At 38.3% G+C, this 144,179-nt stretch overlaps 6 protein-coding genes across 9 annotated transcripts in view; 2 read left to right on the top strand and 4 right to left on the bottom strand.

The window, feature by feature from the left end:
* Positions 1-21,067: 21,067 nt before the first annotated feature.
* Positions 21,068-83,537, bottom strand: trabd2a (TraB domain containing 2A). The gene is made up of 7 exons (XM_062434189.1): positions 83,433-83,537; positions 81,781-82,341; positions 56,615-56,761; positions 55,805-55,979; positions 29,429-29,519; positions 25,721-25,993; positions 21,068-21,272 (listed from the first exon to the last, which is right to left on the bottom strand). Exons 1-7 carry the CDS (start codon positions 83,535-83,537, stop codon positions 21,068-21,070), a joined length of 1,557 nt encoding a protein of 518 aa, XP_062290173.1.
* A 15,355-nt stretch (positions 83,538-98,892) lies between these two features.
* On the bottom strand, positions 98,893-127,573 carry hook3 (hook microtubule-tethering protein 3). Of its 3 annotated transcripts, none has more exons than XM_062434578.1 (24): positions 127,445-127,573; positions 120,711-120,796; positions 120,431-120,503; positions 120,148-120,198; positions 119,526-119,658; positions 119,355-119,422; positions 119,023-119,082; positions 118,394-118,477; positions 115,028-115,191; positions 114,769-114,909; positions 114,264-114,351; positions 112,821-112,934; positions 112,621-112,731; positions 112,181-112,265; positions 111,992-112,061; positions 109,615-109,755; positions 109,102-109,189; positions 106,704-106,738; positions 106,460-106,542; positions 106,115-106,215; positions 105,872-105,976; positions 105,664-105,735; positions 104,116-104,252; positions 98,893-102,621 (listed from the first exon to the last, which is right to left on the bottom strand). In XM_062434578.1, exons 1-24 carry the CDS (start codon positions 127,499-127,501, stop codon positions 102,606-102,608), a joined length of 2,163 nt encoding a protein of 720 aa, XP_062290562.1. In that variant the 5' UTR covers positions 127,502-127,573; the 3' UTR covers positions 98,893-102,605. The 3 variants fall into 3 exon arrangements, with proteins under 3 accessions (XP_062290562.1, XP_062290563.1, XP_062290564.1); XM_062434579.1 differs by having other exon boundaries at positions 98,893-103,929; XM_062434580.1 differs by having other exon boundaries at positions 98,893-104,252.
* A 2,095-nt stretch (positions 127,574-129,668) lies between these two features.
* On the bottom strand, positions 129,669-134,802 carry rnf170 (ring finger protein 170). 2 transcript variants are annotated; one of them, XM_062434637.1, is made up of 8 exons: positions 134,586-134,802; positions 133,172-133,335; positions 132,941-133,022; positions 132,655-132,769; positions 132,141-132,214; positions 131,800-131,931; positions 131,283-131,393; positions 129,669-131,154 (listed from the first exon to the last, which is right to left on the bottom strand). In XM_062434637.1, the coding sequence occupies exons 2-8, from the start codon at positions 133,309-133,311 to the stop codon at positions 131,110-131,112; spliced, it is 699 nt and encodes a 232-aa protein (XP_062290621.1). In that variant the 5' UTR covers positions 133,312-133,335; positions 134,586-134,802; the 3' UTR covers positions 129,669-131,109. The 2 variants fall into 2 exon arrangements, with proteins under 2 accessions (XP_062290621.1, XP_062290620.1); XM_062434636.1 differs by having other exon boundaries at positions 129,669-131,393; positions 132,947-133,022.
* Positions 134,803-135,479: 677 nt separating this feature from the next.
* Positions 135,480-139,523, top strand: gpn3 (GPN-loop GTPase 3). Its single transcript, XM_062434626.1, has 8 exons — positions 135,480-135,612; positions 135,775-135,883; positions 137,584-137,751; positions 137,924-138,048; positions 138,194-138,309; positions 138,669-138,765; positions 138,870-138,998; positions 139,133-139,523. The coding sequence occupies exons 1-8, from the start codon at positions 135,565-135,567 to the stop codon at positions 139,196-139,198; spliced, it is 858 nt and encodes a 285-aa protein (XP_062290610.1). The 5' UTR covers positions 135,480-135,564; the 3' UTR covers positions 139,199-139,523.
* A 562-nt stretch (positions 139,524-140,085) lies between these two features.
* Positions 140,086-143,633, top strand: arpc3 (actin related protein 2/3 complex, subunit 3). Its single transcript, XM_062434668.1, has 7 exons — positions 140,086-140,194; positions 140,572-140,671; positions 141,107-141,183; positions 141,835-141,903; positions 142,141-142,267; positions 142,876-142,970; positions 143,478-143,633. The coding sequence occupies exons 1-7, from the start codon at positions 140,189-140,191 to the stop codon at positions 143,538-143,540; spliced, it is 537 nt and encodes a 178-aa protein (XP_062290652.1). The 5' UTR covers positions 140,086-140,188; the 3' UTR covers positions 143,541-143,633.
* A 178-nt stretch (positions 143,634-143,811) lies between these two features.
* The window catches only part of ube2g1b (ubiquitin-conjugating enzyme E2G 1b (UBC7 homolog, yeast)), a 4,123-nt gene continuing 3,755 nt past the window's right edge, over positions 143,812-144,179 (bottom strand). Inside the window, exon 6 of the mRNA XM_062435018.1 lies at positions 143,812-144,179. This exon is cut by the window's right edge and continues 832 nt beyond it. The gene's annotated coding sequence lies outside the window, so the exon portion shown is untranslated.

A 144,179-nucleotide genomic window follows, 5' to 3' on the forward strand; every position in this document is an offset into this window, starting at 1 on the left:
TACCGGTTTAGTCTTGGAAGGAGTACAAGATGCTTTATTAATTCTATTTGCCTCTTCGGCTGGTAAACAGCTCCAGGCCATTAAACAAGACAGTAATAGCAGTTTGTTTTATGGTGTCCTCAACTGTTGCTTCTTCTAATGACTTTTAATATAAATTCTGTCTATCATCAAAGCAAAAAAATTGTGATATCCTCTGTTTTTTTCCAAAGATGAGCTCCTCAGGCATTTGTCATATATTGTTTTGGAAATAATGTTGGAGTCCTGTAAAATTTTCGATATGTTCAAAACAAATTTAATTGGTATAGCTGCTAAAAATACATTCAAGGATATATTTATGCCAACAGACACCTGGGTAGTGGATATCAGCGAGGCACTTGGGATGGAAATTGCAATTGACCTACAATTTGATCCAGATATTCATGGTCACCAGAGAATCAATTGTAATAATTTTGGCAATTCCCTTGACCTTTCATCAAGGACTTTAATCAGATCAAAACGTCAAGTTGTTTCAGCAAGTTCCCCAAAACTATGGATGCTTACATTCAGGGGACATTAGCATTTAGCTCTAAACACTGTTGTGCCAAAGTACAGTCTCTTGTCTACAGCCATGCATGGCTTGAGTAAAGCCTGGTTAAAGCTTCCTGCAAGTTAGTCCAACTGAAATCACATTTTGTTAATAAAGTTAAGGTTAAGTTAAGGTTTTAAAAATGTATTGTTAGTAGTGTTTTAGTATTAAAAGGAAGAAAAACATGCTTTGCAGAAATGCTCCTTTTAATCTAAGGCGGTTGCAGTGGTGTGTTGGTGTCTTTGTTTGATGGACATCAGAGTGTTAGTGTTACACCATAAGGAATTTCAACTTAAAAACAGTAGTATTGAAAAATGACAACCGCATCAGCACCAGTTTATACTGTTAAACACACTGCAGCTAAACAGCTAATAGCTAATTAGCAGTGTTCATTTTAGTAAGATAGATACGTCTTTGCAGGAAAGCTAAAGTTGGTTGTTCAGTATGTGGCTTTTATACAAAGATTTGATAAACTGTATAGATTTGTATATCTACAAATTAATGCAAAAGTAGAGGTCACCATCATAAATTAAATATATATATATATGTATATGTTTCTCCTTTTTGGTTTCAGATTGTTTTTTTGTTTTTTTTCTAAAAGGTGATCAAAGGAAACATGATTTACAAAGCACTGCATGTATGTTGTACAGTATCTCAGTTAGGCTATAAATGTTATATTAACATGACATTAACACAACAGCTTGCAGTTGTTCATCCTTTTCCTTAAGCTATTTACCAAGTGTTAATGTGTAGTCACTGATGATGCCAAGTCTCTATTTGGAGTCAGAGAAGGAGAGATCAACGCTCACTTAATGGGATAAATCTCAAATGGGAATCAGATTAATCATGAGCAACAACATTGAGAGCGAAGGTTGAAAGGAAGAAATAAAAGCACCATTTAAAAATAAATGAATAAATTGCAGTACGGATAATGGACAGTTTGCATCAGTTAATAACATCCTGACTCTCCCTAACTTTACATATTATATGATCCTTATGTATTCTTAGCATATACTTCAGATATTCCAAAGATTTTTTTAAGAATCTTGAAAGCCAGCTTAATGTTAATTTGTACAGTTGACTCTTTCACAGGTTCTACACTGCACTCTGTCATCATCTTTATATATGAAAGGCAGAATTTACAGTATAAATTTAGCGAAGCTGGCAGAGAAAGACACTCACGAGATGTGATGTTTTCATAGCTCTTCACACACACACACACACACACACACACACACACACACACACACACACACACACACACACACGCAAACACACACCTGGATGGAGCTAACCAGACAGACTTCGGCCGGATTGAACAGCACAGGACTTTTTTTTATTTAATCTGTTCTTATCAGTGTTGCTTGCTGCAGACCCACAGGGTGAATTGCCCACCGGGAAAACTCCTGTCAGTCCAGATGGCCAGTGTGCCACACAGTGTGAAAATTGTAGATATTGTAGCATTGTGTAGGGAAGGTAGCAATTAATTTGGAGGGAATGTTCTGACCCTGTTTTGAGTACATTACTCACTGTATATTGTATTGTACATTACAATAGCAAATCAATTATGTGAAATGTATATCCACCACCATGAAATAAAAAGTTGCCGCAGACCGCCAAATCAAATTCTGCTTAAAGGCCTAGTTCGGCCTTGGGCTGCGCTCTTTTCCTTATCATTTATCAGAGAGGACACACATGTGGTAAAGGTTCAACAAAGTACAAGTCCTCACACACTTGGAAGCATCAACACTGCCACCAACAGGTCTTGACTTAGAAGTATCTCTCTGAATGTTCTCTTTATACATTATTTGAACACTTTATGCCTGCAAATGGTCTATTTTACGTTCACACATACACTTTTGTTGCGTCTGTCAGGCAGTCTCTTTGACTCTATCTAATAAAAAGCAAAATGAAGAGAAAATGAAGATCGATTTGCCTTCATGTGTAAACTGAACAGCAGGAAATAGCCGAGAGCAAAATAAAGGATGATAAACCACAGATGAAAATAAGAAGCAATCAAACAAAGAGACAATAGAAGCTACAGAAATGAGATATAGCAGCATACAATTAACATTATCTGGGCTATGATCTCTCTGAGACCTGAGGGAGAGAGGTAGACAAACAGGGTAAGGGTCTAAGAGTGAAAGTGACTGAAAGTAGGAAAATGTGACTGCTTGTTCCTCCTTCTGTATCAAATATTAGCCAAATATATATCAGCCTTTAAGTTTACTATTACTAGTTGCTTGCAGGAATAAGAATTTTTTTAAAATATAAATAAATAAATAAAAATGTAAAAAGTTGGTTGCTGAGTTGTACTTTGACTTGTACTAAAATTTACTGCAAATTTGCTTTTTAAAATAAAAAGCTGCTGCAGTAGACTGAAGAATTGAAGGTGTAACAAATACATAGTATCTGTTTTTTTCAGAAAATTGCATCTAATGCCAAAGGACATGCAGAGGAGGAAGAAGAATCATGTAACAAAATAACATCGGAAAACATTTTTTTAAAAGGGCACTGACCCTACAGTGTATGCACAGGATAGTGAGCCAATTAGAATAAAAAAGAGAAGAGAGGGAAGTAGGGAAAGTCAAAGCAGTTGGTAATGGACATTTTTCTTGAAGGCATTCTTCAGAGATGAGAAGGAGCGGTAGAGACGATAATATTCTTTAATACTCTGTGTAAAAATCCACATTATCTACCTCATGATCTACATAATAATGATAACTCTTCACACTAGTCTCTTTTTGCAGACACATTTTTTTTAAATTTTATTTTAATTTACTTCTGTGCTGATATTGACAAATGAAAACTCATATCTGGACTTGTTGACTGGAACAAGGGCAAATTCTGTGTGAGTTGCCATTTCTGTGCAAGCCCCAAAACTCATAATATTTTGAATTGTAAGCAATTTCCCTTCTAATGAAATATATCCACATGAGTGCTGATAGAAAAGGCAAATCACTTCTTTGTTATGTTCTTCAGGCATTGCCGTCCCTCCAGGGTTTCCGCCCTGATGTGCCATTACAGTTTTCATTATCAAACCTCTCAGAGTTTACAATGAGGTTATATTACAAGCTACGTTATTCTCAAAGTGTTTTTAATTTCCAGGTTTCAGCTCAGCCCAAAGACCTTGTTGTTACCATTATTCTAAAGGGTCTGTTTGATAATTGTGACAACAGTTTAGAGTAGAGCGGGGACTGTTGAATATATGTTGCATTCAGTGTTGGTTACTGTCCAAAAGCATGTTATTACTGTGGCAGATTTTCATTATGTGTACAGGTTGAAAACAAATTACAGGTTTGTTCCCCTTTGTACCAAACATGTGTTTGAATCACACTGTGTCCTGTGAAAGCATTTCTCTGCCAAGGCTGGATTACCAACTATGGAGAGCAGGCAACTGCTCTGGAGGCCCCAGAATCACCAGGTTAACTATCTGTCACATTATGTGTGGTATTAATTTATATTTTGAATCAATGGAACATGCTGCATGAAAGTTACAGTATGATCTCGGTCCTGTAGCCAGTACTTAGTCTTGTGATATGTGTCAAATTGTTCCTGCATGCTGCATTTTCTGTGATAAATTATGTTTACAGTGGTATACTAACTGGCTTTGAGAGTGTTCTAGCAGAGTACTGATTTGTTTTCTGGGCTGCAACTTGTTGTCTGTGTGCACTGTGCTGTACTTAATGGAAACTTGGAGGCAACATGTGGTAGGCGGCAGTGGGTAAACAGGGGCATTAAATGTATACCATGGGCTCCCTAACAGAATTATCTGGCCATCGTCCTTGCTAACAGCTCACACACTGTATGTGACCCTGAAGTGGAACATCAGATAAATACCAAGTTAGTCCTGAAGGACAGAGGCACTGTTGCAGTTTAAAGCTTTTGGTTTTACTGTAAAAACATCATCAGGAGCAGAGGTGTCAGAAAACAACAGCAACTTTATTGGTACTAAACTGAACTAAGAAAACACAAACAATGTATTACACAAATACAGGAAATAAATCACAAAAACAAACAACTCCAAATAAGAACATGAAAGAATAACTACATAAAGGCAGAGCAACGTAAAAAATATATAATGTGTTTTTAAAAAACAATACCAACCAGAGAGGGCTGATAAAAAGAAATGGAAGGAAAGGAAGTAATAATAATAATAATAATAATAATAATAATAATAATAATAATAATAATAATAATAATAATAATAATAATAATAATAATAATAATAATAATAATAATGATAAAGTGAATGGCTAAGTTGTCAATTTGGCTGATGGTGTCACAAGCCTAAGCCGCCTGTACATAGGAACATCAACACATGGCATCATCAGCCTAATTGACCACTGAACATTCAGCTGACACACCTGGTACTTATTAGCTCTTGGGTCTTGACATCTTCAGCTGTGGTTCAAAGTCAGAGTTCACCTGCAAATTTGTCTTTCCTCCTGTTTCTAAGAAAAGCAATTAAAGGCTATCATAGGACTGGCGGATAGCATTTCTGACTGATTAGTGCTGATATGAAACCTAAAGCCTCAGCATAATCTTTGAACTCATATATTTGTATTCCGCATACACAAACACACACACAAACTGAAACGAGTTTAATATTCCAGACAGAGATCTGGAAATCAAATGAGGCTCAGGATAATTGAAACCTGATAAGAATCTAGGGGGAGGTAAACACAGCCTCAATCAGCATCACCAAACAACAGCAATTACTGTGATTGTTGCTGGTTATATAACAGCTTTGCTACAAGACCTGAAGAAAATAATACCCCTCTGTGTCAAACTGCCATCTAGTGTTAAAATATTTCACCTAGCAGACAGCCTTCAAAGCTGATCGCATAATGTTGAGAGCTTCTTTCTTTTCCTTTGACCTGTTGGCAAAAGCAAAACGCCTCTTCTTTTTATGTCATGGATCACTGTAGGCTTCTATACAATCGTCTAAGGTTATCATCAATTCTTGACAGAGGAAGCCATACGTGTATATGTATCAGCTCTGACATGCACCTCCATATCTCCCGTTCTGGTGTGTTCTTCCTCCCTCCCCAGCGCTGTCACGGCACGATCAGTGAAGCTTCCAGGAGTCGATGAGGTTCATCTGCTCCAGCTTTGCCTTGTCAGTGTCAGTTATCTCAGCCTCACTCTTGAATACCAGAGGAGCCTTGAGCTGCAGCAGAAGGTTCAATCATTTGCCTCAACCTGGAAGGAAAGGGAAGCCAGCACCTAAATCAGCTCTAATAAAGGATCAATCCAGCCATGTGGTTAAGCCAAAGCGGATATGCAGCAAATGATTAAGCTATTAAAAATGATTCCTTTTGATTGATTGGATTATCCTTGAGTCTTTTTTTGAGGCTATAAGCTGCCCAACATGAGCAGAATATTTCATAGTTGACGCAGTCGCTTTTTTAAATGAGATTTTCAGGTCAGAACAACCTCAGAGGTTTTGTTACCCATCCTCTTAAAATTATCACCAAGCATGTTCAGTCTTTAGTCTGTCAAGGTGAGTGCAAGAGTGCAAATCCTCTGTCCTTTGTCAAGTGAAGAGAAAATTAGGCTTAACACAAAAAGTCGATAAATCCATTATATGAGTCACTCATGTGCATTTAAAGCTTCTTTAATGCTCTCATTGGTCTGCTGCTAATAAAATGAATCTCTCTTATTGAATTGATTGGCCTTGTCAGTCTTGCCATTGTACAAAAAAGTAGAGAAAGTTTCCTCTGGAGTTGCCAGAAAAATATCTTTTTTGTTGTTTCTTTTTTTTCTCTTTGGCTGTAATATGTGCTTCATCTCCAGAATAAATAATAGTTTTTGTAGTTTTCAGCAGCTTTGTGATGCAGATCTGCCCAGGATAGGTCACATTTCTCCATTATGTTTGGGGTCCTCCTCTGAGTTTGTTTTGGCAGCTATCTGTCAGTTGGGACTTTTAAATTGCCATACTGCATTCAGATTAAAATTTGCTTCAACATGGTATTTGGATTTCCATGAATGAGATCTGTTCATGGCAAGCTCGGATTGGACAGAAGTACTGTGCTTGGAGTGTGTCCCTTTCCTGTCCTTCTGAAACGGAGTTGAAAGTGCAGGAAAAACAAGTTCTTTTGTTGTCGACTGAATGCACAACACAACGCTGCCAGATGCAATCATGAGCTATTTACACAGAGCGGTGCAGGCAGCTTATTAAGAGAGGTAACAAAACCATGTGGTTTGGGTGAGTAGTACTGTACCAAAATCAATTGAATGGAATAATGTGAGGCAGCAAGGGAGGAGATGAGAGAGATAAATGTATGTTTGCATTAGCCATTACCAATTAGATGGGATAAGCAGTAGAACTAGGCATGTTAAAAATAAAATGTATCCTGTCATAAAAACTGTTATGAAAACTGGAATGGAACCTTTTGAGCAGCTTTGCTAGAAGAGAAACAAACAAAGACAAGTGAAAACATAGCTCCGTTGGTAGGGATAAAAACATACATGACACTGGCGAGAGGACTTGTGCAGCTTTAGTGCTGTATGTCAGTGCCTTACCACCTCAAGTAACTGAAAAGGCGTGAGAAATGACAAGCTGCCCAATCCTTCAAGGATGTTTGCAGATTCAATGACATGGAGGAAGACAGTATTGTCACTGAACTTTAAGTGTTCCACTCTTCCTGTGCTGTCCCTACCAGCAATGCCAAAGCTATGCGTATGTGCCTTCAAGACACAGTGTTCCGAAACCTGACAAAACTCCTCAAAATATATACTACATTGCCAGTAACTGCATCAGTCAAGCCATCATTATCCAAATTGAATCTGAAGACCCAGCTTAGAAACAGATGTGGAAAAAGAAGGCTCTCAGATCTTCTGCTGTTGTCCATTTAGAAGGACATCTGAACTGAACATAAAAAGGTCATTAATATTTACAGTCATGGCCAAGCTGAAGCAATGCCTGCGAGCTAGTTCAGGCAGCCCAACTCGAGTGGTCGTTCCATTCACATGTCATACTCCCCTCACTGTGACATAGATCCAACAGGGTGTTGGATAATCATCAAGGTGTATTTATGTTGTCAGTGCTCTGCCCACACTTTGCTGTGTGCCTGCTGTCACAGCACTCACATGCTTGCTTGCTGCCATAAACGTTCATATAGCATTTCAAAATCCCCACCTCCACCCCAGCATCCACCAGTAGGCTCTAAAGCTGTTTGTTTTTTAAAGTGCTTTATAAATAAATGAATAATCTGCTTCACTTGAGTTGGCTGACTACAGTTGAGTTTAAGAAATAAACAATTAAAAGATTACCCGTTCCCAATATTTAATTACAGAAATGCAAAATAAATGTTTAAAAAGTAAATCATTTTTAATACAGAGGTCTTTTTGTATCACTCCATAAAATGTTAATCTTAACTGGGAATGTAACTTTTACCAAACATGCATTGTTGCACTCTGCTGATGGGGGCCCACCGAATGTATCAGGTGCCCTTTATAATTTTTTGCCCCGGCCCCTCAGACAAGTTGAACCTGCCACTGCTTCAGAATCACAAATAGCTGCATGCATTCACCTCCATCACAATGCTATGATAAAACATAAACTTTTTATTTTGTGGAGCGTGTCTGTCTGTCTCAGTAATTTTATATTCAAAGACCAAGGAGAGATGTGGAGACAGAAATGAGAGGAAACGCCCAATCAATAGTGGGTTTCATTTTAATTGCTGTCTCAACAGACCAATGTCTGACAGGCAGGTAAACATTGAGCCTATTAATTTGTCTTCTAGCACTGTTTTTGAGTCTCCGGCCAATATGACTTTTACTGATTTGTCTCAGGGTATGGTTGACCATAAAACTCCTCAATTTTATTTTCACATCCAAAAACGGGGAATTTAAAGGTCAAAGAGGATGGTTTTATGTTATACTTTATTTATTTTGGGTAAGTAATGATTACATATTCACTCATTACACGGAAAACCCACTCACACTCTTTTTCTTTCTATTTAGTAGTGAATCCTGCTGAATGAATGGTATTCTATAGGATTCTCCAGAATGAATCCTTGTATTTTTAGGTGTTTTTGGCACCAAGTGGTATTTCACAGTTTCATTTCAGAGTTTTCCGCTACTTTTTCACAGTTTCTGACTTGAAATTGATCTTGGCAGGGTGAAAAGCCAGTCCCAGGTGCTTTATATTCAATAATGTTATCTCCAATTGCTCGGAAAGAACCCGAGGATAGGACACAGGGAACTTGGAGAGACTTCACACTAACGTCTGAGAGGTGGAAAGAATAGTTAGGAATTTCAGTGGGGTTTGGTAGCGCTGCCATCCATCTTTCAAAAGGTGATGGATTCAGCCTGAAGGAAAAAGCTGAAATGTCTTTCAAACCCTTATTGCAGAGGATATAATGCTGGATCCTTGTGTGACAGGATGTATTCTCTGCCATATTGTGCTTCCCACTCTGCAATCTATGTCACAAAACGTGCACTTAACTGAAGTGACAGATGATGTTAATAGACAGTGTTGTGTTCAGCTGAAGGACCACAAAGGGTAAACTCAGAAAACATTAACTTCAGACAAAGTGCTTTGTTTAATGTATACCATAAAATCATAATGTCTACTTGATGAAATGTAGCGTGCTTAATGATGATTTCACCAGCATGTCAAATGTGAATGGAGTTTGAATTAATGCACCTTATCCAAGTGATAATTTGTTGCTAATCTAAAGTTTATATCACTTATATGAATGTACAGGGTAAACAGAGAATATTTGAAATCAAGTTGGCATGTTGAATACGGGGAGATGGCTGAAAATCAGTAAGTGAAAGTGAATTTTTATAAGCCGTCTGCTTAACAACTTGGCTAAGAAAATAGTTTTCCCTTTCATACTGCATTTACCGCCATTTTTGTAATGTCAGTCACTCTCAATTTGTAACTGACAATAGAAGTCTGGTGCACAATGATGTTACAGTCATGTTGGTTTCAGTGTGAGTAAATTGATAAATAAGTTTGTTGCACTTGACCATTTTTGCCTTTATATCACTTAATGTTTCAGCTTATCAATGACTGTTTTTGGTTTTGTTTTTTCATTTTCATTTATTGCAATTTTTGGATGAGACGGATTGTATTTGATGGTAAAGCGTATCAAATTTGAAATGTGGCATGGAGCAGAATGGTTTTCTAATGATTTTCTAAATGATGATCCTCTCCTGCCCAACACACACACAAAAGAGGAGGCATCTTTTTTAATGGTAGCACTAAAGATCAACCAAGAAAACAAAAGTAGACACCACCCATCTCTGCTGCTGTTGAACCCATCCACAGTACTGGATGTGTAAGGGTTAGGAGGTTAGCAGGTGTTTGTTTTTTTATGTCTAAAAAGAGCTGATCATCATACCACTGTAGTTTGTTAACCAGAAAGTGAAAGTATTCAATTAGTTTACACCTTAGTCAGCAAAGTGATGACATGTCCCAGATGTGATGCTTCTTTATGGCTGTTTTTGTTTTTGTTTGTGGGGGTTTTGAGCAAAAAGTAGCCACCCTGCATGGATCAGTAAAGGTCATTAGTGGTGGAGTAAGTCCCATTAAAAGCACAGGTATGGATAGGGCCAGAGTTAGCGTAATCAGCCCAGACACTATTAAGATGAGCAAAGCCTCAATCCCTGCCTGTGCCTCTGTGCTGCAGGGCTGTAAATATCCACTGGGTTAATGAGGTGTTTCATGTGTGGGAGCTTACATTTACTTTCCAATAAAGTCCTGTCAGGGACAACATCACTCCCCATTTCTTATAATGGCATTTTAATAGATACACATTTAAAAAACACCACTGCCACAGCAATGCAAGGATGGAGGCAGGTGTGATAGAAAAGGCAGAAAGGTATGTGTTTGCGTGTGTGTGTGTGTTTGCGTGTGTGTGTGTGTGTGTGTGTGTGTGTGTGTGTGTGTGTGTGTGAGTGTGTGTGTGTGTGTGTCAGCCAAGGTAAGCGGGAACAGTTACAAAATGAGAGAGACCACAGATATACATACTGACATTTTAAAATCAGAAAATAAGACAAAGACAGAGCGTGCATATCTTCAGTTTCCCTCCCTTGCTGCATTTACACTGAGGAATAAGTCAAGATCAAGGTAAAGCATATACCTTTAAATCGCAGGCAGAAATTCATATGAGCCGGCTGTCTTCCTATTGACGGGCTGCAGTGATTGAATGTTGCTTTGTTTACATCACTACCTGTGTAGTTTATTTTCCAGTCATGCATCAGGCAAATGAATACAGGTTAAGCTGCTGAATACAAATAGTAAAATGCAGTAGGGGAAATAAAATAACATCAGAAAGCTGCAGTTCCATACAACTCATCCCTTAACTGGGAGAGTTGGTGCTCTTTGAACTATGAAAAATATATCAATCAATCAATCTTTATTTATAAATCACAACAAAAGTCATCTCAAGGCACTTTACACATAGAGCAGGTCTAAACCGTACTCGTCAGGTTTCATTTTAAAGAGACCCAACATTCCCACATGAGCAAGCACTTGGCAACAGTGGCAAGTAAAACTCAATTTTAACATGAAGAAACCTCAGGCAGAACCAGGCTCAAAGTGGGCGGCCATCTGCTTCGACCGTCTGGGATAGAGAGGAGAGAGAGGAAGGATAAGAGAGAGAAGCACATTATACATATACATATATATAGAGAGAGGAGAGAGAGGAAGGATAGGAGAGAGAAGCACATTATACATATACATACATATATATATATATATATATATATATATATATATATATATATATATATATATATATATATAGGATATATTTGCCAGTGCATACAGCCTGGTTTGGACTTGATGAACACAATATCTCTTTGGCCTATCTGCTGAAGGCTTCTATTTGTTAAAACAATTTTACTCCCCCAAGGTTACAGTCATTTCTTTGAAATGTGTAACTAATTTTCACCCTCTAAAGGATTGAACATATTGGATACTAGAATGTATGCTCTGCCTTCAATGCCCTCTTTAAAGAAAAGATAAAAATGTGATGATTCTCACAGAAAAATCCACTGCAGTTGTAGAAAATGACATAAACTATCTAAAGTCTATTGACAAAAGTACTTAAAATAGTCCATGTACTGTATGTATAAAACATACCTGTACTGCATGACATATTTGCTGTAATTTTTCTTAAGAGAATATTTCTAGAAATATAATCACTCTCTTTTGTAACCTTTATGCCATGTAGGTATTGCAGGACTTTTTAAATTGCTACTACAATTACTCATTTTTAATAAATGCCTAAAACTGTATGTGAAATACTTATTTGTTACATCATAATCTGTGGTCATGAATCAGAGCTTAGAGTAACTTTTATTTTTCAGGTGAGTGCAGGTAAAACTAAATGTTTAACGTGATATCTCCCCCAGATTCAAGGGGATCTCTGGCTATCTGGCTGTCACTATAGTTGTGTTCCTCATTTTCATTAAAATGATGCAGAACTACAGCAAACTGTAGAACATAACATTATGCATAATGTAAAACATCTTTACTCTTTAAAGCATTTTTACACATTCACCCAGAGATGCTGTGGAGTTAGAGATTCATCTCCAATGTGTGTTCAAAGAGTATGGAAGACTTCTCTTGATCTGAAACTATTTGCTTTATAGATCTCTAAACACTGCATCATCTGTTGGATGTTACACAGCATATGCAGTTCTTTATCTTGGCAATGAATGCAGATTTTTCCACTGCCATCATACTTATATCCACCTACAAGTTACTAAAATACAGTAAATGTATTAGTGAGTGATGCTAAACTAAAGTAAACCTGCCAAGCAATGCTGGCTGTCTTTTAAGGATCCGCATTTTTATAGTCTGAAAAAGATCCTCAATATATCGGACTATAGACACAATTTATCATGTTCAATCTGTTACATGCAAACTGCTGATTTTGTGTGATTTTGTGTGCTGGGTCTCAGGAGGATATACATAACATTGTGCAGGCATAGTAATATTATGTGGGACTGACACACTTTTTTAATGTTTGAGATAGCTTAAACGTGTTACTTAGCATCAATTTGGCTGTGAGCAGCACTAACATCCACGTCCAAATGAAAAAAAACATATTTGTAAGTAAGAAAAGTTCATTTATAAAGCATATTTCTAGAGAATCTATGTACAAGTTGTACACAATTATTAATGATTAGTCAAGTTTTGACAGTAGCACAAAGTCCTGTCTCAAAAGCGTCAGCAACAGGTCACTCAAGTCTTTTTTAGATTAAAAACAAAGTCATACAGGTGGTGTTGCAAATTAATTAATTAATTAATTTAGAGTGTAGCAGTTGGTTTAACAGCAGGAAGTTTTGGAAGAAAGCCAAATCTAGTCTTTCCTACACTGTATGTCCATCCTGTCAACACAAAAATTCAGATGTTATCCATCTGATTTATGTTTTATGCCTGTGATACAGTGCTGTAAAACTCAGCTGAGCTCCAAGGAGTTTTAACTTCTAGGTCCCCATTCTCTCTTTTCAAGTAATTATTATTTTATTGTTTTATGTTAATAGGCCCAGGAATATAGAAGTGCTAAAATAACCGTACAGCAGTATTAGATTTATAATGACAAGATAGCAGGTAGCCACATTTATTTTTTCTGTTACCATCACCATTAAAACAGTATTTTATGAGTGTGCTGAATGTGAGAATGTGTTATATCCTCTTCCCCCCTCTTTCCCTATTCATGATGCACTTGGGCCTGAGCTCTGGCTGTTTCAAGGTTGATGAAATCTGTTGCCCAGAAGTATTTTGCTGTCAAAAATCTTTCCAAGAAAATACAACACAAGCTTAGAAGTGACACCTGCCTGATATACTGAATCATGAGCCTAGGGTCACCTGCTACCTGGCTCTGGATGTAGAGTTTTTTGAGGCTGATGGAAAAGTGTCTGTCAACTGGAACAGTACCTCAGCTCACAGGCAGAGGGCAGCATTACACACAGTTTTACTGCAGTGATTAACAGACTCCCAAGAGATACTATAACCAGCTATTATCAGTCCATTTCTATTTTATCTGTCATCATATCATACAATCAATTTAATTTGCAGTTTCATAAAGTGGGATATGATACAAATTATCATGATTATACTGTCTCTTACAGATTTTAAAGGTTCACATTATGAGATGCAAAAATCCCCTCAAACACATATTGGAACTATCATTATCATATTTTTCATTTAGCATATTTTCCTTATTTTTATCCTCAGTACTCAAGATAATCGTCCTCCGTTCAACAGAGACACATGCATATTAAATACGAACATGTGTCTGTTCACTGATGAGATGTATGAATACCGCTCAGCAGTGAAACAGTGAATATTTATGCACAACCTGGGGTGCTGAACTGTTCATGCTGTGACAGTAAATATTTTAAAAGACAATGTGACTGAATAAAAATGTTAAAATAAACAAATTAATCATTGATAAATTCAGATATTTCAGAATGTAAATTACAGAATTCGTTGTTAATGAAATTAACAAAGCAAGGCAGGTGAATTTATGACACTTGAACATCCAGTATTGAAATAAAAAAAACATGTGGGAAGTTTAGAGGGAAAAAACACTATTTGGTGGAGATGTTAACAACTCATAGACATCTGAAATGTGATCCCGACTACACACTGCTTTTTGTAAGATGTCAGAAGTCAAAAAGGTTGGAAACCACTGCTTCCATCTTTAACAAAGTTTTGTAATTTAAAAGCTTGTTATATTATACATTGTGTCGAATCTTCATCTGAAAAATAACTAAAGCTGTCAAATAAATGTAGTGGAGTATAAAATAGTATCAAATAGAAATACACAAGTAAACTACAAGTACCTCAAAATTGTACTTATGCACAGTAATTGAGTAAATGTATTTAGTTACTTTCCACAATTGACTGCCATTGTTAGCAGAAGAACTCTAAGTCAATATTTGCTGCACGTGCTACTGCCTAATGTGGATGCAATACACGATTCCTTGACACGTGAGCTAACAGTGTGAGAGGAAAGTGGCAAACTCCACACCTTTAAGTCATCATGACCTTTTTACCTTCAGATTTCTCCCTCCTGGTGACAGGTTTACCCTGAGCACACATTCTTGAAGATGAATCTGAGAATCTCTGAGGGGGGTAACTTTCACTTGGAGTTTGGTGAAAATGGATATCAACCAGACCCACTTAGAAACTGTATGTGGTCCAGTTGAACTGTGCGAACATGTATGTATGTGTGTGTGTGTGTGTGTGTGTTTGTGCACAAGCTACACTCGTGCATGTGTACAATGGTGGTATGATATGTGTGTGTGTGTGTGTGTGTGTGTGTTTGTGTGTGTGCGTGTGTGTGTGTGTGCGTGTGTGTGATGACTCGAAGTTCGAGCTCCCAGTGTGGGCTTCCTTCTATCAATAACACTCTCCAAAAAATCGTTCCCATGAATGGGATCCATTGACCCGGGCTGTAACTGAGTGACACCCTGTGGTGTAGCGCCAGAACACGAATGGTTCATTTGTTTATCAGCTGACAATCACAGTCAGACCAACTCTGAGAGGCACTGAAAGACATAAACACTATTTTGCTCTTAAACTCACACACAACTGAAATATAGATTTTTAAGTGTAAAACGAGGGCACAGCTGCTTTTGTGATTTTATGGCCATGGAGAGGGGACCCATTACTCTGACATTTAAAGAAATAATAATTTTTTACTCATTCTATGACTTACTTTTTTGTTTAATTATATACCTACAAAGCATTCCAATCACTCCTGCTTTCCATACACTATCTTCTTAAAAAGTTAAAGCGTAACCAAACCCCAAAACATAAATGCCTCAGGTTAAGATTTGGTTACTCTTTAAAGAACAAAATCCTGTCCTCATCGCACCTTGTTCCATCAATGCTACCTCTTCGTCTATAGACAGAGACAAAAACTAAATTGTTCACACCATGATGGACCAACATTGTTCATACTTAAAGACTCAGCATCCATGGTATGTATTTAGGACTGTTACTAAGCATGTTGTATGTTTTTTTCTCATGGTCCAGACTTGGCACTCAGCTTGCCACAGTTCATCAGAATTTAGAACAAGTTGAAAATGAAAATACTGCTTGTGTTTGTGTGATAATATTCAAGTACCCAACCCAACCATTTTCTTACAAAATATTCAGGGACAGGTCCTTGGAACTTCTCTGTAGTAATAGTAGTTGTGTGAGAAACAAGATTATAGCAAGTGAAAATAGAATAATACAGTATGATAAGCCCTTGCTTGAGGTCCTGTGTATTCTTTGTCATATTACAGGTGTTCTCCAGTAAAAACCTGACTCTCATGTTAAACAATCTAAAATAAAAATGTATAGTATAATGTGTCTATTATTATAAAATCCTAGTAATCAGAATACGTAGTTGTAAGTGCTCTTTTACTGGTAATAACTAATAATCATCCAGGAGAAGAGATTACATGGAATAGTGTAGAGCACAGAGAGAGACAAGGGAGGAGAAACGAATGCACAAATATCTGCAATCAACATAATCAAAGCCCTGAGTATTACAAATGTATGCATCTTCTATTGTCAAATGCTTTGTATTCACTAATAGGATCCTTACATGTTAAGTTCACACAAAGTAGGCAGGCATAATAAAAGCTTCTCAATCCATCAAGCCTTTGGTGCAACCAGCAGAAATAGACAAATCTTGACATCTCAGCTTTATTACCAAATCCAGCTCCAATCTTCAAGGTCCACTGTCATGCAAGTTTTTGTCCCCCATGAAAGTTGATGAGCCACACTCGGAGACTTTGGTAATTCATAACTGCTATTACACAGAAAATACTAAACTTGGAGAAACCTTATATGGACAACTGCATTTCACTCATTTAAAGTAAGTCTGTTTAAATTCAAGTGTATAATGATTCATAAAATTTCTATGAAACAAAGTTTAAAAAAAAAAAACTCTTTAATTTCTCTTTAGAATAGATTAAAAGCAACTTCATCAATCGATAATTAAAGGCATTCATGAAGCAAAACTTTAGCTGGTTCCAGTTTCCCAAATGTGAAGACTAAACAAAAGATGGCAGAGAGGGGAGAAGCAAATGGTGAGAAAGAAAGAAGACATAATAGGAGCAGTGACAAAACAAACATCATTTCTCTTTTTGTTCTCTTCTGTATAAAAATATTGATAAACAATCCAAGAAAAAGTTGTTCTCTAATCTTGTTACACTATGAGTTGGTCCAAATTCTAACTGCACTGATAACATATTACACTGTAACCCAGAGAAGATTTACAATGTAAATATTCTCGGGCTCAGTCAACACAGTACTTATTACATGGGTCTCATGTAACAGTGCCATGACTATAAGACTAATGCAGTGATAATAGCCACTGTTACACCTACTCTACACACATAGGCTTATTTATGCAAGGCTGTGAGGGATGGACAGAGCTATACAGGATAAATAATAACATGCTGGGCTTGTTTTAACAACGGGAAAGTGATTTGTCCTTGTGGTTGAAAATGTACGGGGACTGGCTCTATAATATATGGCTGGATAAATGTTAAAATTGAGCTTATAATTAGTAGAATTAATAGTTGTGAAGTACAAATTGTGAAAACAAATTCATAAAGCATTCTAATTATTTGAAATATATAAAATGTGCTTTCATCTTATTCAAATTAAAACAAAAAAGTCATTCTACAGTCTATGTATGAGTCACCAATTCCATCTTTCTTTAAATGCCGCTAGGTAATATCTGTAATATTCAATGCCATCTCTTTATTTTTACCTCGCAGGAAACAGACGTCTGCCTGGACATCTGCTTTCAATTCTTTCAGGTTTACTTTGTCCGATCTGCCAACCCCACCTCCAGTTCAGTGCGGTGTGTTTTTATCGGACTCATTTTCTTATTTGAATGTGTTTTAAGCAGTATATGTATTTTGAGAGTATTTTTTTCATATTGTAATCAATGAGGTAAGTTAGTGGCTAGTTTAGTGGCATATCCTGCAAAATTTCTGTTTCATGAGATGGAATGGATTTGAATTCCTGCTTGAATGTGAACCTATTTAGGTAGATAATCCCTTAATTTGTAGTTTTGTGTGTCTCCGTGTGCATGTGGTATCGTACTTCAAGCCTGTGCCACAAACGCTTTCCAAAATTTCATCAGTTTTAAAATCCATAAAACGCAAAATCTCCAAAACCCCCAAAATACACATAACAGCATAATGTGAGCCCTGTTTAATTTTAATTTGTTACACAGGATTTTTTTTTGTACTACTATATTTTATTATGCACCGTTCAAATGCAGCACGCTGGGGGACTGTGTTGGCTGCGGGGGTACACTTTACAACCCAGCATGTGACAGAACTGCTCATTTCAAGTGCCTCTGGCTGAAATACTATCCTCCAGCTAATTCGTGTCTATCATCTTTGCAGGCACTGAACCCCGGGGTTTGAGTCTGGAATTTGGCTCACTTGTTATCAATATACAGGTTTTACAAGCTTGAATTACGTGTGGAAGAGTGTTACGGATGAGAAGTTGAATGCTGTTGTTTTTTAAATCCTTCAAAGTGAAGTCGAAGTAACTGTCGACTGATCAGGATTGATCTTTGTGTCCTGATCCTGCAACCCTGTGGTCCTAATTTTGGTTTCATGTCTTGAAACCATTTAGTCTTGACTAATGCTGTTCCTCTGTACTTAGGGAATTCACACTATTCTTCATGCAATGTTTCTGATAGTAAATGAGCTGTAACATCTGTCAGCAAAAGCACTCAACAGGAGGCAATTAGAGGAGTGACCAGCAATGTTGTTTGTTTATTCTTTTATAGAATGACTGAGTGACTTACAAGGTCTGCTGTGATTTAAAGTGTTGTGTTACACGGAGCAGAGGAAAGATCTCCTTTGGACTCGCATATTATGATGTGAGTTTAATGTTTGTGTGGAGTTTGCGTTGGCTGCAGTTATGACTTTAGTTATGAAGTCAGTTTGCTTTTTCCCGGTACATTTTCTGTTGAAAGCTACAGATACGCCACGTGTTCAATTGCACATTTACACGTAAGGTTAACGGAAAAAGCCAGAGGGATAATTTATTACAAAGACAGAAGACAAATGTTACCGGATAAATCAAAATGTCAACAGTGCGCCTAGATGATTCAAATCCAGATGTCGTTAGAGTTAAATATGATCAGTCTGTGATGGCCGCATTCCAGTAGTTTACCTTTGTTTCACCTCAAATTTCACCCTCACACTCAATTAATGAATTTACTACCTTTCCCAGGATGCCTTTCACCAAAGGAATTGGCTTAACTCTGCGTCCAGCTATTGGTTTTAAATTACAACTGTTGCACGCGTTAGTGGTGGGAAAAAATGAATACAAGTATACATCTTAGAAAGTATACTTCTTATACTCTTTTATACCTCTGAATCTTGTGTTGTCTTAACATTGCGTGTTCATATCAGTCGAACACAGACTTCCATGGCCTCCTTTAGCACAAAGCTACTCCTAAATCAAAGGACAAACTAACAAGTCAACTAACTTGCTTTTCCTGTTGATATGACAAATCAATTAACTCTCATTTCCTGTACATCTAAGGAACCAGTTAGCTCTGGTTTCCTGTTTGCCAGCAGGGCAGCCGCCTTATTTGTGGCAGACCACATACATGCATCAAACAGCTTCTAATAGCGGCCTTATCACAGCACATTAACCTCACATAAACATGCTATGAACCCTGGGTCAGGGCAGGAGGGCAACGAGTGCACGCATGTGTGTGTGTGTGTGTGTGTGTGTGTGTGTGTGTGTGTGTGTGTGTGTGTGTCACTTTGGAGACTACTAGTGGTAGAAAAAAAGGAACCGTGGTAGAAAAGGAAGAGGCAGCAATGGATGAATGGTAAAATCATATTTTAATCTAGATAAATATTTTATTGTTGCCATGGTAATACTATTACAATCACCTCATGCCATAAGTGAAATCTGAAAGACCTAAATCACTACGCTGTATGTGAAATTTAAAACTGAATTATTATCTGATTATTATTATTACCATGATATGCATTTAAAATGATACTTGAAAACATTTGAAATAATACATTTGAACATGTAAAACAACAACAAAAAAACAACAACATCAACAAAAAACAACATTGGGAATGTTTCATATGGCCTACAGCAAAACTATAGTAGTTAAATAAATTAAACTAATGATCTCTTTGTAAACACACATGCACGCACGCATGCATACACACACACACACACACACACACACACACACACACACACACACACACACACACACACACACACACACACGCACACACATATTTGCACATCTATCCTATGATGTTTTGCCTCATTAGGACTGGGCCAGCATGAAAATTACTGGCCAAGACAAGGTTGGTATTTATACCGGAATAGGTCCCCAAGAGGTAACAAAAACACACTCACACACTCTCTCACACACACACACACACACATCACTATGAATCATTTCAGCAAACACATACAGCCAAGCAAGTGATAACACTGATACATAAAGTACAATACAATCATCTGTCCCTTTCAGTGAGACACATGACACGGGCTATGGTGGTTAGTTCCTGATTTTCTTTCAAAAATATACTGCATATCTATTTATATATTTATATAAACAACAAGAAAACTTTTGATACTTTTCATTTATTTTTATAATTCTAAAATACATCTATAATATTTAGAAACAATATGTACAATTTCCCCCCCCCACCCCCCACAGTCGGCTTTTATGCAACATTAAACAGATTCTTCTAAAATGGAAGAATAAATTAAGGTCTGTCAAGACCTCTGTTTGCGAGGCCAGGGGGTTTAAGAGCTGATAGACTTTGTTTGTCTCACACACACACACACACAAACACACACACACACACACACACACACACACACACACACACACACACACACACACACACACACACCCATGCACATACATACACAGACATATGGTTCCAGTTGTACTTATTGAAGGTATTTGATTTTCAGCAACAGTTTCAGTGATGTTCCTTCACTGAAAAGTCACTTTATTGAGATCTCACATTCTCAGAGGCACTGAATGTCGAACGATTAGTGTTGTGTAACATCTGTGAGATGTCTAATAATACCTCTTATTTGAGAGCTTTTCTTTCATGCTTGCATTCCTGTTGTATGTGTGTGTCAAATAACTGAAACCTTATGAAACATTCATGTTCCAAGAAACCTGTCGTTACATGTGCTTACATGCACATCAAGGCCTCAATTTGTAAGAGACACGCTCCATTGACGTGATTTACCGTTCAGTCCCAACAACACAAACTTTATCTATCCTAACATCCGTGGAGGGGTACTGTTACCTGACTGCTCAAGTTGATTTCACATCCTTTCTCCATGCCTTTTTTGCAAACAGTCTCTGAGTCTCATAGCCTCCTCTATGTCTTATGATTTCATCATCCGACACGTGAAACCATCATACTGTTTATGAGAGTCCACATTAGGAAAGACTGACCATTTTTATTGAGTCCCAAACAAATGGTCTACTAGAGGAACACAGTCCACATCTGTTGGATCACTGTAACCAATGTACAGAGGAAGATGATGGACAATGAGAAGGCTGAGGAGATGGATGATGTTGAAGGTATGTGATGGTAGTTGTAGTGGTTGTAGACTCTGTCAGGTGGCTGCACTGTGATGTAACCGTTAATGATGCGAACCAACGGGGGAGGCGGAGACTGGGCCATAGGACTGAGGAGAGAAGAAAGTAGAAATGACAGATTAGATTTAAAAATCTATATTTATCACATTTATCTTGGCACTCGAGAGATTTCTGTATTTTTGATTATGTCTGTGTTTTTCAGGCTAATTTGAGGCTCAATTGATATAAATGTGATGCCCCATATTTTCATGTACCTATCAGGATTTAACAGCATTTAATGATGACAGCTGTGGGGTTCTGCGATGATGTTGTAAAAAACGCAGTCAATCAAATGTGTCACCCACACAAGCAGATTGCCAGATCTTTTTAAATATTAAAATCTTACTGTAACATGTGAACATATGGAATTCATCCCAGTCTTTAAATTTGATTGTTATTCATTAAGTCAAAAGTTTGGACACACATTCTCATTCAGCTGAATATGAAGGTGTGTCCCAAACTTTAGTCTGGTACTGTAAGTCATAAGGCGCCACTTAAGTTGCAAGCATTACAATCCATTCACTGTATTTATTATCGCAAATTCTGGTGCCCACTTTGCAAATATATGTCTCAAAAGTGTATTCAGACAATCCAAATAAGCTAATTTTCTTGAGCTCAATTCAAAAACCTACCCATACTCTGGAATTACTGCAGTTTGGTTAAGACATTCATGATTCCAGACAAATTTCCTAGAATTACAATGTTCTTGTCGATTGCAAGGAAAATGAGGCTTATTCTGTAGAAGGACAGGATTCTTCCTACATCCACATTCCAACCACAATTGTCGGAGAAAAAATGCAAACTACAGGAAGAAACAATGGAAATATTAATGATGTTGAAGGCTACAAAGGAAAATTTCCCCACAAGAGAATCAGCTGCTACAACACTGACCACTGTCACACAACTGCTGGCCGTGCAACACCACTAATCAATTATATTGGCTATAAACCAACTGTCTTTTACTCTTTCTGCAACCCCCAACCCCCTTGATAAACCCTGTCTGCAACTCTATGCAACTATTTTGCTCTTTATCTATCCTCCTTCTTTAAACAGGTATGGCAATCAAATCATTTCTGCTCTCCTTTCTGATGCAGAGCCTGTGGTGCTTGGGTGGTTTTGACTGGGAAGAGGCCAGGCTAAACAAACACGAGTTCCTGAAGTCAGGATCTACAGATACCAGCGGGATGCAGCAGAAAACTTGGTACAACATTATAATGATATTTAAAAAAGTGATTCTGAGGTATTATTTCCATTTTACTGGATTATGTTTTATTGGAAAAGACATTTTGACATCAAAAGACAGAGAAAAAATGAAAACAAGTCTATCATGAATTTAAATGGGTAATTAAATCATGTCCCAGCCCTAAATTTCCATCATCAGTCTCCAGACTTTCTCTGTCTGCAGATAAATCAGAGCACACTTAGAGGGATTATTGCTGACAAATGATCTTGAACCCTCCGATTATCCTTGGCTGAAGGAGGGACAAAGCTGGAAAAGCTTGCAGAGTTAAGTGCCAGTCAAAACAGGATGGCCAAAATACAGTGTGATAGATGCGAGCCCCACCAGACATGCACCAGACAAGAATGTTCAGACCATCATTTTTCGATTTTCAAAAATGCTAAAAAAACAAAGTCCTATCCAGAATCAAACAGAAGCTTGTTAACCAATTCAGCTGTAGTTGGTACTGATGCAGGTATGTTAGACATTTATATCATAATCACTAAATTAACCTCAATTAATTGATTGTTTACTGACATATTTGGAGATAATAACCTTAATAATAGTATTTTCTTAAGCCTGCACTGTCTGTAGCTTTGTATTCTGGTTATTAAAAAGATTTTCAGTAAAATATTGAAGTAGTTTTTACATTTTTTTGGGTTGTGTTTTTTTAAAGTTATGGAGCATGTTTATGTTAGAGAGGTGTAAGGAAATGAGATGTGACACATGACTGTGTGGCCACGCATCAAACACAACAGAGAACTGTAGCGCTGCAATTGCTTCTGTGTTATGCACTGCCTTCTTCTCCCTTTCTCCCTCTGTCACTTTTTTCAGACATTAAAATATACAGAAACATGCAGGGTGTACACTTTGTAACATGTGTACACAAACAGTCTGTTTCCTTTTTGCTAAAAAAATACTGGGTGTCTCAGAAAGAGAGAAAACATTTCTGTAGACATAATGTACACAAACGTTCACAAACCTCCTCTGTTCCCGTGAAGAGCAGACGCTACATGGTTGGATTTTTCCTTCCGTCACTGATTTGGAATAGTGTATATGGAAAAAGACATGTTCTTACAAGGGTAAAACTTACCACATGCTTTAGCATAGAGTCCTGCATGGGTTCAGTTTTGCAAACCACACCTGCAAAGCCCAGTACCAGCACCAATCCGTTATCTTAAAGTACCTGTAGCCTACCACTAATCAAATACATCAGCTAAACATCAGCTCACTCAGTATTTAATGCTTCATTTGTTTCTTGAGTTCAGCCAACAAGCAAAGTTGCCTTAAACTAGCCTGACTAATATTTGATAGCATATGGCTGAAATCCCAAAAACATGTAAAGTAATTCAATCGGCTGTAGAATTACCAGGTAAAAAAGAAAAGAAAAACACTGCAATACCAGACTTTCCATTCCTCTCTTCTGTTTCTGTTTTTCGTCCTCATTTCTCCTTTCCTATTTTGCCTGCCACCCACCCACACTCACTGCAGGACTCTTAAACCATAGAACAATTCAAAAAATGGTCTTCTGCTTGAGATACTGGAGCATATACACTGTTCCAATGCAACTTGTCATCAGCTAATACAGGATGCATACAGTAAGTGACTCGTCTGGACTTTTACCTTTGAGATTTGCTCACAGTTGATTAAACTGTTGAGTATGTCCCTGCACTCAAGACTGGTAGATATCCTGAACAAGTAGCCAGTCTATCAGGCTACATAGAAACATATTCCCACCCTTAGATAGTTTAGATTCTCCAGTTTATTTTACCTGCATGTTTTTGGACTGTGGGAATAAACTGTAACATCCAAAGGAAACCCATTAGATCACAAGGAAAACATGCACTCCACAGTGCTAACCTTCGTGTTGGCAGGTTCAAGCCAATGTAAGGAGAATATAAAGCCACATTAACAGTAAGAAAAAGTAACAGCACAGAAAGAAAAGAAAAACATCCACATCACATGGGATGCATAGTTGGTAATTGCAGGCCATGTGCAGGCAACGTGGAAATGTGAACCTCAGATCTCAAATACTGTGCTGAAATGACATGTCTAACAGTAGCCTATGGCTACGACAGGACTGGAGTTTATGTTCCTGTGTAAACAGTCCAAGTTTCCATCTGTACAATGTTAATACTGGACATAGTAAACAAGCTCTATATTCCACACAAATTAAGTAAATACATGCAGTCTCTGGGGTTTGACAAGCTCCAGCATGCAAACCCATGCTCATTTAGAGGCGAGACAAAAGAAAGACAGAAAAAAAAACATGATACACACATAAAAAGACAAATTTGATTTAATTTATCCTTGACCAGAATAATTTTCCACCTGCTTACTTTGAGCGGGCCCGAATAATTCTTAGAAAGTTAAAATAGTCACCGTGAATTTCAGACTGATGACTGTGCCCCACAAAAAAAAGACATCTGAGGTTTAGGTCAAGCTATTTACAAATTCCATTCCCTCATGATGATACAATCAGACAGTGAGGCATCAATTTAACTGGGTGAAAGTTGTTGAAATTAGTGGCAGCATGGGGACTCAAAGCAAGAAGGTCCTGGATCATTCTGTGTGGGATTTGTATGTTCTCCTTGTGTCTGAAGGGGTCAAATTAGCCTTCATGAAAACATAAAGTTTTGGCAAAGTGACAAACTGTTTCGACACAGTAGATGACACCTATGCAGAGGTCTCCTTGTGACTGAAAGGTGAGCTTGTTTTGTTGTCCTGTTAGTCCCTGCCTGAAGCTACTGTGAGACCAAAACCGGATACTTAGTAGAAATTCCCAGGCTGCAATTTTCACATCCAAGACACTTATATGAGATAGGAACCAGTCTGGACTCATACAACACTGCAGGGTGTGTGTGTGTGTGTGTGTGTGTGTGTGTGTGTGTGTGTGTGTGTGTGTGTGTGTGTGTGTGTGTGTGTGTGTGTGTGTGTGTGTGTGTGTGCGTGCGCTGGAGTATGTGCAAGGTGCATGAAGAGTATGGCGATATGATATGGTGTCTGTTTGAGCCTGCGGCGCCACACCAGGAAGTGTCAGTTATATTCTATAGACAAGCAGAAAGACTGCATTACACATTTCTAATTCACCCTCTCTCCTCACATCCTCTGTCTTTCTTCTCTCTTTACTATTTTCTTCCCTTTTGTCCTCACCTCTGGCCTTTCATCTCACCTTTTCCCCATTTCCTCCTCATCCCTTTTTTACAGCGAAAGAGCCAAACAAGTCACTGATGACACTGATGACTTTTCAACTTTTTGTCTCTCTCTCTGCGGTCTTACCTCTCCTCGATGCGAACCCAGAGGTCGTTAAAATGCCGGTGCCGTTGTTTCTTCTGCTTGTTCCTCCTCTTTTTCTTCAGCATTTTCCTCTCAGCTTTCTCCAGCAGCTCCAGGCTGTCTGGTGGCAGAAACATGTGGGGTAATGAATCTTCCTCAAGAGGATGCCCCTGATCGTCCTCTTTGTGTGGAAGCTCATGGAGAAAAGGCTCCAGGATAGGAGACTCATCGTGGTGGTCCTCTGAGTCTGGTGAGGCAGGTCTGGATGATGATCTCCTGGAGGATACACAACACAGGAAAATAAGACAAAATCATAGCATGTGCTGTTTACACCAAACACTTTCTACTTTGTCTGATCCAACTACCTGATCTTTAATCTTATATTTGTGATCGGGAATTAACTGAAATACTGTTGTTTTACGCTAGTGTTAGACTCCTAAAATGTTATGCCCAACAAATGTGAGTCAGAAGTTCTTGTTTTCATCAGTGTTTCTGTACTGTGTGTTCCTGTCACTGGGGGGCACGGTAGGGGAATGTTTGCAAAATCTGAATAAGGAGCCAAATTTATGCCCATACATTATTGAATTTGGTTTGAAAGATGAGCCAGGCCACCTCAAGATGAGGATTTTAGGGAAGTATCCCACCTGAGGGCATACACCTGGTAAAGGAATATTCCACCTGGAGAGGAGAGGAGAGGAGAGGAGAGGAGAGGAGAGGAGAGGAGAGGAGAGGAGAGGAGAGGAGAGGAGAGGAGAGGAGAGGAGAGGAGGGCATGATATAGAATAAATACAAGATTTTTGATCAAACAAATTAAAGGAATGAGAAGTCTGGCCAAAACCAAAAGTCATCTTTTTGAGGTCGTAAAGATAGTAAATTGAACACTCAGTTTTGGTATAAAAATTCCTATTGGCCTGTTATAGGATTGTACAGTAGTAACCCTATAGAAGTGACTGGCAGAGATTTGCAGATCTGATATTTGTTGTTTTAATTTATTTTCTTAATAAGAGTTGAAGACCATGGTCCTGAGTGAAAGCTGAATTCCAGGCGTTAACCCATGATAGCAGCCTTGTATGAGTGGGTTCATCTCAAGATCATAATACTGCATCAAACACAGAGTTTAACCCACTCATACTCACACACACACACACACACACACACACACACACACACACAAGCACAGATCTACACTGAGATAGCCACCCGCACAGTGTGCCATGGTAGACTGCACTACATGCTTCACAGCAGGAGGTATGAGCCCTGCTAGGTTGGCCTTTTCATCAACAATTCAGTGGTGGCCAGTAGGGATTTTGTCTGATTTATCTGCGCTGCAATCGGTGGAAACAGCAGAAAACATGGAAAACCCCAATGACTAACATCACTGAACATGTTTTTCACAAAGTCTGAAAAATCAAGACACGAGATCTTTACAGCCCTTCCACTACCACTCCTCTTGACTGCACATACTTAGCCACACATACAGTAAATGACTGAAAGGGTTTGAGAATATCTTTTAACATCAAATATTTTTACAGTTATTTAATCCAATATTTGAGACAACAGATTTAGTTTTTTACTCATTACTTAAATAATTTTAGTTTATGTTGGTAAAACATGTATTTCCTTTGCATCTCATTTATGCTTTTAGGCAGATTTATCATATAAATGATAGCTTCAAGTATTTTTTAAAACAATAGTCAGGTTCCCAAATAAACATTGAGACAGATTTTGCTCTCTGTAATTATTCCTCATGCTCATACTGACCATTAAGTGTTTACAATGTAACTGATCAGGGACACAATCCACAGTCCTTATATGGAGAAAAAATATATTTAAAAGTTAATGTGAAGATTTTCCTATTCTGCAGCAATGGAAGAATAGTGACAAAAATGTGCCACCAAACAGACTACCTTGGAAATATATTGACTTAATTGCACTGTTTTAAATCACTGAAGCATCACATTAGCTTCAAATAAATGTCTAAATGTATTTTTTGTGCAGAAAGAGGCCTGCAGATTTTGTCCCTGATCACTGACAGTGAAAGTCTATTACGAAGTGATCTCCTAATGGCCAGTACAAACAGGAAGAATGATGATTGCAACAAAAACGTGTCAATGTTGAGTCTGACTAGTCTTTTAAGACAGACTTGAAAAATGGTGATCCTATTCTTTAAAACAATATTCATTGCACTTAAAGGTTCACTCATAGCTAAAGCTCATGAATGAAGTTAGCTGCTCCACTGTTTCAGACTCGCAGTGATTCAGTCTATTAGTTAAAGTATACCAGATATGGTTCTAATGCTAATGCTGAGAGTTTAAAGCCAACATAGGTCTTTTCTGTAATAGCAGTGGACCCGAATTTGGGTATTTATTATCTGTTCTTTGATCACCAACTTCCACACCAAAATGAGCCTCTTATGTGATAAGTAGATTAGTGAATCACTGCTAGTAAAAAAAAAAAACGTTAACTGTCAGTGTCAATAGTGCAGATAAATTAATAAAAGTATGACAAACTTCAAAATGAGGCGATGAAACAAATACTCATGGTTAGGGACATATGGAGAGAGTGAGCACTCAAAAAGGGAGAATTACTCGGTGAATGACTACTGAGTGCAGTTTTTGATTATTTGCAGACAACACATTTCTTACAAGGGTTGAAGCAGTATTAGAACATCTGTTTCGGGTCTGCAGATGAACACAGACCAACTCTGAAGTTGTGCTTACTTGGAAAATGATTTCCCATTTGAAATCCAGTCAGTGAAAAAGTTGAGAGAAATATATATTCCTGTCAGGACTGCAAGGCAGCGGTTGCACTGTAAAATGTGGCCGGGACATGAAATCTTACACCCATTTAAATGATAAAATATGGGCCGTCGAGTTTTACCGACTTATGTTTTCAGAAGAAATCGTAATGTGCAACAACTATGGTGAAACATAATATTTTCTGCATGGTTCTCTATCCATCATCTCTGCATTTTTCACTTTCTCTGCTTCGTTCACTCTTAGGCTCTTCTGTCTTCCCGTCTCTAAGACATTCATTCACTTTTTTGGAAAATCATTACTTAAAAACTGAAATAGTCCAGAACCAGTCTCTAACATAGAAGTTCACAAAGCATGCTGGCAAAGATCCTGAATGTAACATTTTTCTTTGTTTCCCTGTGTTACTTTACCTAAACCAATATGTCTCTCATTATGACTCATTTTGAGGTTGATTTTCAGCTTTTGAACTTGTTCATAAAACATGCTTGGTGTCATATCTGGTTTTAAATCAGCCTCCCTAGCAATTCACTATTTTCCAAATGATGAATTAAGTATTTAAAGGGTTTTTGGCTGTTCACGTCAAGAATTAGTCCAAATCAATCAAAGAAGTTTGGCAAGACTGTCTGTCGCTCTGGTTGTAAATATTAACCTTTTGTTAATTTTATGGACAGAATATTAAACAAGTTCAGTGTTGTAGAAAAGTAAACTTGTAATAAAAACATAATTTTGATTTCAAAAGGATAAATTGAGGCAATTTTGCCAAAATTAGAAGCTTATATAATATTAAGGGATTACTTAAATATGCACAACCTCAATGAATCACAAAATCCAGTACATTAAATGTGTCATTATGTGTGTGTGTGTGTGTGTGTGTGTGTGTGTGTGTGTGTGTGTGTGTGTGTGTGTGTGTGTGTGTGTGTGTGTGTGTTTAAGGGTATTTCTGCAGTAAATGTACCTGTTTATGGGCTGCCCAGCAGGGGTGTGCTCCACCTCGTATCCCTGACGACGAAGCACATCAATGACTGTATTGTTGCCAAGAAAGTGACCTGCAACCCAAAAAAGAGAAGTGATTACCTCTACTTCTGAAATGTAATGATGAGCTATGGCAAGGAGATGGAAACAAGACATTTACTATCCCTCCAACAGCACTGTGTCAAAGGATGCAGAGTTACGAAACGAAACACGAAAGACCAGCACAGTAAGCTGTTAGATGAAGAAGAGTTGAAGGTGACAGGCTGCACACCTTCAATTTCTCAGCAAGGTAACCAACTCTTTTTAGCACCTTGCTGTTGCAAGCCAAGGCAAAATAAAAATAAGATAAAATAGACTAAAGACTGAAATATGAGAATAAAAGTTGCAGTGCTGTGCAAGTAATGAATGAAAAGTCTCAACTTTTGATTTAAAAAAGGCAGCAGCAAACAGAAAAGTATTCAGCCTTCATTTAGAAGAATTGAGAGTTACAGCAGACCTGCAGTTTTCTGATAGTGTGTTCCAGATATGTGCTGCATAAAAACGGACTGCTGCTTCATGGTTAGTTTTGAATCTGTGGACAAGATGATCTGAGAGGTCTGCACGTTTCATAACATAGCAGCAGATCAGAAATGTATTTTGGCCCTAAATCATTCAGTGCTTTATAAACCAACAGCAGTATTTTGAAATAAATTATTTGACAGACAGGAAGCCAGTGTAAATATCTGAGAAATGGAGTGATATGATCCACTTTCTTGGTCTTTGTGAGGACTCGAGCAGCATTGTTCTTAATCAGCTGCAGCTCTCTGGTTAACTTTTTAGGGAGAACTGTAGAGACACTGTTTCAGCAGTCGAGACTACTGCAGATAAATGCATGGACATGTTTTTCAAATCTCGCTAAGACATAAGTCTTTAATCCTTGATATATTCTTAAGGTAAATATAATTTTTTTAACGTGGCTGTTGAAATTCAGGTCTGAGTCTATGACTACACCAAGATTTCTGTTTGGGTTTGTGGTTTTTAACATTACCGATTGAAGCTTAGCACTGACCTCTCATTGTTCTTCACAGGCTCCAAAAACAATTACTTTAGTTTTGTCTTTGTTTAATTCAAGAAAGTTCTGGCACATCCAATCACTGATTTTTGTTCAATGCACTCAGTGTTTGTATTGGACCATGGTCCCCTGGTGATGTGGTTATGTAAATGTGTGTGTCGTCTGCATAATTAATGTAACATATTTTGTTGTTTTCCATAATCTGAGCCAGTGGGAGCATGTAGATGTTGAACAGAAGACGCCCCAGAATGGAGCCTTGCGGAACTCCGCATGTCATTTTTGTCCAATCAGATGTGTAATTACGCATAGACACGAAGCAGTCCCTGTCGTATAAATAAGGTTCAAACCAGTTTACTACTCTGCCAGAAAGTCCCACACAGTTTTCCAGTCGGTTTACTAGTAATATGTTGTGTGTTGTGTTTGTGGATGTCATTGAGAAAGTCATTGCGTGGAAAACTACTTGCAACGTGTGCAGCATGAAACCTGATCAAGGTTGCTCATGGCAAGATGGAAAAAGTCCAATTAATGAACGACTTTTTATTCAAACAATGTGAGTTTGTTTGGCAGTAATGTAAACAGATACACTAATTGCTCTTCTGTTGCATTGTCACAAGTTGATGCTTAAGGAGTATTTGCTGCCAAAAGACCTCTGGGACCCGTTGTATTAAACCAAATCCTCTTTGTTGTACTAATTTCGCAACAACAAACACATTTTGGGGAGACTGTAATGCTGGCTGGATTATGTGTTCTAGTAACATAAGAAAAGTTTGTGGATTAGCATATCTGGTAAATCACAAAATGTTCATACTGAACATATTAGTAAAATGTTCAATTCTCTTTACATCATTTCATAATCAGTGCCTCATATATGGTTTCTCTGTATCCCATTTTCAACTTTAAGGCTGGAGTCATCATTTCCGCTTATTTTGTTGAAAATGAGTCCTTTCTTCTCTCCCTGTCTTATCTGCTCCTCTCTTCCTCATATCATTCTTCATATCGGCATTCTGTCTTCCTCTGCCATGTTCTACCTCATCTCTCTATTTTTCCCTCTTCCTTATCTCTAACTTCCCCCTTTCCTGTCTCACTGTGACCCTCTCAGCTAGGTGAAGTGGAGGCATTGAGGCTTCAGGTTGCCATGTCAAGAGGTCTCCATTCTTCCCCTCACTCTGACAAAGGGGAGCAGGGGCCCATTGTTTGGGCCTGCTCAGCCGTGGCACCACAGAGCTGTGTAAACAATGAGACCCGGCACTTTAATCTGGCCCACAGCCATCGATAGAGAGAGGTTGGCCTAGATGCACTATAGGTGCCATGGTGATTCCTCTCATCTTTAGAACTAAGAAGTGTTGGATAAAATGATGTCCCATGCAGTATGTAATAGCCATGGAAGAGGACTGCAGGAGTATGATTGAAAAATACAATGTCAACATGTGTTTTGGTCTAGTGATATATAATTCAATAACCTTTTCTAAATTCATCTTGGTGAATGGGAGTGTGCATTTCGTCTGCTTAGCCTTATTGAAGGAAACAATGTCCAACAAAGAAACAAGGTTGTTCAACCGTACAAGCTTTGGTGAGCTGGTTTAAAGATTTTTTTTTTTTTTTAGTGTTGGTTGTTTCTGCACTGGTTTCATGACATTTCACTACATGGATATATACATGACTATAAAATAACATTTCTGACCGAATTCTGAACTACCCACTCTGTTTTTGGTGTGATTTAACAGAAAAAATATTAACTTATGTTTTACAGTTTCTGGGAATGAGCTTGCCCTTTCCTAATATGGGTTCTTATTTTAACAACATAAGAGCCCTCGTGGGAGACTGACCAACAGTTACTTTAAGCCGTAATCATTATCAATACAGGTGGTCAACTAAATGAATAGCCAGCAGTCCGTTAATGCTCCATGGGAGTTGGAAACCAAAGTGAGACAGAGAGACAGAGGCAGAGTTTTCCAGCCTGCCCACATTTAGAAACAACTCACTGTGATTTATGTGAGTTTACGTCAGGGGATTAAGGTGGGACAAATGGAGCTGTTCAGCACAATGTAGGGCTGCAGAGGGGTGGGCGGACTTCAAAACTTCAAAGGTACACACAGCCACCGACTGACATGCACACACACACACACACATGTGCATGCACGCACGCACACACACACACACACACACACATGCAAATTTGCAAATTCTGATTTCAGAGTTTAAAGGGTTGAATAAAAGTAGCAGTGATATTCTTGTGACTAGAAATATATTTTAAAAAAATCTTGTGACACATAACAAAGACCTTCATAAAACCAGTGATGTAAAGTTTGATGTGAGTGACATATTTAAGAAAACATTTTAAAAAGTGACATTTCTGTGCTTTTACACATTAAGTTAAGTTTACACATTGTAGTATTTGTCTTACTGTCAATAGAAAAATTCTAAATGATAAGAACCTTTCTTACATGATTAAGCTATGATATAAACATACATTTTTATAGTGTTTTTACTAGTCTCACAGTCTGCAACAACAGTACAATTTCACGCACTTCTTTGAGACGGCCCATGTCTTGAAACATTTTAATTGAAATTTAATGCTTGAAGAAAGATGACAGATCATTTAAAGTAAGTACTTAGCTTGATGCGTTTCCCATGAAGATCAATTTTATTAGCAACAGTCCACCTTAACAAGAACATGTTTCATACTTTTAAAAAAAGGCCAAACCTGCACCCTGTCGGCGCGCCAAAGTCATGGAATTACAAACAAAAACAAAATTCAGACATCTTTGATTAAAAATGATTGATATCCCGGAAAGAGGCAGAAAGTAGGAACAGAAAAATATGTTTCAGACTGTCTGCCTTTTTTCTTGAAATTAGGCCCCGAGTATGATGTAGCCTTTGGCAACTGACATGAACTTTGAGGTTTAAATATGCCAGGTGATTTGTGACAACTGCCTCTCTTTGTTTCTCTCACTCTCTGCTAAAACCATGTCTCCTAGAAATTACATTCTAATTTGCAACAGCCAATATATTTTGGATGGATCACCATTTCTATGCACATAGTGAAGAAATAATTAATGTATCCGATATTAAATGTCTATACAAATTCTTGGCTGACAACATATTTAATCTCTCTAATCTCCATTTAGCAACAACACAGCATGATTAAACAATGTTTTTTGGTTAGGTTACTCACCTCCACCGCCATATGGTTGAATTAATTTTCTTAGCAGACTCTATTCTACAAAAGTGACTCTGCAGCAGCCTTGATTTTGTGAGATATTTGGCTTCAAACAGGACAATCCAACATGGCCGTGTAGCTGTGGACTTCTATATTTCAACATCTTTCCAAGTGTTATTATTGCTGTCAAATTCTGACATAACACTAAAAATATTTTGTGGTTGGAAAACACCTGGGCATCATTTTATCAAAGGAACCTCCCACTGTGACACAACAAGCATCGCGGTGTCATCAACGTCAGATTTGAGGTTAAAGAAGACATTTTTAGAGATTTGGAAAACACTCAGTGACTCACTGCACACAACAGAAATACTTCAATATTTACTTCAAAACAAAACACATATGATAATTGTAAAAATGCAGATGTTGTTGAGCTAACATGAATTTAAGACCATTGTTCTGTGCTGTATTACATTTGATTTTGCCAAACTACTTTCACAGATGTTTTCATTGCATGGCTTTGTTAAACAAGTTGACTCACGGAATCACATTCAGGTTTTTCTGGTTATTGGTTCTCTCACGGCAAATAAAAATAGAAATATGTCTTTGTATCCTAGCTCTAAACAGCTGCAAATGTCAATACAAATGTCTGTTGTTTGATCATATCTATCTATGTCACTCCAATAAATTCATTCTAATTCCATGTTTATTATAGTTTTCCACACCTTAAGACCCAAAATCTATCACTTCAGTTTTTCTTTAGAGTTCCCTACTTTGATATTCGTACTCACATTCATTTAGGTTCCCACTAGAAACAGGCCTGGAGCCCATTTAAGGGTCCAAACACAGTTTAAGAAACACACTTCTGGAGTGACATCTGTGACATCTGACATATATTTCCACAGATTATTTATTTAGGCCAATTTCATACATTTTAAATCTATGAAATGGGCCAAAAGTATGTACGCCAATGCACAATATGTTCACTGTATGTCTTTCCAGAACTGTAAGAGGGGAGATGGTAGAGATAAAGGCCGGGGACAGACCTGAAAGCTCTTATTCACAGCTAGCTCTCTACCTGGAGCGACATTCATACATGGGACCATTGAGTTAGAAGGTCACAGACAAGCTCATGTTATGGTCATAGAAACTTATAGAGCTTTTTATATGTTTCAGGACTGTTTGATCTGTGATGTGACATGCTTTTCTTACAGTAAAGTAGTGTTTAGGTGGCATAGTGTTTATTACAAAAAAAAACCTGCCAATGCTAAACGAATAAGACGATATGACGTGCAATAAAAAAACAACTAATTTGCTCCGTCGAATGCATTTTGGAGGAAACATAATTTCTGCCTGAATTATGTTCACTGGCAAAAAAATTTCTAAACCAGGTCCGTCTGCACAAATGGTGTAGGGAGGGTAGGTGTGTATGGCTGGGTGTACAAAATGTAAGACTTTGAGGTTCACATCCTCCAACCCATGTGCTTTTTGATTAAGACTTAAAAAATACTGGGTAAATGTTAGTGAAAGATAGTTTTAGCTTAATACTGAAAAAGTCAAAATATTATGCTTCAAGTCAATGTTGACCTTTTTGATATTTCACCAAGGTCACAGTCTTTCTTCAGCTATTACCATATTCTTTACCATATCCAGATGTTAATATTAAAAGTGGCCAACGTGTCAATTAATAAGGTAAATGTATGTACAAGTAATAGCTGTGAGCAACAAGCACTAACCTAAATGCTCGGTTTTGAACGTTTTTTCCTACTTTCAGTCTGAGCTGAAGTCTGGAAATGAACATAGGTCTTCTTTAAGTTAACATAATATATATATTGTGAGGAAAACAAAGGGAATTTGTTGACAGTGAACATTTTGCAGATATTTTTAATACAAATATGTCCTTGTTATGCTTATAAAAAAGCATTATCTAAAATCTATTTTCTAATTCAAAGCTGATAGGCTTTGATCATTACATCATAAATGTAAAGAAATGGAGTTACAAACTGACAAAGAATTTGAAATAAAACTGATTGGTATTTAAAATTGAATATAAAAACCTCTTTGCACACCTGTAACTGCAGATGAGAACCTTGGTGGTATCCATCCTTAAAAAGACCAGTCTCTACAATCAGCGACTCAAATTATTAGAACATATGGTAAGCCTTAAATAGTCTTCCTTTTCCATACACATCAATATTTACATTACAACTTGTAACCAGGGTCCAAGCAGCAGTTCTCATAACATTACAGCATGTTGGATAAACAAACGCTACAGGCAGCACTGAGACCATTCTTCCCCATATAGCCTTCTCTAGCTGTTTATGTACATGTTCCTTGCTAGTCAGCTGGCGCTGGCAGCCCATAATCACCACCACTAAGCACTGAATGAAACCTTTTATTGAACAAGATGACAATGAGGTGTCTGGGGCTTTCTTTAAACTTCACTGTGCAGTGTTTTAGTTTTTACTTCCCTGAGGTAACTTTTCTTGCCAAGGTACTAAAGCCACAAACTTTTGGCTTGAATATACATTTCCTCTGGCCAATTCTTGTGAAGATATTGGACATTACAGTGTTTTAAAAACATTGATCATGCATTGATTACAATATAAACAGGCATAAACAGAGATGGGTGAAAGAGAGGGTAAAGATATTCAAACTATTGTTAAAACTACCCAATAGTCCTACTTTTAGGATTTGACATTTCTAGGACAGCGGAACTAACCAGCCAACAATCCCACTGGAAAATCACTGTTTTGGCTCACCAAGCCCCGTCAGTCAGGCAAAACCTCTGTGTCTTCGACTGTCAAGGAGACACAGCCATGCATATAAGTGACATCATGTCAAGGACAAATAACAGGAAAATTATTGGTTATCCGCTGGCATAAAGATCACACATCCATCCTGGTGTTTTTCAAACAACGCCAGCTCTATATTAACACACATATCAAGTGTCTGGAAACACAGGCTATGCTTACAGTAATACTTCTTATCCCTGGTTAAATCATACTGGTTTATGTTTTGATGGACAGACAATTCCGCCCTATATCAAGTTTAAACCTCATCAATTTTTAAGTCAGTTGCAATTTGTATGAAAAGAAAAGGACACTATCTGAAACAAGCTGGTCTCCAAAGAGAGAAAGTATCAATAAATACTCTTAAGTTTGTTAAGAATAATGACATGTGGTACCATTGTAATGTAGTTTATCATTCTTTCATTTTTTGTAGTTAGATAAATTAAAGTTTCCATATACAGTTGAACATACCATAGTTTGGGCATTTTATTGATAGTTTGTTTCATTAACTTTAAGAAAAGTAGGCTTGCTGACAAGTAGTTTTTCTTTTGTGGAGACAAATAAGAGACTACAGCAGCATTAGCAGCTCTGTGAGGCTGTATTTAGTCACACCAGTGCTTTAAGTTCTGCAGGAGCCGTGCAATTGTCACAATGATAGTAATGTAATTGGGGATGTAATTAAGGAGTTGTCGCTGTGATAACTTTCCAGAGTGTTAAAATTCTGTCTGTGAGTATACAGCCCATTTTGCTGTGTTTTTGTGTCTGAAAAGCATTTACATGCAAAAATCGATTACTCCAACAGAATTTCTCAAGCTGCATTTCATTGTCTCACCTGTATCTTAAACAAATGGCCCCCATCAATGCACATCATGACTGTTTTTGGTTTGAATTTCCGCTAAATTAAATGCTAATGTCAACATGATAACATGCTTAAGGTATCAGAAAGCTGATGTTTCACAGGTTGTCTGGTTGCACATCCTGGTATAGGAAAGCAATACTTTTAGCTGTTTTTATAAGTGCATTTGTAAAATTGCACAATGTTATACTGTTGAATTATTTATATACTTATTTTTTCATGTTGTATATTATATTTTTAGACATTTGTATAATTATGAAATAGATCAAATAAATAAAGTTTCCTTGATCCTTGATTTTTCCCACCAATTTAGTTTAGCTTGTTAGCATGTTTGCTAATTTGCACTACACACAAAGCTGATGAGACATTACATTTGCAAATATTTGCTTGTAAAACAAAGGGCTGGACAAATTCAAATTTTGACCAGATAATGGAGCAACACTGGTGAACAAAGTTATTCCAATTCACCATGAGGAGAACATGAATGCGTGTACAAAATTGAATGGGAATCTATAATGACAAATGTCAACTTTATGATGGTTCTCGATGAAACATGATGGGAGCATCAAAGTCTTTATGATACATCGTCTGGGAACCATGAATGTCTGTACAAAATGTTTTGGCAAACCATTGAGTAGATGTTGAGATATTTGACTAGATAAGTGAAAATTTGACCTGCTTGTGGCGCTAGAAGAAAAAGTCAGAGGATTACCACAGTCTTTAGGATTTATCCTCTGGAGTACATAGATGTCTGTACCAGTTTTCATGGCAATCCATCCAACAGTTGTTGTAATATTTCAGTCTGGATCAAAGTGTTGGACTGACCACTAGAGCCACTTTGCTGGCATGGCCAAAAATTTTAGAAGGCGACAAGAGGGGGAACACAGCAGAGAAGAACTGAGTGTTTTATGTAAAGAGATCTTAACCACAATTCAATTACTAGAAAGTGGCAGCAAAAGATTTTAAGTGAAACTTTCATAATTTATGTAATGTAGCCAACTTGTGGTGTTGAGACCTAAGAATCACTTAATGTTAATATAATATTCATCCTTACAGGCACCAAGATTCTTTACCGCTGGATGAGCCATGGAAAATACTTTCAAAAATGAATGTTTTTGCCTGGAATCAATTTAGTCTGATGTTACTTTCAACTATATGTTGTCATTTTGATCCCAAATGCCTGCAGGATAAGGATATTCTTAATATAATAGCATATGAGAGAAAGTCAGCAGCCAAAACCAAGAAATATTTGGTTAAATAAGTCTGCATACAAGCCCACAAATTCAGCTTGGGTCCCAAGAAAAAACTGTCATTGGATCAAACCAATCCAAGATCTACAACATATTAAAGTTTAGCTCCAATCTGTTGCATCTCTCAATTCTCACTCCTGTGTGCTGTGCTAATAAAAAGAAATAGTACACTTTAAAAACAAAACTTGGTATGATTTAACTCACTTATGTGTACATTATAAGGATATGAAAACATGCAGATTGAACCAGAGAAGTCCAGTTTAAGGCTGGAAACACTAGACTGAGCCAAACTAAACATTTGTTGTTTTAGTGCTTCTACTGCTCGGTCATTAATGACCTACTGTATGAGTCTTGTTTCTGAAGATGAAGTCAGAATTTCCTTCAAAACATGACGAAATCAGTGAAAATTTTGAATCATTTCAAGACATTTTTAAGCAAACCCTTTGAAAATACATTAAATCCTGGATGAGAAGTATTTACAGTAAAAAGAAAGACAACAAATATTGAATAATGTAAATAACTAACATTTTAAGCAATTTATTGAAATATGTTAAGGCATATCTATCCTTATTTGAGACACAGGGAGTTTTAGTGAAGCAGTGTTCAACAAGCTGTGATTCAGTACAGGTGCCGATTTTTTCTGTCTTCTGTGTATTGCAGACTTGGACAAACAGAAACATATACCAAACGTTGCATTGCTTGTCACTGATTGCCAACAGAAATATGCAGTATTTGTGCCTGTACTCTATGTCACTAGTGATGAATAATCAGATTTGATGTGTTTTCAAACAACCACATTTTTCCCAGTCAAGACTTCCCCAAAGCCACACAGTTTTACAACACAGTTGACTTGCCAGGGTGGGTGTTGCTATATGTACTGGCACCTCTTGAAACGCATCATCAATAGTGAAAATATATACTTTAAAACTGATCCTATGAATCGGACAGATTTTGATCTCTATTCAAATTCATCCAGAAAAGGGTTTAAAATGTTTTGAATGTTTCTTATTTCAGTGAATGAAGTAAGGAGCATTTACTTTAACAAATTCAACTCTGTAATTTCAAAGAGCTTAGTGACCTCTCAAAATTAAAAATAGGAGACAGGGCATATTTTGCTGCCCAATTTGTGTCGACATGCTGCAACCTGAGGGACAGTAAATGATCTGTACACACACAGCACACACATAGGATAAACAGTATATTTAAATTGACCTTAATGTTGTGCTAATGTTCATATTATTGTTATTCAGTTATGTACTTTCCAAATATTTGGACATATTGTTCTCAAAACTTTCATGTCAATAAAGCCCACTGAATTGGATAAAGCTGGGATAATACACAGCTGTGATGTGTCTGAATGAATGTGAACAAAAGCTGAATCACAAAAAAACTGCAAGACAAAGGCACGAATACACCTCTGGCTCTCTCTTAAGACTCTTTCTTAACCCTGCCAAAGAATGCTAACATCTCAACTAACACCAAAACCATTTCTCTCAGGCACAGTGTCAGGCAAAGTTCAAAAAGAGGCTCAATTCAATAGGTTGTTCTTTACTGTAAAACTGATATCAATCACCATTTCAAAAACAGTAGAGACGGAGAAAAGATGACAGAGAAGGAGAAATGAGACAGACAAGCACATGCAAAAAAAACAAAAGATGAGAAGAACATGCAGACAGAAAACGAGCCGATTCAAGACAGACAGGAGAAGAGACAAAAGAGCAGAATGAGTATGGATGCCAATTACAAAATTTTACATGGAAAGAAAAGCAGGAATAGCAACAAAAGGAAAAAGGCATGCAAAACAACACAGGAATGTTAAGTCTTCAGATGCCAGACTATGATAGCTAAGGATAAGAGCATCCCGTAAGCCTTCAGCTTAGAACTGAAAGACTTCTCTTTTGAGACTGTGTAGACTGTACCTTGACATGGTGCCCATGTAAAGTCTACTTTACAGCGCAGGAGTGGAGCTTGAGGCGGTATTTCAGTTCGGAATGCCGTTTTTCTTTTTGAATCTCTTCATCCAAAGCTAAACCAAGGAAACTGAGCCTGTTAAATGCAAATCTAAGCTAAATGATATGAAATATGTTAAAATATAGAAGAAAAAACTTTAAACATACAGTAGTTCTAAGCAGAGGAAATGTGTAATTTGAAATGAGTCATCTTGTCCTTTAGTCACACCTCATTTATCATTTTCACATATCGAGACACCTGGTTAAGTATCGTTGCTGATTAATTATATCAAAGTAGCCACATCGCATAATTTAAAGGCCAAAGTCACTGCCCCAGACAAATGTTTAATATCGATGTTCTCTTAAAAAGCATCTGATTTAAATTTATTATTATAGTATTTGTAATTCACTGGATAGTATTTGGGGGAAGGTGACAAGAATGATGGGAGAAGTGGTTTGTTTATCTTACAAAGAAAGCTTGATGAATAAAATTGCTCGTAAAATGAATAATAATAAGCGGCTTTATGTTCACTTGTGGAAAATTAAAAAGATGGATCATTAAACACATTTTAATTGCTTTGTCTTGCTCTAGGCATATTATGAAAAAAAGATCTATGTTGTGCCGTGTTTATCATTAGTGGGGAAAATGGCTAAATTGTCTGCAAGAGGTTCCGTGAGATCATGCTGAGCAACTTCAGCTTTCAATTTATGCTGAGAATAAATGAGAAACAGAGCACATAAGAGGCCTGTGGTGTGAGGTTGTTTTTTAAATAAACGCTCACTCAAAATTTGTGGTGGCACACAGCACTTTGGAGCCGTGTTAGGGATTACATCTGTCAGGGTGAAATAGTCTCTACACTGACTCTCAGCGCAGTCCTCCGTTTTACTCTTTCTGCCAAGAAATTATGAAGCTTGAACACACACCAGCTCATTCACTATGGTCGTACGAAAGAGTGATCAAAGATAGAAAATTCTGTAAAAGTGAGCAGTTTTGACAAAGTAAACTGGGGCACTGCCAGCTCTCAATGTCTCTGCCACTGAATGTTTCATTTTACTTATAAATACTCAGTCTCATGGAATATTCTTACTACAAAAGCAACTGAAAGGAGATTTAATAGGCAGTTTAAGAGGGGTGGAGGGGATACCTGAACATCTGACCTCACTCCGGTTGGCTGAAAATATTTTTTTACATTAGCCATAAAAGTACCAGAATTACCAATGATGTAAATCACATTCAATTTACAGTACCAGTCAAACGTTTGGACACACTTTCTCATTCAAGTGATTGGGAGAGTTTGTCCAAACTTTTGATTGGCAGTGTAGATAATTATTGAATATCTGTGTTCAATGTAGTCTTTTTTTGTGCTTGTGCCAGTAAGGGTTTTTAACATGTAAAAGTTCAATATATTATGAAAATAAATCAGCAACTATTTTGATAATCAATTAATTATTTCAGTAATTTTTTAAGTAATAGTTCCAAATATTTTCAGGTTCAAGCTTATCAAATATTAGGATTTTTAGCCATTATTATCCATTTCAGCAATATTTTCGCTCATGACAATGAAATACTTTCAAATGAATAATATTCCCATCAGCCATCAGCCGTCACGTATTTCTGTGAGATCAGGTTGGCTCGAACGGTGGTGAGAATGGCGAACAAACCTTATGCTGTCCTCCCATTCTCCTGTATAGTAAACTGCATGTCTCCACCCCAATATGAAGGGCCGCAAAGACTTTGAATTGGTTCTCTGGTTAAAAGCTTTAACAACGAAACCTCAGTCTCTATAAGAGAAGTTTTTAGAGACTGACCTGTGTGAGTCGCTTAGTTGACTTTTGTTTGGGTAAAACAAGACGAAGATGTCACTGAGGGAACATTGGAGACATTTTTATAAACTAATGTAGAAGATAATTGGCTGAATTATCATCTTTGTTTGTAAAAATAAGTACATAATTAAATAAGTTTTTATTGGTTGCCAACTGTCAAATAGGTTGGTCTTATCTAATATGAGCCTGTCAGAGGGCAGACATTATAGAGGGGGAGACAGACATGCTGAGTGGCATGCTGCTGACAGCAAGGAACTGTTGTCGGGACTGTGATGGACAACAAATTATTACCCTCATCTCTAAACTGTTGTGGTTTAGTTTCTGTCTGCATCTATTTGTTAACCTTAATGGACTGAAACCAAAGCCAAGGTCAGTGAGTGGTTGGTGATTGAAGAGGATGTCGAGCCTGGCTCCTAACACCTAGATGAAAGCAAGTTGAGCTCACTGGGGCTCAGGTAAGGCCCGCATCCTTTCTTTCATACATGTAGTGCAGGTTTGATCTTAATCATTTACTTCACTCTGCCAGTCCTGAAACTATAGAGTTTCTTTTTGTTTTTTCCCCACAAACATATGTCTTAGCTGGTCTCAACCTGCAAAAAAATGTATTCCTGCAGTTTGCATACTGCGGCCTCAACACCATTTCCTCTGAAAACACACCTACCCCTGCAAGCCTCACATCCCGCTGCGAGTCTCTGTTCAGCCTTTCAACTGTGTCAGTCAAGAAAAAGGATACGAAGGGGAGTTGGATGGCCGCTGACTTGTTGAAAATGCATTCCTTATCATAGTTTTTCTCAGATGTTTTCTCACAGAGCTTCCATCTAGAACATATGGCTTAGAGTGCAATTTTGAGACTATTTAGTTTGAGCAATCTGCAAGAGATCTTGTGGATGTCCAATGAGGCCTGCATATCATCTGTGATTTAAGTGGAGATTATAACAGAGAGCAGATCCACATCGTAGCGCCCTATAAATTCTTACAGGCTCAGTTTTTGGCTTCCTTACTTCATGCTATCACTCCCTACATCACTGTCAACATCTTTTTTCCCCTAATTTATCTCTCTTTTACTCTTTTTTTTTTTACTATTACACAAATGTTTGTCAATTACCCACCATCTGTTCATCCCATTTTGTCTTTAATCATTCTTATTCTTTCCTCTCTCCAATCTGTCACTAACTAGTTCACCGGGAAATGTTGTGGATAGAACCATGGGCTTATAGTTTTCCAAAAAGTTTCCTGCCTTGCTGCAAAATACCTCAGTGTCACAAAAAAACCAGGCCAACTTTTACATCTGCACCAGTGAAAGCATCTGAAACAGCCTCAACAAAAACAGAAAATCATGTTTTTCTGATTACAATCTCTCATTCACTCCAGGCCTTTAGTGACGCGAAACAGAAGTTACAAAACCTACTACAGTAATTTCCACACAAGTTAATTAAAACTGAGCCTGTTTGTGTTGAATCCAGATTACTTTGTTATTGCTGTATCTGTAGTCTGAGAATGGCATCACGCAAGTTGACAAAGCTTTCTTTACTCTCAGTTGCTTATTATTTTTTAGGACAGATGAAACACTTCAGGTCAGATGAAACAGAAGAAAGACACTGGCTGAGTGACAGTTTCCTACCTTTAAATAATTCGTTTTAGATTTTTTTTTGTTTTGGCCTCATATTGAAACAAGAAAAAAGTTTTTCTGTCACTGACAAAGCAACTTTTTGATTGGAATGTTTCATCCAGAAGAGCCTGGTCCATTGAGGCAGAAGATGTTGCTCCTCTATTATTGTGAGGCAAGAGAGAGACAATCGATATATAAAAAAGGTGAAATAGTGGAAATAAACCATTAACAAGTCTCAGGGTCATTTATAAAATTATTTTTTTCTCTTCTTTGGAAAAAATTCCATTATTGAAATTTTGATTCTGAAGAGGGGAAAGGGCACTGTGTGTGTGTGAAGCGGTGTGAGGAGAGCAGAGGAGGATATACTCCTGCTGTCCTCCTTAGGGCAGGATCTCTTATATCAAATTAATCTACATAATCTTTTTCATGATAATCTGTCCAAAACATCCTCCCTGACCAATCAATATCTGGAATACTGATATTGACACTGCATTGGTCCAATGAGAATTTGCAAATTTCATCTTCAATTCCATTTAACTGTATTGCACATGAGTGTGACAAACTGTCGATAAAATAATGGTTAGATTCATCACTTTTTAAGCTATGTTAAACTTGTTTGCAAACAGTTGCTTATTTACACAACCTGCAGCTACGGAGCAACAGTATTATTCATTTGGAGATGTGTTTCTGTCCACCTGGTGAATGTAAGTCTAATATTCCCTCCCTTTTAGCTCTGTTTTTGCTCTCTACCAACACCTAAGGGAAATATCTGCCTCTTTAGCAGCTAAATGCTCCACTATGTTCACCCACTAGTCTACATCTGTTTGCCGTTTGGTGTGGAGCAGGTGGTGTACAGAGATTTTTAGAGCTTTTTGTCTAAATACAGCCTGTTGCCATTGAAAACGACGTTATGAAAGTGCTGAGAGTAAACCAAGAGAAACTAAACAATGAGCTAAAACTCACTATAAAGTTGGAGATTATCTGTAGGTTCATCACCATAAGCCACAACCAACATTTTACACATTGTCAGTAACATAAGAACATAACATAGCTTGAATATAAGAAAGTAGAGATAAGTAGCTAACTAATGTAAAATAACATGACGCCATGGGTGAGTTTTCCTCCTGTTTTCATCAAATGTTTGAGTCACCAGCTGTCATTGGTTTCATCACAAATTCGGTTTTTGCAAATTTTCATTGCCAAGACATTTTTTTTTCCATTCACAAGACACGCTGAGAAATCTTAGACAATGGTTATGTGTGCACAGAATGTTTTTTAAACTGTGAAAGGAAACTGCAGTTGCATTGTTTAAAAAAATATCCATATCTGTGCCAATATGCCCATAGAAACCTTAACTCTGAAGAAATCATTCTTGAAATTGCAATTTTTACGAAGATGCCAAACATGAGGTTTGGACATTTAAATTTAATGAAGCTAATATGAGAATAAAAGTTCAATCTGGTGCTCTGTGGCATCCCAAAATCCTGGTATACACTTTGTGAATGCCTAACAACATAGACTCATTCATGCAGTGAACTAGAAAACTCCCTGCTCTAGTGAAACAAAAAAGTATTCAATAACTCCACAGTGAGAGAGAGAGAGAGAGAGAGAGAGAGAGAGAGAGAGAGAGAGAGAGAGAGAGAGAGAGAGTGGAAGCCACAAATCACACAAGTCATGTTTTCCTCTGTCTCTTCATATCTTCATCGCCTCCAGGCACTACTCCTTTATGTTTTAGACCGAAAATGAAAAGGGACAGTTCCTTCATAACAATTCCCACTCAAAATCATCAATAGCTGCACGGCTGCTCACCAGCTAGATATATAATTTTCTATTCCCTTTTCCCTTTCATATAAGAGTGAGGTATTTCTGGTCCAAATGAAAGTTTAGCCCCTGGGCAGGCATGTAAAGAGCTTGTTCCAGGTGCATAAGGAAGTACTGCTGGGTTTGAATGGGGTCAGAGGTGAGGAGTTCAACTCTTTCAATAAATCACAACAAGCTGTTGTGACAAGTGCTCAATGCTATGACTGGGAGAGAAGTGTGGGTTATATGAAATATGTCTTCCAAGTACAAAGACTGAGGCCTTTGACCCGATGAGTGCAACAAAATGTCTATGTTTAGCTGGTATTCAATCAGCGGCTTAACAGCCAGTTGGTTATCCAGAGTAGCTGACAGGTTTATCCTCCTATTTAAGAAGAGACAGAGATGTACCAGATGATGCATCGCAGACGCTCCTGACATCTTAACATCCCACACTGGTTTAGTGTTTTTGTAATTGTAAATAAAGTACGATAACAGAAGAGGAGGAGGAGGAGGAGGAGGAGGAGGAGGAGGTGGAGAAGCCCTACAAAGATAGTAATAATCCCACTGATGATGAAATGCGTTCCACTGTAACATATTAAAATCATACAAAATTTCATGTTTAAAACAAGTTTGTTTTTAAGTGTAATTTGCAAAAGATGATTTTGTTAAATGAATCACAATTCTACAGAAATGTCTTAAACTTACAATACCCAGGATTTTCATGGAATCAAACCTCGCTATTTATTGTATTTATAGTCTGCATTTTTTCAACAATAGTCATTAATTTACATTCAGCTATTAACTCTCTATATAGCAATTCTCTCACACTGGATTCAAATGGCATTCACACTGACAAGGTATTCACAGGAAACAATGTATGTAAAATATTGTAATTTTATATTGCTGATATTTGCTGTTCATTGTCCAAATGATATCATATAGCGCAGGGTAAGGGCCAAAATTAAGACTACTAAAAAGTCGGCAGAGGCTATAGAACCAATCCCAATCTTTCTTTCCACTAACCTCCAGGCTTGGCTGATCATTAGCTTCTGAAGAAGGTAACTAGCACAATAAACACGTTTTAACGCCTTCTCAAAATAAAAATCAAAAATAAATCAAATGTATAAAACTGCCCAACACTCATGACAAGAGTTATGATGAGTGAAATGCAAATACCAGCATATTGTTCTGTTCATGCCATGATGGCCGAAAAAGATTATTTCTCTATAGGGAAAGATCAGCTAAATCAGATATATGATAAAACAACAGTATGTGAACTACATACCGTGTATATGTCGAAGTGTGGCTCACATTTCCTTATAGATGTGATGTATATAAATCACCATATATACTGCACTCGTATCATATATCTCATCAGACTGCATCCACAAGATGTTAAACATGAGCTATAACATTCTGAACATGTAGAAGCCCGATTGTTGTTATTTTCTCTTTCTGTAAAATAGAGTAATAGTTCACTAGTTCAATATCTGAATGGGTAATTCATCTCAAACTTATGGGGAAGCTCCACTAACAACATAAAAAAACGAAAAGAAGAGCAGAATATAAAGAAGAATGAATGAAAAGAAAAATGAAAAGAACAGAAAAACATTCTTTATAATTTAACTCTGCATGAAGTAACATAAAAAAAAGAGAATACAAATGTAGTTCAAGTATAAAGGTGTCATTCAAACTTAAATCCGGTTTTGGCAGACGTTACGCCCCTGCCTGCCCGCTTCCCTACCAAGTGTGTGGTAGGTCTGGTCTGGATTGGTGCCGTATGACATGTGTGTACTCATGTCAGCGACTGCCCCAAACAGTTGTAAACTGGCTGTTTATGAGGGTGAGGTGCTGTGAAAAAGCTCCACGTTTTCGACTTTCACACCATCTGGGGAAGAAAAAAAAGTGAAAGAGGGCAGCAACCGCGGTGATGTATTGCTCAGTGTGAGAACACACTGGAGGGATTTGGGCCAGGTATGTGTGAGGTTTGGCCTGGGGATTTTAGGACAGAGTTTGAATAGGAATGTCCAGTTGATCAGCTATAATTTTGAGCCTAACATATTACACACACAGGGCTAGTTAAAGCATAGTTTAAACACAAGAGTAGTAGAAGTATAGTTTATATAGTTTGTAAGAATTAGAACAACATATATGTTCTCTGACATCTATTCATGCAACTTACAAAATAATCCATTAATGATACTAGACAGTCAACAATTAGTATTTTGTGACAACAAACAGTTTTACAGTGGTTTTACATTACGCACTGCTTACCATATCCACTACAACACATTTATTTTGGTTATATTGCTTTTTTGCTCACTTAATAGGAACAATTGAATTGAAGTACTTTATTAATCCCTTGGAGGGGAAATTGAATGTCACCTTCTCACAAAGACAGCCAACATACAGCAAGGAAACATGCACACTCAGGCAGTACAAGTTAAGTGCAAAGCACCACATCAACATCAATAAACAATCAAACAATCCTCAACACTCAGCAGTCAACAGCAATGTTCATTAAAAAACCTCACTGCACCAGGTATAAAGGACCTTCTAAATCTCTCCGTAGAGCACCTTGGCATCACTAATCTGGCACTAAAGGAGCTCTTCAGTTCACTAAAAACACCAAACAATGGGTGGTCCTTATTGTGCAGGATGCTACTGAGTTTCCTGCTTACTCTCTTCTCCATGACCACCTCTGGTGAGTCAGGAGGCAAACCAATGATGGATCCTGCCTTTTTTATTAACTTGCTGATCCTATTTCTGTCCTCTGACTTCAACCCCCACCCCCTCCTAGCGACAACAGCATAAAAAAATCACACTAGCTAAAATACTTTGATAAAACACATTTAAAAGTGATTGAAATGACAATATATTTATAATATTGCACCAAATAGGCTAAAGGGGCTGCCAATAACTTGCTGTTTGATGCAGTAAATTAAAATATCAAAGACAGATATTTTGTCTCTTTGTTTTGTTCTTTTGTATTGTTTATGCATTTTTATTGTAGACCACAGAATCATGTATTAAAAATATAATTACTGATCTCAAGGATAATTTGTTCAGGGCTCAACTAGCCTACAGGATCAATTTCAAACAATGACTCTGCACCAGAAGGCAGTTAGTAAAATACCACTATTTTGCTAACTGCATTTACTGTTATGACTTAAGCTCCATTAGAACACACTGGATTCAGTAAGTACAGTGTATTAAGTGACTATTTCCCCGCTCCAGTACCGAGAGCTACCCACACACTGACAAGTCAAGGTGCTCTGTGTGACTTATGAGTTCATGTCAACCTCTGTCATGAGCCGCAGCTCACAGGCCAAACCATCCATTCATTACAGTCTACCCACTGCACTAAACAGCTCACTAACCAAGGGGTATTCACTTTAGCATGGACCTACCAACCTAAATAGCAAAAGATCCAAAGGCAGACCTTAATTGTCTGTGAAAAGAGTCAGACATTTCAAAGTATAGTAACCGTTAGAGCCTGTCAACCACTCTGGCAATTACACCGCCGCAAATATTTAAATGTGTGGTATTGGAGCGGAGTTTCAGAGGAATCATGATGTGCTAAGCAGCTTGGGGGCCGAGACTGAAACATGGATGCGTGGATGGAAAAAAAAAAGACAAGAATTTGTAAGAGCCGGCAGAAACGGAGCCCTCAGCCTTCAGCGATATGTAAACACATCATTTTATTAAAGTCAGGAGTGCCAGGGTATGGCAGAGATTATAAAGGGAACATGGGTTCAGATTGTGTACATGGATTGGGTTACTGTACCTATAGAGGAGAGCAATAACCACTTCCATATGCCTGTCTGAGCATATGGCGCTTTGTCAACATCATCATTTACGGTGAGTGATGGCCGTGGTATTTCAGACAAACAGATGGGGGGAAAAGACAAATTTCTAGGAGGTATTTACTTACAGCACAGTAAAGTACAGCAAAGCATGACAATACCCTAATACTCAAAGCAGGGTTAGACAGGGCAGGGGGTTTAGTTATACACTGGAAAACCAGAAAAACTTTCATATTTCTACTTTCCTCTGAGTGCTTTATGTTACATTCAATGAGTTGCTCCTCTAGAATCACTGCAGGCCTGCTGAGATTCAAACACCTCCTGACAAAGTGTATGGACATACAAATTTTATCTGTCAGAAATACTCGAGTGTGAAAGCACACAGTTTGGAGTTATGTTCCTGAACAAAAATAAGCAGATCACTGAAAGCTTGCCAAATTCCAAAACTGCTATCAGAGACCTTTTATTCAAAACATTTTGGATGTGGATGTCAAAAAAGGTTGAGGCAACGGCTCTGTTAACTTACTGACGTTTTTTTTGTTTAATTTAGAGCAGAGGAGCCGAAAGCTATTCTGCATTTGGCAACACTTCTAAATAAAAGCAGGAGAGAATGGGCATGATAAGGAACTTGTGTTGCAGGAGTTTTTCCAACGCCTCCACAATATCAACTGCTGGGTGGTCGTGGGTGTATGCTACATAAATGTGACATTGTTGTAAGCAGTTGTTATCAACTCTTTACTGATGTCTGGATCCACAGCAAGTGTCCAGAGAAGGAGGAAAGAGAGGCAAACAAAGAGTTTCTGTGTGTGTGCTTTTATCTGTGTGTTCCTCTGGCTAAATTTTAAGTTTGAGGTGCTGACCAGTGACCAATGGTGTTTGCTTGACTGACCACTACTTTGACCAGACCGCTGGAAAAACGTTTTTCTCTGACAGCGAGAGTCAGGATGCAAAATTGGTCACAGGTCCAATTGTGGTGATTCTTGGACTCTCTTCAAAAGTTTCTCCAGTATTATTTCTATTAATGCTTATTAATAGAGCTGCTGTCATTTTTAAAGCAAAAACTGCTTCAATGCTCTTAAATCTGATAATTTGTTGCCTTTCTTTGGTTTGCATTACAGTACATTTCATATTTAGGGGTTTTAGACTGTTGGGTGAACAAAATAAGATATTTGAGGACATCACCTTGGACTCCAACATGTTGTGATGGATGGTGTTCACTATTTTCTGCTTATGTATTGACCAAATGATTAATTAATTAATTGTGAAGAAAAATTTACCGATTAAACAATAATACAAATAATTGTTAATTACAGCCCCATTAAAGACTGAACTATATTTGTCATTGTTATTGTGATATATCCCATTATGGCAAATAATGAATATCTCAGTTCAAATTGTCAGAATATACATTTGGCAGAGCCTTGTCAGCACTCTAGTTAGATGAATGAAGGTTGAGCTGTGTCAGTCTCACTATTGTTTAACTTATGTAACCAAACATATAATATAATAATAGTTTATATTATTATTATATTTATATTATTATTATAATTATTATTATTATATATTATACAATATAGTAAGGAAAGAACCATATGAAGCTTCTGTTCAGTTTTGCTTTATCATTTACCTTACATTTCTTACAACAATGATTTGTTCATGCTGTTTTTTCCCTTATCTCATCCCTCGCTACCAACCACAAGAAATATCACACCTAACCAAAACCTACACATTTGTAATAAGCAGCATGTGTACTCACAAACAAACTACATCTTGTGCAGTATTCCTCTTCTAGTGTTTGTATTACTTTCTATATAGACTGTTACAACAATTAGATGTAAAAGCAAAGATAAGAGAGGAAAGAGAGAATGAGTCCCTGTCCCTGCCTGTGTGCATGCCTGTGTGTGTGTGTGTGTGGGTGTTGTACACATATGAGAAATCATTTACGGTTAGAAAACGTTAGCTCTGGTTTGGCAGTGTGTGACTGTCGACCATTAATGCTTTCTCCATAAACAATTTCCAAAACCCCCAAAAATCACAAAATATTTCTTCCCCATAGACACAGATAACAATGAATAACAGCACATGTATCCCGTTTTCTTCACTACTGTTTCATTTGTAACATCTTTTTGTTGTACCCTATGCATGTAGTTCAGCTTCTTTCAATTATGAATGTATAACATTTCTGCTTTGTATCACATAAAGAAGTTGTTAAACTACAGTTTGATGGATTGCCTTCCAGGAGCAAATAATAGCAAAAAAAAGGAAAAAGACTTATAATTCATGCTATGTTTGTTCTAGAGTTTACCTATCAGTACTTTATCAGTACTTTTTAAAACACTTGCTGTCATCAATCCTAACATGAAGGCTGAGACGTGAGGCTTCCTCAAACACTAAATCACCAGAACACTTTCACATTGGATTCTTGTGATATCTTTTACTTTCCTTTGGCGAAGCACTGCTGGCATTTAACCAGGCAATTTGACAGGAGATAAATTATCATGCATAAACTGTTTTGTTAACTTGTTGTGGCGATAAAACTTATCCCAAGCAAAAAATGAAAACCCTCAACAGTTTTCCACATAGGTCAGTGAGGAATCTGCAGACCAAACCCCTGCAGGCTAATGGGATCATTACTTGGGAGGAGAAATATGTTAGATATGTGGTTGCTCTTTCAAAAAAACACAGAGCTAATTCTTGTCCATCTGATTCTGCTTGAAGTTACGTCGAGATGACTTTCAAGTAATCAGAATTCATCTTAAGCTTACAGCATTACAAAAAGAGTTTCAAAAAAATCCAATTACTTCTTCACTGACAGTTCTGTGCATTATTAGCTAGAAAAGTCTGCACAAATACAAAATGCTGACTAGACAATAGTCATATCCTAAACGTGTATTGACTCTTGTCCTCAGACATGAGATGGTCAACGATTAGACTGCTCTCACAGCTGATTGTAACAGGGAAGCAGAGTACGCTGACATAATGGGCTCCATTGTGGTGTGTGTATGTGTGTGTGTCTGTATATGTGTGTGTGCGTGTGTGTGTGTGTCCTCTGACCCCTCCAGGGATAATTAAGGACACATTTTACCCTGGTCTGTCTTGGGTATGGCTTGGGGGCTGGGGTATGTGTGTGTTTACATGTGTGCATATGTGTGTGTGTGTGTGTGTGTGTGTGTGTGTGTGTGTGTATGTGCATGCACCCTGACGTGCCTCATCCCGTTCCTTGTATACACCGACCCAACCTGCCCTCCGTATGTCTAAGACTAGTGCTCCTGGGCTGACTGGCCATATCACTTTCACTCACCAGCTCACACACACATACGCACACACACGTGCACACACACACACACACACACACACACACGCACACACACATACACCCACAGGCACACACCTTTTAGACCAAGCCCTTGTAAAAGCACCTCCTTAGGGACTTGTCGTGAAATGTACGCCTTGTTAGGGCTTCAGTGTGTGTGTGTGTGTGTGTGTGTGTGTGTGTGTGTGTGTGTGTGTGTGTGTGTGTGTGTGTGTGTGTGTGTGTGTGTGTGTGTGTGTGTGTGTGTGTGTGTGTGTGCGTGTGTGTGTGTGTGTGTGTGTCTGCTTTTCCTCAGCTGTTTCCTGCCAGCTCAGAGACCAACAGACTGTGAAGGCCTCTCTCTTCCTTTCACATTTTAAAGCTTGCTGCTTTACTACTGCGAAAGGACCAAAGAAACTTTGGATGCAGACATTTCTGACAGTGTCATCATAGGGAAAATCTGACTGTTCTGAGTAATTCTGGTGGAACTGATTTCACTTTCCTAAGTGTTAAAGGTTTGCTATGTAGGATTTTCCCTGAAAAAAACAATGTATGGACTTATACAAAAGTAATCCCTCTCAATCGTCACTTATAATTGCACTGCATGTGTGGTGGTGTATTTATCTGCCGAAATCATTCCCTCTGCCTGTATTTTCTTAATGTTTTGCTGTGTTCGGGAAAACTGCTTCTGGGCATCAACCTTTGGGCAGTGGGTGTGTAGCCCCTAGCCAATAACAGCAAAAAGGGTGTGAGGTCGGGACTTGTAGCTTAGTGACCAGTTTACATCGTTGTCCCTGTCTCTCTCTCCTCTGCTTCGTTCTGCTCTCTGTCTCTGTGTCTTGGATGTATAAAGAGCTGCAGGTCTGTGTGTCTGAGCTAAACACACACTGAGCAGAGAGGCCACGGCAAACAGGATGAAGCTCTGCATTCACACAAAATCTGGCAATGTTGCATCTTTCTGCAGGATTAGACGTAGTTGTGGGAATGTTTATTTGTGCTTTAGAATAAAACTGCTATGACATAATCAGGAAATAACATTTTATGTATCTGATTCATGGCTTTGTTCTCGCCAGTGCTGCACACTCTCTTCATTCATTCTCTAGTTTGCTCAACCACCACTGCATATCATACTTTTAAGTTCCCTCCTCTGTAAAAAATATACACTTTATTGACACTTTTATGTGTCAGTGTGTCTAAATCCACTTAGTGAACTTAAAAGTTTACATATTTCAGTCTGGGGTTTGGAGTTTTTTGTGACGTGTTATGAATTGTACTATTTTGTGTCTCTTATGTCCCTTATATATTGTACTAAATAAAACACTCTACTTTGCAAGTCTGTGGTGTTTCAATCAAATTAATGTTGATTTGATTTGAGTATCAAAGTAAGTGAGTAAAAACACATCACATTGATATAAATTAATTAATTAAAAAAATGTTCTTCTATGAGGTAATTTCTTACTGAATGCCTGTTTCCTGGTACCTTGCTACAAACAATGTAACATCAAGATTTAGACATTTGGCAACAATTACCAAAAACTACTTATTCAGGGAGAATGTAATTAACTTGCAGATGTCACTTACACTTTATGCTTCTAGCATTTCCATTACCGTATTTGTTAGGTTTTGCACATAAACACATTTCTGGAATTTAATGTGAGTTTGTAGTGTTACGATAGATGTTTTCTTGGTTTTGTACGTGGGTTGATGTTTGAGGTGAAAGGGGTTGTTTGGCATGACAGCGATATAAAATAAATGAACATTTCTCTTTATCTAAACTAAAAACCTGCCTGTGTAAATGATTACAATATGGCCTCGTCTTCTTTATTAGGTGTGAACAATGCTTTGAATGAACAAACAAACTTCAACGAGACAAGGGCTGTCTTTAGATATACATTGCCCCCACACACACACACCCACACCCACCCACCCACACACACACACACACATTTTCTCCTCATCCTCCCTGTTTTAAATCATGTCTCTTATCAGGAGGCTACTACTGTGAGGTTACTGCATAGTTACAGAGGAATTCAAAGTATTAAACTGACGTTTCTAAAACTATGTGAAAGAATTCAAACAGGCCACATTCCAGTTTCTAGTCAGTCCTGCACTGATAAAGGGATGTTTTATTGAGCATCTGCTTAAGAGAAAGACCCAACACAACTTTGCTGTTTTGGACCCTAAACTGATAAAGACCATCATCTGTAGATCAATGGTTTAAATCTGCTAGCACACTTATCAGTTGCAGAGCTGTTCAACACCAGGTGTCCTGGCTTCAGTGCAATCTACATTACATTACTAACAGCAGCTTCATAATAGCTACGTGCAAATTTCTTAAATAGTGACTAAATTATTGATCAAAGTATCAAAAACAAACTCATTACATTTATATTTATATATCTGAAAGGATCTGCAAAGACTTGCAGATTAGAAAGATGAAGCTAATCAGTGAGTTGCACTTCTCTGATTGGCTGGGGTTTCTATCCCCACTTTCCTAAGTTGTCTTTGTTTTCTCTGTCTTTACATGAATTTGTTAAGCTGCTCAGACTTCTTTGCTGAAGTGCTCTGCTAACAAAGAGAGGAATTTAATTCATTTTGTTGTATGGATAAAAGTAATCTGAGTAATCTGAGTGAGTAGAGACTAGTAGATATAAATGTGATCTTTTTGTCTGACATTTTATCCTGAAACACTAGCGACTGCGGATTTGATATTTTAGTACATTCACGTGAAAGTTGACCTGTGTATATTTTTGACTGAATTTTGACCTGGTGTAGCAGCAGGCAGAAAATGTTGCAGTTTGTATGTAACAGGTTGCTGACAGGTTGTAAAAAAACAAAACAGACTGTATATTGACATCAGCAAAGTTAACGAACACCAACTTTGCAAATGGACAGATGAATTTTATCATTTTATTCTATCCTTTAATTTGTTTATCGGTTAAACTTTTATGCCAATCATTGAACACCAACCTGCTCCAAATGCGAAGAAGAAGCTCTTATCAGGGTGTTCCTCTAGTAGAGCGTTGACCCTCTTGCCCATCCTCTCATTCCTCTTGTAGATCAGTTCCTGCCGGAAGTAGCTGTCTATTTCCTGGGCGGTCACCTGCTCACTGGGTGGCAGTGTCACATTATTGAAGTTAGGGACCTAGGGTTGAAAAGGTGACGATTGAGTCACAAAGGGTGTAGAGGAGAAAAGGCTGGGGAGATTTCATCTGACTTTAAAAAGCTTTCATTTGGGTTGTATATTAAAAAAGACATACATTCTAACCATTCACAATTTGCACTAATTAAATTATGCAAATGATAGTGAAACATTGTTTAAGAATGTCAAAAGATGAAATGTTTGGACTGATGCAGGTTACCAGGGATTGCTTGGCAGAAGAGTATCAAGAGGCACACATGGGAAGCAAAAATTGAGATTAAATGAACCCCAAACTGGAGAAAACAGACAAATAATGAGGAAGAGATGAGCAGAGGGAAAACAAAAGAACCAAATTGGGAATGGTATAGAGAACTTGTGGGTGGGGGGTGAAGGAATAGGTGTGGGGGATGGAAGGTCTATCAGAGGGCTAAGGGTGAACGTAAAGGGTCAAGGGTCGTGTCACTGGGACACTCCCAAAGGTTAAGGGGTCAAGATGACTTTTGGCTTATTAACTAAAAGGAAAGTAGTTTAAGTCTACTGCTAAATAAGATAAGTTAAGTTAAGATGAGATAAGATAAGATTAGATTAGATTAGATAAGATAAAATAAGATGACAATCAGATACTTGGAGGGACTGACCTGTGAGGTGTCATGATTGAAGATGATGGAGTTGAGATCTCCACAGTTGTAGTGCCTGATGAGGTCTTCAGTCGTGTATGGGACCTGTAGGCTTCCTGCCCTTAAAGACTCCTGCTGTAATAATGTCTGGTTCAGGGCAAAGATCACCTAGAATGAGACAACGCCAACCAGTTATTGACCAGTTTATTTTTACCCCGATGGAATACCTATATGCTCCGACGTGTTCATGATAACACATTCAGATCTGCATTAGTCCCTTCTGATTTGTTCACTTAATTTACACATTTTCTTTATGTTTAAGTGACAGAACAATGTTTGAAACTTCTCAAGGAAGTAATGTTTTCAGGTCTGATGAATGGTTATAAATGGAAGTTGTAAGTGACAGCAAACAAGAGTGTGGCTGGTTAAAAATAGACTGTAGCTCCAGTGGAAAGTTGTGTCATCATTTAGCTCAAAGCCACAGCAGTGCTTTGAGCTAAATGCTAACCTCTAAATTGCTCACAATGACAATGCTTGCATGCTGATGTTTAGCAGTATAATCAGTACCAAGTTCACCATCTTTGCAAATGTTAGGGTACTAATAACACTAAACACAATACACAGCTGAGGCTGATGGGACTGTCATTAGTTTCATTAGCTTCCCTGAGGGGATCATGGATCCCTGTAACAAATTTCATGGTAATCCATCCAATAGTCAACACATATCGCTCAAAACCTCAAATATGAGCCTCATGTTGACGCTACACGAAAAGTCTGGAGATCATCAAAGTTATTAGGATACATCATCTGGGAACCATGAATGTCAGCAGCTGATCTTGTGCCAATCCATCCAGTAGATGTGGAAATATTCAATATTTCTGCTGGTGGCACTAGATGAAAAGTCAGAGTATTACGGGCATTGGGATTTATGCACTATGCACCATGAATGTCATGGGAATCCATGACATGGCTGTGACATTTTAGTACCGACAACATGACAGATCATCATCGCCATCTCTAGAGCCATGCTGCTGGCGTGGCTAAAAAATGTGCATGTTTCACATATTTTACACAGGAAACAGTCAACACACAAACTGATAAATTAGGACTAACCAAAAATGTTTAAATTGCTGGCAAAGAAAAAGACGCATCTATGGTCATTTAGATTTCATTATTTCATCACAGCTTTTTTAAGTGACAACAAGCTGTAATGAAATAATGAAACACAGATGTGAATTGGATAAAATGCAGTTGAAATGATTTAGATTTACTGGACAAACTATAAAAGCCAAGGAGACAGTTTGAGGTTTTTCCTGCCAAAGCCTCTCCGCTGTGCTGCAGAGATTCAGCTTTTGTGCAAGCGTGAAATCGGCCAGTGTTTGGTGAGAGGGCCCTGGTGAGCCTGCCGCCTATGATCAGCACCGCGAGGACACACATATGCATACATGCACACAGAAATACACATAAACACACACACCCTGAAGGTCCTAAGGTCTGCACACACAGTAAGCCTTAGACAGACGTGCATGGAAACACTGCCACTCACCTCGGCACATGACACAAACACATGCACACCTTACACTCTGCAAAACGTTTGTATGGTTTATTTGTTTCTCAGTGGGATCAATCCACTGAAGTGAAGATGTGTTTTGTCAGCTGTGGAACTATGTAAATCTGACTAAAGTACGTCTGCATGTTTTTACAATTCAGTCCGCATCTGTGTGCGCATTTGTCTGTGTGTGTGCTTCCATTTGTAGCCTTTTGTGTCAGATTAATTCTTTATTGATATGCATACCCGTACGCCAATCAGGCCAACCCAAGCGGCTGTTTTTTTCATGTTCTGTTTTCTAAGGTGCTCTGATGACACTTTTCCCTCTCGCCTGGCCCATTGTGGGAGCCTCGGTATAGCAGAGGAGAGGAGGAGAGGAGGGCAGCGTGGAGCAGATGCCTTCTTGTCAGGGGACAAAGAACCCCTCCGTCACCCTCTCTTCTCCTCTCCTTTGCGCTCTCTCCAGCTTTCATCGGCCGCGCATCAAAGTGGCGCTCTGCATATGAAAAGGGCCCCGTCTTTATGCCACGCAAATTAGCCTATCGCCGCCCCTCCCCGACTCATTTCACAAAAACACCCTCACATCTGTGCCACGTCCGTGAAGGAAGGCCCTCATCTGCAGGGTCTCCCCTTTTTCTCAGCTCTCTCTTCTCCTCTTTCTCCGCTCGCCGTGCCTTTCAGCCCCTTAAATTATGGCTGTGAAGGGAGAAGGAGGGAGAGGAGGGGGCGAGGATCAGTCATAGCCAGATAAAAAGAAAGAGAGTTGTTTTTTTTTTTTAAAGAGGGGGAGGTTTAGGGAAGGAAAGTGACAGACAGGAAGAAAACACAAACGAGAAAGTGGGGAAGGAAACAGAAAACAGAATCAGAGTGAAGTGCAAGAAAACCTTAACGAATGATTTCTTTCTCTCTGCTGTGATCCTCTTCTGTTAGTGCACTGTGGGTCAGTGGGTGCATTTTCCCACTCGGCTCCTTTCATCAGGTCCCCCTGTTTCTTCTTCTCCTCCACTGCTGCCCCCTATCCCGCCCCCTCCAGCATGCACACACAGACACGCAGACACACCCCTTGCTGATATCAAAGCAAGCGGAGCCAATGAAAGTCAATAATTGTCCTTTGTCATGGAAATGTTCCCTCTTGTTGAGATGGAGTGGGGTGGGTGTGTGCATCCAGAGCAAACATCATCACATTCAGATTCCCACATGTGGAGAGTTTGAGTGTTCAGCGGTCTCGGCTGAAAAAACTCTCGCTCCGGAGTGTGTTGGCTTGGTTTAGGATTTGCAAGAAAAGTGGTAAGCATGCTTAGTAGAGTATCTTTGAGGTGTGGTAACATTAATTACATTTATGAAACGGTGGAACGCTTCCCAACAGTCATAAAAATCATTAGTCTGTTGAGAACTGTAATTACAAAGAAAGATGGCAGCAATTTTGTTTCAAATTGAGTGGAAAGACTGAAAGAACTGGAGCCACTTGTCAACTTGCCAACAGTGGCATCATTAGAAGTGAGGAGTTTCAACCTGTTTCACACAGTTCCACCAAAGAAGAAAACACCCTACGCAACCACCAAACACCATATGTGACAACCACAGTAATGCAGCCCTGAGAGCGGCGGGGTTGTCACTTTTGATTTGAAATTAATCATCACATTAATCACTTGCATGTGTAAATAATTATTTTTCAATCTGTAATGATCTATTAAGATTTAGATTTCACCATTTATAAGCACAATGGGCAATTTGAATGTTTGTCTTTTGCTCTGTGGTGTCATCCTCTATTTATTCAGTAAACTATTGTTATTCTTTGTGAAAATCAGGGATGAAATTTTTGACTATTCATGTTTTAGTTCAAATTAATTCAAACTAGTTGGGTTTAAAACTGACAGTCTCAGCTAGGAGAAACAGCACTTTAAACAGCAAGATAAGATGAAGCTATGCTTCAATTTCATCTTCAGTATATTTCAGCCTCAACACTGTCACCATAATCACCATAAACATAACAAGTAAAGATTAGATAGACTCAGGCATTTAAGTAACAGTGTGTCAGCAACACATTTGTTCTGTATATAAATGTATAGTGTGAACTACAGCCATGAAACTCTTCGGAGGTCCTGTCACACTATGAATCTGGTGTAATGTGAACAGCATGTAAACACTAAGATAAACTCCTTGTAGGGTAAAGCCTCTGGCTAATTGAAGTTATTCTGATTTCAAATGCTGGAGCTGGATTTACAGAGTGTTTCAATAACTTCATTTCCAATTCAGTTTTAATAATAAGCTAAAAGCGCAGCATGTGTGAGTCTGCATGCAACTATCTTTCTGCCTGTGTGTGTTTTTCGTTGCTTTTTTCTTTCTGACTGATTATGTGTGTGAGCAGAAAAGTGTGTGTCTGGGTTGAAACAAGTGTCTCAAAAGTAGCTTGTCCACAGTGTTGACAAACCATGTGCTCAGAGACACACAGACACGCGCACACACACACACACACACACACACACACACACACACACACACACACACACACACACACACACACACACACACACACACACATACGCACAGCACTTGCAGCCAATTGAATAAGCCTTGGCCATCTCCCAAGTACAAATAAAGACTTCCAACAGCTCCTCTGTTTCCTCCTGACTCTGTGATGTTATCAGAGTAATACTCGCTCTCATACACACACACACACACACAGAAGGATACGAGACAGCAGAGGAGAGTAGTCTATGATTTCTTACCAGAAATGAGTGGAGAAAGAAAGAGAAGAAAAAAAACTTGGAAGATAAATGGACTCTCAGTGTTGATGCTATCCGTGAAATCTCAGAGGAGGAGAACAGAGATGAAGGCAAACAGAAATAGACAGAGATAGGCAGTTACTTATGAGTGATGTTATCAGTGACATGTTAGGTGAAGCGGTCAGCCCTAAAACAAGACCTATCAGGAGCACAGGAGCACTGCCCTGATTTTATAGAGCAGTGACTCTGAGACTTCTTTATCAGAAGTGTAGTCCTCAGGTAATCCTACATTTACACACCAACACCTGGTCATCTGACTGCATTGTTTTCTTTTACAGTAACGGTAACTTGTCCTTCATTTTATCTTCCAGGAAAGGTGAGGTAAGGTTTTCACATAACAGCAGCAGATACGGACACACAACTGGTTTAGTTTAGGTCTTCAGGCTGACTGTAACAAACACGGGGTCCAGTAAATATTGAATGAATGCAAATGGACAAAAATGTAATCAATTCCAAAAGCGGCTTTTGTATAGTTATTTCTTGGACGCCAATAAAAATCAACTCTCTTGCCCGTCACTGTTTGACTTCAAAAGGTATCCCTTTCACTTGTTTCCTATTCAGCAGCTTTGGCTGCATCCGCACAAACACAAAGTAATTTGAAAACACAATTTCATGCACCATTTTCTTACAGTTTGCCATCCACCCTGAGATTATAAACAAGGACACAATGCTTTAATTTCTGCGTCCCTTTCCTTCTCTTTTACTTACACCATCTGGTCTGGATTGTTGATGAATAGATGTTTTTGACAAAAGTGATGGGTGGCATGCTCTGCATGCTCCAGTTGGTAAGATTGTAATTGTATTATCATTAATGTTAAATCTGCTAACGAAGGCTAATGGTAATTTCAAGTTTAGAGCATTGGGACACAATTTCGAATTTGTATTCTTCTGTTTTTTAAATGAATATCTAAATGAAAACTGAAGGACTGATCCTGTAGTCAGCTTGGATTTGCAGCTATAAGAATGTATTACAATGGCAGCCAAACATTTCCTGCAGAATGATCCACTTCTCCACCATTTAATTGTACATTCAGTTTGTTTCAAATAATCACCAGCAAATCACTACGTGCTATATGTGCTATTGAACAGCAGCAGCTACCAACGTGGAAGTACCTTAAGGTGCAGTGCGACAGACAGCCACTAGATGTTGGCGCCAAAACATCCCTGACTCCAACTTACTCCCATTAAAAAAGCATAAACTTCCCTCAGGAATACTAAGTTCAATCCTTTTTCATTGTAGTCATCATTAGTCATTATGGTCTCAATCGCTAAATTCAGGCCCTTTAATAAGTGTGCTGGTGGTCATTCTGGAAAGTATTGCTCCGTTAATAAGATTTGAAGATTTGGATACTTTTTTGGCCACTTCTGAGTTTACATTGGATCCACTGGAACCGCTGTGAATCCAAGCTGCCAAGGGAAGCCATCTCCGCAAAAAAGTAAGCTCCCAAAATTTTCCGAACCACCTTTGAAGCCTACAGCTGGTGAGTATTTTAAATTCAATATACATTTCTGGTGGAGTATACTCTTAATATATCGGCGGTACAATCGCCTTGGCTTTTGTGACCATGTGTGAGCATTTTTTTACATACAACAATATAAAAATGTTACTTTTAATGGTAAAAAATGCAGCTAATTGTGAACATGTTTCTTTTAATAACATTTGTAAAGAAATGACTGAGTATCTAATGAGTATACAAGAAAGTATGCAAAAAGTAGTTGCAGTTTCATTCAGCAGGTATTCACTGACGCTCCCCATTCACAGACATGCATAAATCTTTCACCACTGCACAAGTGAGCTTTCACTTTCTGGCTGAAAACCCACCATTTAAACACAGACACACACACACCTGTCAGTTTGAGTTATCTGTATTGTTTCTACACTCTTCTCCCTCTATCCTGCCTCGTCTGCCTCTTTTTCCTCCCCCTGTCTCCCCCTTTTCGCTCCTCCGATACCTCCTTTCAACTCTCCCCGAGCAGGTTTTCTCTTACTTTCCTCTCCCTTTGCCTAACCCTCCACTCTCACTCTCTCCTATCATTCATCCCTCCCTTCTTCTCCTCTTTGATCGTGTACATTCCCCTCCCTCCCTTTCCTGCGATCCCTCCTTCCATCCATCTCTCCCTGCCTCCCTTTTCTCCCACTCTCCTTTGATCCTATACATCCCCTCTATCAGCCAGGTCTTTTAAGATTTGACCCCTGCATTCCTCGGGTCACTAATGACCTCCTCGCTATGTGTGTGTGTTTTTCGTGCATGTAAGTGTGTATACACCTGTACAAGATTAGGCCTTTTCTCTGTGTGTTTGTATGTACATGTATTCGTCCGTCCATACATATGTGAGCATGTGTGTGTGTGTGTTTAAATGCTTCATCATCATGGATTACTGTTGCCTCTGCAGAGCTCAATGTGAACCTTTGAAGATTGCTTTATTAATTTTCCAATACGAGACAAAAGAAAAAGGAAATATGGGCCTAGATGCCTAGATTTTCTACACAGGAGAGAAACAGAAGAAAGAGAGAAAAATGAAAAAAAAAGGGTGAATTTCTCGCCAAGCCGCACAGGGAAAATTCTCCAGGACTATATGATTGACAATAATGATGACCAAAAATTGATTTTCCCCCTCTCTTTGAAAGGAAAATCCATCCTCCAATATAATTGATCCAGTATATCCTATTGCTTTTGATCTTTAACAGTTCAATCAATGAGTGCTGACATGAACAAATCTCTCACAGAGCCAGACAGCTGAGCTCTGTGTGCACACACAAAGTTTCTTTTTTCTTCAAAATCAGCATGAAAAACAAAAATGGTTTTCATTAGACAGGAAATATTTAAACAGGGTTCATTGTGGAATAGACATGGCACTGATATAAAGCGCCAACTCGTTTTTATTTTCATTGATTACTCGGCCAATTACTTTTTCTTATTATTCAGATTATTCAATTAGTCTATATCTACCACCATATCCTGGAGTTCACAGTAACAACCCAAATATAATCGACTTGCAATGATTTAAGAGAAAAAAGAGAAAAGCCATACATCTTCTCATTTAATGACGAACCAGTGAATGTTTTTTGTTGGTATTTTATGTATCCAAGCACCAATTAATTAGTATCTGAATCAATCACTGATGAAACAATGTATCTTTTAAAGCATTGTTCAAGCAAAAACCCCAACATTTGATTGTTCTGTGTTGTTAGAATTGAGTATTTGCTGCTTTTCTCTGTCTTACATTATTGTAAACTAAATATTTTGAGGTTTTGGACTGTTTGACAGACAAAAACAGACATTGGATGATGTCACTTTGTACTGTACCACATTGTGAGCGTCATTTTTCATTGTTTTCTGGTGTTTCATAGACTAAACTATTACTTGATTAATTGAGAAAATATGTTCCCTCTATATTTCACCTGCTGTAGGATACATTTTAAGTTAAAAAATTACTTAATTACTTGATTTGTTATAAACTCATGAATTAACTAACTTATCATTTCAGAGTTTCATCTTCTTTGTAATAAATCACACTCGTCCTCGCTGTTGAGTTTCTCTTAAATGACAGTGAACATTTGCTCAACGAGGATCACACTGCCTGCTCTGAGCCCGGGCAGCAAACACACAAACCACATTTATATGAAGTCGTGAATACAGTTCTACTACTTTCTATCTGTGTGTTCTCTCTCTTCATCTCCATCCAACACTTCTCTCCTCACCCACCTCTTCTCCCTCTCTCTCCCTCTCTCCCTCTCTCTCTCTCTCTTGCTCTCTCGCCCTGTAAAAACATTCTTGCGGGGTACATTTACCTTGGTGCCCGGACACAGCCAAATATTTAGGCTGTCAAAGGGAATCAGCCTCAAACCAAATGGCTGGAGGTCTGTGTTAGTGTGTGTGTGTCTGTGTGTCTGTGTGAGTATTAGCGTGTGTGCGTACTGGGGATTGTGGTGATTGAAATGTCAACTTCTCAAACCCCCCACTCTAGCCTGCCTCACTACACCCTGAACAAGCTGTACATGAGTCCCAACCAACACACCCTTGTTAAAAAAGACATACACGTACACCACATGTTCACACCATTACTGATCACAAATCAATGAAAATTGAAAGAAATATTCCATAAAATAAAGAGTCAGTTATAGTCTGTAAGTAATCAAATGAGTTAACAAAAAAGTAACAATTCTGATTATTGACAATTGATTCATCTTCATTAATCCTTCATTCATTAATCTAGCAAAATGACAAATGTCTAGCTTCTCTACTGTGATGATTTGTTGTTTTTCTTGGCTTCATATCATTGAACACTGAATGAAGGTTTCAGACTGTTGGTCAGACAGAATAAGCATTTTGAAGATGGCACCTTGGCCCCAATTAATCATTAAAAAACCAATCAAAAGAAAAAGAAAAAAAGGAAAAAGTGACAGCTTCGGATGTCTTGTTTTGTCAGTACAGCATCCCCAAATCCAAAGATTTAATATTGTATGACGAAGAAAAACATGAAATTATCACAATTGAGAAGCTGAAAACAGTTTTTTTTGTTTTTTGCAATATAACTAAATGAATAAAAAGGCTAAATGATCAATTTAATTGATTATCAAAAAGATTTGCTGATTCATTTTTCTATCGGTCAACTAATTGCAAACAATTGGGAACACACACACAGTGGTGGCTCCTGTCAGTCACCTACTTTCCCTGCTTTTGCCTTTCTGTCTATCATTCTTCCTTTCTCTCTTTTGCAGACACACACACACACTCTCACACAAAACCCCACAGAGCAGCCAGCCGACCACTCATCAGTCTATCGGTCCACTCAGAAACAACACGAGGGTCTTGAAAACACAGCGAGCCACCGGAAAAACACTCATCAATCTCTACGACTGTCTGTTGACTGAAGGAACACTGTTAATCTGCAGGACAGCGCGAGTCAAAAACAACAGTGCCCATCTGTTTCATGCGGGGATTCAAACCGATACAGCTGTGAGCACTCGCATTGTGTGTGTGTTATCATGCAAACAGGGGAGTAAATTGTATCAAGATTTGCTGCGTTTGCTCATGGAAAAAAGTAGCCACGTTGCAGTCATAACACCATGCATCGACTTTAATTCCAGCAGTGTGCATATGCTCAGCGGCTGAGGTGTTCACAGTTTTCACGCCGCTTCACTGAAAGCAAACAAAATATTCACCATCACCTGAAAGATGGTCTTTAATGTTAGTGAGTGGAGCACATAAATCCCCCTACCAGTATCCTCTTACAGTATGTTAACCTCTTCTCTCAGTTTATTGACACATCTGTTTCTATTATATCTCTCTTTATAGCACACACTTCCAAACACTTCCAAATAAAATGAAGGCTGTATTTCAGTCCTTCAGCTGTCAGCATCAGCCAATAAACATGTATTCACCACTTTTAGCAGGCTTCATACAAACATGCACACACGTAATTTGTGGTGTGAGGTCAGACAGTTTGACCTCTCCACCTCCTCACGATTCGAAGGGTCACTAATGGATTTCCTATACTGGCCGCTTCGTTACTAAGGTCACATAAACAGCACTGCTAAAACCCTTATCCTCATTTTAAATATTGTCTGAAAAGAACTCTGAAGACAGTATGTCTGGTCCAAAATGGACAAAAACTGTTGATTCTTTCATACATGTGAATGTAAAGGAGTACAGCAGTATAATTCTGTGATTCTTCCTACTATGATATCATCGATTTTGCTACAATTGTCCAGAGCAGAAATGCTTTTTTTAATCAAATAATTAGCTTATTAGTCAATTATTTGTTTCATCCATGAAATCCAATCATAATGTCACAATTACCTACAGCCCCAGGTGGTGTCTTTAGACATTCAACCAACAGTGCAAAAGCTAAAGATATTTAATTTACCATCACATGTGACAAAGACAAGCAGCAAATCCTCACAATTTAGGAGCTTGAACTATTAAATATGACATTTTTGTAAAATAGATTCATTGAAACAGTTGCCAATAAATAATCTGCTGATTGATCATTTCAGCTTTAATGTGGTCTAACTTTGGAAATAGACCTCCAAATAAATGTAAATAATGTTGCTTTTCTTGTCAAAGGTTTTCTGAATTAAGTTACAATTATGCAAATTATCAAACCGTGATCTCAGCAATTGGAGATCACATTGAAACTGCAGAAGTGGATGCATTTTGTTTGGTGGTTTATCATTCATAATAGTAACTCAATTAAGATTCCATGCTCTTAATAGCTTCAGTTTGAGATTTTACTGATTTTAGATGAGAAGAGAAACACAATAAATAAACACAGGAGTTCTGACATCAGGAATACAGTTTATCTTCAGACCTGTTTTGAATCAATTTGTAAGGAAACAGCCTTCAGGCTGAAAGACACCAAACTCCCACTACACGGGATGATGGGTATATTTTTGTTAAGACAACATGTCCTCTGCACAGGACAACAAAAACAGCAGACAGTAGTGCCAGAAATAAATCTCCCTCTTTTGACTCTGCAGAAGTCAGATACAGAGAGACAGTAGGAATCAGAAACCCACACTGCGCTATTTACGACTATCTGCATTTCCCTTAAACCACTGGGCCCGGACTCAGAACCAAAGCGCTGCTGGCAAACTAAACTGAAACGGCCGCACGCACACGCCATGCACACAGCCATGCATATTCACATTAATATGCATGTATACCCTTTCCATCAGCTTGCATCACTGCCTTGTTCTACACAAAAATGACTCAAAGCAAAATATGTCCAAACTTTTATGCCATCACCAATACAAATGCTAAACCTCACACATGCTTTCAGAGTGTGTCTTTGTCATGGAAAAATAGGAACTGGTGTCCAAACCATCTGAGAAGTGTATATGTTTATTGGAAGTTTATTGAGCTGTATCTGTTCAGTGAAAGACTGATCATTGAAGGAGCGGTGAAAGAGAAAAACAGACGGAAAGAAAGAAGCGTGCCTATTAGGAAGTGAAAAAGTGATAAAATGCATGCATAGCTGGAAAGACAGAGAGAGAGTGAGACAGAGGAAAGAGAGCGTTGGTTGTTGTTGTGCAAACGTCTGCCACGACCCACAGCCTCACAACCACAGACTTACAAACAACCAACCAAATATGAAAAACATCCAAAAATGCTCAAATGTGTTTGGGGGGTCCAGTTTTCAGGAAAAATATCCATCTCCATTCATTGAGCATTGTACACGTTTGAACCCACTTCTGTCATGTGAGGTTACAACCAAAATAACAGCTGTCAAAGCTACATAAACAATAAGACTACACTAAAAAAAGATTTCCACCAATTTTAGATCAGGGGGAAGATGTGCTGTGGGAAGAGAAGCAGCGAGTGAAAGACAGAGATACGGGAACAGAGAGTGGTTTGCATTTAAGGTCATAATTTAGGGATTCAGCTGTAAAGTATGTTTAAGAATCAAAGCATATTTCATATCTGTAGCATCTATATCGTTTCACATGAAAACACAAAAAACACTTTTTTGGCAACATTATAATTGCACTTACTAAAGACATATTTGGTTAATGTTTGCAATGCTCCATTCAATCCATGGTAAAACTGCATTAAACAGAGGCTTGTATCTGTTAAATAAAAAGTTATAATATCCGTAATGGTGTCCAAAACTATAAAAATAACATCAGGGCTGTAAAAACTTGTGTTAAATGGCCGAAAGATAGAGGAGAAAGATCTACGGGAATTGAAACTAGCTGAGAGGCCAAACAGTGGTGTTGTTGTCAAGCTCTCGCAGGTTTTATGATCTCAGCTACCGCAGGCAGACAAACCCCCAAAACACTAACAGTCTTTGCGTAGAAACAAGCCGAAAACTTTCATCCACTGTGTGGAGCTCGCTCTGGGAGGGAGGAATCCGATACATGTGTTTATGTGCGTGTTGGCCTGATGTATGTGGATGCTTGCAAAAATGCTTAAAAGCACGTATGCATGTAATAGCTAACATACACCTCTGTGATTATGTATCTGTGTGTGTGCCTGCATGTATTTGTGTGCTTCAGTACGAATACGAGAGACAGACATATGCAGACCATGCAGCAATATCGTGCCATCACAACTTTTCATGCTGGTTCTAGCACCACAAAGACGATACCAATGTGACATATTGTAAATTGTAAATTTTAGTCCCTTGAAGATATAATTCTATAAAGTCACGATTATGTGACTTAAGAGAAATAAAAATGTCTCCCACATGTCAGAAACATTATTTACTTATTTTACTACTTCACAGGAAACTCGCACATACAGTACATGAACACAAAACCACACACCACAGTTTTATGCAACATCTCTTTGTCTCTCTCCTTTACGGATGCAAAACAAGTCCAGGCAGCAGACCATCACATTTCCAATTGTGTCGACACCAATATCTGTCAGTCATCCAAGACGCAACAACTATTAGTCAAAATGAAATGCGTTTCCCTGAAAAGATCTTATCTAGAGGCTACTACAGGCTGTTAAACCCGCCTGACTCAAGCACTATTTTCTTCCACACTGGGGGGAATCAGTGTGCAAACTATGTGAGACTAAAATCACCAATTCAATGCTGTTATACAAGATGGTAAATACTGGTTTACTCTCAATAGGAAGCAATTCTGTTCTCAGTATACCTCACAATTTTTAGCAAAGTTTTTAGATTTTTTTTCCATAATTGAAGATGTCTACGAAGCGCTCCCAGATGCCTGGAATGGAGGGGCTGCAATATTTTTTGGAACTTTCCAAGACCAACAATCCAACAGTTTACACAGCAAAATCTGACTTCGAAGACAAATTGTCTGAAAGAGTGCAACGTAATCCCCTTTTAAACAATTGTGGAGTCTCGCCATTCTATGACAGGAGGCTTTCTGTTGTGGCCATTTGGATCACTTTTGCCTTCAGACGTGGTTGAATGATAAATTGTTCATTTCAAGCTCACCCCAGACTTAAAGGTACCCTGTGGAGTTGTTTTACCACTAGTAGCGCCATGGAGCAATATAGTCTGTATTGGCGTCCACTTCACATCCTGCAGTTCTTGATGCACAAATAAGTGTAGCAATGAACAAAGAAGGGCAGGGAAGAAAACTGTAAACTTCACATGATTTAAAATATTCAGAAAAGCTTTTTTGCACATTATATGTCAAAGGAAATGCATCCAACATGTTTGTTAGACCTCAAGGATTCACGCATTGAGTTTTAGTGAGAAACACTGAATGTAAACATATCTTTTTTTTGTTAAAAAGGAAACTAACAGGGTACTTTTAAGTATTGGCATTACAGTGTTTCAAAATGATTTCCATCTGCCACTACAGTACGTTAAATTTGACTTTTTATTCAATTTCTCAAACCTGCTGTCCAGTGTAACAACCAACCTGTCATCTTTAAGACAGTAAAGACTGACTTGACAGGCTACAGACAAGCAATAACATGAATGTTAGAGAGCAATTTTGCAGTGTTGATAGAAAAACATCACCCAGCTGGAAGAAATTCCTGTTGATGTTTGAGTCAACTATTCATTATATTGCTAGTACGTGTGAAGATATGTAACACCGTCGAGATATTTGCCTGTCTGAGTGTCAGTCTGGTCAAAACATCTGAGGGGAACAGCAGAGTCTCACAGAAACTCTCCTGTGTGGTGCCCACCTGTGACATTCCACTAAAGCAACCAAAAATGTGGACTGGAGCCCGAAAGACAAGTGGATTTACAGTGAGGTTAGTTCAAAAACTGTATGGTCCTTCTGACTTTAATTTAATATAGTTAACTGTAATTAATTTAATTAATTTAAAACTAAACCCAGAGTCTTTCAGGTAATGAAAAGGGAGTGTATGCTACACATTTTAAATCAACATTTCTATGCAAAAGCAAAGTTACCCCAAAGAAAACAGGAAAAGAACATACAGCATAGCTATAGCTAACTTCTCATTTTTGCAATCACAAATAGAAAATGAATTGCTAAATAACAAAGCTTCACAAAACCTTTCCACAAGTTCCAGGTGACACCAGGTAGCAGAACTATTAATCCTCTGTGTTGGAGCCTGTGGACAGCTTTGGCCTTGTACTGCTCGGCTGAAGTCCAGCTAGGTTTGGCTCATTTCTACAAGTGCTGGAGAAGCTGGACTTCATCCAGACCAGCAACAAACCTGCAGTATTGAGAGAGTCTAAGCATACCAAGAGCAATTTATAAGACTTCATGTCAAACTGTAAGAGGCTAATGCTCATTTTGAGAACTAAACCTTGATCATAAAAAGCATCTAAATCTTCAATTTCTTGGCATTTGACTATTCTGTTTAAAACTGTCGGACTCTGATTCCAAAATGTTAAACAACACAGTACTTTATTGTTTATTCTCTATGAATGTTGTAATGCATTTCTTTTTCTCAGGTGATTTACAGTATACGTAAAGCTGCCTCACCTTCAGTTTGATACTATTTACCACTCGCAAACGAATCTGCGATGTCTATTCTATTTTAAGAATTACAAGTTGATGATATGCAGAAAATATAGAGTGGTTTTACCCTCCACTGCAAGCCTGTTCAGGGGTCACTGTGCCTCAGACAGTGAGGTCACAGTCATTTGATTGATTTAACATCAGACTGTGAACAGTGAAATTAAGCTGTCTGCTGCTGATGTGCATCCATATGTTAAAAAGATCGTCTTACTTGCTATTATGTCAACTTACCACTGCGTTCTGTTAATGTGTAGCCACAGAGTTCCTTTTCGAACATTATCGCAATAAATTGCTAGTGTGGAAACTTTGTGGTAATACCATTATGTGTTGAGCTGTCAGGTTGTAATAACAGATTTAATGCAGCTTACCGTGCTAACACGTGTCCTTTTAACAGTAAATATATCAAGTGATTGTAAAAACTATACTTCAATATGGTTAAGTAAATGCTATTACTTAACTCAATTTAATGACAATGAAAACCCAAAATGTGTAAAAACTATTACACTTGCACATAATGAATCAATTAAAAAACAATGGAGTAAAATCTAAGCTACAGTGAAACAGACAAAGTGAACTTTTTGGTGTTCACTTTTCATGGTGTAGTCTCACTTACAAGTCATGTCATTTTGAGATGAGCCCTCTGGGTTAAGACATGTTAAAACAATGTAGACCTCACATACATGGTGTGTATGTGAGTGTTTTCAATGGAGGTTTAGCTTAAATCTGCAGTGTTTTAATGTAACATCTGCCAACCTGAAATACAAACAATGACTTGACCTCCTAATGAACTACTCATTTTTTACTACTGTTTCTGCGAATTCAAGTATTTTCAATACACTGGAATAAATATAATTAACTAAAAAGAGCATGTATGGCATTGCTCAATTTTTATCAGTCACATGCTAATTCAGAGCTGATTGGTCGTAGCTTTGTAAATAACAATGACCCTGGAGTCTCGGCCACATTCAGCCTGCCAAAATCTTAACTTACACAACAATAGAGGGAATTATAGGCACCAAACAAATTGAAATTAGCATTGAAATGACTCTAATGGCCCTTACGTATAACTTACATTAGCTTTAAATATGGGAAAGTCCCTGTTAGTGAGTGTTAAGTACATTTGTAGATGCTGAGCTTTTCTTACTTAAATTAAGGTGGCGGCACACGAGATAGCAGAATCACAAATGCATTTCAGTGTTTCTCCACAAGTTATTTGTCCTTTTCACAATCAGATGTTGGAACAGTTGATGGAAAACTGCCTGCTAAAATAAGCAGGGGCAGAGATTTCAGTTATTTTATCTGTAATTACATTCAGAAATGTTTATTGTTTCATTTGAGTTATTATGCATTAATCCTTGATGGAGATCGAGTTGATTAATTGTAATTAACTGCATTCAAGTTTAGTGTTACCTCGGACCTGAACTGAACCGAGGCATTACTGTGACTTGTATTTTCTGTAATCAGAACTAATTTGTTTTGACACACTTGGCATTTATAGTAATAAACATAAAAAGCAAAAAAATAAAACAAGAAGCTTGATATTTGTCCTTAAGAGGTGCCCACAACCATGAAAAAACAAAACTATGGCAACTTTCTTCAGGTGAAATAATGTTGTGAATTAATTCTTCAAACATATAGGCAATCAAGCAGACCAATGTGTATCAACTGTTCTTCATCAGGGTCTGACCTTGAGTATTAAAGCTTTCAGAGTACAAGCTGCATGTTATTTTGATGTAACAAACATTTGTAAGATGCAGAGCGATGATGGTACTATGAGGAGCTTCAGCCAGCACAAGTTTTCATGACCTGGTGTTAAGTCAGAGAAACAAGCTATTAAATCCCTACTCAAGCTGCAGAAGCCTGCATTACACAACCAGGAAGAGCCTGCAGCGTCTCCAGAAGTCAGACTCGACTCCACTGGAGTCTATTACTGTATATTCTTTCAAGGATCTTTTTCTTGGCACAGAGTTGGCACCACCCAGCTGATATCCGATCAGCTCTCAATCAAATATTCCTGAAATACAAAACGATGCAAATGGATGGGGTTACGCAGGAATAGAAAATCTAATTTGTAACATTATTCTATCTTGATATGACAGCAAAGAGGGGGATTTACTTACAGCAAAAATGGTTAGTGGTTATATAAAGACATTTTCGATTGAACTTTGTAGTACTTTATAAAGGCAAACAAGGATATCTATTGCAAGTAAAATTGTACACAAAAAGGCAAATATTTAAGGAATTAAAAAACAGTGAATACACTTAGAAAAACAGTTTTCTCTCATTTGTGTGTCCTTGTTTGGTTTTGGATGAATTCAGAACCCTCAAACTGTGATTGCATTTTTCTGAACCCAATAATGTCAGAAAGCACACTGGAACGCCTACGACTAGTTTTTTCTCTATTTTCATGCTCTCCTCGCCCAGGAACTGAATTAACAGACCTGAGACACAAAGCACTTACAGATCAGCCACAAGTGTGACTGAGATAAAAACTTATAGCTGAAAACAATATGCAGCTTGTCAATGTTCTCTGCTTGTTGAACTGAACTACTTTCTGCCTCCTGTCTCTCAGGCTGAGTTGTTCTTTTGTTCAATAAAAAAACAGTAATTATGCAGTTTGAATGCAATTTTTGTTGGTGTTTATCTTTGTCTGTGGTCAGTGCAGCAAACAATTCAGACTGATCCACTCCAGGGCTTCTTGGTTCATTAGCTTTTCTTCATGGTGACTTGTTGACAGTTTTTACGCTTCAATCTATCTATGAAGCTTTTGGAAAAAAGTGGTTTTGAAAGTGATAGGAGCTCTGCGTCTTTGTCTCCGGTGTCATGTATCAGGACAGATGGACAGATACTGTCTTAGGAAATGCCAGACATCTAATATGCGGCTGTTTGGTCAACAGCCAGGAGGAAATCAAGCACCTCAGTGTGACGTGAAACCAGAGGGACTCAAAGGAAGCTGTGAAGACATGTTGGAAATTTAAGCGTAGAACTACACATATAAATATACATACACACATACAAATGCTCATTCATACACGAACATGAACTCTTGTGAACATGTGCGCGCAAACATTCATGCACACTCAGACACAAACAATAATAAACAGATACGAGCAATTATATGAACAAATACACACTGGACAAATACACAGTATGCTGTAATTAGACATGGAAAGTTTACTTCCTTTGATCACAGTAGAGTTAAGTAGAAATATAAATTGCAAACAATTTGAAGATGAAAAAGAATAAAACCACATAAGAAACAAACATGCCTCATAAGTTATAGATCATTATAAACTACTAAATAGTGTAACCGCATGTCAGCTGGCCAGAAACACAATACTACAAATTAGTTCAGTGAGAATAAATATGCAGCTGTATGAAAAAGTCAGCAGCTTAGCAGGTGTGTTTATCTTACAGGAAGACCATTCAAGTGTATGTCAGGATATTTTGATCTATCTTACAGCACAAACATCTAGTTTTTCTTGGTTTGAAGGAATTACGCCACATGTTTCCTGTTAATATCTCATACGATGACATGCACTTTGAATAACTGTTTCATCAGTTGTTTGAAAATGTCCACACGATTCATCATTTGTCTAAATAGCAAATTAATATTCTTTAAGCTGAGACAATTATCTGGCAGAGCTTTAAAGTTCCATTTGAAAATACCTTAATGAGCTTAATAAATTTGAGGGTAGGTTAAGATTTATTGCTGCTCTTGTCAGTTTTTTGGCTCTGTGCACCCATATGAGTGTATATTTCATCACTGCAGGCCATTCTGCACTGATGATCACTGAATCAATGGAACGGATAGTTGTGGTTCTTTCCAGTGAGACAAATGAGATTTAATCAGGTTTGCTGTCGGTGTATTGCTGTGTAATACTGTCATCATGCCAGCATATGATCACTCTCTCTCTCTCTCACACATCCACATACATGCATTCACCCAAAATGTGCAGAGAGACACCAAACTACTTTCCCTCTCAGAGTTTTTTTTAATAATAATCCTAATCGACCTAAAAAAAGGGACATACAGACACACCTTTATCATCATTATCATCATCATCATTCTCATTTTGCCATCTAATCTCATTACAGAGGAGATTGAGACAGAGTTTCCTCTGAGGGTAAATTGCGGAAATCAGTGGCAGCTTGCCCAAAGCGCTAGCCATGCCGGGTGGTGCAAAATAAGGACAGCCATTATACTGTCCATGATGTCGGGCTGCACTTTTCATAGACTTTACATAACCAACACACTTTGCAGTCTTTACGTTTGGGACAACACAGTGTGTGGGAGTTTTCAGATGCTTACACTTTGTGACAGCATCTGTCCTGTCCGATGGATTTCTATACTGAGTGAGCTCTGCTCATTTGTTACCTCTCAGATCTGGCTGATGGTACCAGACATTTTCCCACAAATCTGCTGATTCAAGGACAAGGATATTATCAGTGTTGAAGTACATACCCAATAACCAAGAGAGCTTTGCCTTTTTGCTGTAATTGAGAACAGACTTCATTCTGCATGCAGAAAATATTTCTTGACCAAGGGGTCAAGACAATGTAGGAAGAACTGTGACTAACCCCTGTAATCCCAAACCGTGAAAGGAGTTATGTAAGGTGATGTAAGCAATACACGGGCAATATCCAATGTAAAAGCAAGATTTGAGCTTTATAAGTGCATTTTTCAGGAAATGTCTAAATTACAGTCAGACAGGAAAATAACTATTTCATAATCGAATAATCTTTGTTTATGTTTTGCTTCAAACTGGTCTTTTATCATGCATATGTTTTAATTGCAAGCTGCCAAGGGACCGCAAATGAAAATGAACTGTAAGCTAACTCTGGTCCAGTATATCAAATAAACAGTCATGTTAAATACTGTGCATGGTCCTTTACAAATAAAATAACTTAATAAAATCAAGTTTAAGTAATTCATAAGCAAGAATCACAAATATTTGCTGGTTCCACCTCATAAAATGTAATGATTTAAAGCTTTTCTCTGTCATATATGACAGTAAATTGAATATTGTTGGCTTTTGGACTAGTGGTCATACAAAACAAGTATGACATTTATAAGGCATTTTATGGACAAAATGATTAATTGATAATGAAAAGAAAATAATTGCTAGTTGCAGATGTAGAACAGTTTATGATTAATTTCACATTGGGCAGAAGTTATGTTTGGTTTTGGCTGGTGAAATAACTTTTGGAGAGCACTGAAGATGTAACGAGAACGCAACAGCACCATCAAATGTGTGCGATTTGAACGTGAATGAACCTTCAAACTGAAAACCTTGAATTACTTTCAGCTTATAAAAATTGGTTTTGTTTGGATTTCATCAGACCTTGTCTCATGAAACCCAGCAGATCCAGAGATGTAGCTCGTCCGTTCAAGTGAAAAGTAGTGAGAAGGTTGTCAAACAGAGGTAACGTCATGATAACTTTAATGGAGATGGAGTCACGCCTTCGCTCCTTAATAGCTCTTCCACTGATCTCAGTCTGCATCTCAACTCTACGTGTTCCAGTCTCTCCTGGTCATGAATGAACCAAATGGGTTTCAAACATTCCTTCTCTGTTCTCATAGACGTAGACTGAGACCTGCATTCATCACCTCTCCATGCACCATTACTCCCAGTGATGGGAGGAAAGAAACAACACTTTCATTAGCAGGTCTGCTCCACTGAGGTGTGGAATGTCCCGTGGGTTTCCAACAACAGTGACAGAGAAAGCCGGCCTTCATACGGCTATTGTTGTCCTCAACAAGCTCACTTAGTGTAATGGGCTAGGCTGAGCTCGCTCTTCAAAAGACGAGGGGCACCATGCAAGAATAAGAGCAGTCATGCTTAGCCAGATTAGAGATCTGAGTAAAGAACGTATAATTCATTGTGGTTTAAGAATAATGAGCTCAATGGGTTTAATTTAAATTGGCAGGCAGACTCAAAAATAGACACATCACGAGTTTGATGAGATTGTAAAAAGGCTCCATATTTTTTAAATGTAATAAGCTGTCTAAGTCTAAGGTGGAGAGCGAGGGAACAACGCTGACATAATCTTTAGCCAGAAATAAGCAATATCTCTGCTGTTGTCAGAAGAGCAAAGGCCACATATTTAATGAGTGAGTCGTTTAAACCGTCATCTAGTAACTGCATTTATAACCAGGGACTGTATGATTCAGCTCAGCAGGTGATTGACTGATCAGTCATATCTGTTTTGCAGTAATTCATCAGAGCAGCACATCGTAGTGTGGTTTACCATGTCTGATAAACGATTTGAAAGAGTAAACCCTGGCTCGGCACTGATAACAATTTCTCAAGACCCACCTTCATTTCACGAGCTCAGTTTTTGACCATAATAACATTTAATGTAAAAAGAAATTGCTGAAAATCTATAGAGCCACCATAATTTTAGTGTGGAAATCAGAAACAAAGAGCAGTGACATCCCAGCGAGTGGTGCATCCAATCATTCAGCTGTACAAAGGGTTTGTGTTGATGTTTCATTGAAGCTGAACTCTGGCTAAAAACGTAACTTTACTTCATCTACTAAAAATGTGTTTGTATTTTAATCATATATCAACATCTGAACTATTAAAAGTAGGCAAGCAGATAGGATTCCTGTGTATTCCTTCAACAAAGGCATGAGACTTAAGCAGAGATCACTTTCTAATTCCGCTTGATACATATTTTTTACTTTCCATTCGCCTGTCGTTTCTTTCTTTCTAGGTTCTGTTTCACGCTAGATGTAAATGGCCAGTGAAAACATTACAGAGACTATTACAGACCATAAATGTGACTCCCTGGTTGTAGCCTGATAAAACAGTGCTTTCAGTCAAGTATTCTTTCACCAGAAGTGTATCTCACTCATCACACCCTATCTGGACATCTTACAGTTGAGTTGAGCTAAAAGGCTTTAAATGGAATTGCCCTTTTCAACTACACGGCAAAACTGCAACGAGAAAATGTTTACTGAAATATTAAGCGGGCCGCCAGCAGGGCTGAGGCGTCCGTCAAACTGCTGTTGATTAGATTGAAACTGAGTGTGGAAATTATGGAGTGCCAAACTATGTGCTGTGTTGGTGCAGTGTCAGGGTAGGGGTTGTTTCTGGGACACTAGAATCCATTGTTGAGCGTTCTGGAGGCTTTGTGGACTTAATTCAATGAAAGCTGCGATGATGGAGGTTTTCTCTCTTGATAGCCCCATTGACAAACCCAATTCTAGCCACCCAGTTTCAATCTGTTGCATCCATAACAAAAAACTGTCAGGCCTAAATGACAAATAAGTAACTTGTTTGCATAAAAAACATTTGAGAATGACAGTTTTAATTGGACTTCATTAATACTTTATACTACTGGGGGGGTATGTTGTGTGTCGTGTCTTTAGCAGCTACACATCAGGGCTATGGTGGCTAGAGAGATACCACATGGGGTGACTATTTTGTTTCTTCTTCTACAGGTGTATAACACCAGTGGAGGTTGTTGATAGTGATGACATGTTTAAATAAGTGTAAGAAAGACTCCTTTTCAATAACGCATATTTAGCAAAGACATCTCCACTATAAAGATTCTGTTCACCGCGATGCGTTCTGCATCACAGTGAATAAAAAAAGTAGTCTGTTGTGAAGTCAACAGGAGTTATTTAAGTACACCATTACTCTATCACACATAAGTGAGGTGAAACAGTTACTGCAAGGAATATGATTCAACAACAATATGGCCCGATCACGTACAGTGAAGCTGGGTCTGCCATCGATGGTTGAGATCCGACTTGGAACAAAAAATCAGCAGGAATCATGATTCCAGTTAACCGCATGCATCAGGTATAAATCCAGTTTTAAAGGAAAGTGATGAAGGAAAAGTTATGTAAACAGTGGTCTCTGATGTCAAAGTCATCCACCCTTCAATAGAGGTTTGGAAGCATTACAACAACAGGATGCTACTTTTGCCTTTTCCTCTGTGAGTGAATAGACATTTTGTGCAACAGTTTCATCCAAAACACTCAAACTGATTTAAAATAAAACAAGGAATAGTTATCTCAGATCTGCAACAAATGAAACAAGTGTAAGAAGATGTGAGGAATAATCACCTCACTGCTTATCTTGGGAAAATGCATCTTCGCTAGATTTGTTTGTAACACAAGCTAAATTTCATCATCTCAGTCAGGAAAACAATCAGCACTCTTGGCGATTGTTAACTCTTACTCATACTCCATGTGTATATAACGAAATAAACATTTCCATGGAAAATTCATTTCTATTTAATTACCTATACAAAAAAGTTTCAAAAATCATGTATGTTATGGTGATTGTTGACATCTCATAGCTACAACCTATGAAGAAGAATGTTAATAAAAGTGTGCTGAGTTGTTTAGGCAAAGAATTATAGTCTGAAGGGCCAACAAGGAAGGCCTGCTTTAAAATAACAACACTTAAAGCTTCTGGGTGTTAGAGTAAATGGTCAAGTGTAATCCCCTTAGCTCCCGACCAGCATTAGCAGCAATTCCTCAATAATACGCGACATGATTTCATAGTGACTGCTGCCTTTGAGAGATGTTTGTAATGCTGAAAGGGTCACCAAGGGGCACAGACAGACAGACAGACAGGCAGACAAGGGAACTTAAGTGTGCTGGTTTGGGGAACAAGGTTCCTTTTTTTTCTGGTGATTTCAGACTTGAGTCATTAGGATCCATTTTTCTTTAATAACAAAGGACGTGGTGGAGCACAGCTGAATGTTTGCACAGCTGATTAACACCACACCTTCCTCCGGTCAACTAAGTCATGAGAAAAAGAGGAAAGGAGAAAACTAGAGGCCTCTGAAAAAGGTTGATAAACCTAAATCTAAACATCTGGTCTTTGTCATTTATGTTACACATCTCATTCTTTTGAGCTGAAGTGTTAAGTGAGGTGTGAGCTATGAGCTGTGAGGGATTTTCAGCAGAGCAGATTCAACGTCAAATGTATTGACACAAACCTAAAAAGTCTCAAATGCAGAACATTGTGTAATTTGACATAATTACCACACACACACACACACACACACACAAGAAGTAGTGCATTCATGGGACAGCAATTTGTTCCACAAATGCAATAAAATTGCTTCTGAATCACTGATGTGCATCAACAATTTGAAATAGAACAGTAGTGTGTTTGGATGCAAAGCTACGAGTTAAACTGCAACGATTTCAATCTTGACATCTATGCAGTCTTTGTGGCTGTTCAGACCAGAAAAAGCCCTGCATTAAAGCAACAGAAGAAGGGGCTGCATTGGTGGGGGCGTGTTCCACAGGAAGTCCAGTTTGAGTGAGCCTTGAATTTAAATGCTTATCAGAAATTAAACCACATCATTGAAGTTTTGAAGTGTTTTGAGGGAGAACCAAAGTTATCACAGCTGAAATTATTTTATCTAAAGTAACAGTCCAATTATGTCATTCATGTTACAAAATAATGCGTAGCAGGAATGTGTGCACCATGACATTGTATTTTGTTGTGGCAAAAGTTGAGCCAGGTTCAACTATTTTAGCCAGCGTTTTTTTTTGTCAGGGCTTTCTGCGCCAGCATCCCCACTCTATTGATGGAGTAGTCTCATTTAAATATATATGAAGGTCCTGCATTATTTCACTCAAGGTTATTATTTTGGTCTGAATGCAGGGTTTAGCTCTTCTAAAAAGTCAAACTCCTACTGACCCTAAAGGAAACTGGGGCTGTCCCAAATATCTTGTTGCAGACTTCAGAGCTTCAGCACCAAGTATTTGAATTAATTCGAAGCTTTGCTGGGTGGATGGTGGGGAGTTGGGGAACTCAAGCCTCACTGCTCATGCAGGCTGTGGCTGCTCTAACCTGTTAACATGGGTGCCAAGTACAGCCTTAGACTATATACTATACTCGTGTGGTCACATTTGTGCGGCTGCGTCTTAACAAGGAAGTGGTGGCGGACACTAGAAACGAGGGGTGAGGAGAGCAAAGAGAGAGAGGGAAAGACATCGGAGGCAGCAGGGGAGAACCAGTCACGTGGCAGGTGCCTCCTTCTCCTCTCCAGCCCCACCCCGCTGGCCACCTCCGTGCCTCTCATGCTACCGGTATTTTGTCGGTATGCATCCAGCTTGCACCGAAACTACTGCTGCTTCTTTTGGCAGGTCCTCGTGTCACACACCTGCTTCCCTGTTCTGTCCAATGTGTTGTTGCCTACAACTGTAAAAATACTGTGTATATATACGAAAATTTGAATAAAGATTTTGCTGTTCCAATACCATGGCATCAAACAAACCTTCGAATCATTGGGGTCAGCCCCAGAAGGAACACTGTTGATTATACCTGATGATGAAGTGTGATACATTGAGCAAACTGATGATTTTTCTGCTTTTGGAGAGTTGGTACCATTGCAAACTTTGCTGAAAAGCTGCAATGAGTGCCCACCAGTATGGTTTTTAACTCACCTGGGAGAAGTTGAGCCCGTTGAGTGGATGGCACTGCTCCTCCACCTTTTCGACCGCCCCCGTCCTCTTCCTCATCCTCTCCGCCTCCTGGGCCAGGTACAGGTCCAGCACTGGCACTCCTCGCGTCTTAATATCTGCCTCAGTTAACGAATTCACCATCAACATCACCCAAACGGGCCGCTTCCTCTCCCAGTTCCCGGCAATGGCATTGAAGAGGTAGTCCGCGTATAGTCCCTTCCCCCTCTGATCCGGGGTCATCCAAGAGGGCATCATGAGTTTCACATACTCAAGGTGTCTTTTAAGCCTCCGATAGATGTCTCTGGGTAGGACGTCCTGCAGGTTCTCACCCTGAGGAAGAAGCTGGCAGCTGGTCAGGGCTGAGATGGTGTATGGATCCGTCAGGTCCAGCTCAAAGTAGACAATGTTGCTTTCCTGGAACGCCTGCTTGGAGTTTTCAGGGATAAAGTCCCAAACACGCGTGTAGGGAACATGGATTGTGCCATAGAAATATGAGGGAGGGTCCCTTTTGATCGTCCACAAGAAGGAATTTAAGTCAGTTTGCTAGGGGTAAAGATAAGACAGTAAGATTAGTTTTCCAATATTGATTGTTTTTTCTCTGATTAATGCTTTGTAGGTGTCAGAAAATAGTGAAAAACATCAGTCCACCAAACAAGAATATATCAAATTCACAATGACATAAAACATAGTAACACAGAAACCTACATTTGAGATGTTGAATTTACAGAAATTTAGAAGTTGTTTCATGCCATCACATTAAACCAACACTGAGACTGTCTGACACTTACATTGTCTGTTAGAGGCTGTTTATTAGAAAGACTGCTAACAGACTGATGATGACTTATTAACAGGCCACTTAGGACCCAAGTGCCAAACAAACAATACACATGTCAGTGATGTCAGACTGTGGATTGTTGGCCACAATGATCTGCCCTCCTGTTTGTGTTGGATCTGATCTGAAATGGTCTGTGTGAGTTCAAAGGGTATAACTGATGTCAAAGAGAGATTTTTTTAAAAATCAATAAAAGGGAGGAAATATTTAATTAAAAAAACAGGATGGAAAAAGACTAAATAAATGTTAAATTATTGTTTTCCCCCCAGTGCACACATCTTTATGTACAGTAAATGTACATGTAAGGACATACATGTTGCACAAAGTCAATACACAAAATAGTGCTGAGATAACTGATTAATCAATATGTTTTCTAACATATCTGGGTATGGGCTCTGGGTATTTGTGATGGAAATTTTTCACAATTTCTTTCACCTTCCATTCTAGATGGTCAGTCAGTTATTCAAATGACTGGAAGATTTTTTTTAAACATAATACATGCAGTATTACTACTATTACATGCAAGTTAATTGATCTATGACAAGGAAAAAGTTTTCTGTTTTAGGCACACAAAAAAAACACAATGTGGAAACAGGTTAAAAAATGTTAAAGCATAACTTCACAATGAGGAAAAAATGCATGAAAACACATGAGCAAAAACAGAGAATATGGCACTTTAAGGCTCTGTCATGTGGCAGCTTTGTGTCCAGATAAGAAATGAAAGTGGATATATCTGTGATCTGAAACATGTATCAACCAGCCAGTAGATGTTTTACTTATTATTCGCTTCATAATGACTTACTTTCTTGTGTAGCTCGCAGTTGGCGGAGTCCCTCATCCTCCACTGATCTGCTCGGACCAGCAGGATCAGACAGGACTGAATGAATGCGCCCAAAGTGCCCCGCATCGTAACTTTCTCCAAAGTGTGCGCGGTAGCCTGTGTTTGCTTCACAGCGTGTTGCAGCCAACTATACCCCAGAAATGGGGATGGATCAAGTCCTACTCCCACAGCTCCGGCTCCATGCGGTTGCGTAAAATGAGTTGACAAGTATCCGACAGACCGTCGGACAGAGTCATGCTGGCTTGCGCCGGGACATGGACGCGGTGCTGCTGTTTCACGTGTGTTTGAGAGAGAGACAGAGTGGGAGAGAGGTGGTCACTGAAGTTTACACAGGGTCACATCGTCATCTCACTGCTGGTCAAACTTTTTCCACTCCTCCTCCTCCTCTGCATTGCCTCCTTCGCGATGGTTTAATTGAGAAGTTAATCCCAAAAGTTGTGAGATTTCAAAATGAACCAACAGGTCCGCGCCGCCTTTACGCACCTGAAGCCAAAATAGAGTAAAAATCAGAATTGTTCGTTAAAGTTGGTGAAGGATGGTGTGAATGAGCAAACTGCAGCGACGAGTTGCACTTTTCAGGGACAAGTCTTAAAAAACCTGAACTTCTCTGCACTACACTGCTCGCTCTGTCTGCCAAGTCTTCACTGTTTGTATTTGCGTCTCTCTCTCTCTCTCTCTCTCTCTCTCTCTCTCTCTCTCTCTCTCTCTCTCTCTCTCTCTCTCTCTCTCTCTCTCTCTCTCTCTCCGACGTGTGCGCGTGAGCATCTCTCATGCAACTCCATACCTACCCCCTAGGTTGCCTGCATACCCCTCCCTCCCTCCCTCTCTCTCGCTCTCTCTCCCTCTCTCTCTCTCTCTCTCTCTCACACACACACACACACACACACACACACACACACACACACACACACACACACACACACACACACACACACACACACACACACACACACCAGTAATCTGATTAAACATCACCCCGCCCGAGACGCGTAAAGTCTCCATTCACATCATTCATGTCAATAAATTGAAGGTGAGAAAGCCTGCAGAATCCTTGAAGGATGAATACATAAAGCAATATTTGATCAACATTTTAGTCCAATAAAGAAACATTTGTTGCTCTGCAATTTAATTCACATTATGTTTCACTTTATTTATTTTGTTTCAGACTGATGAGCTCCCTTGTCGTCACCCTACGGGTGGCCTACAGGGGCAATCAAGGGTGCCAGTGGAGATCCCGTGGATAGATTATCGTACCCTGCTAGTTAATGCCTTACAAACTGAAGGCATTAACATGAGAAAACCCGCAATAACAGCGCTTTGCTCTGCGCCACATCAGAGCACAGACATGGAAACCATAGAACATGCAGACTTTAATGAACAATCAGAGATATACAGCACCTGTTACTCCATAAATGACCTTATTACCCGATAATTCCCTTAAATCTATATAGTCAGGTGACCTTGGCCTAAATACGGTAATTAACTAAATTATATTCTGGTGGCAAGTTACTATTATAAATGATTAAAAACTATTAGGCTACTTAAGTGAAAGATTGTGTTAAACAGGTGATTATTAAAGACTTAAGTTGTAGGATATTTGGGTGCTGACTAAAGAGAAGAAAACGTAGCCTATTATGATCCTTTGTGTCCTTGTTCTGTACAGTCACAACTATCAAAAGTGTCTCTCTCTACTGTGCGAGGTTCAACTGGTGGTCGAAGAGGTCCCTCAAAAGAATCCCTGAGAAATTGTTCCTGATTACAGCTTTATTAAGCTACTCTACGATTCATGCCCTCAAACGAGCAGCGAGAGCATATTTGAAATAGTGCTGTAGTGAAAGGAGAGGTGTAGATTTTGGATTGTACTCACACAGCTCAGGTGAGCTCTTTTGATCAACTGGAGGCCGATCTATGCGGTCTGACTCTATGCTCAGGACCGTCAAACATGCTGGTTCACACGGGGCAGAGAACACATGTTGATGTTGTCAGACGTCTACGTAAATACAAAACGCTTTGTTGACGCTGAGTATGACTTCAGAGATGTAATTTGTTTGGTTGCTGTTTGCAGACACATAGAAAAGATTTTTAAAAATCATGACGCACGAGGTTGTTTCAGTCTAGGACTTTTAAAGCGTTTTGATTATGAATATGAGATCAATTAATTGACAGTTTTGGCTGGGACTTAAATCTTTCGGCTGAAATTTACCAAGTTTAAAATTGAAATTGAATAGAAATTGGAATAATTAATGCAGCTACTGTACACATTGAAATTGTATGTATTGAAATATAGTGTTGGCTATAAATAGGCTTTATATGTAATGCTGTTCATTGACCATCTCTACGTTTCTGTCTGTATAGTACAATAAAGGCACATGATTGTAGTGTAATCCAACTTTAAAGAGGCCTCTTAAAGCTCCTCCTAGTGGAGAAATGTGTATTTGCCACCTGTGCTGCTCCCTGCCCCTCTCCTCTGCTTTGTCCAACTGTAAACCTGCTACTTCTATATTCAGAGCCATTTTTCTATGTTTATATAATACAGAGAGAGTGAACAGAATGATGAGGATAAGGATAGAGGGTGCAAGGACAAAACACAGACAAGGAGAGAGAAGACAACAAAAGAAGCAGTGATGGAGAGACACAGACACTGACTGAGTGATGTCTCTCCAACATCCACTGATCCAAAGACTTCAGACCTGGCTGATCTGCTTCACTGAATGTTTTTTAAGGCCTGAGCCTGCAAGGGCGCCTGGTTTAGCCACGTAGGAATGCAGAAAAACCTTTCCTAAGATATTGTCATTCAAATTGTCCCTCTCCTCTTTTCACGTGGAAAAAAGGCAAGGAACGAGACCAATTTGATCCGATACAATCATGTGTTTTAAGGTTTAAGGCTTAAGTGAAATGCCAGGAGAATTTTTTTAAGTAATAAACCAACACGCAGAATCAGGCTCTATACAACAGCAGCTGCTATGATCAACTCTTCCTACTGTGGATATGTTGGATATGTGCCGTACCAATCAGTGACAGTATATGTTTCTTGTTGCCTCTTCAAACCCTCAAATCAAAAAAAACTTGATAGATATAAAATGAGACTGTACTTCACTTTAAACATATTAGCTTGTAATGGATGCAAAGACCAAAGACTGGAGAAAATGCTTTTGTCCAATCATGTCGTTGTCTGAGTAAAGGAGAAAATGTCAGTCATCCATATAGGCCTATTTGAAATCACCTCATCTCAAGCTAATTCATCCAAATTGCTGACAGATCAAAATGAAAATGGTAAAAATATTGTGGTGTGTGTGCGTGTGTGTGTGTGTGTGTGTGTGTGTGTGTGTGTGTGTGTGTGTGTGTGTGTGTGTGTGTGTTTGTTCATTTTGTGTAAAAAAAAAAAAAAAAAAAGTAAAAAGAACACCTGCAGCTGCTTCCTCTTTAATGTCTAAAAAGCTTCATAAGTGCGTGATTTGTAAGGGGCATCTGTGCACAGCCACACACACACACACACCTGTTCTTTATTTCCATTATCCCCCCACTCAGCCCACAGAGGCTGTTCTATATAAATACTTATCCAACATACATCATCCTCTGTAGCTCTGTGCACTGTCACATGTCGGAGGTAAAAACCTGCTTAAGGGCTGCTTTTTTTCATCATTTATTGTTCTTCATGGCAGCAAATTGAAACCACATATTTCAGCTCTTCGCTAAAACTAAACGTGGGGTCAGGAGGAAATCTGGGGGTCAGGAATCCTCAGATAGTCAAAAATCCACAACACCCGGCCACATATCAGAGCTCTGGCTCATGCTGCAGGAGGTGCAGTGTCACTTTAAGTCATATGGCGCAGCAGCATGCAGGGTTGAAATGTTTGTAAAAAAGGTAATTCAGTCATTCTTGTGCAGAATTTAGAAGGTTTGTCATAGGATTTGTTATTTGTATGTAACAACTGAAAACGAGTGATCCGTAACCTTTTATTTTAATGAGAGGGGGTCTGTTTGAAGCCTGTTATGGACCTCAGTGATCCCTGTCAATACTGATACTACTCTACATCTGTACATTTCCACTTTAAAGTGGCTCTGTTTGTTCAGATCAAACAGCACTGGGGTCTTCTGAGAGACCCCGAGCAAGCATCTGATTCTGCCTCTGTAGAAAAATCTTCAAAAGGATTTCACAATATGGAAATGACCCACATATGTTTCATTTTATAAAGACTGGGTGGTGGACGTATTTGATCCTGTCAGGTGACCCATACACACTCTCTGCCTGTCTGTCTGTTTTTGGAACAATAGACAAGAAAAAAGCAACAAATATTTGATGGTTAAAAAGCATACAGATGTTTTTTTTTAAGAAGAGAAGAGGAGAGGAGAGGAGAGGAGAGAGAGAAGAGAAGAGAAGAGAAGAGAAGAGAAGAGAAGAGAAGAGAAGAGAAGAGAAGAGAAGAGAAGAGAAGAGAAGAGAAGAGAAGAGAAGAGAAGAGAAGAGAAGCATGCGGCCAATTGTGTAAGCTTTCCAGTAACGTTTGACTCAGTCCATTTGCAGATGGTCAGTCATATCATCCATGGTCTACTTCCTTCACAGCACATTAAACTCTGATTGAAAAGACCTGGCACCAGTATAGCCCAAGTGTGCATGAGTTGGTAGAAGAGGCTGAGGTCAGTGTTGGTTAAGAAGTTAGATATTTCCTCCACATGAGGCCGAGCCAAGAAAATTGAAATTGAGAGATCAAACGTTTGTCAAAGTTTGCACAAAATGTTCTTATCTATGATACTGCATGTGAACAATTATCCATATTTTTTCATTGTTCCTGTTATTATTTTTAACCTTACATTATTATAATTATTTGCTTAGTATTATTATTGGCAGAAGTAGTGGGAGTAGCAGTAGTTAGTTTTTCTTTTCATGGTTAGATGAAGGTATCATTACAACTGCTCCTTTATGCTAAGCTAAGCTAACTTTCTGCTGGCTTTAGCTTTATATTTAATGATGAAATTTAAGAGCGGTATCAATCTTCTCATCTAACTCTCAGCAAGAAAGGGAAGGGAATTAGTGTATTTCCCAATATGTCGAGCTCTTCTTTTGAAGCCTGTGTGTGTAAAAGGACTAACCAAAGTCAGAGTCACACATAGTGGCTTTAATTCCAAGTGTCATTTGGGAAATTTTGATAACTTTTTCATTTGTGTTTCTGGCACCTGTTATAAAAGGCCCTAGCTGCCCTTGAATAACTTTAGTGAGCAGGATCACTGCTTGTGTTAGATCAAAGCAGGTTAAAAAAGCAGCAGACTGGGTGTCTTCAGACATCTTCTCCCTACCTTAATGTCCATAGATGCAGGTCCTGAGGTCAGGCAGCAGTCTCGTCTTCACTGGTTCAAGCTGTGAACTATGATATCATCCCTGTCAAAGCAACTGCCTTTATTCCCACTGATCAGGCATGTCTGCTAAAATGACCATGTCATGTTACCACTGCATTGATCTCAAAGGATAAATTAAGAAAGTCCACAGCCCACAAAGATGATCTGAACTCTCAAACTAAAAAGCTAAATATTTTAAACTATTTTAACAGGATGCACCATGTATGGTCACTTGAAAATGTATCTATATTTTGCCTGAGACTCAAATAAGCTTGGCATCATTGGGAGAGTAAGTGTCTCTGTCAGGGTCAGAATCAATTAGTACACAAGTGTCATTTGTCATGTAAAGAGTTTTTTTTTTTTTTTTCAAATAGAGGCAGACACACAGTAATGGTTCCTCTGATTAACCAAATCCGGCATTGCTTTTAGTCAGATGTCTGGCCAGACTTTGATCAGTAGAGAGGGTCAACTTGATTTTCCTCCACTCAAAGAGAGCAGTCTGGACCAGAAAAGGCGACACAGATGATGACAAAGTGAGATGTGGAAGCTTTTCTGCACTCTGAATAACAGCTGGCTGAGCTGCTTGCTGTCAATTCTCCAAACACGGACAGTATCAGGGTTTTTCTGGTGATCATTGATACTCTTCTATCTCTTCTCCCTAGAATCTCTCACCTCAATGGACTTATCCATTGTCACATGTGGACAGACATTAATAAGTAAAGTGCTTTAAATGTCCTTGTATATTTCCAATAAACAGAGTTTTACAAAAAGACATAGCTTGCTGACAATGTGTGTTATTATTGAAATATGGACAAGAAAATAGTGACTAACAGATGAACAAAATGTCTGTGATGAAGGTCATTTATCATGTCCTTCCTACTGAAGGAATCCTGGCTCATCTCTCACAACCAAAACCAACTCAGACATTTTATTGTTTATGGAAACCACAACTGAGCTACATTAGACAAAATGTGTCATACAGACATATCCTCTCTGTGTTATCTCAGTCAACAGTGACTCCTGTTCTTGTTCTTCTCGGACTCTGTCATCATCCATCATTGTCAATATCCCAATGTCGAAATGCAAAGGCGAGGAGAACATAACACTGAAAACAACTAAAGAGATTACTATATCCTTAAATTCCCTGTTTGTGAGTGGACTGGGGAGTCAAAGACATTGTGGTGGTTATAAAATGCCAATATGTATTTCAAAAGGTATTTAAACCGCATTCATTAGAGCCATTTACTAACATTTTAAGAATGTTTCTGGAAGATTTCTATCCATGTGTCTTTGTTGAAAGATACAACCTCTACTGACTACGTAATGACTTTCCTGGTTTTCAGAGAAATATGTAAACCACACCAATTTTCTTTGTGTAAAATTATAATTTAAAGTGACTAAACTAATGATCAAAATTGTGTTTTTTTGTGTGCTGTTTACAGTAATCCCATCTATTCTAATCTATGACTTCTCAACGCAAGCAAACAAGCCTTCCAGATAATTCCACTTCAACACTGACCCTCTAGTTTTAGTGGTGACCCAAACCACATGATTGTTGTTTTTGATATTCTCATTTAATTATCATGGTTCTTATAAACCTCTCTAGTTTTGGATTTCAAAAAACAAACATGACATTAACAGCAAATGACACACGGGCCAGAAAAGGCATGACTGCACGGTTAGCTGTGATGGAAGTGGTTGTGTGACTACGCTGTTAGTCACAGCATCAAAGCAAAAAATGGTGTCCATGGTTAGAAACAGTTACCGGAATCCAGAGTGTCCTGGCGGCTCTGCGGTCGGACACACATACCACATACACTGATCCCAGATCATGTCCTTAATTACCAACATCCAGCCATCTTCCTGTTGCTCTCTTTATTAGGAAACATATTTTTTTAGATTTCATTGATTTTTGTCCAAGGACATTCCACATAATAAAAAATAAACTGTTTTCTATTAGGTGCAATTTAGTTTAGTCAAGGCCGTGCTGGTGCTGTGTGCAATTTCAAAGTTTGCACACAGTAATGATTAAAGCAGCGGGTCATTTGGTTTCCCTAAATGAATATGACATTTTATACTTAACAACTGTCATTTTGCCAAAGAAAAAAAAAAGAGACTCAAAGAGTCAAATGACAAAATACAGGACAGGAAACATTTTTATATGATTATATGATAAGGGGGAAATGCTAATCTCCTAAAAACTGAGGCAGATTTTATTTAATTATAATGAGGCATGTGTCACAACTAGTGGTCTGTTCAGTATACATAGCTAGACAAACAAAGTTGCTCATGTGTGAAAGAGCAGAAAAAGGTTGATTTCTCCATGATGAAGAAGTATTCCAACTACTTTGATTCTCAGATCCTTATTCTCCCACAAGAGCACATTATTTTTGCAGCACAAAACACAAAACCATGAAAATACAAACACAAACACAATAATCACACACTAAAACAATAAGACATTAAACTACCTGTAGTACACACACAATTCAGACCCGCATCAAGAGGAACAAAGATAAGAAAAATAAGATGCTAAGCTGTGTGAGGAATCAAAAGACAGTTTATAATTTATTAGAATAAAGAGCGTGTTACTTATTACACGTGAGATAAATAAAAATATGAACAAACTTCACATTTAACCGCCATAGAAAATACAGCCTGTGTTCTTGTGTTCTTGCATATTGCCTCAGTGTTCACATGTATGCTCAGGTAACTGTAGCTCTCAACAATATCTACTTCCTGTCCTTTAACAATAATCTGGAAAGGTGGAAGCAATGTTTCCTTGAAGTCAATGAAGTTATCTGTTCATAATGTGAAAGAATGGCAATCACAAACTAATAGTATAATAAAACCTTGCCATGTAAGCAATTAGTTATTTATTGGAAGGCAGTTAAGATTAAAAGATCCAGGCTAAGGGACATTTAAAATAACTTGAGTATTTCTGTCTTTTTTCATTTATTTTCCTTTATATTAAATTGTAACTGTGTTTTCTTTCACTATTCACCACACTCTGTAGCTAGTAATCCACTCTGTGCGTGACATTTGATGTTCAAGATTTTTTCAGGTATCCTTTAGACACACTGCTGTGTGACCATGTTACCCATGCAGCTTAAATACAGCTTAGGTTTTTTTCTTCTTTTTAAAAAATAATTTTAAAGGCATCAAAATGACCCTTTTGTTCATTTGCAAAATAAGGGGAAGAGATCAAGTTGAAACGTGGAATCTATCTCATTGCTTTTCTGGGGACTGTCTCCAGCTGAGGTCAAAAGTTGATTACAAGTTGTTTATTGCTCCCAGCCAGTGTTAGGTAAAGAAAAATAATAATTATCTTTCCTACTATTATCATTCCAACTCCACCCTCAACTCCCAGCCCACTCCAAGGAGACTGTCTCTCTCTCTCTCGTCTTCATTCTCTCTGTGATGTTAGGCATGCATGTGTATTCAGATCATTAGTTTTCATGATGACATGCATAGACTGTCTCAGTTCGATGTCTCAGTTATATGTCACTGCCAGAGGCAAAACCAACATCTCTTTCCACATCTGAAAAAGTGGAAAACTGTTCTGATGTTGATTTTGACTTTGACTTTTGGGTGTTTCCTTTTGTTAATATAGATAGTTGAGACAAAAACATTTCCAAACACCATTATACCAATGCTTTCTTCAATTACTTTTGATTAAGCCAACTGTACAAATACAGTGTGAAGAAGTGAACCTAATGAAGGGTGATGGTTGAAGGACCTCATTGTGCATTTATCATCTGTTGTGTATTAGTGCTGAAACAGACACTGGACCAGATTTTTTTAAATGACAGCTACAAAGCAACATGTGAATTTCCTGAATAATTCCTCTTGGTATCATAGCAGCAGATGTAGCAGATATTTACTGATGAGCCCATCAGAACAGTGGGATATGTTTTCTTGGCTCTTTATACCTACTTTGTGATTCCATCTGTGTGAAAGCCATGGAAACATTTTCATTTAAAGGTCATCTGTCACTGGGGGAAAAAAATGGGAAAAAAAACTCTTTGGTCACTTAGTCAGTCTGATGAGGGTCACAATTATTATTAATTTTCCCATAACAGGTGATTTAAGAGATGACTTTTTAATCAAGATGATACATTTCTTTCAATGATCTAACAGTAGAAATGTGCCAAAGGAAACAAAGAATTTGCTCATTTGATGTGAAGTTTGTACTTTTTAAAAGCGTGTTGGACTATCATTAACATTATTAAACTGATCTTGCCAATGTTCACACCACCAAATCTTCACCTGGACAAATATCAGGGTTTTTAGCACTTCTCATAAATAAGTGCTTTACAAAAAGAGGTCCAGTAGTAGGACACTCTCATCAATTTTAATGGGGTTTGAAAATGGGCCTTTATTCTGCCAGCGAGTAATTTGAACTAAGACACTGATGATAGAGCTGGGCTCCATGAACGTGAATTAGAAACAAAAGGTTTATTTAGCAGTAACATTTATTTGTATTAATGTAGCTTTCTGTTGTTTTATATTTAATGCATAATACTGGCTTTATATTAGTATTAGTAGCAAATTAGAAAATGTGGTAAAAACAAACACTATATATAGTACAAGCATAATACCCCCCAGATGGGTTAGAGGACTTTTCTTTTATATAATTATTCTCATCTAACTCCTGATAAGAAAGTAAATGATGAAGACAAAAAACAAAGGTATTGTATTAAGTTATTAGCCATAATATCACTATGGTGGGATGCACTGTTTTCCAAATATTATGCAATATGCAATGAAGTCTAGCTGTTCAATCAGCCATCACACTTACTACCGTCTGCTGACTCTGTCTATTCAAATAAAATGTATGAAAAGTTGGGATTAAATCAAAAGAAATGTTTCGGTGCTGAGTTTCTCCACACAATTACAATTATAGTGCCTGTCACTGAAAACTAATGGCCCAACAATATATGACTCTGGAGGTGGGCAGCTGTATGTGTGAAAAGGAATGGAAGCTACATTATGACTCATTCTGCCTGTCATGGGTTCATAAATCAGCCGCAGTTGCTGCTGTGAAGCTTCACAGAGTTTCTGTCTCATCTTTACGCTCGACCTCTAATAGACACCTGTCCACAGTCTAAGGATGACTTACTCACTTACTCACTCACCGTACTCTTTTTCCATTAAGCTTAATCTCCGTCAGACCAGCGCAGACTGGGGGATGAGGAGGGAGGGCTGTGGGTCAGCAGCAAAACCAGAATTAATATTACTGCACAGTGAGAAAGAGAGCAAGAGAGGGTGAAGGGGTGTGAAGGAATGCAGCTGTTCAAACAGCTCTTTGATTTAGTGGTCACGGCGCCCAGTGTGACTCACTCTGGCTCAAACGCCGTGGAGATCACTCAGACGTTCATCCTGCTGGTCCACTGGTTTGCTGCTCTCCATCTGCCTCTGTCTGTGTGTGTGTGTGTGTGTGTGTGTGTGTGTGTGTGTGTGTGTGTGTGTGTGTGTGTGTGAGAGAGATAGAGAGAGACAGAGAGATAGAGAGAGACAGAGAGATAGAGAGAGACAGAGAGAGAGAGAGAGAGAGATAGAGAGAGAGAGAGAGAGAGAGAGAGAGAGAGAGAGAGAGAGAGAGAGAGAGAGAGAGAGAGAGAGAGAGAGAGAGAGAGAGTATCTGCTGCACCTGAACTTGATGACTTGTACATGTGGTAAATTAACTAAATTAACTCCAAAGACAAATGTGCACATGCACTCTATTTATAAAGCCTGTTAAATACAGATTACCCATCTGGAATTGAATGGGAAAGAGTCAACAACAGGGATGTTGTATTAATCCCATTTAAAAACACCTCATATGTGGTGTAAATCACCGTATGACAAGTATGACTATATCTCCATGTTTACATCCTTCTTATGACAAGAAAAATGTTATATTAGTGTTAAATGTCTGTATGCATGTTTTTTCCTTGTAGAACATCTGCATATGATGAAAAACCTGAATCACCAGAGACAAGAGGATGGAAAAAATGAAATGATAAACACATAACATACGTCCCATGCTTGCATGATTTTAGGATTACACACAGAATGTGGCAGTTTCCTAATTCTTCTGTTTATTGTAACCTTCAGCTGACAATGTCACGCACATGCAGAAATACACCACAACACTCAGACCAAGTCAGTCTAAATGGAATGTGTTACTAAATGTAAAAAAAAAAATGCACAGGCTCCAATGGTGAAAACCTTGCAGTAGTAGGAATTGATCAAACGTTTCCTCTTAACATTTACCGCAGTATCGGCATATTGTTACATTCTATTGCTGAGCCTGTTCATGAGCACATGTTTTGACAACTTTGTACTGTATATTTGTGTCAGTTATGTGGAAAATTTAACCAAAGATAGTTTCTTCCAAGTCCCATTTTCAGATTGTTTAACATCATGGATATTTTTATGACTATGCCTGAGAAGGATCATGTTTCTGTTGAACCAGTTTGCCGTTTAAGGCATAATAGGTCATTGTCTCAACCCTGCATGGCAGACCAGCACAGTTTGCCTATTTGGGATGCCCTTTACACACCCAAGTTATGGGGGAAAAAAACTGTCTGGGTGGTCGACACTGTCCTAGGGTTTCATTGTTTTTCTGTCTGCTGATAGGCAAAATGGTCCTTGTCTGTCAAGAGTAAAAAGGAAAATCTTTTCTGAAAAGGTTGGAGGCTACACAAGCTTAATCATAAACCAAGAGATCGAAAAAAACCTTCTCCTGATTAATGTCATCATTTTTAGCTCAGTGATTTAGATGGTGAACGTATCAGTATACCTAAGGGGATTTAACATGGCGGCAAGCCTGAGAATCTGGCCAAAAAATGTCAAGTTTCATGTAAGAAAGAAATTCATATCTGTTCTTCTCTCACTCAACAACAGGCATTCTAACAGCATGAGAACAGGCCAAAAACATGACAGGAGTAAATAGATCCTTGTAGCAAATGAAAGAGATTTGTGTCTCATGAATAAAAAAAAAAAAATCATATCCCTACTTGACCCGCATGTTAGCCTCCTTTTACACAGCGGCTGTCAGTCAAACTGCTCCCTTCCAGCTCTGCTCAGTTCTCCTCTGCTCACAGGGGTCAACACAATCTTAAGAGTCACTCTGTCTTCCTTTTACTCTCCGACTGTGTCAACAGGCTGAGCACGAGGTTTCAGTTTCCTCCCGTGCACTTCTCACCTGTGTCTCACTGAAGTCATGCCAAAAATGATAATGTAAAAGTAGGAGAGGTCGCTCCGTGTGAAAGAGGCCCGCAGTGAAAGTGCTATGTGTGTGTGTGTGTGTGTGTGTTGGTGGGTGTGTGCTTTTTGTGTACGTGCGTCTTAAAATCTCAGCTCAGGCTCCGATCCAAAGTGCTGAAACACCACCTGATCTGTGAAACTCGTGTGTGTCTGATTGTGTGTGTGTGCGCGCGCCGGAGTGTGTGCATCAATGAGAGCCTTGTGTTATCATGCCTCCGCCGCCACCACCACCACCCCACTACCCCTACGATCTGATTGAAATGTAAATTGAAAGTGTCATAAAGCCCATATTGTCAGCCAAATGGTAAGTTATGAAGAAATAATAACAGGCTCTTTCATTAGGGAAATGACAGCTCTCGTTTGCTCTGATTTTCCTCTCAGCGGAATGTTTCCGTAATTACTTCAATATTGAGAAACAGAGAGTCGAAAAAAAATGAAAAAAACATCTGGGATCAATGACAACATTTTCTTTGGATATTAAGAACAATGTTCTTACTGTGACAGCTCGCTGGTTATAGCAACAATGTTCTATGAAAGTAGCGCACTGTACAATCGTTGCACCTTTGCATGAGCCAAGCATCTAATGTGTCAAACTTCTCCCATCTTTATTAAGATGGATTCTAGCGTCAAATAAAACATTCAGTCTAACTATACGGAGCAAATTTCTCATAAGTTCTGGTGCTGTACAGTACTTAGTACTTGAGTGCATCCTCAGGTTAGATGATGTAGCTTTATTTATATGGCGGTTGGTTGTTTAGCTGTGTTTGTTATATTTGAGAGAATGTCTAGCCATAATGGAATAATAATGAATGAATGTGGTTGTGTTTTATACAACAGTAGAACAATTAGAGGCTTTTCCCTGGTCTGAACCACACTTGAGTGGAGTCCTGTCCGTGCTGCTGGTTGTCCACTAATTCACAATATGCATGACTCACTGTCTGCCTGTGGTGTCTTTTTGTTTTCTCGTTTACTTTCCCTGAACCCATTCTTTTCTTCTCTGATAGTTGAAATCCAGTTGGCAAAATGGAAGTGGAACATATTGTGAATACCAGTCAAAATGTGATGTGGAAGATTATAGTTCCAAGATGAAATGGACAAGAAATAATACATATAATATTAAATATTATTGCTAGATGTTGCTTGACCAGAAGAACATGACCAGATTGATCACGTTTTGTCATTGTGGAAAGGAGTCAATAATCAACTAACAGTGTCACTTTCCTATTATGTCAACCTGACAAAACTATTTAGAGTCAAATCACTTAAAATAAGAAACTGAGTAACTGAAACTGATGGGGACATCATGAGTTTCATAGGTCATTTTGATAAGATCCCATACTGTATTTACAAAGGTTTATCTATACAGATGTTCATCACACAAACAGTCAAGAAATATCTATATCTCTGTCTAAACTATCACTAATTTGTTTTTGGAACCTAAAAGCAATGAAATAAACAATGGGCATGTAAGACGTGACCCAGCTATGGAATCAAAACCCTGGACGGTAACCATCATCTCCGCTCCTTTCACTTGGGCCCATCATGTTGGAAGTGAGTGAGAAACCAGAGACGTGTATTTATATTGACTCTGGACCTCTGCCGTGACATGTCAAGAGGAAGCACCCAGAGGCTGAGGTTAGAGAGAGAAAAAGAAGCTCTCAGGAATGAAGAATGGGACACTGATACAGGGAAGTTCCTGTGTCCGCAGCCTCAAGGGGCATCCAGACTTCATTTCCCAGGCAAGGTTGTGTTTGTGTTTGAATGGATTCGGTTCATAAGAGACGTATATACTGAAAACCAGAGTTCACCACGACAATAAGAAGAGGAAAGGATGGTGGGCAAGCTCTATTATTAGTGCTACATGTTTCCTTGTTTAGCACAACTATTTAATTTAAAGGCCAACTCTAATCCTGTAGAAGGGATGAAAGAGACACATATAACTTGTTTTTTAGGGTATTTTCAGAACACATAAAAAACAACCTCTCATCGTCTGCCGTCAATACCAGGCCTGGAGATCGTTTCATCTATCTAATGATCAAATGAAAGTAAAGGACGCTGCTGGAAGAAGTTAGATGAAATAAAGGAGTAAAGAAGAAAAGTGGATTTTTGTTTTATGAGACTTGCTGAGATCCAATCAACTGTTTCCCAAGGCTTTTGTTCTTTCCTGCTCAACTAAGGTGTATTTGATTTAGGGTATCAGTACTCTTCTTCTTCTTCTTCTAATGTGTTTGAAATATCAATTTAACTGTAAGTTCACAACACATTTGCGTAGAAGTAAGCATGGGAATCTTGCTGAGTGAAATCAATCAGGTGCCCCCCTTCATGGATTTGTATAGCTATTCACTGCCGAACCATGGGAACTTGTTTAGGGTCAGTGATACTTTAAAGATGCCCTCCAGACTTGCTAAGAACAATGGTGTGGTTCTGATATGGTTTTTCCATTAAAAAAACAATTACCATATTAGAAGCCTTAAAATAGCACCTAATCCTCCTCTCTCATTAAAAACTTAATAACTTGTAAACAACAGATGTCACCTTGTTCACTCCAAAGTTTATTCTCAGTGTCAGTGTCCATATCACACTTATCGTTATGTTGAATATTAGAGCAGGACCGACATCACTAGCTGTGATGTCACAAATAACGATTGTAGGCCCACCCCTTAAAATAAGATTTTCAGTGAGCTCAGAGAACCTTTTATACTTTGAGCAGATTAATGTTGCGGTATGTTAAGTTATCCTAAAGTTACCATATAGAATTTAGGATGTGATGATACATGAAGATCATTTAAAATGTTCAAATGGGTCATTTAAAAACACCACAACAGACAAGCAATCTGTTTTATACAAGCTTTATTTACAATGTCATTTCCAAGTTTTGCAGTGAAGGAAGCACATTTTCTATCAATAAATCCTCATCAGACAGATGCTATGTGAAATCCACTTAACTACACACAAGTTTTATTCTCTCATTGTCAAATGGCCAGACACTTCCTCTATCACTGTCACGTAAAGTATGTACATAGTGTGTTTGTATACAAGCAATATAAAACTTGGCAAATGGAAGGTTATTTGCTACTTCAATATGTAAAGAAAAGTTTTCCGATGAGTAAAAAATATAGCAAACACTGCACGCGTTGTGATAAGATTCTGACCTGTTAACAGCCGCATGTTGTTTGTTTCATGTCTCTGATACACTTCTGACTGGCCCACAGTGCAGTTAGCAGTCAAGTAACACTACAGGGAACACTGGATGCTCATTTTAGCTTAGGCATGGAAGAAACACACCACAATATGACCTATTTTTGTTCAATCCTTATTCAATATTTTGTTCTCAAACATGAAAGTAGAGGAAAGAGTATAGGTTACAGCTTGGACAGTACATCATGGTCACATTTTCTTTTATATTGAGAAAAAGTTGGCATTGATAAGGTCTGAAAATGGACCAAACTAGCTGGCTTTTGAAATACGTTTCTGTGGTTATATTAGATCCCTTGTGATAAGCTTTCCCCCAGTTTCTCATTATATTCCTCAAGGTAACATTAATTATACACAGACGCATACAGTGGCTGAATCGATGGGGGATAAAAGGGGTCGACACAATCTGCCCTCTCTTAAATACTAAAAAACAAAAGTATGTATCCCCACCATCCCTGTTAAAAATGTTACCTTGTAAACCACATAGTGGATGTGCTCCATTATATACAGATGTCTTACCAAATCAATGATTTTTTTGGGTTGGACGGTTAAAAGAGTTCTGTGTGATATAACTTACAGGTAAATCTGTAGCTATTAATGGCGAGTGGTTCACAAAACATGTATTTGGACGACAACAGAAACAAGTTGGGAACTGCGCAAAAGAAAACACTTTTTTCCTTTACAACTTCTTGACTACAAATTTATTTGATGCCCAAATGTGGAATCTGATTTTTCCCTTGACCAAAAATCTGTGCTAACATTACTTGAATGTAATTACATATGCAACCCCAACAGCTAATGAACACCTTTTTTCCACAATAATGGCCCAGTATTTGTTGCTGTTGTCAAAACACTGGAAATGTGATCATTTGTTGGGTCACGGTAAATCCACTAACAATCCAGTGAATTAAAAGTGTAAAATGTGCTTTATTTTTTGTTGATGATAAGACATTCATTTTCCTAAAAAAAAACAAACCTGGAGGCAAATGTAACCTTTGTTGCATTGTTTTCTCCAGTTAACATTATTCTGATTTGACCTTTGTGTCATTCCATTACATGGAGACAGACACTATAACAAGCTTTCTCCTCCTTTTGTTGCATAAGACAAGTATTTAACAGTATTTTGATGTCGGATAAAAATTTCACATCCGTTGTAACAGTTTAAGTGGTGATATCATAATACTAATAATATGAAAGAAAAAATAGTAACAATACTGCTGTACAAGCGGCAAAAGAATAAATAAGCCATTAAGATAAAAATGCACAGCATGAATTAAACCAAGATTATGCACTATAAGAATTATGAGTAAAACAGGTTAAAAAAAACAAAAAACCCCAGAATAAAGCCCTCATTAAGCCTACTTAAGCTAAATAATACACATTTTTTTTGCCAAAATAAATCTAACACATGGATGAGGCTGATGCTCATCTTAGACATTTTTTTTTTCTCCAAATAACACAATAAAAAGAGGTCTTAAAGGACAGCTTGCCACACCGCCTTTAGTCCAACAAAGACCAGGCAGTCTTTTTTTTTCTTTAAATATCATAATTTAAAACAAAGACACTACATTGGAGGATTGAACCATCTCTCTCATTTAAATTAACATATGCATTTATACCTATAACATGCATATATCTTCAGGTCCAGGTTTTCAGCCTTTCTCGTTTTGTGTGTCAATTTTAATTTAAGTTCTGGAAATAAAATTTAAATAAAAAACACAAAATGTACAGTATGACTTACGGCAACACAAAGTTAAGTTTCTCTATTTCTGATACTATTGTGTCATTGCCGGTAACACTGCATGTTTAAGCAGCTTCTTCTATCCCATTAAGTTGCCCTAACAAAACACTAACACTACTGCAGGATTACTTTTAACTGCCTTGTGTGAAAGCTTTTGACATGTACTGATGAAGGATTTGTAACCATCAGGATATTTTGGGATTTTTGCAATCGTTTCCCTTCCCACTTCTTTTAACTGTTTAGCCCTTTCCTTCGAACTAAGACAATGTACTATGCATGAGCTTACGTGAGCTAACGCACAGTGTCATGATTTTTTCCCCCCATTCCTTCGAGTGTGAATGTCAATTTAGCATTAATTTTGTTCAGCTATAATGTATTAAATGTGTGAAAAAAACAACATTAGCAGAGCTTGTCGCTTTTGGCTCAATTGAACACAGGTTATTTGCTACTTAGACAAATAACAGGCAACATAAATGTCAACTACAATATATTCAACCCAAAAAACACTATATACATTTGCATTAAATATGTATTTATCAAGAAATAGACACTTTGCTGACATGTTCCATCTAAAGAAAACTTAAGGCTTAATGGGGGCTTTTATCCTGCATAAAACCATATCTGTAACAATGTTATTCATTTTAAAACACTTATTTCCCACCCTATGCTCCTACTGCACACTGTCCAGAAACCTACAGGGCAAGACAGTAATGCCCCATAGGTTCTCATTTACTCAAAAACTTGTTGTACTCATTAACACTTGAGGTAAAAGCACATCTAAGATGCCATCTAGCAACATGTTAAAGGAGAGGCTGGGCAGAACCATCACTATTTTTTTTAAGATGACAGTGCCAAAACACAAGAGATGCACACTTACAAGTTCAAAGGAGAGCTGACTCCTTTTTTTCTGTTTTTGTTTTGCAGACTGATTGACAGGCTACACCTCTCAAATATTTCTCTCTCACTGATATCATCTCTCCACCAATCATGTAAATATAAACAGATATGTGGAAATATGTCACTGAGGTATCCTGTAACAGCCCACCAACGTCAAGTTACACACAAGTACTACAAAAAAGACTTAGAAAAAAGAAAAGAAATATCATCTGGTTGACTGACAGACTATACTTCAGTATTCTGGCCCTGTTCTGGGTGTTTGCAACATAGGTTGAATTGTAACAAATGTAATGCAGTGTGGAAGCACAAGCAGGCATGTCTGTGATAAGTAAAGGAGGAGAGTAGATGGAGAAGAGAAGGGCAGGAGAATGAAGGGGGTAAAAAGTAGGCAGGAAATACAAGAGGAGAAAGGAGCTGGAAGTGTGGAAAGGAGTTTAACTGGGAGGAAGGAGGGTGAGGGTATTATTTCCGCCCCGCCCCCACCCCCTCATCCCTCCCTCAGGCTTGTCTGAAGGTTACAATGCATGACACTGCAGAGGGCTGTTAGTGCTCATGCTGCTGCTGGTGTGCTGGTTATTCGCAGGCTCGAGTCAATGCAAAGTCATGCAAACAGTAGGCAGGCAGATAGTTCATGCATCGTGTGCCTCAGCCTTGCCCGGTCGGGGACCATTTATAGGCCAAAGAAAGGCCAGGCCAGTTCATTGATGTGCCAGTCATGCAGTGATATTGCTGTTAAGGGAGGAGAAAGAGAGAGAACGGTCAGACGGCCGTTAAACAGATACAGGGTTAATTTCAGGGCTTCTAAAGGTCCATCATGTCAACGAGAGATTATTGATGATGAGCCTTTACAACAATGACAACGTGAACAAAAAAATGTGTTAAAGAAAAGACTAACAGTTGCAGCAAGCGTCCCTATTGAAGATTTCTATTTAAAGTGACGTGGAAAGTACTGTGTAGTGCTTTTAACATACTGTGAAAAACCTCTTGTCAAAGACAGTAATTAGCTGATTCTAAAATGATACAGAAAGTGAGTCCACTTAACTGCCCTACTTTAAATCAACTTCATCTCTGTGTTGGCTTAATGGCATTAAGGGCGATCTAAAAAACTAAATCAATTTTCTATCAGGCAGTTTCCTTCAATACATTTGTCTGTGTAGTGTGAGGGGGGCAATCCTGATGTGTTTCAAGGACAATAATGACTATATCCTGTGGTACATACTTTTAAATCTAAGACTATGGCACCTTGTAAATGCTGGTAAAGCTAAAACCCCTTTTCCACAAACTCAGCCTCACTGTGGAATGCACCTTCAGCACCTCAAGCAGTTACTTTGTTTTCTTGGGAGACAATTATCAATCACAATTATTGCTACATAGCAACCAGTCAACTGCTTTTTTCCACCCAAAAACACATATCCTACTAAAGATCGTCAAGCAAATGGAACATTTACATATGGTGACTATACATCATCCTACGCTTGAGTGTATTTGTTGCTCAATAGCGATCCCATTTCACTAAACAAAACACAAAAACACAGCAGAAGAGCAACCGATGATCTTTCATTTGAATAGAACAAGTTAAACATGGCCACGCGTGACTGAAAATTGCTGTTAACCTCCTTAAAGCTACATCATAAAGAGTTAAATGAGACAATGCGGGACAGGAAGTATGTCAACTCCAGCCAAAAAACAAGCTGAACCTCGAACGTTTTCACAGGTAGAGATGTGCATAAATACTGCATGAACAGGTAGAGCGGTTGCTTGCAACAAAAACGACTTGTCAAGAAGATGCAATTCTTCTCTGTCTTGGGGTCCAGACCTGCATGGCAAAAGTGTGCCACAGAGTACAGCTTTCAGGAAGGTCAGTGGTTGAGAGGGAGGAAGAGAGGGTGTTTGGAGTGATTAGTCAGACCCTATAAATAATGCTGGGGTGTGAAAAAAGGTAGAAGCCTGCCATCACAGGAGTCAGGGTAAAATATGCTTAGTCAGGAATAAAAGGGGTGCAAGATTTGGGCAGCCTGGCATCTCTACCTCATGGATCTGATCAAGAAGGAAAAAAAAGAAAATCAATAGGCAGAATGGAAAGGAAAACAAGAACTTCTACAATAAAAGAATGGGAATAGTTTTCCCTGAAAAAGGCTGTATGTACTGTATGTACTGTACATGTACTGTATAAAAGGTTCAGGGATTTGTAAGGTAGTATTTCTCTGCCTTGCTGCCATCTACCTTGCGGTAGCTGGCTGGACATGGCCTGGGTAGGAGCGGCGTGTGCTGGTGGCTTGTCTCTGCCGGGCCAAGAAGGACTGACCAGAGCCGGTATTAGCAAGTCTGTCTTCAGCCGCCTTCTTCTGCATAGACATACCCTGTGAAAAGATATGGAGAAATAGAAACCTTAATGGCCTTGTCATTGGTATTCGTGTTTAATAATAATAAAGCAAGACTGTATGTAGATGGAGACCCAACAGCACAGTACAGTATGAGAACAAAACTGTCATGTATCCAATGTTTCTTCTAGACAGAGTAAGAGACACTGGAGAGTTACTAAAGAATCAGTTACCATCAGTCCACTAATCCTGATGAATGAAAAAGAAAATGAGCTTAAAAATAACATTAGCATTGATTTAACAACTTATTAACTAACAGCAGCTACTGATCAAATATTATAATATATTCAATGCAAACACAGTCTGCTGTACTTATAGAAAGGTATATACTGCCCTCTAGTGGTTACGTATGAACATTCAATGGATGACAAGTCTGGGTGAAAACCTAGTATATGGCTGGACCATGTCTGGTAAATATTTGAAATTGTTGCCAGTTTGTTACAGGGTTTGTCAGTAGTAGTGCCTATAATATGAATTCCTGCATATGAAATGTTTATCTTCCCAGTTATATTTGTTGTTAGGAGTGTTCTGAAGTAGCAAATCAGAGGACATGGTTAAGCTATGTCTGACTCAAAAAAAGGTTTATAAAGGCATCTGCACGACTACTTTCCACTCATATCTTGTTTATGTTTGAATTGAAAGAGAACTTATTTTAGGTGACTTTCTGTTAACTCCCATTGCTCTTTCATCTGTTTCACTCTGTGGATGTCTCTCATTTTTAAGACTTGCTCTGCATAGACTTTTTTCTCAGTGATGGTTATTTGGAGGTGCTTGAACTGTGCACTCTCCCTAATGCCTCTATGCACTTTTTTTCTGCCTCCTTCACAGTCGATTCAGGAGGCTCATCTTCGCCTGGTTACTGTAGTTACATCCAAATCAAGCGCTCCTTCAGAGCAGCTGTCCCACACTTAACTGATACAACAGCTACATGAGTCGCATGTTTTACCTACAAGACCTATGTTTTAATGCTGTTGTTTGGTTGTGATGTGAAAATGTCAGAGAAATAAAACTATCATCTTGCGCTGATTCATTTTTAAAAAGCAAAGGCCAATAGAGAACTTCAAATCACTTGACCAGCTAACCAATTGTGTAACTTCATCAGTCACAAACAAATGCAGTTATACGGCTGGTCGGTGGCCGGTCCAGCCAAAAAGATAATGTCATGTGTAACATAAAAATGTAGCTATGTTTAGTTTATTAAGGAAAGAATTGATGTGAAAATCATTTTATGAAAATGTTTTAAAAATAATAAGTATGTTTTCCAGTGCTTGAAGTTATAAAGAACTCCTTGGCCTCAAATCTCAATTGCACATTAACATGAGCCACAATTTAAAAATGGACACTAGTCATGACTAGTGTCACAGTCTCAGGCTGTACAGGTCCTTCTTACCATATTGTACCAGGCTGACACAATCAGTTTCTCCTCATAATCTCTCTGGCTCTTTGTCTTGTCCATCTCTTTCTGTTTGGAGGAAACAAAGCCACAAAAAAAATCAGCAATGCAAGAATTCTCTAAAATACACAACATTGCTGTATAAATATTGCCTTTGTGTGTTAACACATTTAAATACTAATCTAGCAATTGATGGAGTGATTACCTCCAGTGAGTGCAACATCCTCTCTTTCTCCTGCAGCTGGTTCTTCAGAGCTTGAACCTCTGGACCTGAACCCTGGTTCTGTTTGGGGTCAAGGGTCCGGATCACCTGTTAAAGACCAAATCCAAATGATATGAAATATGTTTTCTTGTTAACCTACAACAACAGCAAGCATCAATGGTTACAGTAAACCAACCAAAAGAAAGTTAATCTGTCGATCCTTTAGTAATAAAAAGGTACACTCACGCTCTTGGCCTTTTCCAGGTATTTCTTATATCTATCCTCCATCTGTTTCATGTCTTCATCTTTCTTTTTCAAGGCCTCTTCCAGCTCCTCCACTCGGTGGACTAACAAGGAACAACAAAAAAGTTTTTATATTGTCATCTTTTGTTTTGTTCTTTTTATACATATATTTTTGAAACACTTTCAGTGTGTTCACTTTCACTTATACTTTAGTGTCTTGTTTGTACAGTGACATCACAACTTAAATCATTTTAATTTTAAAAGTGACGACAACAAAAGACAGTAAGAAAGGACCGAGGTCAACAGTTTACGACTGTACATCAAAGTTCAACAGGGCTCCAAACTCACAGCTGGCGGTGTATTTGGGCTCCATTTCATCAATGAAGGAATTTTTCTTCAGCAAGTCATTGTTCAACTCTTGAATTTTTTCCCTGGTGAAGAACATAAAGCAGCAACGTCAAAAATGATTTTTGTCCTCTGTTTTAAGTTGAGTACTACTACAGGATTAAATGACAAAATAACCTGTAAATCATTTCAAAATAATGTTATGTTACCCTACTGAGCAAAATAAAGCTCTAAAAAGGTAACTTACATGTGCTCCTCATATTTCTTCTTCAGAATGGTAGACTGAAAAGACAAAAATAAATATAGTTTTACACATATCTTACATCTTCAAAAAACTGGAAAGATTCAAACAGCCACTCTGTTGGATACGTGCAGGAACTGCAGCACACTTCAGCTGTTGTGCCTTATCTTTATATGTAGCCTCTCTTGTCATTGTCATTTTATGCCAAGTTTCTGAAATAATTCAGTTCCACTTTATGATGAATTCCAACTGAAACAAGGACTGAGCAGCTGGGTAAATATGCACAATCCCCCCAAAATATAAATATGTATTAAATACTTTTGTAGTTTAGACAATTTCGGCATAGTGTCTAGGACCTAGACACTATATTAACCTAGACTCTAGGTTAATATACATCTGACATGGTTTTAATTAAAGGGTTTTTGATATGACAAAATCATGAACATTTCCATTAGCATCCAACAGAGTAAATCACATTTGGACAAGATTATCATAATGGTAATATACTACATCAAAGATCTGGAATGAAAGAGGCAATCAAAAGGAAAACAATACAGACACCAAACCAGAACTGTGTGGGTAATGACTGAAAATTATTTCAGTTGTTTTTTTTGATCTTGTATCTGTCAGCAGTGTCACTCTTGAATATGGTATAAAACAGAGTGCTTTGCTGCCAAATCACGTAAAAGAGGAAAAAAGACAACATGCTCAGATTGATTCTAAACCAGAAGGAAACTGCACGGATGAGGAGGAAACAGGAACCTTGGCTTTCTAGAGGGTTAAAAAATATACATGTCGAAAATGCCTATAGAATGATTAAGGATGCTTTTCTATTTCTAACAGGAAAAGATAGCTAGCTAGAAAATTAGTGACTCTCACTGGTGTGTAGCAACTCAATGTAACAAATGCATAAAAAAGGGAGGGAAATGCTCAATATGAGGTTCAATGATTACTGATGTAATTCTAGCCATCAAAGCTGTAATATTATTTACATGGAAAGAATAATTTTGCAGTTGCAGTTCTTATTGTATTTCTTTTAAAATGTACGATATATAACACAATAATTATCATTATGTTATGCACAGTTTTTATGATGTGCAAATTTATTACATTCTGAGTTGTTACACATTTGTCTCAGCGAGTGAAACAATTGAGACCAGGTCTTGAAGTACAAAGTCTAAAATGAGGGAACTTATCTGTAATCACAAAGACATACTTACTATAGTCTGACAGAGGGAGCATTATTTGAAAAGAAAAAGTACTTTACTGAATGGCAAGAATCACAGACTTGCCAATGTGGATGGTTTTACATCCATCAGTGAAGTTTGGCACACCTGCTACTTACTGAAATGACCCTTCATTATATTGTACTGAAGGTTTTACTCAAAAAGAACATTTAAGCACTTCCACCATAATGGTAATAATGCATTAAGGAAATCATTTTGTGCATTTTTGCCTTATTGTGTACTTGTTTTATAAACTGTGCCGCATCTATAAAAAATTGAAAATAAGCATTCTGTTGATCTTGAGTGAAAAGACAGATGGTTAAAATAAGAATGATAATGTAATGGTGATGGGATGCAAGTCTACACAGACTGGTAGGTATGAAACCAAACCCCATTAAAGATAACAATGTTTAGTGTTTTGGATTAGGATTAATTATGTAGTAAAGCAACGAAGCAGCTCAAGAAAGACGGCGATAAACATGCATGTGACACGAGCTCTCTCACATAAACCTTCTTGGGAGATGCTTCAAACCTCCTCTTCCTAAGTAGCTGACCCCTACTAGGAACTAGTTTGGAGGAGAAAAGGAACAAAGAAGAAGGCGATGTAATCTTCCTCTTCTGCGTTTTAGCATCACAGACGAGACATGAGTTAAATACGTTAATATGAACTAGAATACATTTATGTTGCTGATTTGATGATGGTCTGAGGATCTTGCAGTTATTCATTCACTGATGTCATCAAGGCTTTTAATCTAATCAAGTGTCTTAAACACATACGGCTTGTAGCTACCCCAGAAAACTAATATGTTCCTAATCCTGCAACATAGAAGTGATGTAAAAGCACACATGCAAACAGAAATACAAGACCATGGATATAAAGGGTGTTAGAAATGGTTAATGTTAGGAGGAGTTAGTTACTATAAGAAAATCAGAGGTGATTTTAACTGTTTTCTTAGCACAGGACAAGAGTGTACACACACACACTAATGTAATGGTGTGTATGTTTGCATGCTCATTTTACTTCTTTAAACAGTGACAGAACGTTTTTTTTAAGATGTTGTCATCTCAGGAGGAGTGTTGTACTGCATTCTTCTAGTGGACCGTCTTTATCAAGTATATGTTTGAGGGGAATTTGAGTTGAATCGCACACAATGCAGAACAAACATTTCATTACTTACATCATCTGCTTTGGAGCCCTGCTCTTGAAGAGACTTTTGAAGCTCCTCTACCTGACTCTGTTCCTCCATCAAACGCTGATTGATTAACCTAGATAAAGAAAGCACAAAGACCAGTTAGACTACATAGTTTAAACAGCGATGAGCAAACTGCATGCTAAAAAGTGAAAGATAAAGTATCAGAGAGACTGGCTAGTGGCTAAAAGGTCATTGATTGAAATTCCAGTGTCGACAAAAAAAGTCTATGTGGAGAAATACATTGATCCATGTTTTAACACAGGGAAACACAACATACCCACAGTCACAATGTGGCTCTCAAAACTTATTGTGCATCACAAAAGATTACAGGTAGTCAAACATAAATAAATCTCTGCTATACTTTCATTCCATTTAAATAAAGCACTGAGGACAAATTGGAAAAAAGTGTTTTTCCAAAGCGATTAACAATTCAGCCTAAAGTTTATTTTGTGTTGGGTTAATGCTGCTAGACTACATGTCTCTGTGCTCTTTGCTGACCTGTTCTCTGTCTCCAGTTCATTTTTTCGTCTGCTGGCGTCCTCCAGTAGACTTTGCAGCAGTGCAATCTTTTCATTGTCTGATCCCTCCTGAGCCAGCTTCAACATTTTGTTCTCATGCTGAAGACGAATCAAGTGTTCTCTGTAAAAGCAGATCAGAAGTGACAGAAGTGTTATTCATTTCAAATTACACTGAGAATTCAACACATATAGTTTTGGTTGTTCTACACCTGTACTCCACAAAACTGAAGAATATTCATCTAAAACAAATTCTGATATCATATTATTATGGCTACACATAAAAGGAGACCGGTGTCGATACATTTTTGCATGCATTGTTCTCTGTGTATTTATAATAACTGACTGACTTGCACCACAGAAAGGGGAAACCTCAACCACGACAGGAAGAACATCCACTTTGACTTACTTTGTGTGTTATCACAAACAAATACACAAACCAGTCCAGATGCATGAATTGTAAATTCTACAATACATACAGGCAAAAGCTGCTTGTTGTAACTACACTACTGAGCAGGGCTGGCACGCAGTAAGCACAAACACACATTGTTATATGATCATATTTGAGTGAGCATCAGTCAATACATCAGAGAGATGGTTATGTTGCTAGCAAAGGGCAAACTCAATAAATGCTACATAAATCTTGTCAATCTTATGCAACACATGTACTGGCTTAGTTTAAAGAGTTTGCAGCAACAAGACTACAATAATCTTGCTGTGACACTACATGTGTTGGACCGTCAGACTGACTGACAGTGACATCTCTAGAGCAGCCACTGAGTAGCCACTGATGTTGCAAGTTATACTGTTGCACTTTCCAAAACAGACTGCTTCCTAATGATAATAAAACTGTCTTTACACAACTTAACTTCAGGTTTATCATTCAGTTTGCATTATTGTATTAGGGCAAAAACATTTACTGTTCTTCAGTTTTCTATCTAGATGTGTTGGGTAGTAAAGCTCACTCATGTCAAGAGGTTTATAATTCACACAGTAGCAGGTTAAATGTGTAAAAAGCATTGGGAACCCACAGCTCTTCACTGAGCAATGTTGCTGTCTTCACTATAACATATGTATCTGTCATTTTATTTATCTTATTTGTTAAACAAAACAGAGTGCACAGTACAAAGTGGGGTAAGTAAGGATGATGATGGTCCCTGGTCAGATGGAGAGCCACATAAACATCTTTGTTAACACTAAAATGGCAGGTGGAGAGACAGGTAGGGAGCTTTGCTGCAGGTTGGGATAGAGCTGGAAGTAACTCATACTCAGGCAGCTGAGAAGTTAAACTGTAAATCAATATTTGATATGAGGGTTGGCTCAGTGATCTGTTTCAGATGTTAACTATTCATCTTCATGAATAGATGGGCTGTTTGAAGTACCTTCCCCTTCAATCCATTTACTGAACAGATAGAATTATCTCTGGGGCTTGTTTCTGTCTCTTGAATACTGTTTTTAGAGTGTGGCTGCTGACTCCAATTGGAGAACTGGCTAAATGTTTCCAGATACACTCACAGGCGCTTATAAAAGCAACAGGTTGAATCCAGCAAAAAAGGCACAGCCTACCTCAGCTTTTTCACTATTGCGCACTGAACAGACAACAATGAGCATAACTCTACAAACTATAAGCTCCTTCCCTATAGATATTTCACATCAAATGAAGCTGTTTCAACACATTTTTTCCAACTTTGAAAGCTTGCAGGATATGATATCACCTCAGGGTGCATCAACATTTACTCTATCTTTAGAGGATAATTAATAGCCTAGACAGGTTGAGAAGCTTTCAGAACACTAGGAATTATAAATAAAACATACAATCACATGTAAATCTACATGTACCTTGGTTCACAAAGGTTGTAAGGAGAAGAAAAAAAAAAGGCAGGATAGGCTGACAGCAAAAGAATGCAGCTCTCTTGGAGAGCAGTAGTTGGGCTGATGCAACTCACACACAACTATTACATAACTCTCTATAGAGACAGTTCTTTTTAGGCCACATTCCTCTACCATACAACAGAGGTAGCAAGAGGAATCGGCTGGAAACCATCTGGCTACAAAGTGGACAACAGAACAACAGTCTGCATACACACACACACACACATACAAAATCTGCAGCATTCATTGTGAAGCACCTGCCAATATTTATATTTTATCTTAACTAATGGGCTTTTAGCATGCAACTCACAACCCTCTGTCCAAAATCTTGAAATCTTTTTATTTTTTACATATTTTGTTGTGATATTTCCTACTACAAAGTATGTTTTTTTTTTAAATGTATTAACCTAACTAACCTAATAGTTGTGCTCCATTAACAACTTTAAATGACTTAAAGTGAAACAAAAGTTGAGGTTCAGAAGACATACCGAATCTCTGGGGTGGTGATCTCAGCAGCCAGCGAATCAGAGCCATCGTTGCTGGGCAATGGGAAGAGACCTGGGCAAAGTGATATTATTGTTATTACAAGGTATGTCCAACTATTTAGGCTTGACCATGTAACAATACTTAGCTTAAAGAAGGCCAACTGCTCATGTTTAGCCTGACAGATCCTGTACCTGATGTTAGCTGTCCCTCTTGAGCTTGGACACAATGCAGCTCCTCAATAGTCTCCTTCAGAGAGTCTCTCTCTGTCCGCATACGCTACAGAGGGAGACAGAGAGTAAAACATGTGAGTGAGTGATACAAAAAGAACAAACATCCCTAGTGTGCTAAATGCCAACACAATGTCTCATCTGTTTATCATTTAGGGACAACTACCACTCTAGTAACTTTTATAAGCTACAACATTTCAGTTATTTACAGCCACTGATCTTACTTTTTGTGACTTTGTTTTTACTTAATGAAAAAAATTCTGCTCTGATTGCAAACTCCTCTGATGTAAATATATAATTCCATCTATAAAAACAGAACTGAGGATGTATGGCATGATATTTCTATATTTATCAGTCTTCCATAATTTAACAGCCCTTATATTATTCAAATTAACTGTACATACATCTTTTTCTTTTTGTAGGGAGTCCACTTTCTCTTTGACACGTTTGTACTCAAACTCCATCTTGTCAGCCTTTTTAGACTCTTCTGACAGTCTGTTTTGAAGTTCAACCACCTGTGCACAGAGAAGACAATTCAAATAAAGAAATTATTTCTCAATAATAAATGCACATGTGATTGTCAACATGGCTGTTTGTTGGATACCTGTCTCTTGTATGTCTCCAACTGGCCCTTCGTTGCGTTAGCCTTTCGTAGCTCTTCTTCCAAACTGACGTTGGTCTGCATTAACACTGTGTTCTTTTCCTCCAAAAGCTTAGTCTGAAAAATAGTGACAGAAATGTACATGTCATTGTTGCTGTCTAGCTTGTGTGTTGCATGCATATATGTCAACCACAACCCAGAGCTCAAGGCTGTGAATGACTTGCTGATGGCAGCTGAGGCAGGGTCCACTTCTCTCCAGATTGTCTTTGATCTGAGTGCCGCACTATGGATCACATCGTCCTCTTAGAGCGTCTCCTTGCCACCATTGGGCTGTCAAACTCTGCACTTAAGGGGTTTCAGTCCTACCAGAAAGGTAGTATGTCTCACTGGGAGGATGCATCTCTAGATCATTCCCTAGAGTGTTTTGCAAAGGTCAGTTCTTGGCCACATGTTGTTTACCCCCTTTTGGACTATGTCATCAGGAGAAATGGGATTTCTTTTCATTACTATTCTGATGATACCCAGCTGTACATGAAAACTGCCCCAAGCTGTTCTACAGCCATGTCAGACCTCAGCACCTGTCCTGAGGATATAAAGGCTTGGATGAACACAAATTAAACACCAACAAAAGTGACGCTCTCTTCTTTTTGGCACACTAGATTCAGATTTTGTCCTCAGTCACTAATCATGTGTTAGGTGAGACACTAAGCTGACTTTTGATGACCATATAAGACATCTATGCAAAACCTCTTTCTACCATCTAAAAAGCATCTCTAAACTCTGCCCTTCTCTATCAGGAGCAGGAACTGATCAAACCACAATCCTCCACCCACAGCAGCTGGCAGCTCTGAGGCCCGAAGTACTAAGCTCTGAACTATGGGGGATCAAGCCTTCTGCTATGCAGCACCACGCTTGTGGGACAGCCTTCCTAACTATCTAAGGACAGCACAAACTGTCCTTAGATAGGGGGGGGGGCCTTAAAAACCTTTCTATCAAGAAAGCCTTTCATCTTAACTCTTATTACAATTTTATTTTCGCAGTGTTTCTGTTATAATACTGTAACACATTGAGTTGCACTTTGAATGAAAAGTGTGGTACCAATTAAGTGTATTATAATTATTAATAGTTTTTACATAAGTGATAAGTTAACAAAAACACACATTTTAATCATGGGGTGAACTACTTATTTGAAGGACACAATATTTATAAGTCTCCTAAACATTAGTGCCATGCCTGGTAGAGAGATTTTCAGCAGGGCAGTAATACCATATTCCTAATCATTACCTCAATTGCACATATTGTACATTAGCTCAAAGAAAGTAAGCTAGCTGGTGATTGAAATTAAAGATTTCTTACAAACCTATGGGCACTGAAATAATTGTAAGATAAAAAATATTAAGTTTTTGATTCTGATTGTTGTCTGTGGGCATGTGTCTGACTGTGTACCTGTCTCCTAAGAAGTCCCATATCCTCCAGTTTCTTCTTGTAGTGTTCCACCGTGCCCTCCAGCTTTGACACTTTGTCTGATGAATGCCTGGGAGGGAAATAACATGCAGCTTTATTTTGGGATGGGATATGTAGAGGTGGAGGATAGTTTTATCAAAGCTCTGTTTGTGTAGCAACAGATCTGTAGAACCAGAAATCTGAAATAACAAGATGATGGTTTAACATTTAATTATTTGTCCTGTTAAACGTACTGTTTTTCTGACACATTTTCACACCCATCAGGTCTTCGGTGTAAAACCCATTGCTTTTCAAATCATTACCAGATTGGTGTCATGTTTTCAACAAGCCTCCACCAATACTTTCCATTTTGAAAAACTTGCACATCATATAATAAAAACATGTTTTTTTCCACCACTTAGACTATTCGGAACTCAAAGCTTTTTTAATCCACTTTAAACAAAAATCTAAATAAGCTCAAACATTAGACTTTACATCCCCAACTTACCTGAGGACATCTATCTCATCCTTGAGAGACTGAGCTTCATCAGCCAGTGAAGTAAGCTCTTCATTCTGAGACTTTACATCCAAGAGTTCTTTTTCAAGCTCCTCACAACGGATCCGGTAGTCATCCTTTGCTGCCTCCAACCTAGAAGGAATTCGATACAAAAAAAAAAGAGCTTTCAAATATGTTTGACACCAGCATCAGTCAGTTCAACTCTCACTTTTCACATGACAAAAATATTCTCTATCTAGCAATTCCACACCTGAAAGTTTCTTCCTGTAATTGCTCCAGTTGTGTTTGCAGCTGGAGGTGTCTGCGTCCAGCAGGGCTGTTTATATCCTCTATTGAGTCAGACTGGTTAAGTCTCTCCATTAGGACCTGGTTTTCTGCAAGTAAACTGCTCTTTTCTTCTTGCAGGGCTGCCACCTGTGGGAGAAAATGTGAAGAGGAGGAGGGAAAAGAAATGGTTCGGCAGGGAGATGCATTGATCAGGTGAGGAGGGACAAGACAGGATGGATAACAGGGAAGGTGAAAAATAGAGTAAAGGGCAAAAATAGATGGCATGAAAGGCAGATAGATAAGAGAAAGCATGAGAGGTGTAGAGAGGGGATAGAAGGAGAGGATGTGGAGAAGGCAGAGAGAAGACACAGAAATGAAACAAATTAGCAGGGAATGACACCAAAAAATCTCAGTTTGTATCTCTCAAGCTACTGAAATGTAAATGTAACACTTTCTTCACAGCATTCAATCCATTATGTTATTCACAATCACTGCAGGATCAATTCTGGTAATAAAGCAAGCACACACCAAAACCTCAACATGGCATACCAACAAACTCAAACATGGCAAGGAGGGCTACATATGGTTTGATGTTGTCTGCTCAGTGTGATAGACAGGGTATCAAACTCCACACAATGCAAAGCAGAAGCTGGTTGTCGTTTTTTGTCTTAAATGTGTCCTAATACTAATAAAAGAAACAATACAATTATAAACTGCTGCACCTTAACAAAGGTAAAGAGCCCGTGAAATTGTTTCACATGTCAAAATACTGCAATTCCAGCAAACCTTGATATTTTTCTTGAAAGAAAATATAAAAACATTTTGTTTTTAAAATGTCAAAGAACTGGCATGTAGAGCCATTACCACATAAAACCATTTCTCATCCCTGACTGTTAATGAATTTGCCAGGATCTAGTATGGGACTTAAATAAATGCTATTAGCCTTTTCCGACTTTTTGAGAAAGATAACTTTCTGTGAATATGAACACAGAAAGTTATGAAGTTCTATCAACATACGTTGCGCAGGCCAGACATTGAATATCGACTGTATGCGGAAGGGTTTTTACAAAATGTCATCTGACTCATAGAACAGGTGTCATGATTTCAGGTGGAGAATTTTGCTGCAAAAAGAAACGCAAATGCACCACAGTGGAGGTACTTTGGGTTCGGCTTTCTTTTCTGTACAGACTTATGTTCTTTTGTTGTGCATTTTATAGGTTATTACAATTAAGCAAGCCATGTCTGCTTTTTATTTTGTTAAAGTCATCTATATGTTAAATGTATTCTACTTAAATGTACATAACAAAACATGTAGAGGTGTTCCAGGAGAAATCTCAAGATGTGATCAGGACAGTGCAAATGGCAGGAAATATGAAAGGATTCAATTATATTCATTTTCAAAACCAAACAATGTTCCTAAAAACATATTTCATTCCAACATATATCAAGTTGCAGAACGTGCAAGACTAAACTACTGTGCTGCTGATTGGTTGCTGACCAGAGTCATAAAACAGACCTGAGATACATCTTTTTGAAAAAGCTCATAAAAAACTTTTTATGAAAAAGTTTCTTGATGTGCACTTTTTTGTTTTGTTTTTTTAATAAAAAAAAAAAAAAGGTAGATCAAAATAGTAGCACCACACATGAATTATATACAGTATGTGTACATATTTTATATTCATCAGTTCTGCCATGTATTGACTCCTTTTCTGGGTCCAAAAGTAAATTTGTTCTCTTTTCTGTCCATTGTTGCTGTGGGAAAGCATGAAACACACCAAGGTAAAAAAGGCAGGAGCTTAATAGTCAGTGCCTCCAGGATTTTTTGGTTATTATTGCAGACTAAATTACTTGATTTTTCTGCAATTGTATCTCAAAAGTTGTGATACAATTGTGTTTTATGTTCTCTTTTTGTGGTAACATTCTGGCAATTGGGAAAAATTGCAAGCAAAGGAAAATAATGCAAATACAAAAAATGTACCAATAGTCATATGAAATCACCCCCTTCAATAATAAAAACCATACTGCACATAACAGAAACAACTATATTTAAGAGCTAATGTTTTCATTTATTTTCTGAATATGAGAACCATGAGCTCAAAGTTATATATATTTACATTTTTTTTTAAACTGTACTTGAGTTCCATTCAAACCTTTATTAAATGAACTCTCACCTCTACATCAGAGTGCACATTTTTATGATTGAGGTGTCCATCTTTGTTGTCTGAACAGCGCATCAGCTTGTATTATTGTGACTAACTGACTGCAAACCTCATTTGGATCCTTGCTGAATGTGCGGTGTGATGACAAAAGTCACCACAAAACAAAATGCAACACTTGGACCAAATCACAAGCGGTCTGTTGATTTGGCCATTTTATGTGAAAAAGTTGTGGTAATAAACCAAAATTGCAAGCTCTCACAAATATTGCAGATAGACCTTATATATGAGTTAATTATTGCAATTTAAAAAAAAGCAATTTCCTGGAGGGACTGATAAGTGCAGGGGTGACATCTGATACACCCACACAAAACTGCAGTTGTGGCTGGTGTGCACCAAGAGGATCACGTGTATACGTGTGCACAAACACTTGTGCACAAACATGTACACACACATGCACACACGATTTGGAAAGGGAAATCTGGTGCAAGCAGACTGAGAAAATCCAGGACTATAAGACACACCACACACCATGGATGGAAGAAAGAGAAAGAAAATAAAGTTTGGATTTACCCTCTCTTCTAGCTCATTAAACTCTAACCTCAGTCTATCACGCTCTTCTTGGACATGGTGGGCCTTTAAAACAAGGCACACAGTATTGAAATAGTCAGGAAATAAGAGGAGACTGAACAAAGCTGAAGAGGTAACCCTTTAAATTACAGCTCCATTTTTCTGCAATAACTGTGTCATTAGTACGGCGAAAAAGGAAAAGGAAATTATTTTCAGCAGTAAATATTGAAAAGGCCATCAGCCACAACACAATCAGCTGTTTTGAAATGATGTAATTACAAAGGAGTTATACAAAAAAGGAGCTGCTTTTAAAGTGTAACCAAAAAACAGCTGTAAAAGTATGTAAGTGTCACACAATCAGTTAGATAGTAAAATAATTACAAAATATAGTGGAAAAAGTAAAAATACAATTTTTAATTCAAGGTGGATGTGGGAATGCTACAAACTTTATACTGTGTTGTTTTTCTATATACACACAGTACCAGTCAATATTTAACCAAATAAACAAATCTACTTTGTCACGCAAAATATACAATTGCTGTATGTGAGTCAAGCACTCATTTATCTATTGATCTTACATGTGTAGCAAACATGGGGGGATTACAGGCCTGTATAAAACCAACCTGCATGTCAAGCTCACGACACCTCTGTGAAATCTCTTCCTTGGTAGCCAAAGCATCGTTCAGCTCCTCAACTGTCTTCTTCAGCTGAGAGAAGAAACAAATAACAAATTAGAAGCCTGCAGATTTATTTCACATATTGTCCACTTGGATGAGACTTAAGAAACACAAATGTACATCTCACAGACATGCTGGATAAATAAATAAACAAATACTTTTAACCAAAAAAGAGCCTGTTTTTTCAGCAGTTTGTACTAGCGTGGAAATTAGCTTTTACACAGGTCTGTGGCCAAAAAGGAGGAAGATGAAACATGGGCTGAGGGGGAGTTCTGGGTCATGTGTCATAGTGAGTGGTTTGTGTGCTCTGACACTGATGTTGAGCTATCAGTGGAAAATCAAGATCCTGGAGGGTGTCTGTGTTTCATCTTTACTTTTATGTTTAATCCAGGCAAGTAACATCTAAGCTTTATTATCCCTGAATAGACAGAATGACAACAATGAAAGAGTTTCATGCAGGAAAAAAAAAAATTAGCAATCTGCAAAAGTCACAGTATACTGTTCCCTTTACAGTTTGAGACACAAGAGAAATGCATTCAAATTAACAACAAAGAGGTTTCATGAAGTCTTCATACCTGTCTGTCTAGATCCACATATGAGTCATTTCCTTCCACTGGAGTCTCCTTACTCATTAGCTGCAGAAACAAGACAAAAACATGTTAATGGTTGGAAGAAGTTTAGTGTACACAGCACCAACACTGAACTAGTTACACTTTGGTTCAGGAATGATTACAATCAGCAAGCAGGACTTTTATCAACCATGCATTACAAGCAAAAGTGTCTTCCCAAACCCGTTAGTAACCCTGTTTCCTGATAAAAATCTGTCAATCCTGCTTTATTCTCATCATCAATTAATTATTATCTGCCAAAACAGTTTGATTGAGGTTTAAATAACATGATGGTCTACCTCTTGGATGGCTGTCATGACGACATGCTGCACTGATTCTTCCATCATCATTATGGTTTGGATGTATTCTACAAATTACAGAGAAACAAACAAAATTATGATGTAAATCTGAACTCCACGGTCAGTTGTTTTTTTTTACATCATACACAACACAGAGTATGCCATACGCACCTTGTTTCTGTTCACAGTTGACAGCACAGCCCAGTATAAGTTGTAACATCCTCCCAAGTTCTGCGGCATCAGAGTGTTCTCCGATAAGATTAACATCTGGTAGTATGAAGTCGTTAATGTGCTGGCCTAGGATCTAGACAGGAACATAAGACTTTTTAATAATTTAAATATTACGTTATGTGGAATACTGGATTATCACAGCCTGTGTTGTCATTGACTTATATCTTACATCCTTAAAAAACTTAATTCATGTTCAAATGGTTCCAGTGTTTCCAGTTTTACAGTGTGTCACGGTGCGAGCAGAGGATCACAGTGAGTCTACTGACATAATAAAAACAAAACACAACGATGTAACCATTTGCCAAGAGCCTCAGATACCACAGGTGGCTTTCCTGAACAGCAAGTGAAGTTCAACACAAGCAATTCTGTACAAAATCCACACACACTAACGTCTCGCTTTCCCTGTTATTATATTCATTCATGCTAAAGGGATTAAGGGTGGAGTAGGCAGTCTCAACTTCTCCTTACTAGCAAACATAACTGCTTATGCTGCTTATGTAGTCAGAATGCCTGGTACTGATTAAGTGTCTATTTCATAATTAATATAGTAGATTCTTCTTACCTCCTGATTATAGTCGAGGATGCCTTTCAGAACTTTCTTTAGATTGCTGATCTGCAACAAGAGAGAATGTATGCAGAGACTTCGAAAAAATCTAAGTATTGATACTGAATGGGAAATACAACACAAACTATACCGAAGAGTGTTTAAATACTACAGGTAACTGAAAAAATGGGTTATTGAAACTTGGATATGTCTGCTATGTCATGTAGCTGATGGGGAAATAAGAAACAGGCCCCATAAAAGCTACAAATAAAACAAAAAACAAAACAAAACAGATCCTTACCTTTAACCTCCAGTTGTCCCCTACCTCTGGCTTGATTCTACTAATCCAGCCGTCGTTGAAATACACTATATCTCTAGAAAATTCAAACAGACAAGACAATAGAGATTTAATGTTTTTTCTGAATTGTGTTTTTTGTAAATAAGCAAGGCACCAAGTGTTGCCAGCTTTTACCAGAATACCAAAATACACCACCACTTACAATGGAAATAGTTCCTATAGAAATGCTGCTGACTTAAACATTGCCTCTTCTAATGCGCTAATCTTAAAAATGAAAACTTACATTTTCTGCAGAGCTTGGGCCATGACAACACCACTCATCAAGTCGTCTACTGTCTTGCATGGAGCCTCTACTCCGAACGTCTGGATCTAAAACATCAAAAACAGACACACGTGGTTGTTGAGTGCTGGGTGCAGGATATGTAATTAGGTGGAGTTAACAGTTCATAAAGAGCACCTACAATGACATCTGTTCGCAAGCACAATCATGAATCATTCCTGTATATTTCAATTCTAACCTTTATATTGTATTGTTTAGATTAAAAAAGCTACATTAGCTCTGTGTAGGCCAGAGTAAATACAATGACAAACACACAGCTTGCACTCATTCTCTCAACTTTGCTCTATCATTTCTCTTACATCTCACTTCTACCATGTTCTTCAAATCTTGTTTTCCTTTCCAGCTACCTCACTTGGCATCTCTTTGTTCTCTTTCTCCCTTTTCTATCACTCTCTACTTCTTCTCCTCCGGGCTGAAAGCCTGTTGTGCAGACAGATGTGAATATTTTTAAGTCTGCATGCCAACAGTCCACGTGCCAGAGGAGGAAATTGAGAGCAGGAATGTTGGAATTCTGACAGGAAGAAAATGACGAGGTTGAAATTCTGCCTGTGCATCAATCTGTCTCACATTTCATTACGTGGCACAAATGTGACGTGCAGCTCTCAAGTCCCTCATCACAGATTGATAGGCCGTCTCAAACTATTTTACCAATCAGGGACACAGGTTAGATCTCTGATAAAGAATCCACATGAAGTAACTGCATTAAAATGAAGAGAGTGATTCAAGTCAAACTAAATTAAGCTGGAGAATTAAGTTGCTACTGTCTCAGTCCACTGCTATGAACTGTCGGCTCTATAACATCATTTTCTTAAAATACACATGACGCAATAACAAACCATCTCCTACTACTGTGTTACACTAGTGTCAGTATCTATTTTAAACAGGTATTAACAGATTTAAAAAAGGACACATGAATAAACTGTAATTTTTTTATTCTTAAAAAATAAACTCTGGGATGTGGAGCAAAGATGTGGAAAGGATCTGAAAGCACTGAATTATCATTTAGCTTATCAGCAGAGACGAAGGGACAGATAAGTCAACAAGACATCTGACACTGTACACAGTAAAGGACAAATTCACATGGCGTAAGGGCAACATGACACTCGCAATAACATCCATGACACTACTGAACAAATTCAGAAAACTGGAGTGTTTTTCAAATGTTTTTAACTGCGGTTTTACTTTAAATTGTGGTTGGACACGATGAGAAATCTTACTACTTAAATGCAAAATGTTTTTACAGGCAATTTGATGATTTTAACTTGGGTGACTGGTTCAAATTTTGTCAAGACTTTCCTTTAGCGCACCATGACACCTTGTGTAAAATAGATCCTCTAACAAAAAGCAGTTCAACTTTAACTAGCTTTCTAGGTTTCCAAGTATCTAATAACCAATAAGACATATTCTCTGTCTATCAGTCAGGCAGCTAGTAGCTAAAACCTGCCGCTGGCCCTGCGCCAACACAGAGCAGAACCAAAACAATACCAGGGATTACATAACACCAATTACCAATGAGAGACGTTACCAGCTTCAATTACCCATGAAGTGTCCACTCTACTCTATAATCTACTAGTTCAACTGCACAGCACCTCCAAATTTAGCACAATCAAGATTACCTTTCCTGTGATGCTGCTTTATCTTGTAGAGTGGGTTACATGTTGCTTCACAACACTGTAGCAAGTAAGATGGCACTGTGAAACCATTTGTGACATATGCTTTAAAGCTTGAGATGTCCTAAATGAATTGAAATGAGAGCATTTTCATGGTAGAAGTGGTTTGCATTGAGAGTTGTTTGTTCTTGGTGATGTCTCTCCAGCACAGTAACATTCGGTCTGCTTCATTTCCCTTCGCAGGAAAGAGGCAGAAGGAAAGAAAACATGAGATGAATCAGAGCGACAGGCTTTCATCAAAACAGTGTTACAGACTGTTAAACAGCGATTTAGAGGGGGGAAAAAAACAAGATTGATGGCCTGATGCTTGATGACAGGTCAGAAGAGCAACCATCATTTTAAAAGGTTTAAGTATTAGATCAGTCACTTTCAAATCAACCAGCTTCTTCACAGGTTTAGCATAGGTTGTAAACACTTCTAAACGTATTCAACTTTTGTTTCTGATCACCCTTTTGGAGGTCCAACAACTCTTACACTATCTCTTACATTTTAAACACGACAGAGCGCGAGTCATTTTCACCCCCTTTTTTGTGGGGCTCTGTAGCCTTTGTTTTGTTTTTTTTAGCTCCTAAACTATTGTTCCCAAGCAGCAACAGGTTCCCATGGCCATGTGACTGCTTGACTGCATGTCACATCTAGAGCCACAACTACAACTTTAGTTTAGGCCTGCACACCACTGGATTACAAAGGCTTTAAATGAAACGTATACCCATGTGATGTCTCTTGAAAAGCCCCAGTGGAGCCGTGCAGGTGAACTGCTTTATGCTGTGTGGGACACTAGCCAAGCACCAGAGATCAGTGTGAATGAAGCACTGTTCAGCAGCTTTTTTTTGGCACACAAATTATGTTTTCAGGTGTTACTTATTTGTGTCCCACTTGACGCCTTGAATGCTAATCAGGCAGATAGAATAACCAAAAGGTATCTTTTTATAATTACAGTTTGCTGGCTGAATCAATAGGGATGGGAATTTATTAGATTTTATTGATACCAACGTCATTATTGATCAAACCCAAACAATTCATACAAACACAACTGTTTCATTATCTGAGTCGGAGTAGATTATGATGATTTAGTAAATACAGTGATAAGACTTATGAGAGAGTTATGTTCCTGTAGCCCACAGTGTAAAAAAGGAGAAATATGAGTGATCCAGACTTGATTCCTGCATGATTTCAGCTGTAACATCAGACCTCTTCAGACGGCGCTGGGATAAGCCACGTCCACTGCATCATCAGGATCATCAACTTGTTATGATTATATTAATCACTGAACTTTGACCCTCTCTGACCTCAGAGCTAATTGAGGTCAACAACCACTTAATCTACTGGAGTAATATTTTGTGTATTCCCTTCATTATTATACAGAAGTTTAACAACTACCCTGTTGTGCTGCTCATAGCTACAAGGCTTAAACTGGCCAGCATCTTTACAACTCGACCACCAGAGCACCCCACTGTGCTGTATCTTAGAGCCCAGTCCATGTGTGTGAGCTAGCTATAATGTGATGAATGAGGTCAAAACTTATTAAAATTAAAATCTCAATTCAAGCCGAATGCTTCAAACCCTTTTACCCAATGTACCTGGAGGACTGCATGTGTCAGAGTTTGTAAAACAGCTATTGACAAGTTTTGAGATGAGCTGACATCGGTTTGATTGACTCTACAGACGGTGGATGAACTGCCTCAGAGTCAACATACCACAGAGCAACTAAATCCTAACTAATTGAAACTAATTATTGTGTGAATTGAGGTATTGAGAGGTTCTCGTTTAGCACAGTTTGTAAATGATCCAAAGTCTCGTCAGATAACAGCTCATCAGTCTGTCTTAATCATCTATAGAAATATGCTAAAAGGACAGATAAGCTAGTTATAGAGAGTCAACCTGAAAGAGGTTCAGGAGAGACTGCCTGTTTGTAATCAGAAGTGTTGGTCTAAACTAAAACCTGCTATGAAAAATGTGAACGTGGCAGTGAATGAGACTTTAAACGTCTGTACTAAGGACCCTAGAGGCAGAAAACACTTCACCAACAAGTGTATTTCCCATTGCATGCTCACTTTCTGAGTCATGTTGCAATAATTGATGCAAATGACAACATTTCCTGCAACAGAGATTCTGTGATAAACTTGGGAAAAAACACAGAGCTGAAGCTTTTGAAAAACACACAATAATTACACTGTTATAAATATTAGTTAAAGAACAGAAGTAAGGCAGGGCTGAAGCATGGACATACACAACACCAACAGAGAGAGCAGACTGATGTCAAAAAGGGAAAAAGAAAAAGGAAATCCACACCTACGAGTTTGTGGAAACAGTTGCTTTCCCCAGCTGTTTCCACACAGTTAACTTAGGGAAAAAGCAAGAGTCACATGACCAGTACTAAAAATAAAAAATAAAAAGGCTGCGAAAGCTTTCTTGTTAATTCATAATGAGAGTGATCAGCACAATCAGGATACTGGCCCTCCAGACTATTACCATTATGGGTAACCAAAGGTCCACATTAGAGTGCATAATATCAGTCAGCTAATTCTAATTTTATGTATTTTTTCCAATGGGAAGAACAGCTTTCACCACACATGCAAACCAACTCAGAAAGTAAATGTGCATGTCGTGCCTGATGAAGCGGTGGCACATTGACTGTATTTGATACATAAACAACCAGGACACAAAGCAGTCAATGCAGCTAGTGTTTTTTGCATAATGTTCCATTAGTTATGCTGTACATAATTCAGTGCCACATTATTCTGTATATATCCAGTTATTTTTTCTCTTCATATGGGAGCACTTAAGAGAATATTTATAGGAGATGATTATCAATATCAATACATGTATGTGGTGATATGTGACTAAAAATGTCACCACAAATTACACAATAACCACTGAAACTGGTCATTTTCTTGAACAAAACAAACTATTCTAGGCACAACAAAGTTTATGGGGGTAAACAAAAGAAAAACATAATAATTATTTTCGAGTGACTACAATGTCATGGGATATAACTCACTTGGGTAGCTCATAAATCACTTGCACCACATTATCTTATTAGACATATTAGTCTGTAGAACAGGCAAGATGAAAGAAGTGGCTGATAGAGCAGATTTACTCTATAGCCACATCAAAGCATTTGGCTGACATCTGGTTATGTCCACGGGTACCTCATAAAACTACATGATTTACAGGTATGTTTCCCTGACTGTAACTATTTTTAAAAAATAGATTTTTTTGATAAATGATTTATTTGTTTATCTTCTTTGACAACACTAAGAGGATGAACACACAATTCAAAGTATCACATTACATTTGTGGATGTGTTGACACATTCATGATAAGCAGCTATTTATTTGGTATTCTGACTAAAACAGACTACAATAATAAAACACAATCACTTTAAAGCGTGGCTTCTTATAAATCTGTTATTAGTCTATTTCTAATCAAAAATATTTATGAAATAACCTGTATTTCTTCAGTATCACTAAATCCAAACTGCTTGGGCTTCCTACTGATTTGACCTAAAGCAGAAACAACTGCCTTAAAATCTGTGCAGATGAACAGTCTGGTGTGTTTAAGTATCCATCAGAGTTGTGACTTCACAGTTAACAGGTATGTGAGGAATGTAAGCGAGCAACACCATTACTAGGAACATGAAGGGAGGGAGGTCAGTCTCAGTTTTCACACATAAGTCGAGCTCTGGCAACAAGAGGACACTAATGCACAGAGACAGTATGTAGACTGGCTGTAGTATATATGAATTTAGCAAATTGTTGAGTACATTTCTTACTAATTACGATTGTCAGCTTCAAAGGCTGCAGTTTCCAACATAAACATGCAAAAACTTTAGCAAAGCCTACTTCTCCATTTCACCGAATCCACAAATTGATTTTGAACATGATTACATGACATGCGAGAAAGCACATGACTATGCAGAAGCAGGGTGGCTTGCCTGTGTCGAGCCCTGCTATAACCACACAGCATGTTTTCACTGTCAACTACTGACATTTATGCCAGCAGTGTTTAGTGAAAACATGTAAGCACAGTTTCCATCACATGCCATCTCAGTCAATCCATTCAACAGTTATGTTTACACATGGGAAAAATGTTTTATGATGCGAGCTGTAGGCCACATATTAAGAGACAATTAAATCAGCTGTTGCATCCTCCTTGAAATCAACTTTTCAGAGGTGACTACACTCTGAGCTGTGTGACATTAACAATAAGTGTATACTCCCTTGGCTGTCATATTCAGATGATGATGATGATGATGATGATTTCTCCTCAGACATCACCCATCGCTGCTATATATTAAACATGTCAACAGGCAGAGCCAAAATATTACAACATCATGGAGCTACAAAAAAAAAAACAGTGATCTATATCATCTCTGCTCTAACCACATTGCTGCAGTTCAACAATGTAAACATGCACCAATCGGTAGCACACTGTGTGATCATACAAGCTGATGCGTTTTCCTACTTGGTGGATCCTTGTTTTCAGGATTTGACTCGAACAAGCTGGGCTAACAATATAAATCCAAACCCCTGTATTTTTTCATTTTGATCAGAAAAAAAGGAGAAAGGGGAGGGGGAAACGGACATGTCACATTGGAAAACAATGACAGGAATTTGGAATCGAAGCAGACGCCGTGCAGTAACGTTATATGCTCAACACGGAGTGAAAAAAAGCATTGTACCATAACGAGGCCAGCGTCTGTGCCTTTTGATACGCCCGTTACAATATACGACAGGACATTAGGAAAGTTGTGCTAAGTAAATATCCGGTTGCTCACAGCTAGAACCGAAATGATGATCTTGACAGAGTATCGTTAAATGGTTTGCTGGCAGCTAGCAAACAGCTGGCCTGCATACGTAACCAACGTGAGCCCGTGTCATTTTCCTAACGTTCCCCGTTAGCTCACCGAGCTAGCATTAGCCTTGTATGCTAGCTAGCGTCGCTGGCGCCGGAGCGCTGTCTGTCAGTCAAAATAACCCTCACACTTCGTACTTTATCACCTACCCATGTCAACAGGCTCTCACAGAGTTCCATCCGATCCAGGGACTCCGTTGTACTCATCGTTACCTAACGTAGGCTGCCTTTGCGAGGTGAACAGAGCCTGAAGTTAACAGTCGGCTTCATATACTCCCGAGGTCTCTCCCTCTCTGGGTGTCTCAATCCGTCGGCCGGCGTCTGCCGGAGGAGGGCTAGGTGGGCGGAGTCTGCAGTGCATTTAAAGGAACACCATCACTATCAAATCCAGTGGGGGGACATTTTCAGATAAGCATGAACGACCCAAAAATCTATGAGGTATATTTTAAAGCTAGGAAAGACACAACCACTATCAAGAGACATTAGAAATTGGATGCATACATGCAGAGCCAAATTAATCTGATGCAGGGACCATGAGCAAAAATTAGCTGTGGGCCCCTATTGGTGCTGATGGCACTGCAATGCTTGTGACCCTGGCTCATGTGCTTCATGACCTATAATCCAGTCATTTTGGACAGGGCACCGGAAACCGATCAGCACACTATCACTGGATTACTAGCTCGCTCAACGTTTGCTGTATGTTAGTTAGTTTGCCAAAACTTGATTGAATACAAATTTGTTAAAGGAGGTGCACCATGTAATTATATAATATAGGTATCAAAACCAGATTACTATCAGACAGTTTATCCTCAAACTGTCTTGAAAGGCTGAAGTGACCATAGCATTACTATTTCAGTTGTATAGTGCTTGAGTGGTGCAAATTACTGAACAAACAGATTTGTAATTAATCAAATGGACATACATTTTTTACCAGACTACTCAAGTCTTTCAGAGCCTCAGCCCCTCAGGGGCTCAGCATTTTGTGTTTGTTGAAGGAGCAGAGAAATAAAAAACATTAGGATGGACTGTGGGTGAGCACAAATAGCATAGTCATCAGTTAGATATGTCTGACAACATTTTATTTAGGGCAGTGATTCCCAACCTATAGAGTAGAAAGCTAAATTAGAGGGATTGTGAAATCATAACCAGCACAGAAAAAGCAGAAAACATGGAAGAGAAATCTAATCCCTGTTTCTTTCGTCTTAATTGTTGAATACGTTTACCTCTGAACTGGTAGAAACTACTGGTACTGGTGAAGAGAATCACATGTGGACACTGCTTCATTTTAATGTTAAAAAACAGAAAGTTTGGAAGTAACTGATTCAGCACATTCCTCCCTTAGCACTAAACACTGGTGCATTTGCTTTTCATTCGTAAAAGGCAATTTTGCTTCCAACCCAAAACCTGATGAACACAATAGCAAGCAAAATGGCACTAAATGCATACTGGCAGTGCTCAACTTTCATGATGGTCACGTCAACTGTACTGTACATGTACATGGGCAATTGTAAAAAGTTAATAAATGAATGAAATAACACTCATTGACCTGCAGCCAAAATGGAAGCAGTTCATAATATGAGTTGTAATATTTACCATTTTTTCATTGAAGTGTCAGAACCAAATTTGGGAAAGTGCACAGTTAACTGCACAGTTAAAACTTCTGCAGGACGGCAGAGGGATTGTGTTGTATCACACTTGAACAGATTTGTCTGGAGCATCATAGGAACAGGTTTAGGCAAACACACTGTTGTGAATCATGCACATTAGATTAGGATTAGTCCCCAGAGGATAATTGATATTTAGGTGGAGTAATTAATGAGTCACTGGTGTAATTTTTTCTAATGGTTAGGTAATTCTGATGCAGACTGCACCACAGCAGCTACAGTGCAGTAAGACTCTCACCCAACCGGTTCTCAGATGAAGCCCAGCTGAAACTCTTACAACACTTGTGGCTTTCATTGCCTTTAGTTTGGCTATCGAAAAGAAATGGGTGGAGGTGGAGGTGCTGTCAACACCCCTGAGACAAACTGGGAGGGATGCTAAACAGCGTAGTAAAAAGGTGTGACACAGTTTGGCATGTGCCGCACCTATTTAAGACATGGAGCTGTCAAACTGAGGGAAATTTACAGCTGACTGTTAATGTGCCATATGAACCTCGACCCCCCCCTCCTCCCACTGTTCATGAACATAAAGGCAGACACTTGCTCAGCAAATAGAGCCCCAAGAAAGCAAGTGGCATGGATACAGTTTCAGCTACCACTCGAAAGCTGCCATTTCCAGCTTCAGGGTCAGGACCCCTCATGGACTAGTATTCATTTTAGGGTGCTAAAAAAAGTTTAACAAGAACAGTATAAATCTAATATTTCAACAAACGTATGTTTTATACTTTTAATGATCGTCTCAATTGAACTTTGTTTTGAACTCTAATTTCTTCTGACCAAAAAATTGAATATCTCTCTTCGGCTGGACTGGTCAACACAAACTAGGACAGTGGGCTTATATAAGAGGTCACAAGTCAAAAAGGTTGAGAATGAAAACATCATCTTTATGTGCGTCTGCCAAAGTTCATAACATACATCTTCAATTGATCACTTCAACAGTCCAAAACACTCATTCATTTTAAATCAGTGTAGTCAAAAAATGTTCCTTCTCCAAATGCATATAAACCATTTATGTGGAAAATATGTAGAAAAAATGAATCTGATGAACATGTTTACTTCTTATTGTTCGTTCATTTTTTAAATGTATATACAAGTTAAAAAAAGTAGAACACAGATGTTCCAAAAATGAAATGCAGAGTCTGAAAACTGTTCTTCACTGATGAGGGCTGGAAGATCTGTACAGGAGGCAAACATCTTAAAGTCAAAATTATCTTAAGAGTGGCAAGGTAAACTTTGAGATGATAAGTTAACATACATAACTTAAGGGGAATTACATTCAACACCTATAATCACTGTTTGATACCTTTGGCTTTTTGTTATGATTGGAGGATTTCTTTTTTAATTTATTGAATAACAATCTGCCAACTGAGAGGTCATTACGTAACACAATCAGTTCAAAGTTTTAGATTTCACCAGATTCAATCAATTTAAACCATTCTGGGTAAAATGATTATCATACAAAAATGGGAAGCTATGTCTTTCAAGTCAAATGTATATGCATAGTCACCAGGGTACATACAGTATATAAGTGCATTATCAGTGTAATTGACTGAACAGAATGTAATAGCCACAGTATGACAGGTTTTTTAACACTCCTTTATCTGGCACAATCTGAATGCAGCAGACAGCCAACTTTAAATGCATATAATCAAGACACTGCCATCAATAGTCACTCCTTCTCTTTAAACAATCCTGTAAATAAGATTACATTATATTACACAAATGTCTATGATGATATGCAAACTGCCCAAATGATTGCTTTAGCAATGCTACCCATTCAGCAAGGGGTGTCCCTCGAGTACCTGAATGGGCCAAAAGGATTTTCTTGGCTTACTGCTGTGTGTCATTTAAAGTACAGTAGAAATTCACACCATTATAACCCAATCTGTCCTTCCATGTATTTTATAGTTGGCATTGCTCTGATTCAACGTATTAACCATTAGTGGTATATTCTATATAAAGAGTTGACATTTAGATTTTGTGAAGCCCTCTCCAGTTATGAAGTAACACCCTAGGCTTCATAGTAAACCCTGCTGAATGAACCAGCATTATTGATCAACTGTCCTTTGATCATTTATTCAGTCTTACATGTCAAACACATTCAGAGTTCACTTGCCCCCCGCCAAGCCTGATATCAGCAAGTTGATGCCTCTTTTAGACACCGGTAGCTAGCCGTTTAGTCTCTGTGTGACCACCTCTCTGTACATGATTGAGATGTACACAAAGAGGAGAAGGATTACAAAGAAATCATCCATGAATCCCAGGAGACCGAAAAGTGCCTCAGGGATGATATCAAGTGGCGATGCCAGGTATGTGATCGCGCCAACCAGGCAGAGGAGAATTCGGATCCTGAACATCCAGAAGAGGCCACCTACAGAGAACATCTCTCTAAAGGCATGACGGAGTAGGGTGGGCACATCTCGCAGCCTGTCCATATACTGAATGGAGGCAGAGAGAAAGAAAGACAGGAGAAAAACATTATGACAAGTCTATTGTAAGTCTTAAAAGTTTGGACACACCTTCCCATTCACGTGAATCAGAATGTGTGTGTGTGACTGGTACTGTGTACAAGTCAGCATTTAATTTGCATATTTGTCTGTTTTACAAGCAGTGCAATTGATTATACACACTTCTAGAGCTCATCCCAAGGTAAACAAGACATGTCCTTTTTGTTTTAATAACCAAAAGCATATCAATGTCTTCAACCTGTTTCAATTACAAGGAAAATGTTTTTTCGCCATTCAGATATGTACAAGTAATTTTAATATGAATACTATACACAGTAAGGACAGCTAACCTGTAAATGCTGCAGCCTAAATATGTATCTGGATGTCGTATACTCACAGATCTTGGTTGGCCTGAGAACCTGCGGTTGTAATCGTTGATGTCTCTTAAAATAAGCACAGGTTCTGCCTCACCATCTTGGACCCTCTGAGGCCCAGCATTCTCATGAAATAGTGGGAAGAGCAATGTTACCTGGGCAAGGGGGGGAGACACAAATCAATAAATGAAAACATGTGTGCTAATAAGGAATGAAAGCTGTATATTGCTGTACATTAGCTGTACATTATCTATGAGTACATTTGGAGGCAAGTGAAATCAGCAACAGCACATCTCCCATGGAAAAATGGTAATAATGATATCTTAGATTAACTTTCTACATCAATTATTATTACAAGTCTCACCATTTGTCTGCAGATGGGGCAGTTAATAGCACCCAGCCAGGTGCCATACCTCCAGTAGGCTATGATACAGGAACCTATGCAGGGAAAACAAAGATGTTATATTACAGAAGCTCAAGAACAAAAAGTAGGTAACAGCTCTAATGAGAAAGATATATACGTCTGAATTACTGATTTGAAACAGGACATCTATATTAATTACAATGTCTAGTTAGAATTTAAAAGTTAAACAAATCCAGTTTATACTAACATAACAGTCAACAAAACAAATTCCAAACATGTCAATAATTCTGTGAGCAAAAAGGGTAAAAACAGTGACAAACATCTTCATTTTTCCTCTCTGTTTCCTGATGTAAAAGTCTGGTTTTGCATAGTGTTTATTACTAGAATCTATATAGCTTTATATTGCACAATGTCAGCTGGGATTTGCTCCAGCCCCCCTGCGAAACTCTAGAGGATAACTGGTATAGAAAATGAGTGAATTAATGAATTAATGAATCAATTAATATAGTCTTACCGCAGAAAAGATGTCCACAGTTGGTCTCCACAGGCAGAACAGCCTGCTGTAAACACACGGGGCAGGACATGTCTGTGTAATACTGCTGCCTGGCCTCCGGCTGAGGATTTTCATCCTGACAGAAAATAAATAAAATGTGTAAAAAACTTGAAACGCATAAGAGAGTTTAATATATTTGTTTACAAAACCACAAAGGCAGTTGCTGTATAAACTACATGCAAAATAATTATTGTCAGTTAAGTATTTTTCCTTTTTGTATATATTTTGACTGGAAAGTTAGAGTCACATTTACCTGCTCTGTTTGTAGTTGTTGTCTGACAGCTCGAACATGCTCCTGATTCTCAGGATGAATGTTCTGCTCGTCTTGTCTACAAAGGCAAATTGTACCAGGTTAGGCAATCAGATGTGTAATAATCACATTTGGCTGGGAATAAATAAACTTCTGTTAACAATGTTGTCTGAATGATCCACAAGTTGTGATATTAATATGAAACATAGGGATGAAATTGCTTCTTACCGGCAGAGCAGAGTAAGGAGGCCTGCGAGGAAGGCAATACTGAGCACCACAACAAATAAGACCTGGTTGCTGATACCCTCAATGAGAGTGTCCTCATCTTGGATGAGGTAGTCCAAGTCCCCACACTGATTGTCCTCCATTACCCGCACTCACAGCCTACAACACTAGAAAACAGAGATACAAAAATATAGGTTGACATTTTAGATTTTTCACATCAAACCTGCAGTGCAGAACATATAAATGAACATTTGTTACATACAAGCCCTTGCCAAATGAGTTAACAGTATGCTGACTAAGCCTATGACCGCCAGATAAATCTCTCTGTACTTCACAGTATACCAGCGTTTTTAACCTGGTGTTAGGTTTGACATTTCCCATGTGGGCTGTGCATACTGTTCATGCTCTGGAGAGTTCCGCCAGCCAGCTTTAATACGGAAGCCCTTCTAGACTTCCCGAATGTTATCAGACCAAATAGATTAACGTTTGATAGTGAATGAGTGAAATCACAGGAGTTGTATGCTCAAAACAATTTATCCACATTTGTGACGCAAGTATGTTTCAACTGTATTTTTGTTATTTCTTTCACTGCCAGAAGGGGGAGACTATAGTCACACACTGCAGCTTTAAGAGAAGCTTGCTTTGGCTTATGTTCTTTGACAGTAATGCCAGATATAATGTTCATCACCTGGGTTCACAGGACAGTAAATTAGTGATGCACACCATCAGTTTTCACTTGACAATGAGTGAATTCAACATACTTTCAAATTCAAGTAATTTCATACTTAACACAATTAGTTTTTCCACAGATTCAAAGTGTGAAATCAAGTTGCATTTTTGCTATTAACTTGGAATAACAATTATTACTGACTTGACAGTATCGTACGTTAGCACATCATTGAACAATTATGGTTGTACTTGTGTACCTTATCTAATACCACAAGATAGATAGGAAGCGGTAATCGTTTACTTCCAAAAAATCGTATACATTGTCAGCTAGGACTGACTGATATAACAGTACTTATGTTTCTGCTCTTCACACCTCTACAGTAAAGATAGCGGTAACGATGTGCTTGGTTTAGCGTAGATAAGCAGTGCTTTGCTAATGACGAGCTGGCTGTGATTCATTTACCAATGCTGCTGCTGACGCTGTTAGCCAACGTTGAGGAAGCTACTCTGCCAGGGGGACATAAGCTGCTGACAAACACCTACTTCTCTTAAAATCCGAGCCAATTATCGCTTATGAATCGGATCCATAAACACAGATACCCTGTCTGCCTCGTTGTTAACCAGGCACGTCTTGTTACTAGCTGTTGCTGCGTTGTGTAAGTAGCCACATAGTCAAACTAAAAGATAAGAGCAACATCGTGTTTTAACATAAACCCGCCACTTTTCAGGGTACGACGAAAGACCTTACCTTCGTTCAGAGGTAGCATATGTCTCTCCAAAAGCTCGTATTGTCAACTCCATTTACTCTACAGAGACTATTTATCTCCAGCAATGGCACATTTTACTCATTTACTAGAGACACATTAATGCATCAGGAAGCAACTAAGTTAGGGGCATCATTGCCTTGTCAAATGCTGCTTTTGCGTCATTCTCTCATGATGTGTTGCCTATCGCTTTCAGTTTGTTTTCTTCTTCTTCGGGCTTGCTGTTGATTACCATATGCTGCTGACGCTTCTCTTCTTCTTTTGTTTGATGGCGGTTAGCTATTAGCAAATAGCTTTATTTTCATTACCGCCACCTTCTGGATTTGTAAGATAATACAGATAAGATTAGAAATTCAAATTCAAATTGACACCAGCAGTATAGTGGGGGGAAAGTAGCAGCATAAGAGTGAAAGATAAAATAAAATAAAATAAAATGAAATACTATACAATAAACTGTGTGTAAGTAAATCTGCAATATATAAATGTATAATATGCAGAAGTTCCTGAGATGATTTACATGTGTGCAATGTCCTTGGTATTTACATAGTAAGGACAGCATCAGAAGGTGTGGTGTTGTACAGTCTGACGGCTGAGGGTATGAAAGAGACCCCCTAGCGGTTTGAGGTATATGATTATTATTTGATCATACTTTTAATGTCAGCCTTGCTATATGTCAGGCCCATACTTATTTATCTTTTTCTTGGTGCTCCTTTTGCATATTTTTCTGCCAGGTAATTTACATCTACAGCAATATAAGCAGTTTCTTCCACTTTCTCCCTTTACTCGACTGCAATGAACAACCTGGACAGTGGGTGGTAGTAGTGAGTCTTAGCGTGTGCGCATGTCCTTTACATCAAGAAGAAGAAGTACTGAAGCATCAGTACATAAAATACAGCTAACGCTAGTCACAGCTCGCGAATATAGGGACTTAACTATACCACAACACCTTTACATTGAGGCAAAATGCCTCGTTATGCACAGCTAGTGATGGGCCCTGCAGGTAGCGGTAAGGTGAGTTATTAGTCATTTTCTTACACGTGCTAAAATGCCTTGTTATGCTATTCGGCTAAAGCTTTATGCTAAAGCATGAGGTGAAGAAAAAGAGTTAAGCTTACAAGTTCAAGTAAGTTTATTGTTTTTGGTGTTTTTTTTGTTTTTTTTTCTCATTTCCAGAGTACCTACTGCTCCACCATGGTCCAACATTCAGAGTCTATAAACCGGTCAGTTCAGGTGGTCAACCTGGACCCAGCAGCTGAGCACTTTCAGTACCCTGTCATGGCAGGTGAGTAGAGAAAACTTTTATTTCTTGTTACAATCAGTAAATGTGAGAATTATAACTCAGATCAGGAATGATAAAGTAAACACATATATCTTGTTATTACGTGCTTATGTTGGATCTAGATAATGTTTGAGGTCTATTATAAAAAATAATGAAGCAGTAGATGGAAGAACACACAAGTTGGGTAATCACAAAGGTAGACTGAAGAATGTGCTAATAATAATAATAATAATAATAATAATGAATACTACATTTAATATGTACTTCATGTATTCATTTGCAGTGAATCTCAAAGTGTTACAGCATTAAAAAAACATACAACACAAAAGATAAAGAAAATAAGAGTTCAGATTGGGCTGGTTGATATGGACAAAATCAGATTTTAAGATATTTTTGATCAAATACCTTGATATCAATATTGCAATAATACTGTAGGGATAATTATTGGTGTTTTCATAAAATATTAACACAATGAGATTTTAAATAAATAATTCTCAGTAATGTATGTGGATCAGCTACAACAGTCTGGTGAGAAAATTACATAACTGTAATGCAGCCATTAAAACCAGGAAAAGACAACACGTATATCATATCAGGATATTACTTTATCCAAAATCTGAAACTGTATCTAGTCTCTTATTACAATATAATCAAATTACAATAAAATGCAATATTTGTACATAAACCAGCTTTACTTAAGATGAAAAAGCCTTCCTCGATAGAAAAGTTTTTAAGCCTATTTTAAATGGTGCACAGTTAAGTGCTGAGGGGCTGAAGGAGCAAGCTGGTGCCAGATCTGAGGGTGTGGATGGTGGTTTGTGGTGTGATCAAATACTGTAGGTAGGGTTGTTCATTGATGGATTTGTATACAAGAAGTAGGACATAGTTGTCAATCCTGACGGAGACAGTGAGCCAGTGCAATGAAAATTGATAGTGATATTTACTGTAGTTTGTTTCTGTGGCTGGGGGGGAGATGAAAAGGAGGAGGGATAAAATGTTAGTGAGATAAATGGTCTTAATCATGTGGTAATTCTTCTTAAGTTCCGTTACATTTAGTATACTTAAAGGACGGTTCACAATTTTTCCAAGTCTATCCTGAAACAACATTTAGGTGGCCAAAAGAACACTGACATGTTTTTCTTGCTGTAATCATTCCTCCTGTTCATACTGGCTGTTAAGAGACCACTTTACAATGCACTTGCATTATAAGAATGAGTGTTTAAAGTTTATTTAAAGCTAATATGAGGCTTCAGCCACCCAAATTAGTCAAATCAAGTCACTGTCTTTTTAGTGCTAAATTACCTCTTTTTATTACAATCCTTCCATTGCAGCTGAACAGGAAAGCACTCCGTCGAGACAAAAAGAGGGACATTTTTAAACTGTAACTTTGGTAGAAATCCACTTTATTTGACAAACTCAGACAACAGAAGTCTCACATTATCTTTCAGATAAACTTTGAAATACATTTTTGCTTGAAACGAGGTCTGTGGATTTAGTAACTTTATCACATACATTAAAATCACTTTTGGAGGGGATTTTTAAATGGTCAGTATAAACAGCAGGAGCAAAACCTGTTTCAATGTTCATATGTGCACCTGACTGTTGTTTTCAGACAGACTAGAAAACATTGTGAATGTGTCATTTTAAGTGTTATTTTGATCTGCATGACCTACACAACAGCCTCATTGTTTCTGTGTCCTCAGACATCCGTGAACTCATCATGGTGGACGACGTGATGGAGGATGACTCTCTCAGATTCGGCCCTAATGGAGGCCTGGTATTCTGCATGGAGTACTTTGCCAACAACTTTGATTGGCTCGAGGAAAGCTTGGGTCATGTAGAGGATGATTACATCCTGTTTGACTGTCCAGGTGAGAGGCATGCTGCAATTGAAATTTGGATTCAGTGTCTTGCTCAAGGACACTTTGACATGTTGGCAGGAGGAGCTATGGATGAAATTGCTAACTCTGTGATAAGTGGATGACCCACTCCACTTCCTAAGCGACAACCACCACAATATTGACAAGTGGCATCTTTTTGCAGGTCAGATTGAACTTTATACACATCTCCCTGTGATGAGGCAGCTAGTGGAGCAGCTCCAGCAGTGGGAGTTTCGAGTGTGCGGTGTCTTCCTGGTTGACTCCCAGTTCATGGTGGAGTCTTTTAAGGTAACCATCTCTCCAATAGCTTTATCTGTTTATTTGACCCCTCCCCCCGCTTCTTTTTATGAATATTAACGTTTATGCATTGATGTGTAATGTAATAATGACAGCAAGCCTCAAGTCTCACATCCTCCCTATTCTCAATCTACAGTTCATCTCTGGAGTCATGGCTGCCCTGAGTACCATGGTGTCATTAGAAATTCCTCAAGTAAACATCATGACAAAAATGGACCTTCTTAGTCCCAAAGCCAAGAAGGAAATTGAAAAGTAAGCTTCATATGAGTGCAGTTTTTGTTTTGTCATACATGCCAGCTTCACATAAAACTCTTAATATTGCTACTAAGACAAATACCGGAAGGGTTACAGTGACTAAACGCTTAGAATAACTGAGATGTATTGAGGATTTTAATTGTATAGCGTTTGAAAAGAAAACCAAAAAATCCCACATGCCGTCCATCACTTGTGATTTCTTTTGAAGTTAAGAGTTTTTGATCCTACGCACCTGTCACTGAGACCTGTCAATGAGACCTTGAGGTGTGCAGGAACGTTTTTGAAATTTTGACTTTTAATTGTATAGTGTTAGTTATAGTTTTTTGCCTCTGAGCCTAACTGTCTGTTTTTACCAGGTACCTGGACCCAGACATGTACTCGATGATGGAAGATAACTCGGATACCATCAAAAGCACAAAGTTCAAGAAACTGACCAAAGCCATCTGTGATCTGGTAAATGAAGCCCTTGATTTGATTGTACATTTAGTCTTTTAGATCACATTATTTTCTATTTGTTTAATTTGGTAATGAGACAATCTCTCTGTATGTATGTCCAGATTGATGACTACAGCATGGTGAGATTCCTTCCTTTTGACCGCACTGATGAGGAGGGCATCAACATAGTACTGCAACACATCGACTTATCTATACAGTATGGGGAGGACCTGGAGTTTAAGGAGCCACAGGTGAAGAAAGAAAGAAACAACATATATATAAAATATAATTTAACAATTTGATGTAAAGTGATTAAAATGCATTTGAAAAATATTATAATTTAAGTAAGTATCAATTAAAAATGTCCCTCTTTCTTTTTCTACAGGAGACTGGTGAAGAGCCCTCCAACCTAAATTATGATGAGATTTTTCAAGACAAAGGGGACAGCTGAGGAGCAAAGTGACTCTAGGAACTCATCATTAAAGAGACTTAACAGAGCTGAGAAAACATTTGAGGATGGAGAAGAACTGAGATGGAGTTTTTGGAGTCCAGGTGGAGAGAATGGCATGTGACAACAAGAAAGGGACTTGTGGAAAAAGACTGAGGATCATGAATATCTTGTGTCATATATATATATGTTTGGAAGTTGGATATTTTTGTATGCTGTTCTGATGAATCAAGAAATGTTTGATCTTGGCTCGTTCACCAAGACGTTTGAAGTTGAAATAGTTGTTATAATAATAATGCTATATTTTTTAATAAAATATTACAAATGATTCAACTTGCCTTTTTGTTTCAATATCCACCCCAGACATGTTTCAAAACTTTGAATATGTAAATATATTTAATTTCAAAAGTTCGGCTGATGAACACATGTATCCTATTTCACTGTAAAGTCAATCAGTGTATATGCACTAGAGGCTTCAAATTTCCACATCACACTTTTTATTTGGACCAAACTAGTTGTGATGTCACAAATCCTGCTTGTAGGCCCATCTCTTAAAGTCAGACTTTTAATGAGTACTGAGAAATTTGCTGTTTTCAGTAGATGAAAGTGAAAACAGCCTTCTGTGTTGAACTCCATACATATATAATTCTGCACAGGGAAGTTCAAACATTTAATCAACAGAAGAGGATTAACATGTGAAAAATGTATTTGAGTCCTGTGCTTAAACTCTGACTTTAATCTCGGATTTTTGTTTTTCTTCAAATTTGGCCTTAATACTCTTGGTATTAAGCTATAGGAACATGAAGAACAACATATTTTTAATGGAAGGCGCCTTTAAAATTACAGGCGAGTTTGCGCCCCCGTGTGGTCGTCTCGCAGGTTGACATGTAGCTACTTCCTGTAAAACTGAAGGGTGGGACAAGCGGAAGCAGCGTCCTGCGGTGCTAATATTTTTCTCTTGCTGAGCAGTTGGATTGATATTCATCACTCAACATGCCGGTGAGTAAATATCACATTGTAACCAGCGAGAATAAGCTTTTAATATGATGTTTAGCATGACAAATGTGCACAGAAACTCCACTGAGTGACACAGGGGCCTCCGAGCTGACGTTAGCTTTGATGACGAGTCTCGTTAGCATAGTTGGCTAACAACCGTAGCGTTTGCTCGCAATTTAACAATGTTGGAAATGCCAAAACATCATAAATTCGCCACTGTAACTTAGCCGCTAATGCTGCCTAGTTTAGTATCGATAAAAATATGTTGTTCGGCATTGTGAAACCATAGCCGAAGACTGGGGAAGAGGTGTCACTAGTGCTATGTGATGGAAAACTACTTTGTAAAGGTATGTGACACCAATATGTTCTCTCTTGTTTAGGCGTATCACTCAAACTTGATGGTCCCTGAAACCAGGCTGGTGGGGAATATGGCTTTGCTCCCCCTCAAAACCCAGTTCAAGGGACCAGCCAGAGGAGACGGTAAGGCTGTGTGATCATTTTCATCACCCCAAAGTGGCACAAACCCCTCTCAATCACAAATATAACTTAACACGTCAAGTTATGAATTGCTTATTCTATTGCATTTAGTCAGTTTTGTGCCGGTTTCATATTTATTTCTGACGTGTTACTCAGTTCCTGAAACATCAACTTCACTTCCATATATGGGCTGAAGAATGCAACCTCAAGTTTAACTTCTTCATAGCCTTTTCACAGGCAGCTTATTATTGACACATGTGGTCATTCACAGAAACTAAGAATAGTCAGTGTCAGTATGCGTCACTTATGCATAAATGTATGATAACTGTTGCAAACAATTGGGTTTGGACACTTGAAATGGCTTCTCAGCAGCCTTTTCAAAGGCAACGCAAACATAACAAAAAGCTATATTTATTGATACCTTTTTTTTCATTTCAGGCATAGACTCAGACATCATTGATGAGGCTATCTACTACTTCAAGGCCAATGTTTTCTTTAAGAACTATGAAATCAAGGTAAGAAACTTGCTCCCACTTGCACTAGCAGCTTGCATTTATTCCTCATTCAAGACGACCAGGATGTTTAAATAATGTAACATTTGTGTGCAGAAAACAGTGCTCATTCTTTACTTGCATCCTCATCTCACACTATTGTTATTGTGACTGTATTAAGTGAGAAAATAAATGAAAAGAGGCTTGAGATCATCTACCTCTTTAGGTGTCACTGCAACATCTGGTTATTTGCAAATTGTGCAGTTATTACAAGTTTAAACATGTTTCAAAAACACTTCACTAGGTGTACACACTGCACCGAGTTAAATCTAACAAAAATGAGAGAGTAGAATTTGTTCACTGGTAGTTAAGATATTTTGGCTGAGACAAGCACGTACCTCGCTAGTGTGCTTGTTCCTGTGTGTGTTTTCTCTTCCTCATCTCTATGTGTGTGTGTGCGCGCGCATGTGTGTGTCTCACAGCAGCTGTGTGCTTTGTTCTTTTCACATGCTCCAGCTTGCTTCTTGCCACCCCCCTCAGCAATGCATAGTAGCTCGGGATTTAAACTATGCAACCTATCACTGTTCAGACCTGACTGCAACTGGACAAAATACACATGATTTTTAGTCTTGAGTATTTCTGCTATTAATGTGTGTGTGTTTGTGTTTCTTTCAGAACGAGGCTGACAGGACACTGATCTATGTCACGTTGTACATTTCTGAATGCCTAAAGAGGCTACAGAAGGTAAATTGCATATTTGTTATTGAACAGGTTTAACAGGGTCATAAAGCAGAAGTTGTCAACATTACATGATTTTTAGGGTGTCATTAGATGATAACAATATGAAGTGCTTTTCCTCACAAACAGGAAGTAAGAATTTGTGTTTGACTATCTAAACCAGTGCTAGTGAAGCAGGTGAGCCTCATTTTATTTGATGATCTCACCCTCTGCCTGTGTGTGTGTGTGTTTTGCTCTTTGCAGTGCAGCTCCAGGAGCCAGGGAGAGAAGGAGATGTACACTCTGGGCATCACCAACTTTCCCATTCCCGGAGAACCTGGCTTCCCTCTCAATGCCATGTACAGTAAACCTGCAAACAAGCAGGAGGAAGGTAAGAGCCAGCACCATAAACAAGGGTTTATAGCAGTCGGCCTGCCCGAGGATGTTTAGCAAGAATAAATACGGAAAAAAAGCATAATGGGATTTTACTGCCCTGTAGTCTAAAGTGGCTCAGATTTCTGTATACCCTTCTCCCATATCAACTAATTCCCAGCCTGAAATAATATCAAGCCAAAAAATAGCAGTGCTGACCAGGGCCCATCAGCGTTAAGGATCTATGGTTGGAAGTGCTGCATCAGGCCTCTGTGGTTTCCCTCAGCCTCATGCTTATACAGTATCAGCACTATTATTTATGCAACTAAGCAGGAGTGGCCTAAATATTCAGTCATCTTGAGATTACTTTAGACTGAATTCATATCTGAATAGTCACAACTGTCTTTTCTCTTTACTTCTGTATTTTTCCCCCATTTTTTATTAAAAGAATTTATCAAAAAAACATTTCTCATAACTTTTGATGCAGTATTCATTAATTTAACATGAAAAATGCCCATGTGCTCTTCTGGTACAAACTTTTTCATATTAATGATGTGAATAAGTTAAACAGCAGTTGATGATGGTGTTGGCGGTGATGATAATACCAGATTTGCAAACCTTTTCCAGAGACAATGAGGGCGTACCTCCAGCAGATCCGCCAGGAGACCGGCTTGAGGCTATGTGACCGTGTGTTTGACCCCCAGACAGACAAACCCAGCAAGGTGAGTCCAACATCTCCAAAATAACACCTTTTTTTAAAATGCAAATAGCACTTGGAACAGATAAATGGCAATTCTGACTTCAAAACCAGACAGACAAGCTGTATTATGGTCCGACCCACATTTCCTGTGTTAAAGTCAAATGTAACATTGTACTTGGTTAACTGTATCCATGGTGGTTTAAGTTTTAATGTGTAATGGGGCTTACTTGAGAAGAGGAAATTGTAGAATATGATAAATAATAGAAAGGACTGAAACAATATCTGGTTTGTGTGGATCTTCAGACTTAGTAGATAAGAGCATTAAAATTGAACACCCACTGTATCAGTATAGTGTACATCAATATGTTGAATACAGGCTCCATGTTAGACTTCCAAATGTATTTCGGCACTAAAACCATATATATCTTGTGAATAATGGATGGTGTCTAGTTGTTTTTGTCTTTTCTCAGGTAGCTTGAATTCAGAAGCTTCGGACACTTTTTCTTAACAAATGTTTTTTATCTTTCAGTGGTGGGTGTGCTTTGTCAAGAGGCAGTTCATGAACAAGAGTCTGTCAGCTCCTGGACAGTGAACGACTTTGGACCTGTGAGACGGATGGATCTTTCTTTGGGTTGGGTGGGAGGGGTCTGCTTTTGTGATGCTAAGATGATTTTATACTCTTTGAGTTCAAGGATATGTCTTTGCTTATCTGGATGTTGTTCGTATTAAGCTGGTGCTTAATTCAATAAAGCAATCATGGGCTTAATACATAAACTTGCATGTGCTTTGTTTTAACACTAAATCTAAACCTAGATTTCAGTGAGCTGTAGACATGTTGCATAAGAATTAATACTGACTTGTACAGGGGGGAGAGGTGAAAACATTTCACAAAATCAGACAAGTTTCCACACTGAGCTTTATTACTTGTTTTCACAATCTAACATTCATTGACCTTAAAAGTGGGTACAACTATGTACCTGTTATTCATCAATCGATGCCCTTATTTAGCACAAAAACAACTGTGTCCCTCTTGATCAGGAGATCCTTCTGTTTTCACAGCAGACATGTGAAGTTGTCATAGTATGAAAAGCATAGGTGTTACTAATAACATTAACAGTGGCGACATTCTATTCAAGTGTCCCAGTGAGCCAGCATGCACAATGGTAGGATGCTGAAACCAAAGCAGCTAAATGGAATTCAGCCATCATTCATTTTATTATGTGCACTAGTG

The sequence above is a fragment of the Scomber scombrus genome, chromosome 15 (genome assembly GCF_963691925.1).
Source record: "Scomber scombrus chromosome 15, fScoSco1.1, whole genome shotgun sequence".
NCBI classification, from domain to species: Eukaryota; Metazoa; Chordata; class Actinopteri; order Scombriformes; family Scombridae; genus Scomber; species Scomber scombrus.

Bases quoted from the DNA above. Each gene is read 5' to 3' on its own strand.
- arpc3 (XM_062434668.1), top strand. The intron at 140,672-141,106 runs GTAAGGCTGTGT...TTTTCATTTCAG, and splicing joins GGGACCAGCCAGAGGAGACG to GCATAGACTCAGACATCATT. The intron at 141,184-141,834 runs GTAAGAAACTTG...TGTTTCTTTCAG, and splicing joins TTAAGAACTATGAAATCAAG to AACGAGGCTGACAGGACACT.
- rnf170 (XM_062434636.1), bottom strand. From the start codon at position 133,311: ATGGAGGACAATCAGTGTGGGGACTTGGACTACCTCATCCAAGATGAG. The intron at 133,023-133,171 runs GTAAGAAGCAAT...TTGCCTTTGTAG, and splicing joins CTCCTTACTCTGCTCTGCCG to ACAAGACGAGCAGAACATTC. The intron at 132,215-132,654 runs GTAAGACTATAT...TTCCCTGCATAG, and splicing joins CTGTGGACATCTTTTCTGCG to GTTCCTGTATCATAGCCTAC.
- gpn3 (XM_062434626.1), top strand. From the start codon at position 135,565: ATGCCTCGTTATGCACAGCTAGTGATGGGCCCTGCAGGTAGCGGTAAG. The intron at 135,613-135,774 runs GTGAGTTATTAG...TCTCATTTCCAG, and splicing joins GCCCTGCAGGTAGCGGTAAG to AGTACCTACTGCTCCACCAT. The intron at 138,310-138,668 runs GTAAGCTTCATA...TGTTTTTACCAG, and splicing joins GCCAAGAAGGAAATTGAAAA to GTACCTGGACCCAGACATGT.
- trabd2a (XM_062434189.1), bottom strand. From the start codon at position 83,537: ATGCGGGGCACTTTGGGCGCATTCATTCAGTCCTGTCTGATCCTGCTG. The intron at 56,762-81,780 runs GTGAGTTAAAAA...GTCTCATTCTAG, and splicing joins ACGGGCTCAACTTCTCCCAG to GTGATCTTTGCCCTGAACCA. The intron at 25,994-29,428 runs GTACATTTACTG...TGTATCCTCCAG, and splicing joins GCTGGGCAGCCCATAAACAG to GAGATCATCATCCAGACCTG.
- hook3 (XM_062434578.1), bottom strand. From the start codon at position 127,501: ATGAGTACAACGGAGTCCCTGGATCGGATGGAACTCTGTGAGAGCCTG. The intron at 119,659-120,147 runs GTAAGAAGAATC...GTTCCTGTCTAG, and splicing joins TCCTCGACTATAATCAGGAG to ATCCTAGGCCAGCACATTAA. The intron at 115,192-118,393 runs GTTGGTTTTATA...TTTCTCCCACAG, and splicing joins GTCGTGAGCTTGACATGCAG to GTGGCAGCCCTGCAAGAAGA.